This window comes from Meriones unguiculatus, chromosome 17 (assembly GCF_030254825.1).
Source record: "Meriones unguiculatus strain TT.TT164.6M chromosome 17, Bangor_MerUng_6.1, whole genome shotgun sequence".
NCBI classification, from domain to species: domain Eukaryota; kingdom Metazoa; phylum Chordata; class Mammalia; order Rodentia; family Muridae; genus Meriones; species Meriones unguiculatus.
The window spans coordinates 34864426-35008604 of record NC_083364.1 but is presented as its reverse complement, the minus strand read 5'-3'; the positions used below and the strand labels follow the sequence as shown (position 1 = coordinate 35008604).

At 43.0% G+C, this 144179-nt stretch overlaps 1 protein-coding gene across 5 annotated transcripts; it reads left to right on the top strand.

Annotated features, from left to right (window-relative positions):
- The first annotated feature begins 30473 nt into the window (after positions 1-30473).
- Acap2 (ArfGAP with coiled-coil, ankyrin repeat and PH domains 2) lies at positions 30474-143849 on the top strand. Of its 5 annotated transcripts, none has more exons than XR_009586952.1 (25): positions 30474-30763; positions 71562-71619; positions 81881-82000; positions 82932-82985; positions 93085-93143; positions 95964-96147; positions 98064-98108; positions 100994-101089; positions 102208-102282; positions 107907-108019; positions 113031-113051; positions 116177-116228; positions 118243-118343; positions 119637-119736; positions 123745-123953; positions 124289-124358; positions 125598-125689; positions 127415-127575; positions 128010-128114; positions 128503-128595; positions 130860-131044; positions 131758-131867; positions 132862-132972; positions 134917-139558; positions 139746-143849. XR_009586952.1 is itself a non-coding variant. In XM_021651224.2 (25 exons), exons 1-25 carry the CDS (start codon positions 30711-30713, stop codon positions 139844-139846), a joined length of 2430 nt encoding a protein of 809 aa, XP_021506899.1. In that variant the 5' UTR covers positions 30475-30710; the 3' UTR covers positions 139847-143849. The 5 variants fall into 5 exon arrangements, 3 of the variants coding, with proteins under 3 accessions (XP_021506899.1, XP_021506901.1, XP_021506903.1); XM_021651224.2 differs by having other exon boundaries at positions 30475-30763; positions 134917-134978; XR_009586954.1 differs by lacking the exon at positions 113031-113051 and having other exon boundaries at positions 30475-30763.
- The last annotated feature ends 330 nt before the right edge of the window (positions 143850-144179 follow it).

The window sequence follows — 144179 nt, the reverse complement described above, 5'->3', positions numbered from 1 at the left end:
AAAGCTCCCTTGCCTGAAATACTCCCTATTTCCCCCAACACTTTTCTTCCCAGGGTTTAAATGTACGTTCCTGAGCAGGCAGGGAACATGCTCTGTTACCCACCTCCCACCTAAAAATACCTTTCCTACTGATTTGCTTGGTTGGTGCTTGACCTCACCAGGTGGAAAGTCCCCAAAGGCAAGGATGTGATTCATTTACCTTCTCTATACTGTCCAACCTTTTGATGGGTTAGCTCTGCAGAAGACTGAACAAGCAAGGGTTGAATGATGAAGAGATACTTGCTCATGATGTAGTTCACCTTTGCCTTCCAATTGCCCTTTTTGTTGGTTTGAATATTAGAACTTGGAAGGATTTTGGAACTGACAGATCTGATTCTCTTACTCTTTACAGAAGACAGCTCAGTTGAAAATCAAGAATAGCTTGCTGGTTGTTGGCAGAAGAAACACTAGACTCCAGGTCTTTGACTCTCGCAGTTATTCAGCCACCATGGCCCTGTCTTTGCTTATTGGTTCTATTTATTCAAGAGTAGAGAATTATTAACTGGGTGTAGTTGCATATATCTGAAATTCTAATACCCCAAAAGCAGACAGGGGGATCAGAAATTCAAGGCCAGGCTGGACTACATCAAACAGCCCCGTTTCAATAAGAATTGACTCATTCAAGAAAAGTTTCTCAGAACGGCTGAGACCCAGTACCAAAATGAGTGTTAAGTGTTCATAAGACTTGGTAGAGAATGGTGGTTTCAGTATTTACAAGCCAAGGACCAAAGACCTTTTTTTTTTTTCTTGACCCTACTTTGTTCTAAGGAGCATTATTTCCTATATGAGATGCAGCCTTGCTCTCAAGAGCCCATTTAAGATAGTTTTCACATAAAAATGCTGAGGGGAATCTCTGGTTTCTGTCTGTGGGCTTTGGGAATATTTTTCTTGGTGCCAAGAGGCTTTTTTCGATTTCTGACTTTGTTTCTGGCTGTTAGAAATTGCCAAATCTCACATGTGGGTGGAGGAGGATTATGTATATCTGATATTCCTTGAATTTGTTCAGTCTACCTGTCTTTTGAAGGCCTTTAGCATTTAACATTTTTAAATTTTGTGTATGTGGTATGTGTATGACTTTGTGTGCGTCACGTGTGCCTGCAGCTTTGAATGTACACATACACACATACGTGTGGAGACCAGAAATTTGTGTCTGATGGTCACATGTCTTGAGTTGTTCTCTCTCTTTTTTTTTTTTTTCTTTCTGAGACCGGTTCTCTCACTGAGCCTGGCACCTATCAATTTAGCTCAGCTGACTGGCCAGTGAGCTCCAGGGTTGTTCTCCTTATCTCCCCACCCCCATCATGGTACTTGAGTGATAGCTGCACAGATTTTACATGGGTACTCAGAGAAAATTCTAAATACTGTATGATCCCAAGTAGAGCATTCTAGAAAAAGTAAAATTATGGGAGCAGTTAAAGGTAAGTGGCCACAGGATTCAGGGGAGGGTGAGTTAATGATGTTCCGAGGATTTCTAGGGCTGTGAGACCACGCTTTGTGATTCACAGTAATACATGTTTTGTGTCCAAACAACCAGAGTGAGCCCAAATGTGAACTATGGACTTTGGTGCAGGGTGTTGGTAGTGGACAGAGGTAGTTGTTATTTGTTGGGGGAGTGGTATTAGAGAATGTGAGAAAATTCTATTTTTTCTGTTCAAGCTTGCTATGGGGGCTAAAGTCTATACTTAAATCATATTTTTTTTCACTGATACTCTATTTGGGCCACAAAGCTAGAAACAGCTGTTTTCCAAACAATGCCAGGAGCTGGTCAAATGCTCAGTACTAAGAATGCTTGTTTCTTAGCAGTGTGCACTGAGGTGCCTCTGTCTTTCATGACATGTAGCTCATTTCTTCTTGGTGCTGACATGTTTCATTGGATGGATGGACCGTAGCTTATTAATTTATCTGCTAATAGCATCTTAGCTGCTTCCAGGTATGGGTACTTAGGAGTGAAGCCACTTGTAAAGCTATCTGCAGGGTTGTATGAAGGGTGAGTTTTGAACTCCATTGGGTCAGTGAAGGGCACAGTTACTGGACCTTCCCGCCAGCCTTGAATGGGAGTCACAGAGGAGCCATGTCCTTGTCAGCCTCGGTGTTGACAGTGTTCTGGGTTTGGACTATTTTGTAGTTATGTAGTGATATTTTCTAGCTTGCATTTTCCTGATGACATACTATAGTCCGTCACGTTGACTTTTGTTTTGAACATCTTTATACTTGCTATCATCCACATAGGAATTATTAGCCAAATATATGTCTTTATGCCTTTGACAAATTTTTTAAAAATTTATTTATTTCATATATATGAGTTTTCTATCTGCATTTACATCTGCCAAAAGAAAGAATCAGTTCACATTATAGATGGTTGTGAGCCACCATGTGGTCGCCGGGAATTGAACTCATGACCTTTGGAAGAGCAGTCAGTGCTCTTAACCACTGAGCCATCTCTCCAAACCAACAAATTTTTTAAAATCAGATTTTCTGATTGTTTAGTTTCAAGAATTATTTATATATTTTGAGTAACAGTTTTTCTTCAGGTAAGTTTTTTTTTCCAGATATATTCTCCTAGACTACAGTTTGTCTTGTCTTTTTTTCCCCTTGAACTTTGAGAGCCATTCCCTCTAACACCAGCTTTCTCTGTTGCCCAAATGCCTGAACATAACATTACATGTATTAATGATCCTGCAGAAGCACTAAAGATGTCACAAGTGTTGGTGATGTGAAGAAAGGGGGCAGGTAAACTGTTGATGGGAATGCCAGTTAGCATGGCCGTTACGGAAAGTAGTAGCTTCCTCCAAAGTTAAAAAGTAGAGCTACCATGTAATTCAGTGGTTCGCCTCTGACCATGTATCTAAAGAGAATGGAATCAGTGTGGTGGTAAAAATGTTCCTCTGGCCAGTGAGATGGCTCATCAGGTAAAGGTGCTTTCTGCCAGGCCTGACAATCTGAGTTTGAGGCCCAAGACCCACATGGTGGAATGAGAGGAGTAATTCCCCCACCTTGTCCTCTGACCTCCACATGTTCAAGTGGAGGTGCGTGCCTATACATACACAAAATGAATACATGTAAATTTAAAGCTTAAAAGGAGGTTGGAGAGATGGCTCACAGGTTAAGAGCACTAGCTGCTCTTCCAAAAATCATGAGTTCAATTCCCAGCAAACACATGGTGGCTCACAACCATCTATAATGAGATCTGGTGCCTCATACATGCAGGCAGAACATTGTATAAATAATAAATCTTAAAGAACCAAAAAAATCTTAAAAGAAAACTTGCTCTCTGGTGTTCATTTTAACATTTTCCCATGATAGTCAGATATGAAATCAACCTACATGACCATGAACAGAAGAATGGATAAAGGAAAAGTGAGCCGGGAGTGTAAATCAGTGGTGAAGAGCAGTCATGAGTTCTGTTACTGCTGGGGTTGGGGGAGGGGCAACACCATGAATCAGGCTGACGCATGCTAAGTGAAATAAGGCAAACACAGGCAAACAGCACATGATCTCACAGCCATAAAGACGGCAAGAGAAACAGCATGGGTAGAATGGTAGTTACAAGGAACTGGCATGTGAGAACTTGGGAAATGTTCATCAAAGAATGAAATGTAATCCTTTACCTCCTTCATTCCTTTCTCTAAAGTTTTATTGTTCTTACATGTGTTCTGCATGTGTGCGTATGTTGTCACCATAGCATGTGTGGAGGACAACTTACGGTCGTTGATTCTTTCTGTCCATTGTATAGGTCCTTGGGGATTGAACTTAGGCCATCAGGCTTGGTCACCTTTACCTGATAAAACACCTTGCTACACCCCTTCCCCATCCCCTTTTAAAAACGGGTTCTGGTTTTGTTTCCCAGGAATTTCTGGAGCAGCTGCAGTCTCCTGAGTATCTGGGACTGTAGGTGCATCCCCTACACCTGGCTTGCCTACAGATTTTAATTAAATGGGGGAATACATTCAGGGGAATCTATTATACAGCATGACTAACCTTAATAACAATATTTTGTGTGCTTAAAATTGCCAAGAGATTTTAGCAGTGTTCTCAATACACACACACACAGGGTACATGAAGCAATGGCTATATGTCAGTCAGCTTGATTTCACATCCACAATGTATACATATATCAAAATCATGTACGTTATAATTATACATGATTTTGTTAGCGTAAAAATAAGGGACATTTTACCTCATTCTTCTAGATTGCCTTCCAGATTTGTTATGTAAAAGCAAAGGAGTAAAAACATGTTGATTTTGCAATTACTTCAAATGATAAAAAGATCCATTGTTGGATTTCTAGCCAGAAGATGCGCTTAGGCCAATGAAAGATGTAAACTGTGAACAAAGCTCACATATTCGGAGGCTCTCATCAGTATTAGATGAAGCAACATAAGCACTCTAACGAGAGGGCTCCCACAAGTCCTCAGCATACTTAGGGTGACCCAAGTCATCCGTGACCTTGCTAAGAAGGACTCCATTGGCATTAAAAGAATAAAAAGTAAAAAAATAGCTGAGCTGCAGGACAAGGGGAAGCTTATACAGTGTGAATGTGAAGATTGCAAGTGTAGACAGCTTTTCAAGAAATTCAGTTATGAAAGCAAAATGGGACGAGAAGTTGGGTGGGGGCTTTGTACATTTATAATTATGTCTTGGAGTAGCCTTGGGAAGAGGTTCATCTGTTTTGTGTAGCTATAAGATAGTATTTAAATATTAATCACCAGCAATAATCACTTGAAAGGAGATCTATGAAAGTGCCTAATCAATAATCCAGCCCTCCCATCCTTTGAAGTAGCTCCTTGCTGAATATCTCATTGAGGCATCATCTTATCCTTTCATCTTAATACAGTGCCTAAAACACATCATTGTTTTCTATAGTGTGGGTTTATGAGATGTATATTAATATTTTCCATTATTTTCATTTTATTTGCCTTCAAAAGATCATCTATTTTTAAACCTCTAATTAGTCTCCAGGCAGATGGCGTGATGGCTAAGAAACCTTTCTCAGTCACAGGCTTTGGTGTGTATTATGTTAGAGCCTCAAACTTTGTGGTTCTTTGTTCACGCATTAACAAGTCCCTGTCTTCTAATTTTAGTTACAATACAAATTAAAATGTCTGTTGTTGGTTTTTTGTTTTGTTTTGTTTTTTGTTTTTTTAAAAAGGGTATTTAGAAAAACATTCAAAATTACCACCCTTTTTTGTTAAGGTTTGGACAGTAAGATGGCAAGGCTCCTAAGAAGGGGTATTCCAGTGCTGCCTCCCAGAACAGAAGCATAGAGTTAGACAGCCCAGGCCTAATTTTGGAACTCAGCAGTCAAAGCAAGCTTGTTCAAAAGATGTCTGAGGAGCAGGTCTTGACTAGACACCCTTCTGCTCTGCAGCGTGTATCAAATTCCAGCTTTCCCACCAAACAAGGCTATGTGACCCCTGCCAGCATGCTCTATATACATCCTTGGTGCTCTCCTTTGACCCCACTCCCTACAGCCCCCACATAAACTGTCAGTACCCTTCAAAATCTCAAGAGCCCATTGAGATGGCCGGTCAAGTAAAGATGCCTGCTGCTAAGCTTGTTGGTGGCCTTCTAGCCTCCATGTACACACACAGACACGCAGGGGTTTTATTTTAGACTCTTCCTAATTCTTTCTGGCTTCTCTGTAGCTACTTTCCTTCTGAGATTTTCACTCTTCTGCTACTCTATTTCCTCCATCTCTCTTCTGCTATTCTTTACCTATTTATTCCCTGATGGTAATAACCCAACAAGAGCAGGCGTAACCACAATACTTTAAAATATTCCCAGGCTAAAAGCTCCTGGCTCCCTTAGCCAGCAAGGTAAATTTAAAGAAAGTCCTTTCTGCCTGGCTCTGGTTTGACTTTCTAGTCCGTCCTTTCTACTTTCTGAGTCCCCTGAGTTGGGTAAAGCTCAGCTGTTGTTCTTCCCTAGCCTAGCCTAAGCCTTCTGTGTCTGAACAGCATCCTTCTAACATTCTGGTCTCAGAAGCCGGATTCCACCTCCTGCTTTCAGCCTTTCCATATGTGGTTATGGTTCCTTTGTGTTCCTGCTACATTTGCTCATTCCTCCTATTTCATGTTGTTCTGTGCTGTTTGTGTTCCTGCCATCTCTTTCCTGAACTAAAGATGTCTTTCTCATGCTCGCTAACGCATGGGAAGGAACACAGGGAATGGTGGTTTTCTCAAGTTGAGGTATAGTCACAATTAAGCATTAATACATGGTTCTCATCTGTAATGATGGAACCTTGTTACCAGTTTATAACTGGATTTAGATGGAGGGACCAAGAAAACATTTTGCAGAAATGCTTGTGTTTCAGACCCATTTCTGGACTACATATAGAAATTCTAGGGACTAGAAAGATGGCTCAATGGTTAAGGGCACAGTCTGCTCATAGAGAGGACTGAGCACCGAGTCCCAAATGCCAGCTCACAACCATCTGTAATTCCAACTCCAGGAGGTCTAATGCCCCTCTTCTTGCCTCTGTGGGTACCAGACATGCACATCAAGTTTTCAAGTAAACTTTCATGCACATACATGCTTTCAAGTAAAATACCAGTGCACATAGAAATATCTGGGGAAAAGTCATTGTTTTTCTTTCTCTTGTCTCTAGATCTGGGCACCAGGCACAATTACTGGATTGCCAAGTGATGCAAAGCCACCTCAGAGCCCACAGAAACCTCAACAGTTTCATTCCAGCTGAGCTTTTCCTTCCTGGGCAGGACCTTATAGCACTCAGAGGAGGACAGGAATAGAGGCCCATGGCTCTTTTCTCAAGGAGGACTGGAGTAGGCTTGGCTTAAAGAGTCGGTGCTTCCAGATGCTGGTCAGCCAAAACACAGTGGTATCTTCTGTCACTCAGTGGCACGTGAGACCGTGGAGATAAAAGCGTTCATTTTGGTAGATGTGTGGAGTTTTCAGAGAGGTGTCAGAACACTGTATTTTCATCCAAAATAGCTTTCTGGAGGCATTGGGTGCCTGGATTTAGAAAAGTTAAAAATAAAAACAAACCATTTTTACATCTTTTTCAAACAGTTGTTAAAATAGGCTACGCTCAGGGGCTGGGCACAGTAGCTCATGCTTGTGATCTCAGGATTGGGGAGGCAGAAGCAAGAGGATCACCCACCAGTCCCAGGCCAGCCAGGGATACAGAGTGAGACCGTCAAAATGAGAGACTCAACCCAGCTCAGTGTTTGCATGCCTTTATTCCCAGCACTCAGGGAGATGGAGGCAGGAGGATCTCTGTGAGTTCCAGGCTAGCCTGGTCTACAAAGCAAGCCCAGGACAGCCAAGCCTACACAGAAAAATCCTGTCTTGAAAAACAGCATGTTCGTGCAAGAGAGAGAGACAGATAGAAACACAGAAACAGAAAAGATCAATCTTTTTAGAGGTTCCAATGCCCTCTTCTGGCTTCCAAGAGCATCAAATTCAACCCTAACACCAGAAATAGATAAATAAAAACATTGATCTTTTCTTTATACTCATAAGTAAACTACATTTTAAAATGAATTGCATGTTCTGCAATAAACCCACATTAATGAACTCGGTTCACTGAATACCCTAATCACTAATAGTAAATGGCTAACACTGGGCACTTTGTTCCAGAATTAGTCCTAAAGGAGGTCACACACACTCTCTCTCTCTCTCTCTCTCTCTCTCTCTCTCTCTCTCTCTCTCTCTAGAACAACCGGAAGAGGGTTGGTTCTATAATTACCATTGTTTTACAAACAGGGAAGCTGAGAACATGTAAACAGCCTGTCAAGGCCATGCACAGTAAGTAACATACCCAGTACTCCATCCCCAACAGTGTCCAGGGCCCGTGATCTTGGCACAGGTGTACCAAGTCATCGTTCCAGCCGTCCAGTCTGCATGACCATGTGTGTGTTCCCACTATGTTCTTACTGCGAGCATACTCCAAGCTCTCTTCTAGATGTGCCTGCCAGAAGCATCTGCCATCCGGCACTGTCACCCACCATGCTTCTATTTGCTCACTTCCTCCTCCCCCTCCTCAGATAGCCCAAGCTCATTTTCCTCCTCAGCAATGAAAACACTGTCCGGGCTGCAGTTTTCTGTCCTTTTCTCCAGTTACTGTCTCATTCGCTCAGTGTTACCTCCTTTGTCACTTACAACCATTTGCCTGTTGCTTTGTTTTTGTTGTTGTTTTTTGGGGCAGGGTTTTAGGTAGCCTAGGTTGGCTTTGAACTCATCATGTTGCCAAGGATGAGCTTGAACCTATGAATCTCCTTTCTCCATCTCCATGTGCTAGAAGCTCAGGCCGTGCAACACTAACCATGCCCAGCTTCTTCAGTGCTGGCAATCAAAAGCAAGCCCTCTACCACACAAGCTGTGGCCCATTCTTGAAATTATTTTCTGTTTGTTTTTGTCACCCCCTGCTAGAAGGCAAACCAGGCAGGTGTATGTGTGTGTGTGGGGGGGTATCTTCCTCATGTGACTAGACTAGAGCTAGGCATCTCACAGGTGTCAATCAAGTGAATAAATTTAGGGATTTTTTTTTAAAGGAATCTACAGTTAAACAAAAACAGTATTGTGGACTTTTTATTGTTGAGATAGTCTCTGAAAGATGAATCAATATCTCAAATGTATTGGCTAATTGATGGTTGGGACTAAAGGGAAACCCAAATCCCTTCCCACATAGCCCAGGCCTGGCCTGGTTTGCCTGGTGTCATCTGTTTATTTCTTCTTTGTCTTTGGGGCAGTTACAGACTCTTTCTGAAAATTGCTGTGTGCTTCAGCAAGCAAACCACAGCGATGATGGACCTTATAGTTTGGATTTTTTTTTTTTTTTAATTAGTGGTGGCTTTGACTTTTGTTGTTTCAGAGCCCAACATGTTTCTATTCATGGCTAAAACCTTATAAACCCATCCTTTTCTCATTCCCCGTGTGGCTAGAATATTTGGCTAAACTCAAATGTTTTACTTCATCGGAATGAATTCATTTTTCAGTATGGGTTGGAGTTCTGGCCTTCTGTTATGAACTGTCTCATTTGTCTGGGCCTTAGCTTCCTCCTTTTGTGAGGATAAGGGTAGTCACTACTTCAGAAGACCAAGAGATTGTGGGAAGCACCTGATGGACAAGACTCAATACAGCAGCTCTGAACTGTGTCTCTTCATTTCCGTTGGCACCTGGGCTAGGACTTGACCAACTCTCACCTGGTTGCCCATATCTCTAAGCTGGTCTCCCCAAGACCACCCCATTTCTTATTCCCTAAAAAGGAGCAAGAGTGGACTTCTTAAGTCCGAGAGCTGTGGGGTCAGGTACTATTAAGCCCAGATGCTGAGGTGGGAGGATCTCAAATTTGAGGCTAGCCTGGGCTACATAGACAGCTCTTAGCTCAGAAATGAGGGTGAGTCCTCCTAGTTACACACAAAGTAATGGAGCCCTGCTCCCAAAGGCTCCCGCACCCTAATTCCTGGAAGCCACAACCGTATTATTAGTGCACGATAGCCATTACTTGACTGCTAAGTGTCATCCCTGTCCCTGAGCATACCCTTCTGTCCCTTAAGCGCCTTTCAGATGTGAACGAAGAGTCTTGGCACAGGAAGACTAGTCTGGGTCTTTCAAAATGGATGAGCCTTCCTGACTGTGGTTAAGGCAGAACTGTGACCAAGCTGCGCTGTGGCTGCCTTTGAGGATGGAGGGAGGGGACCTTTAGAAGCTGAAGAGGCAAGGAGGCAGATCTTCCCCTTGCGAGCCCCGAAGAAGCACAGCCCTGTCAACATACTGATTTTATCTCGGTCCGTTAACTTCTGACCTCTGAATTGGAGAATATGTTCGTGCTGTTTTAATTAACTAAAGCTGCGGTAACAGCCGGAGCAGAACCCTCCAGTGGCTTGCCAGATCATGTCAGGCTGTAAAACCATGACCTGCAGTGCCCCAAGTCCCTGACTTCATTTTCACCCACGCGTCCTTGTTCCCTCTGCTGCAGCCACACTGGCCCCTGGCTGTTCATGACGCTCCCTCCAGTTTCCATGCAGGCTCTCAGGCTCGGTGCACCGGCTTCCTCTTCCTGGACAGATTCACCCCCAGTAAGTCACCGGGGCTGTCCCAACACTCCCCTTGATCCCTACTGGGATGTCACATCTATGAGTCTGTCCCCTGCCTAACAGTACAAAAATAGTCACTCATTCCTTGTGCTGGGACATGCCCTGCTAACTCACCCTTGGTGACCGCTTGTGATGTCACTTGTCACTTAGTCATCTCCGCCTCCCCCTTTATAGTCTCCAAGCTTTTGGAGGCAGAGATTTTTGTGTCCTGCAATACTCTAGCTCCTTGCATCGTAAGTGCTCAGTGAATAATTTATTAAGTGGATCAAATGGGTGGTTGAGGGAGAGAGACAGGAAGAAAAGAAAGAGTACTGCGGGAACACAGGACAGCTTGAGGGATGGCTAAGAGACTCAGGAGGAAGACCAAAAAAAGCCCAAGCGGGTCTTAGCTGAGTAAAATGAAGGCAGTAAGACTGCAGACAAAGAGAACCAACTGCATGTGTGAGGTCATTTACATGCAGGGGCAGTATGGTAAAGCCTCAGCGCTGTTTTTTAAAGCCGAGTATGTATGGAAGAGTGACTTCCTGGCCACTGGGGCAGGCTCTGGATCAGGACAGCTGCTTGGGCTCAACCTCCTCCCTGCCCCTTTCCAATAATTAGAGACCCTGAATGAGTGATGTATGTAGGCCTTAGACGCGTCCCGGGGGAGTGCTGTAGTGTGAGTTTACCATCAGGTTTATTGGCAATAGAGATATTGATGAGGTTAATGGTGAAGATGACATGATATGACCTGGAGAATTGATTTTGTTTCTTTTTGGTATGCGTGTTGTTTTGAGATACTGTCCTGCTTTGAAGCCCAGGCTGGCTTCAAACTCACAATCTTGCCTCAGGATCCAAAGAGCTGAGATTTCAGTTTTAAAGGCTTAATATAGCCTCGGAATGGAGAATGAGAAGGAGAGAAAATAATTGGCGCCTGAAAGGAACTTTGCAAAGACTACGAGTTCGTCTTTGAATAAAGAATGATTAGTCCTATTTTCAGAAAGTTTCACTACATAGCTAGAGGTTTGATGGTTCCGTGTGAAAGAGTACAATGAGCTTTTGCTGATGTGAATGGTGATTTAAAAACCACAGTTTGTGACTCATTAATGGGCCACAGACCAACTTGATAGGTCAAAACAGCTTTGCAAAAAGCACTAATAGAAAAGAAGACAGAGAATTCGGTTTGGAAAGGAAAAGTCATGCCTCTGACATTTCTGGCCCTTTACTGGTCCTTGCATATGTGTTTATTTCGCCCTCCGTCACTGGTCACCAGGATGTGCATTTCAGGCCAGAAGTCGTGGTTTCACAAGTGTGAGAAACGCTGCTGGAGGGAACCCGTTCTGCTTCTTGCCCTGCAAGCTGGCTGTGTCACGGGACGAGCCCTTTCCAGGCTCTCCCACATTCTTGCCATTCTGTGAAGCGCTGATGCGGTTAGAGGAAGTCTTCTCCATTTGGACGTGTGGCCAGATGTCTTTCCAGGGCCACAGAGAGATGAAGAGAGACAAAGACCTGCCGTTCCTCCAGGGTTAGCCACGGGAAATCATCTGCAGAGCGCAGCCGCACAGCGCAGCAGCTGCCGGAGGAGGCGACTCCAGAGCTCCAAGTACTCTGTGTTTCCAAGGCTGGGAGTGGGAGGAAGGATAGGGAGGTGTGAACTGCTTCGCTCCAGCGTACCACCCACCGCACTGCCTCTGCGAGTCACGCAGCTGACAGGCTGCCCACCGCTCACTGGCAACCTCCCTGCCAACCACACCGATAGGTGTATCTTGTGCCCGCTCTCGTGGGTCACCGGGATATGCATTTCTGGCCAGAAGTCTTGGTTTCGCAAGCGTGAAAAACACAAAGGCTTGAGGCGACCCGTTCTGCCGCTTGTCCTGCGAGCTGCTTGTGGCTTCAGCTGCCAGTCACAGGATCATCTGGGAAGTTCCAAGGTCCATCAGGAAAGGGAGGTTCCCACAGACTGTAGTCACCTCTGCTGAACTTCTCTTCCTGGACCCAGCACGGAGGAGGAATGACTCTGGCTGGCCACTTGCAGTTTAGTGTCAAATAAACACCTGTTTATTGGGGGCAGCACACTGCTGGCCTGGCTTCGCCTATTTATTTCACTCCAGTACATCTTCTAGTTCCCCGAGAAAGGTGAGAGAGCCAGGAGTGGGGATCATGAGGGACCAGAGCAGTGGTAGCTGGGACCAGAGGAGCCGTGGTGAATTTCCATTATTTGAATCTAGTACGTTCCTCGTTGTCCTGGTCAAATACCTGCCGGAAACAAGTTAAGAGAGAAGGGGTTTATTTTTGGCTCATCGCTTAAATTTCACACCATCGTGGTGAGAACTTCATGGCGGAGTTCACAGAGGTGGGAACCAGTTGCGTGGGTGGGGTGGGCGGCAGTCCAAGAGCGCACAGGAATCACAGCTACGTTCCAAAAGCCTTCAAGCCCTCACCCCACCCCCAACCAGCCAGGCCTCACCTCTTACAGGTTCCACAGACTCCCAAAACACAGCCATCAGATGGGGACCGCATCTGTGTTCAAAGCATGAGCCTGTAATGATTGGAGCCACCACAGCTACGAGGAGACCAGCAGGTGCGATGAACAGCAGGACCTCGAGGCATGGAGGTGGCCGAGGTGACCCCTGCGCGATGACCATGTCCTCCCCAACAGTTGATTCTGAGTGCTCTCTGTTTTCACTGACTGCAAGCATCCCCCATCCCACTGTATCCCAGAGTGCACACACCTGCTCTTCCAGATGTGTAGTTTTGAAATGTCAACATTAGAATGCTTTTAAATGAGTATTTTTCCCTGGTGACATGAAAGCTGTTGTTGTTTTTAAGGGCCTTTCTTAGGGGATTCTGAACACATTTAAAGTGAAAACAGTAAGATTAAGGGACGAGGCATTTCTGAGCCATTGTTGGCAGGTGGTTTAGGTAGGCCGAGTCTAATTCTCTCTAGTAAAGGAGCACATTTGGCCTGACTCTCATTGTTGATTAAGAAAATAAAATAACGTATTTTTAATTTTAGTCCTGAAAGCTGGCAGCTTGGTTTTATCTAATAGAAGCAAGTTCTTCACATGGAGAAAGATGGGTTCACTCTGTCTGCTCATACACCCCAAGCAGCCTGAGAATTCGGAGGCGGTAGAAGGACAGTGATATGTGGAAAAAGGACAATAAGGGGTCACACTGACTATGGCCCTTGGGAGCTGAGGAAAGCAGCTCAAAGTCTAAGGCATGGGATCTGTAGCAGTGGGGCTGGTGTGTGGGTGGGGGTGAGAGGGGTGGGGGCAGGGAGAGGTGTGGTGGCGGGCTGTTCATGGGCGGAGTGGGTGGGGGAGAGGGGAAGGAGGGTGACACCCTCCATCGCCTCCAGGTCTGTCCTGTGTACAATAAAGTGCTAGCATCATAAGCAACGGCAGCAAGGCTATCCCTCTCATGCTGTTATTTGGACAAAATCTGTCTCCACATTTGGAAATACCAAGTTTCAGCTTTAAAACTGTAAATGCAAGGGACCAAAGGTTTGGCTAGCTCAGCAGCAGAGTGTGTGCCCAGCTTGTGGGGTCTGCCTCAGGATCATCCCACCACCACGGACGCGTGCTAGAAACAAAACAGTAAGCATAAAGAGAATAACGTGTGGGACTGGAGATGGAGGTCTGTGCATTCGCTGAGCAGACGTAGTCAGTCCATTGTCACTGCGGCAGGAAGTATGGCAGCACACAGGCAGACATGGAACTGGAGAGGGAGCTGAGAGGTCTACACATAGATTGGCAGGAAAAGAGAGAGAGAGTGACAATGGGCTTGGCTTGAGCATCTGAAACTCCAAAGCCCATCTCCAGTGACACACTTCCTCCAACAAGGCCACACCTCCCAACCGTGCCATTTCCGATGAGCCTATGGGGGCCGTCACAGCCCTGGTTGGATGGAGGAAGTATGTTACTGGGGTGGGCTTTGACACTAGAAGTGGGCTTTGAGGGTTCAAAAGCCCATGCCAAGCCCAGGGTCTCTCTCTCCCTTCCTCTCTCTTTCTCCCTTCCTCCTTCCTCCCCTCTCTCTCCCTCTCTCTCTCTCTGCCTATAGATCAGGACGTAGCTTCTCAGCTACTGCTCCAGTGCCTTTCTGCATGCTGCAATGCTCCCTGCCATGATAATGGGCTAAATCTCTGAAACTGTAAACAAGCTTCCAACTAAATGTTTTCTTTTATAAGACTTGCCTTGGTCACGATGTCTCTTCACATCAATAGAACACTAAGACAAGTGCCCTGGGACTAGAGTTACAGGTGGCTTTGAGCTACCTTGTGGGTGCTAGCAACTGAACCTGGGACCTCCAGAGGAGCAGCAAGTACTATTAGACCTCCCTTATTTGATATTTTAAAATTCAGGACATATGCAGAATATAAATGATGAAAATAGACCAATATAAAACTCTGTGATCCACATTTATTAGAATAATAGTTCTAACACTTTTTGTTCTTATTATATATTTATAGAGTATATTCAATACTCTATAAAAAGTAATGTATGTGCTAAACAAAACAAAAAACAAAAACAAACAAACAAAACCCAAAGAGAGATGCTAGGCATAGTAGCTCATGCCTGTAATCTTGGCATTCTGTAGGAAAAGGCAGGCTAGTCATGAATTTGAGGCCATCCTGGGTTACACAAGACCCCTAACAAGTCTCACTGCCCACTAGATGGGCAGAGAACATAAAGTAATACAGTTTTAAAAATCACTCCTAATACTGAATTTATTTTCTTCTCATTTCTTTTTTATTTAAAAAAACGTAACATTCTTATTGATTTTCTGGGAAGTTCACATCATGCACCTTGGTCATACTGATTTGCCAGTCCTTCCATGTCCTCCGCCCACTCCTGTGTGTTATATACTCACTGCAACATGGTCAAATTCTCAGTGGCCTGCCCCTTAAATGGAGCTGAGTCCTTCCCTCCTGCACCCCCACTGGAGGCCATCGACTGTGGAGAGCAACACCAGCATCCCTATAATACTTCCGGTGAGTTCTCTTTGGTAGCTTCCTGTCTAGGCTGTTACTTTGGGGGGAGATTTAGGGGACGGGTATGGGTTGGACTTGAAGGGCATCCCAGATATGTAGCAAGTTTGAGGCCAGCCTGAGATTTATAAAGACCCTGGTCTGGAGAAAAAGAAAGAGCAAAAGGAAGGAAAGGGACAGGGCAAATAGCTCTGTCAAGAAAGTGTTGAGCCTAAGGCCCTGAGTCTGGGTCCCCAGCACGTACATGAAAAACAGGGAGTGGTGGCATGCACTTGTCATCCCAGAGCTGGGAGGGCAGGGACAGAAGAACCCATGGAGCTCCAGAGCCAGCAACCTGGTCCGATATGGGAGCCCCGGGTCTCATGAATATCCCTGTATTTAAAACAAATCAATGTAGACAGCTCCTGAGAAAGAATACTTGAGGATGACCTCTGGCCTCTGTGTGCATATGTGTCACACACACATACACACACACACGCACAAATAGAAATAGCTATTTCACAGAAGAAGCAGCCCAAATGACCAGGAAGCATGTGGGAATGTTTTCAATATTATTGATATTTAAGAAACATATTTTATAAAATCAGTATCTGTGATACATGTTATAAAATGTAAACTCAACGCTATGCTTTTCTTACATAAGGTTGGCAAGGATTAAAACACCTGACGGCACGAGTGAGCGTATGGAGTAACGTGACCTCCCAGAGGGCGGACTGAGTCCACACTGGCTGAACACTCAGCAGGCTAGCTGCCGTCAGCTTAGCATGTCTGCTCCTGAGACTACGACCTGGAGATACTCCTCTAAGTATGCACAGGAGATACGGACCGGAATGCTGACAGTAGAGTGGTTTCTAAAAGGAAAACTAAAAATAAAATATATTCAAGTAGCAGTGAAAAGAAATGGGAAGAACGCATTTGTGAGTGAATCTCACGAACACAATTTTGACTACAAAGCAAAAAGTTATAAGAAAATACATGAAGGCCCGCACAACATGGAGAAATGAGCAGAAACAACAGATGCATAGATATTTTTTATACACAAATAAAAGTAAAAACAAGGGCCGGAGATCTAGCTCAGTGGCACTTGAGGGTTAAGTGAGAGGATGGAAGAAAAGGAAGAAGAAAAAAAAATTCCTAATGATTTGATCCTTTAATATAATTCCTCATGGTGTGGTGACCCCCAACCATAAAATTATTTCATTGCTACTTCATAACTGTAATTTTGCTACTGTTATGAATTGTAACGTAGCCAGGCAATGGCGGTGTACGTCTTTAATCCAAGCACTCTGGAGGCAGAGGGAAGCCCATCTCTGTGAGTTAGAGGCCAGCATGATCTACAGAGCTAGTGTTGGAATAGCCAGGGCTACACAGAGAGACCCTGCCTCAAAAAACCAGACCAAGCCAAAACAAACAAAAAAAACAAATCCTAGTGTAAATATCTGATATGCAGGCTATCTGATATGAAAGCCCTGAGAAAGGGTCATTTGTCCACCAAAGGTGTTGCAACCTGCAGGTGGAGAACGCTCCTCTAGAGAATTACTGTTTCCTGACCAAAAGGAATGGCAAGAAACCCCAACATATGCTCCACCTGTCTACACACAGGGCACACAGACAAGTGTCAGATATGCCCTTGACTTCACAGATAGTGTGGGCAGCGTTATGGTGGACACCTCCACATTGGAAGGGCAGGCCAGAGGCTCAGACCCTGAAGGACAGTCACCTGGGAAAGACAGTGAAGTGGACTGAAGGTTGAGCAGCAAGGCATGACCTGTTAGTAATGCTAAAGCAAACCTCGGGCCTCAGACACACTAGGCAGTCACTCCTTTACAAAGCTACACCCTGCAGCCCAGAGGATGTCTTCTAGAGGGAATTTAGGTTGAATGAGGTCATAGGGTGGCGACTGCATCCAAAATGACTGGTGTCCTCACCAGAGGAGGAAGGGCTGTGCCACAGAGGCATGCATACGGGAAAGACCACGTGAGCCTCCAACGCCAAGGAGGCCACTGCAAGCCAAAGGGAGAGGCCCAGGAGAAACCAGGGTTGCCAAAACCTACATTTCGAACTTCTGTCCTTTTCAGAACTTGAGGTAACTATTTCTGTCGTTGAGGCCTCCCGTCTGTGTTACCGCTAGCCAACAAACACCCTTTGAATGGCCCAAATATCCAAGGAAATTCTTCAGGTCACGCACAGCATGCTTGCTTTGACACTCCCAAAGCCAGAAAATGGCTGCCGCTCTCCCTCCCACCCTCCTCAGACACAGGGAGAAGCACTTTCCTAGACATGTGCTTGAGCCACAGCCAGAGCAGCTGCAGCTGTGCGGGATCCCACTGGGACAGGAGTGCCAGCCATGAGAGCAGCACTGTGGCAGTTCTGGGCAGTTTGTGGCATCTGGAGTGAGTGGCAGGGTGTCACCCTCAGTGGAATAGTTCTGGTCTGTAGTTATAGGCCTGTCACTGCTTCTGTGGGCCTGAACCTGGACCTCTACCTTCTTTTTTTTTTTAAGATTTATTTATTACTTATGCAATGTGTGTTAGCATGTACACCTGCACGCCAGAAGAGGGAACCAGATTTTATGTTTAGATGGTTGTGAGCCACCATGTGGTTGCTGGGAATTGAACTCAGGACCTTTGGGAAGAGCAATCAGTGCTCTTATCCTCTGAGCCATTTCTCCAGCACCCGACCTCTACCTTCTTAATGATGGTTCGTATAAGTTTTAAACACTTACATGAATTACACGGTTTACATACATTAAGATGTGCGTATTTGAAGAGCACTGTCTGATGAGTTTTGACAGATGTCCACACTTAGCTATTTAGCACCACAACCAAGCTATAGAACACCCCTGTCATCCCAAAGCTGCCTTGTGACCTCTCAGAGTCGGTCTTTCTCCACCCTCTGATGCATTTGCAGTTGCTCTAGATTATGGCTTCTTTCGTTCAGCATAACATTTTGTTTTATTAGTTTGTTTGTTTTTTGAGACATGGTTTCTCTGTGTAGCCCTGGCTGTCCTGGAGCTTGCTCTGTAGACCAGGCTGGCCTCAGGCTCACAGATCCACCTGCCCCTCCCAAGTGCTGGGAATAAAGTCGTGCACCACCCCAGCCCAGCTGAGCATAACTTTTTTTGTAACTCATCCATCCTATATATCCCATTTACTGGCTGGATAGTATTCCATTGGATGGGTGTACCACAATTTGTGCATCTCCTTGCCTGCAGATGGGAATTTGAGTTGTTGCTACTTTTGTCTACTGAGAATAAAGCCTCTATGGATTCCTATCATCGTTCTAGGTAGTTCCTTTCCTGTATAAATCATCCAGTCTTTGTTCTGGTTGTTTGTTAAGTCTGTAGGCCATCGCCACAAAACTGTGAGGTCTGTTGGTCGGAAGTGGTGCTATAAGAATGAAAGTCGGGTAGTGAGACAGGTAAGAGATGATTGCTGTGTGCCCTGCCAGGAAACCAGTGGGATGACGGCATGGGGAGCTCTGGGATGCTATGACCACACTGACTTTTAAGATAGGTTTTAGTAGCAGAGCGGAGGCTAAGTTGGAGACTGGCAATCAGACCAATTAAGATGCTATGTGGCACATGCCTTTAATCCCAGCACCCAGGAGACAGAGAAAGGCAGGTCTCTGTGAGTTTGAGGCCAGCCTTGTCTACACAGTGAGTTCCAAGACATCCAGGGCTATGCAGAGAAACCCTGTCTCCATGAACAAAACAAAACAAAACAAAACAAAACAAAACAAAACAAATGCTATTTGGAACAATCTAGATAAGAAATAAAGAAGCTGCAACCCAAGGCGATGACCCTGAAATTGGAAGGCTGGCAAAAACTCAGAATTGGTACATGAAGAAATGTTGGCAGCATCTGAAGACCAGTTAAATGGGGAACAGTCATGGGTGAGAAAGACCTATGGAGAGGACCCAGAAAACAGACTGCAGTTAGAGCGAGAGCTGAGGAAATGGACTGACAGTTCCATTTCCGGTTGTCATAAAGCAAATAAAGCAGAAAATTAGGGAGCAAATCCTTGGAAGCTGGGCTCCTTCGAGGCGTAGAGTAGCAGTGGAAAGGACAGGAAATTTCCTTCTGATGTACAAGCAGAAAAGTGTTTTGAGCGGAAGTAGGAACAGTCATATTTGCTCAGTAAGGACCCCACAGTAAGAGACCTGAGTCAGTCTGTGTTCAGTCTGGGACTCATTACCCTAAGCCCGCTTTCCTACCTCAGCCTCCTGGCTTCCATGTCTTAGACACTGGGTGTTGCCTTGAGTTATAACGACCTCTAGGTAGTGGGCACCTACTAGGTTTCGGGCTTCTACCAGGTCCTAGAAAGACACTTAGCCAGTCCTTGGGGTTCAGCTTGAAGGCTGCTCATGAGTCTATTCAGAGACTCATGCCTAAACTCTGGCCCTGGAAACCCTGGCTCAGTAGGTGAGGCGCTCACATCTCAATTAAGACAAAAGATCAGCAGGTCCAGTCAACAGTACAGATGCTTCTGCTACACAGTTATGTATGGAGAGGAATAACACATTGTTTCCTGCATCTTCTTTCATTTTCTCTCTCTTCCTGGCAGCCTGGCATCATCAGCTGAGCTAGTAATCTGGTGGGTTAACACAAACATGCACATGAGTGACTTGGGATTTGGATGAGGAGGACATCACTGGGGAGGACTGTCTCTAATTATTCATCTCCTTCAATGTTTACCCTGTCCCTAGTAAGTGAAACCCAAGGGCTGGCAAGATTCAAGAGCTCAAAGTGAACACAATGTAATGACAGCACCTACAAGTCCGGAGCATGTGGGGTACACAAATTCAAATATTATTACTTTGCAGGGGAGCAGAGGGTTAATTTGGCTTATGTATCCTGAGCCACAATCCATTGGTTGAAGACAAGGCAGGAACTTGGTGGCAGAAGCTAAAGCAGAGGCCATGGAGGAATGCTGCTTACTGGCTTGCTCCTCCTGGCTTGCTTGGTTTGCTTTCTTAGGTACTCCGGGACTACCTGCTCAACCAAGCATGGCACCTTCAACAGTGGGCTGGATCTTCATGTCAGTCAAGAAAATGCCCCACAGACTCATCACAAGCAATCTGACAGAGATGCTTTTTCTTAAATTCTTTCTCTTTCTTTCTTTCTTTCTTTCTTTCTTTCTTTCTTTCTTTCTTTCTTTCTTTCTTTCTTTCTTTCTTTCTGTTTTTTTGAGACAGGTTTCTCTGCCTATCCTGGACTCGATTTGTAGACCAGGCTGCCCTTGAACTCACACAGATCTGCCTGCCTCTGCCTCCATGAGTACTGGGATTATGGGCATGTGCCACTGCGCCTGGTTTTCTTTTCTTTTTTCCTTCTCTTTCTTTCTCTTTTCCTTTCTTTCTTTGTTTTTTTCCTTCCTTCCTTCCTTTGTTTGTTTGTTTTAGTTTTTCCAGACAGGGTTTCCTTGTGTAGCTGTCTCTGGATTGCTGGGAGTAAAGGTGTGTAACACCACCACCTGGATAGAGGTATTTTCTTATTTGAGCTTCCTCTTTCCAGATGACTCTTGCTTGTCAAAACAAACAAACAAGCAGGCAAGCAAGCAAGCAAACAAACAAACAAACAACATCACCACCAACCAGGACATTAGGTAAGCCCTCTATCATTAAGGGGAATCTCCAGCCCCTAGTTTTTTAAGGTAGGGTCTCATTATGGAGCTCAGATGGTTCTGCTGGTTTGAATTCCTGATATAGCCCAATTAGCCTTGAATTCTCAACCCTCTTGCCTCAGATCTCTCAGTACTGGAATTACTGGCATATGCCACCACACCCAACCTTGACTAAATTGATGGCTAATACTTCCCCCAGAGAAATCCAGAAATTTAGGCCAAGAGATAAAACCTGTTTCCTCTGGTTGGTTGGGTAATCTTGGGAGCTGTCTCCTGCAAAGTCAGATGCACTGAGCATCTGTGTGCCGATGAAGCAAGCATTGATGTGGAAAAGGCAGGCAGGAGGGAGCATCCAAGCTGGCTTTGCAAGCCTTGTTTCCCAATCCTGCTCAGGGTCCATGGAAAGCCTGCCTTCCCTGTTCTGAATTATACCCCACCTACCATAGACCCTTTGCTTTGGGATAACTCATAATAAAACCTTTCTGATACAGATGAAACCCCCTTATTTGGGATATCTCACAGTGAAACAAAACCTTTCTGATACAGATGTATGATTTAATTTCTCATGTCTTCAAATAAAAAATGTCCAGTTGAAGTGCCAATTGGAAGAAGAAGGGCAAGAGGGGATAGCTGGCAGTCCTTCTCAGAGGAGAATAGAGGGTGTGGCGTTCCAAGGAGTGGCAGGAAGATACTCGCTTTCCTCCTAGACAGCTGGGCAGCAAGTACGGAAGACAGGAATGTAAATAGGCACAGGAGCCAGTGGGCCAAGGAATGCTTCCAGTGACGAGTCACAGCTGTCTACAGGCCATGAGAGGAGTGAGCCGTAGTTCACAGAAGGCTTGAGGAGAACAACCCAAGTTTTGAGATCAGCCACTTCCCCATTGCACCACCGATCTGGCCACAGATCAGAGATAGCTGGAGCATCCATCGTCCTGTTCCTAGTGGTAAAAGCAGTTGCAGCCGCAGTTCCCACAGCCTGGCTACCCTGCCCATCTACTCTCTTCAAATACAGTCGAAGCAACTGAATAAATAGCTGGGGTGTACAGCTCAGCGGCAGGGAGCTTGCCACACACACACACACACACACACACACACACACACACAGCTTCCAGTTTTGTTTTCACTGACATGAAATGGGGAAGGCAGAAAGGAAAATGGATTGATGCAGAGCTGGGTGTGGGAAATGACCCAGGAAATGAGGCAGAGTGGAGGAAAAACAAATCCAGAGGGGGACACCAACCGCCTGGGGGATGGAAAAGAGCACTGGTGGGTAGGGGTGGGGGCGGGAGAGGCGCTGACGGGAATGAAGAACTTGAGACACAGAAGGCTGAGTTTCTGCCTGGGATGTTTTAGATGCTGCAAAGCTTGAGGTGGGAACATTTAAGGCGTGTCTGAAGTACATATCTGGGGACAGACAGACCTTCTTCTCTTCTTATAAACTATCTCCCACCTACTCATCCAAACCAGAAACCTGGAGTTGTCTTTTTTTTTTTGCCTCCTCCCTTGGACTCAGCTGTTCACCAGATCCTTTGAGTGTCTCTCCCAAATGGCTCTCGATTGTAACTATATTGTTTGGAAACCTCAAAATTGCTTACAACCTTTCATCTCTGCCCTGGGAACCCTGTCCCCTCAGCCCACTCCCCTTGAAGCTGGGGGTCAGACTATGTCACTTTTTGCCTCTTCAGTGGCTTTCTGCTTTCAGACGCACAGACCCAGAAGACAGGCCTTTCCTAATGTGGCTTCTGTTTCCCTTCCCAGCTTCCTTTCTTCTTCCCCAAAGGCAAGGGCTCTATTTATAGCTCCTGAAGACCAGGAGCACCCCCTGCTTCTGTGCTTTAGTCACATAATACCCGTGACTAGAAGTCCTTGAGGGACCTTCCTTGTCCTTTCCTTCTTCTCACTTTTGCAGGATTCCTTCTATCTGCAGAGACATGAGAACCCCTGTTCCCTTCCCTGGGAGATTTCAGTGTCAATTTATAAGTAGCCCCCCCCCCCTGCATATGCTCTTGGCACAGAACTCACTGAGGCCTGAAAGCTCAGGGGGTAGGGTGGCTGCGGGAGGGGGTGTGTGTGTTTATTTCACTCAGAAAACCTAGAACTTGGGGCTGGAGAGATGGCCCAGCAGTTAATGAAGCATTTGCTGCTCTTACAGAGGATCAGAGTTCAGTTCTCAGCACCCACGTTAGGTGGCTCACAAGCATGTCACTCCAGCTCCGGGGGATCTGATGCTTCTGGCTCCCACAGGCACCTGTACTCATGTGCACGTAGCCACGTGCAGGCGCACACAGACACAGAATTTAAAACATTAAAAAGAATTCTTAAAAAAACATTCCTCGGAGCTTAAGATGAGGTTGAACCGGAGTACATGCCCAGGGATGTTACTGAATGAAAGAAAATTGGAGGACATGCTGAAGTCACCTGATGGGAGGAGCGGAGGTAGAGTACTGTGACTCAGGGGCCGAAGTCTTGAACATGAGTGTTTACTAGCTGTTTTATAAGACACCACGGTCATCACTCTCTTAGAGAAATTGCCCTGTTAACTACCCAGCTGTCCTATAGCCCTAAGCCCTACCCCTGTACAAAGGAATATGTTTAAACAGTCCCACCCACTCTTGGCTTGTTGGGGACCAGCAGCCCTTGTGGCCTGCTGCTGAAAGGTGGGCTGCACTGCTGTGCTTTTTCTTTGAAGATCTGGAGCCCCAGCACCAGACTGAAGTGCTTAACAGCTCAGGAACAAGGGTTGAGAGGCCCATAACAGCAACCAACACACACAGAGATTGCTAAGTGGCCCCGAGGCTTATTTTTATGGCCTGGGCAATGCCTTCTAATAGTTTAAAGGGGCTGCCAACATTTGAAAGCGGGAGTTTTTACATTAACATTTAGCAGTTTGGTGTGTCATAGAATCTGGAGGTCTGGTATATTAAACACCGGCCAGAGCTGACCACACACAGGGCACATACTTTCAGCAAACTTCAGCTTCTGCCACTGTGAACTGCTCATACGAAGCCAGCCTCATCCATTCACATTACCTGCTGGCTGCCTGTCTGATACCCAGTCTGCAGAGACAACCAGTATCGATGATACACTACATCAAACAGAAGTTCAAGGCAGGTACTAGGCCCGTGAAGAACAGAGAGGAAGGTCCTAGAGAGATGGTTAAGTAGTAAAGTACACTTGTTGCTCTTGAAGAGGACCAGGAGTCTGTTCCCGGTACCCACGTGGGAGCCCATCTGTCATCACTCTAGTTTCCAGGAGATCTAATGCCCTTTTCTTGCCTCCAGTGGCACTAGGTACACATATGGTGCACATACATACATGCAGGCAAACACACACACACACACGGGGGGAGAGAGAGAGAGAGAGAGAGAGAGAGAGAGAGAGAGAGAGAGAGAGAGAAGAGAGAAGATACAGATTGTAGGAGAGGAAAAGCAGTTCCCAGAGATACCTGGAGTCTTCTGCTTCCCAGTTCCAGTATCTGACCGCAACCCCCTTCCATCATAATCCATTTTCTTCAGATAAATCACAATGCAATCAGCTAAGCAAAGGCGAACGAGCTTCTAGGGAATTGGAGTTGACAGCAATGATGAAAGTTAAGAGGGTGATACGTTTAGATGACACAGCCTCAGATGAGAAATTCGTGCATGAAGACAGGATGTAGACTGTAAGTTATGAAGTGTCAGACTCTTGTTGGTCTCCCGTCCTGAACCAGGGACACACCAGGGAAGGGACACTAAACCACCTCTGCTCAAGCAGTGGCATAGTCAAAAGGACCCTCAGAGGAAACCCAGAATACCCTGGGAAAGGAAGGCTATGGTGTGGACAGTTCTAAGGGTTGGGAGAGAGAAAGACTGGGAAGTCTAGAGAAAGCAGTTTAGAGAAAGGTTAAATGTTTGATCATTTACATACTTTACTGTTGTTGTCATGCTGATTATTTTTGAGACAGAATCTTATAATGTAACCCAGGCTCTCCAGGAACTCTCTATGCAGCCCAGGCTGTCCTGGAACTCTTTATGAAGTCCGGGCTGTCCTGGAACTATCTATGTAGCCCAGGCTGTCCTGGAACTCTCTGTGCAGCTCAGGTTAGCCTCAAACTCGCCATTCTCATGTCTCAGGCTCCCATGTGCTTGGGTTACAATCGTATACCACCGTAGCCGCCGATTTATATTTTGGTATAGTATGGATTGGGCCTGGTGACTAACTTTAACTGTGTTAGAATGAGAAGGAGGTGACATTGAGCCGTGCGATTTTGTTGTCATTGGTGGCAACGAGCATCTTTCCTGGGGCCTGGTGCATGCTAGGCAAACTATATCCTTACCTCCGATATTGCACAAGGAGACAGTGCAAAGCACATTCTCAAGGGAAGGGCCGATAGTTTGTAGTTAAGAGTTTGGCATCACGGATCTTGAGCTTGTCCTGTATCACCTGGAATATTATCTTTATGTCTGGAGGGGTGGGGCTCAGTTTCCATTATTATAAGAATGATACTATTGAGTTTCTTTTAGTCTAAGATCTACTGCAGGTATCTGGGAGGAGGGGAACCCAAATCAGCACTGCACAGGAGACTCTGACATATTACGAAGTTTGGCTGCCAGCCTTGCCTCCTCCTTGCCTCCTCTGCACAGCTTCTGTAAGCTGATCCTGAGGAAACACTCCCCAGAAGATTTTTGCCTCAGTGATGCTGGTTCCTTATTAACCACAGCTAATTTTTTTTTTTTTTTTGCTTCCACCTAGCCAGCATCCCAATTATACCAATAAAGTAGTGTTTTTCAATCTTCTTGACGCTTTGACCCTTTAATAAAATTCCTTATGCTGGGGGGACCACTCACCATAAAATTATTTCTGTTGCTACTTCATTACTGTAATTTTTCTATGGCTATGAATTGTAATGGAAACATCGTGTTTTCCCATGGTCTTAGGCAAATGGTACGAAAGGGTTTTGCTCGTCTTCCAGAAGGGTCATGGCCCACAGGTTGGGAACCACTGCAATAATAAGGCACCATTTAGCCACAGTGGTGCTGGTCTTTTGTTAATCATAGCTGATTCTTCAGCCTCAGCTCAAAAGAAACCACAGATTCTTAATGAAAATATTTCACATAAACAGTCCTACTAGAGTCTCTGTTTTCCTCTGCAACTTCACAAGCTAAGCCCCCATCATCTCCATCGCTCTCAACACTGTTTATCTTCTAAGGTCCCAAAGAACGACCCATTAAGCTTTTCACACTAATGACTTTTCCAGCCCAAAGTTCCATACGCTTCCACAATCGTCAGCGAAACAACACGGCCATGGCTGCCACAGTAAGAGCCCACTCCCTGGAATCAATTTCTGTCTAGTTTGCTTTCTGTTCTGTGATAAAACACCATGACCAAAGAGCGACTTAGGGAGAAACGGTTTTATGTGGTTTACAGGTTACAGCCCACATTATGAAGGGAAGCCACACCTGGAGGCAGGAACAGAAGCTGAAGGAAGAGAGAGACTTGGCTTCCTCGCTTGCTTCCTACGGCTTGCCCAGCCTGCTTTCTTATACAACTCAGGACCACCTGCCTGAGGGTGGCACGACCCACGGTGGGCTGGGCACTCCGTGTCAGTCACCATAGACTCACCCACAGGCCCACCTGAAGGAGACGACTCCCCAGCCGACAACTGCTCTTCCCAGATGGCTTCAGCTTGTGTCAAGTTGAAACCAACCCCAAACCAAACCAAACAACTCATCAGCACACATACATCCCATTATCTCCTCTTGTTCCCCCCTCTCCCTCTCTTCCTCGCCCTTTTGACTTTCAGGTTCTACATACATCGGTTAGGTTTCAGGAAGTGCTTATATCTTGAGATGCCAGTCTTGACTCACTTCCAGCTGGATTGTAGAAGGCTTTCAGGCGGTTAGATAAAAGTCAGCCTTCCCCGGGTGCTTGTGAAAAGGGCTCTCATCTCTCAGCGAAAAGGAGTCATCTCCCTCACTTCTGGCAAAAAACAGGACCCACAGCTCTCCTTTGACACACGTGTGGTGGCTGTCAGCCCATCAAAGCCCATGCTAGCCTCCAGGCTCCTGTAGTTTTTATTCACAAACACCCATTAAGCACGTCACAGTCCCCATTAGCATCCAGGTCTCTCTCATCTGTCTCTACCCCAAACTACCCAAACCTGTTTCAGCTCACAGGCTCCCCTCCTCCCAGAAACGGGCAAGATTTTTCCCCCCTGCCTCCCCAACCCCCTCTCTGCCATTCTACTTTCTCTGACAGTTATCCTTGTCCAGTCTGCTTCCCTTTCTTTCTGCTCTGGACTCTTCCAGATGCCTCTGGATATTTTTTCCAATCTTATCCACAAAAAACCAAAACCAACCAACCAACCAACCAAACAAACAAACAAACAAAAGCCAAACCTTTCCCCCTAAGCATAGAGTGGCCATTTAAGTGATACCTTTACTGGGCCCTTTGTATACAATATGCAGGAAAAGCCACGTGATCATATAACTTTAAATGTACGTTCTGCCTATGAGAGAAAACATTGTATTTGTCTTTATGAATCTGGATTATTTCAGTTCTAGATCCCTGAGTAAGTATCTGTGGATAGGATGTTGAGTCCTTTAGGCATAAGCCAAGGATGTTATAGCTGTGCATATGGTATATTTATTTTTAGCTTTTTTGAGAATTCTCCACACTGATTTCCAGGGTGACTTGCACAGGTTTTTCAGCCTCACCAACAGTGAACCAGAGTTCTCCTTTCTTCACATCCTGCCCCTACTTTTGTTATTGTTTTGTTGATCTTAGCCACTCTAAAATCTCAAAGTTGTTTTGATTTGCATTTTCTTAACTTGCTAAGGATGAGGAACATTTTTTGAGATATTTTTTAGCCATTTTTATTTCTTCCTTTGAGGAGCTCCACGGTCTACTTTTTAATTGGGTTGCTTGTTTTCTTAACTCTTTGTTTTCTGAGTTCTTCATATGGTCTGGTTATTAAGCCTCTGACAGATGTATGGCTGACAGATGGCAAAGATTCGCTCCTATTCAGTGGATTTCCTCTTGACTTGATTGTTTCCTTAGCCGTGCAGAAGCCTTTTAGTTTCTTGGAGTCCCACTTGTCAATTGTTGGCACCACCAATTCCTGGGCAAATGGAGTGCTAGTCAGAACATCCTTGCCTACCCCTGTATCATGTAGGGTACTGCCTGTGTTTTCTTCTAACAGTCTCAGGTCTCACATTGAGGTCTTTGGTCCATTTGGAATCAGTTATTGCGTAAGGTGATGGGGACAGGTCTGATTTTATTTTTAATACAATGGTCTCAAGTTCTATCCATTTACCTGCAAATATCCTAATATCTATTCATCTATTCATCTAGACATTGAGGCTAGTTCCATTATCTTGGTTATGTTCAACGGTGCCTCAAAAGCACGGGCATGCAAGCACCTCTGCGGTTTGCTGATTTAGAATCCTTCATGTATATGAGTGACTGTATGATAGTTCTGATTTAGTATTTGAAGTACCACCATGCTGATTTCTGTGGTGACTTCATCAACTTTACATTCCTACCCATGGTGTATGAAAGTTCCTGTCTCTCCATATCCTCAGTAGTATTTCTTGTGGTTGGTTTTCTTGATTGTCATTCTGACTCTGGTGAAATATAATCTCAGTGTTGTTTTAATTTGCATTTCTTTGATAACTAAGGGTACTGAGCAGTTTTTTTTTTTCATTTTATTTCTTCCTTTGAGAACTGTCTATTCAATCCATTATCCCATTCATTACTAGACTTTTTTTTTTCCTTCTTGATGTTTAACTTTTGGAGGATTTTTTTCCTCCTTTAATTAAAATTTGTGTTTCTTTTTTAAAAAGTGTGTGTGTGTGTGTGTGTGTGTGTGTGTGTGTGTGTGTTGGGGCTGGAGAGATGGCTCAAAGCTTAAGAGCACTTGTTCTTTCAGAGGACCCGAGTTCAGCTCCTAGTACCCATATCAAGCAGCTCACAACTTAGGGGATCTGACATTATCATCTGGCTATTGTGGACACTAGAACTCAGGTGGCATATATTTACACAGACAAACACGCATAGCTTAAAAAGTAAACATTTCTGTGTGAGTATGGACATGAACTTGCCACAGCATGTGTGGAGGTCAGAGCCTAACTTTGAGAGTTGGTGCTTTCCTTCCAGCATGGAATCCCGGGTTGAGCTCAGAGTCAATCCTGGTGACAAGGGCCTTTTTCCTTTGAGCTAGTATGCTGACCCCAGATGTTTATTTTATTTTCTTGTCGTTACAGATTCTAGATACTAATCTCCCATTCTACAGGCTGTCTCTTTACTTAGATTTTGTTTTCAATTTTTAAAAATAAAAAAATGCTGTGTAGAAGCTTTTTGAGTATGTCTGTGGTGTATGCATGTGTGTGTGCCCGTGCCTGTGTGCTAGAAGTAGATGTTGGGCGGCTTCCCCAGTTTTTGACACCTCTGTCAAAGACTTGGTAGTGTAGGTGTGTGCGTTTCACTCTGGCTTCTCAGTGCTATGCCACAGCTCTACCTGTCTGGGTTTGTGCCGGTAGCACAAGGTTTTTGTTACTACGTCTATGTTACTTAAGAGAGAATGTCACTATGCAGCCTAGGATGGCCTTATATTTAAGACTTCCTCCTCCCCCAAATACCACTTTTAAGGATCTTGCAACACAATGATGAAACACTGACACAATACATTATTGCATATGCTGATAAGTTGTCACAAACCATTAATGAAATGTAGTATAACTGGCTAATTCTCTTGGTAAAGTTACGATCTTTGAAACGATTAGCCTGACCAGTTGATACATTTGAGAACAGAGTATTTAACAGTGTGTAGTTTGTAGCTATCAAGAGGACCCCATGTAGATCACTGAGATGTAGAATTCAAAGATAATAAAAAGAACTCAAGTTTCTAAGGAAAGGAGAATCATATACAATATGTGTTCTTCGAGAAGGTTCAGCATTACGCTTTCTAAACGTGCAGAAGCAATCGAGGTATAGCTGGAGGTTATGAAAAAGAGCATGCATTTACTCTGTAATATAGGCAAATGGTCAAAGGTGAAACAGAACTTTAGATAGCAACAGTGAGCAGGCTGAGGCCTGACCTTTGATTCACCTGTAAAGGAGACAGCGGTACAATTACAACAAGCAACACTTAACTGGGTTATTACTATGTGGCACTGTGTCAACTGGACAAATCAGTGCTGTTATTTTTGAAGCCGGGAAAGCTAGAACATAACTCTAGAAGTTTGCCTCCAGCGTTCCACAGCCATTGGGTTAAAACACCCCACCTATGCATTTTTACGGATACTTTAAAGAGTGATTTTAATGTAAGCTAGCCATTGAAACCTTCTTTCAAGAAACAGTCTCTGATTATATAAGTTGTATGTAGGAGCAATTTCCAAATTATTAACCGGCTGAAACAATACGCGAAAAGGTTAATAAAAGTGCCCCCACGCCTTTCCTGGCCTCAGGTTCTCTAAACTGAAAAGCTTAGTCCAGTCCCTTCCTTGTTACAATCTCTTTTCCCAGACCCTCCTACAGATTGCTGCCAGAGCTGCTTTAAAGAGTACATCTTCCCTTTGGACCTGAGGGCGGGGCGAAAGAGGCTGGCCACGTGACTTCCTTCCTCCCCAGCGCGCCTGCGTGGCCGGCCTCCTAGCAACCCGTGCATCCCGCCTAACGACGCCCGGGCACCGCGGTTGGCTGTGGCAGCGGCTGTGCGCCTCCCGCGGGCGGTGCCGCCGGAAGCCCCTCCCGGGGCCGCGGCTCGGTGGCTGGCTGGCCGCGGCTGTCACTCCGGGGCGTTTTCCCCCAGCCGGCGCTCAGCTGGGGCGGAGGAAGAGGCGGCCGGGGCCTGCCGAGCCGTTGCAGTCTTCGCGGCTGCTATGCCCAGGGAGCGCAGCGCCCTCCGCAGCCCCGCGCAGCGCTAGAGGCGGCCGAGCGCCCGCCGACGCCGCCCGGATTCCCGGTGCCTCCGCTCCCCGAGTCCCGCAGCTCCCGCGGCTCCTCCGGCGCTGCCTGCGAGGCCAGGCGGAGGCGAGATGAAGATGACGGTGGATTTCGAGGAGTGTCTGAAGGATTCGCCCCGCTTCAGGTAACCGGCCGTGGCGCCCGGTGCCTCCCGGAGCCGCTGCCCCTGGGGTCACTCGCTGGCCCCCGGTAGCACCGTCCCTGACCCGGGGACACCCTCCAGCCCCCCGGCAGCAGCCACCGACCCCGGGTGCATCGTGGGGCTCCCGGGCACACGCACGGATCTTGTGTGCACCGCCGATCCCGGGAGCACCAGGCAGCCCCGGGAGGACCGCGGGTCCGCAGTCCGCGCTTGCCTTCCGACGGGGCGGGCCGCAGCCTTTCGCCCGCAGTCCGAGGCGTGGCCGAGAGGGGACGTCGCCTCCTCGGCCCTGGCTCGCAGCCGCGTCTCCCGGAGCCCGGGCACGGCCGCATCCCTCAAGTCGCGTCCCCTTCTGGCGCTCTTCCTCTCCCCTTCCTTCCGCTGCGCGTCGGCGCCCACCTCCCCACCCCCTCTGCGCGCGAGCTCTCCGGGCATCCTTGCGGGTCACTTAGTTCCTTTTCCCGCTCCTCCGCGGCCCCTGGCCCGGGAGGAGGGGGCAGAGGCCTCCGGGAAGCTCTGGAGGCAGATTCGGACGGACTCGGGGCGGAGGGGCTTCGAACCATCTCTTCTAGCCACCCTTGACCGCCACGATCCGCACCTCTCTCCGTCGAAGCTTTTTGGAAGAGGTGCGGGGCTGAGGGCTTAGGCGAGACAGCATTTCTGTTTTGAGAACGGAAGTAGGAGGGCCCCGAAGATTGCATTTGTGTTCCTCTTCCCGCGGCCTGGAGGGCCCTGGATCGCAGTCGGATGCTCCCAGTGGCTCTGTCACAAAACTGATGTGGTGGCATTTGGATTCACATGCTCTGGCCTGCCTTCCACGTGAGAGGCGGCCGTGCTGAGGGGGTCCAGAATCTCCGTGCTCTTTCCGGTTCAAGCATTATAGGAAAACTCTTGGAGAGTGGAGCCCTTGCCAGGCTGTGTTTCACAGTGTACCGACTGGATAGGGCTGGCCTGAGGCCTAAGTAAGAGGCTAAAACTTCTGTTACATAGTGACATTTCTTGAAAGCGTCCTCTGAGCATTAGTGTGTGTGTGTGTGTGTGAGTGTGAGTGTGAGTGTGTCCACCGAGCTCACTGCCAGCCGAGCATTGTAAATTCTTGCACCCTCCGGGAACTGTTTTCAGCCTTCTGACTGTTAATTTGGCATCCCATTCTCCTCTCCAAGAAGAGGAAAGGGAAGAAGTGTCAAGGGAGGGAACTTAGAGGAAATTTAAGGACACGTTGGCTTCGCCCTTTTCGAGGTGTAAGTTTTATTTGAAGTTTGTACTTGTAAACGAAACACAGCCCTGCACTTGGTTTCTTTACTGTTGTTGCCATCAGATTTTGACAGTTTTACGTTCTGGGTGGATTGAAGGGGCCCCCAGTGACACAAATAGATGGTTTCTGGCGGCCTTGGAGGTTAGCTTTCCTGACCGGGCAGCAAATGAAGGTAATTTTAAAATAATATCTTGGAGAGTTTTGCTTATCGTGAAATTTTTGCTTATGTGATTCAGCTGTGTGTGCGTGTGTGTGTCTGTGTGCGTGCGCAGGCCAGAGGCAGTCATTTAGTGTCTTCCTCAGTTGCTTCCCGCCTTGCCTTACTGAAGCCCAGGCTTGCTGATTTGGCTAGACTGGCTGGCCAGCAGTTTCTAGGGCGCTTCCCCTCCCTGTCTCCCCGGCTCTGGGATTATAGGTATGGTGATGTACCCGTTATTATTTTTTTCCTAAACATGTATTTTGGGGAATCAAACTCAGTTCCTTAGGCTTGTGTGGCAAGCACTAACTACTGAGCCATCTCCCCAACTGTCAGCTGTTTGTCTTTACACCAAGTAACCACAGTATTTTTCTTTTCAAAGAATGTAGCTTCGTGTTCTCTTGGTTTTGCATAAATTTGATTTGGCAAAGAAAAAAAAAAAAGCCAAGTCAAAGGAAGAGCTTTGGATTGGCTTCTAGCCTTGGATGTTCCTTACATGTCATGTGACACTTTTATTTTTAAAGTAGCCATTGAATGTGAAATAAGAATCAGGGATACCAGGTTGTGTGGAGTGGTATGGTAAACTTTTTTGTTCAACTTGATTGTAATATTTGCCCTATTTTAAGTAGATAGAGATTTTTAGGATTTCTAGCTTCTGGCTAGAAAATTATTGTCAGCTCCAAACTTCCCAAAGTTCCAGGAGCTCCAGCTTCTTGTCTTCATTTTGGGACATAGACAAGCTTTACTATAGAGAACAGGGCCAAGAAGTCGGCATCCGTTGTTCCCATTCTTAATAATTGTAGTTTTTCTGTGACTCTACCACTGTATAGATTTGTGTTGTACCTGAATAGGAAAGCTCATTAGTATTTCTTCACATCATGTATATATTGAATGGAATTGATTTAAGAGTATATGTGAATTTTGAATGCTACATTGAAGCTCCTATCAAAATAGAAAAATCTCTGAGCTGTGGGAATGGGTGACCGATGCCTATGTGCACATCTACTTCAGAGGGCGAGGCAGGAGGATTGTGATTTGGAGGGCTGAGCTGGCTCAGTGGGTGAGAGACTGACTGTGCAGTCAGGGAGGATTAGAGTGCGGATTCCCAGTACACTTGTAAATGCTGGGCTGGCAATCACAGCACTCGGGAGGCGGAGGCGGATCCGGATCCTCTGGAGCAAGTTGGCTAGCTAGGTTAACAAGCTGCCCAGCTAGACGCTGAATCAGAGTGCTCTGGGATCAATGAGGGACCCTGCCTCATGTTTCCGGTGGAGAATGATGGAGGAACACCAGCCTCTGGCCTTTATATACGCATACACGTATGTGCTTGGACACCCCTCCCCTCGCATAAATACAAATACACACCACTCACATGTACACACGCCAACAAAACAAAACTCTGTTGTTTGCTATTACCAGGAAAAAGAAGGAAAGCGGAAGAAATTGTGAGGGCTGGTCTCAGACTTTGATTTCTGAACTCCCTCCCCCATTCACTTGGGGACTAGAGAGACAGCTCAGCTCTTAAGTGCACTGGCTGCTCTTCCCACGGACCTGGGTTCGATTCCTACATGTCAGCTCAGAACTGTCTGTAACTTCAGTTTCAGGGAATCCAGTGTTTTCTTCTGGGCACGAGGCATTCATGTGGTGAACAGACATACACACAAGCAAAACATCCATATACATAAAATGATTTAAAAACAATGATAAAAAAATTAGAACAGAAGCTGTGGAGCCTCACATTACATTTTATTCAGTATTGAATATCTTTTATGAATATCTTTTATTACCACCAAAGATGTGAATTTTAGCTGTGTTCATTGAGTTGTGTAGACTTTGGTCCTATTAATGGTGTATGATGTTTTCATTTATTTGCAGGCTTCTAAATAATAAAGCTTACAAAATAAAAAACATTCCTTCACAAGGTGAATCTTATGACATTTAAATATGGCATTTATGTGTAACTGCCTTGGACAATGTAGACTAATACAAAAGTCAGATCTTGCTGAAGAAAAGATTCTCCACTGTTCAGGGTTAAAGCATTCATTTTCCTGTTACACTGATGAGGAAATGGGAGGGCATGGTGAAGTATGGAGAAAGGATGCCACAGCTGAAACAGTGACTTCTGATCATCTGAATAAACGTGGTGCTTTTCCTTGTATTTCAGTCCTGGGCATTTTGATTTTTGCCAGTAGATTGGAGGGCACGTTTCACTGTGTAACTTTGGGTTCTATTTTTAGTTCTTAAAAATACCAGTTTAAAAGCTTAAAGGTCAAAATCTTGTTATAAAAATCTGCAAGAATGTAGCTGTATCTTAAGTTTACGTTTTTTCAGAGGGAATGTTTGGGAGTCAGAGACACTTTAGTTAATATTTACTGAACTTTGAATTTGGGCCTGAAATTTTAAGTAGTTTCTTGTTTGAATTTTCAGAACTTGTAATCCAAATTGTTTCTAGGCTGGGCGGGTTGGTTCATCACGGCAGTCCCAGTACTCAGGGTACCAGAGGCAGGAAAGTTGTGAATTTGAGGCTAGCTAAGGTGATGTAGTGATTCTTTTTTTGGTTTTTGGAGACAGAGTTTCTCTGTGTAGTTCTGGCTGTGCTGAAACTCACTCTGTAGACCACGCTGGCCTTGAACTCAGAGATCTACCTGTTTCTGCCTCCTCAGTGCTAGAATTAAATGCATATGCACCTCCACCTGGCATAGAGTGAAAAATTTTAACAGGATGTTTTAGATGAGAAGTGTTAACTGGTGAAACAGATTGCAAGAGAACACAGCTGCATGCACCTTCGCTGTATTTTGCCACTAACCTGGTCTCAATACTGGCTGAGTTGCCATTTTATATCCCTTCTTTAAAACAGACAAACTTCTTGACAGTTGATAGTGTATACAGTAAAAACAGAGTGGGCAGAGGATAACGGGAAATGTGCTTTACCTCAGAAGTGGTAGAGTGAAATTAGCATTTTATATACCAAAGTCATCAACTCTGATGTTCCTTATTGCAGTTTGTAATTTTTCATTCAATTTAATCAACTTAAGTTGACATAGAGGCATCCAAGCTTTTTTGATATGCCAGACTCCATTCTAGATCCTTTCAAAGCGAAAATATTTTATGAAGTACAGTTATTACTATTTTTTTTCCTCAGGCAGAGCTTCACTATGTAGTCAAGACTGAAGTGCTCCTTAATCTGCCTCCCATGTGTTGGGATTATAGGAATGCACTATCATACCTGGCTAAAATTAGGAATCATTCCTTATGACAAAAAAATTTAAAAAATATTAACATTAGATATTAATGTTAAAATGCATTAAATATTAAAAACTAGCTGAACATATTGACTTTGTTAATGGTGTAGACTTTTAAAATGATGGCTAATAAAAATAATATAAAAATTGACTCAGGGTTCAGTTATCTGGGTGAATCTTGGTCTGAGAAGTACTAACTGGAGCCAGCTTGATGGCCCAGCAGTTAAAAGTGTGCAAATGGCCTGAGTTGGATTCTTGGGACCCACGTAAAGGTGGAGGGAGAAAAGGGAACTCAAAGTTGGCTTCTGACCTCCACAAACATGCCACGGCACACAACAACCTCTCACTGTGTAAATATAATAATAAAAATAACAAAACGGAAAATACTAGATGGAAAATTCTAGAGACGGTGAACTAGAAATTTAAATTAAAATTTTTTTGCATGTATGTGCGTTGTATATATGTATTCGCAGAGATGTCTGTATGTATGCATCCAAGGCCATAAGGTTGGATTGCGCTTTACCTTATTATTTTTTATTAGTGTATATTAATCATACATAATAATGGGTTAATGCGTTTCATTACTGTCATACATGTACATAGTTACCTTGGTCCTGCTCGTCTGTGGTTACCCGTCTGCATTCCCCTTCCACTCCCACGGGTCCCCGTTCTTTTCACACGTGGCTCTTCTCTATTCCGTGACGCTGTGGTTTGCAGGAGCACAGATACCTTGCCGGTGGCTCCACCACTGAAGAAAACGTTTCTCCTTCCCCATCAGCAGTTAGCCGAGTCTAAATCCTCAGGGAGTGGCATTCCTCTTGGGCCCCTCTGTTCTCTATGACAGGGTGTTGACAGGCCCACTCTTGTGCCGGTAGTGACAGCTGCTCAGCATCCAAGAGTGCCGCAGCCACCAAGAGCCACAGCGTGCCTGGAAGTCGGCATCCCATACTGTTCCCTCCTTCCCCTGACTCTTACACGCTTTCTGCTGCTTCTTCCCTGAGCCTTAATGGGGAAGAAGACATAGACGCCTCATTTCTGTAGCAGTTATTTCTTTTCATCCCTTTGACCAATTATGAATCTCAACAGTTACCACTGACCTGCAAAAACAAAACAAAACAAAACTTTTTTTTTCCACCAAAGTTGATAGCAGCACTAACTAGGTATCAATGTGATTATCTAGACGATAGTTTGATGGATGCATCATGCCCACTTAGCAGAACAGCCGCAGTAGCTCCCCGCCTAGGACTTCTCTGCAGCCATGGGCTTTCTACCCTGCCGGATGTGAGTTCCCTCCCGTTTCCCGGGCTGCAAGTCCGATGAGAAAACGGTGGGTTGCTCTACGGCAAGCCTGCTGTCACTGCGCCGTGGACGCAGCTTGCGTGGCGGGTGTTCACAGCTGAGCAGGACTGCTGACGGCCGTTCTTCCTCAGCTGCCCGCACAGCATGTCCCGGTGCGGAGAGCGCTGGCCAGCAAGAGGGAAGCTTCCGGTCCAGCCGGAGCGTGGTTTCTGCTTTGTGACTGGGCTGTGTTCCGTCTTATTTTTTGAGGTGACTCTCACGTGGAGCTCACGGATTTGGCCGAGCCGGCTGGCCGGCCGGCTGACGAGCCCCAGGCGTTTGCCTGTCTCTCTACTCTCTGGTTGTAGGAGCTTCTTGGCACGCCCGCCTTTCACCTTAGCACTGGGCTCTTAGAACTCCGGTCCTGTGCTTATGCTGCCCGCGGTTTACCGACCAAGCCCTGTCCCCAAGCCCGAAAAAAATTCAGGCTTTAAAGTTTGCCCTTGCAAGTAGTATGTGAAAAACCTCATATTGTCTTGTCCAGCTGGGACGTAAATTCTTTTCTGGTTAACTTTATATGCTACCAAACCGTTAATCACCGAACTGCCTTCATTATCAGATGGACTGGGTACATTATAGTGCTGTGTTCAAGCTGCCTGCATGTTACTTACTAATAGGCCTAAAGTGTCTGAAAGTGTACGAGTAGTGGTGCTGGTGATTTAGAAATGCCAAACAAACAAACAAACAAACAAAGCGTGAAGTGCTTCACTTAAGTGAAAAGGCAAAAGTTCTCCATGAGGGAAAAAAAAAGTTCTTATTCTGAGATTGCTAAGAGCTGTATGTTAGTGCGTGTGTGTGTGTGAGCTGTCCCATTCATGTGTTGAATGTTTGGTTCCTAGCCAGGAGTGCTGTTTTGTGAGGTTATGACATTTTGGGACTTAGGGACTGGTGGCAAGAAGTAGGTTCCTCAGGTTGTCCTTACGGAAGACCTGGTTCTTCCTCTTAGCTCAGCTTCCTGCCTGCCTACTGCAAGGTGAATACCTTCCACTGTGGCTTTCTGTCACCGGGAAATGTTCTGCTCATGAACATGGGGCTGAGGAACTGTGGATGAACTCTCCGAAACCATGAGCAGAAAGAAATCCCTCATCTCTTACGTTGTTTATCTCAGAGATTTCAGTCACAGGGATGTGAAACTGACTGACACAGAATATTGGAACTAGAAAAGTGGGGCTGTTGCCGGGACTACCTTATGACGTGGTTCAGAAGCCTTTGGGAACTGGTAGGTGGGAGGGATGCGGAAAAGGTTGATAAAGTGGACTAGAGGGGCTCTGGAGTGCTTTTATAAACAGGTCAGTGGGTGATTGTGGTGGGAGCTCAGAAGACCAGAAAGCTGAGGATAACACAGACTCTGAAGCCAGGCTCACGAGGCTCCACTGAGGCTCCACTCTACATTTTGTTCATGGCCTGAGACTTGGCAGGAGGCTGAATTAAAGTGATGGACTAGTTGATGTGGCGGAGGGAATTTTTTCAGCACTAATAGCATTCAGCTGTGGCATAGTCTTACTGGCTGATTTTAGCCCTAAGGGCTTCCCAGCAATTGACTAGGGCTCCAACCATAGCAGGCTCAAGAGCATAAGTAAGTAAACTCATTAAAAAACTTTCATTTGGGCTGGAGAGGTGGCTCAGAGGTTAAGAGCATTGGCTGTATATCCAAAGGTCCTGAGTTCAACTCCCAGCCACTACCTATAACCATCTGTAATGATCTGGTGCCCTCTTCTGCCTTGTAGGCATACATGCAGGCAGAATACTGTATAAATAAAATACTTAATTTAAAATATTTAATAAAATATTTAAAAAAAAAAAAACTTTCATTTGAGAAGAGACCATTGCCCAGGCACATGACTTGCAAAGCGCAGCCTAGGAACGTGTTTTCCCAGGATTCATTTCACTGTACTCTGCCGGCTAGGAACTCAGAAGCCAGTGCAGCCATGGTGGTCCAAGGGTGTACCGCTCTAGCTGTTACAGACCGACAGGTCATTATCCATGTGATCCTGGTTGCAGTGTCATGGAGACTTCTAACTGCATTTCCGAGGGAAGGATGGGAGCCCAGGTAGACAGTGTGTGGCAGAGCAGGAGTCCACACAGGCAGATTGTGTGTATTGGAGATAGCAGTGTTTTGCATTTGTTGTTCTGAGCACCTCTGGGGCCATTATAACTCTCAAAGATAGCTAAGTTCATTTAGCACTGTGGAAGCTTTGAGCATGAAATGCTTTGAGCATGAAATGCCCTCCGTAAGCCTTTGTGCCGAATGCTTGGTCCCTCGCTGGTGGCAGTGTTTTGGGAGGCTGTGGAAACTTCGCCAGGTAGAGCCTAGGTGAAGGAAGTAGGTATGATTGGTATGATTTCCAAGGTTACACCCAGTCCAGTTCTTTCCTCTCTGCTTTGCTTCCTGCCACCAGAGCTGCTTTGTCTGCTGTGGTGGGCAGACCTTAAATAAGTCCTTCCTCCTTTTAGTGGTTTCACTTAGGTCTTTGGTTACAGCAAGAAGAATGGTGTGAATGAGTCTTTTAATCTAACTTACTTTACTTGCTGTAAAAGTGCCTCATTTAAGTGAAAAGGCAGTGAGAGTTGCCTGAAACTGTCTGCACTATAGGCACAGAACTGTGCCCAGCTTGGGTGGTCAGAACCCACTTGTGAGACTCAGTTCTCTCCTATCCTGTGGGTTCCGGTTTACACTTAGGTTGTCCGGCGTGGTAGCAAGCATTGAATTTACCTGATGAGAAATCTTGCTGGCACTTGTCTTGATTTTTGGCAGAGGGATTATAGATGTGAGCTACCACACCTGGCTAGAAAAATAAATTTTTGTGACTTACTTTTGCTGTCACTTCTGAACCAGCAAAAGTTACCCATTGGGCTGGTGTGATGGCTCAGCAGGTAAAAGCATTTGCCACCAGGCCCGGCAACCTGAGTTTGGTTCCTGAGAACTGGCTCTACTGGGTTCTCCTTGCCCTCCGTGTGAGTCCATACAAATACATATACAAACGTAATATGATTAAAGCTACAGCCCTAACACGTAATGTGCACTTAGTTGCGATGGGAGAAGTCTCGTGGGTGGGGCTTGGACAGAGAATGTCTTCTGACGGATTGCAGTGTGCCTGGGCACCGTTTAGCACACAGGAGGACTTCAGCAGTAAGCCCTCGACGTGAGTGACACCAAGCCATTCGACTGCAAACCAGGGACCGTGACACACTGAAAACTGTGCAACTACCCGAGAGGCTGCGTCTGTTGATGAGGAAGCTGCAGGCACATTCTCAGTCAGTCCCATCCAAAGCAAGTCCAGGCTGTTCTGGAAGAACTCAGCAGATGCAAGTGTTGAGTTCTAAATTCTTGGTATTTGTTCCTCGTATTCACTACTGACACCACTGCTCGTGCAATCCAGGATGGCCCCACGCAGACCCCCACCCTGATGCCATGTCATAGTGCCATCAAAAAGTCTTACTCACTTTGGCATGCAGATATTGTGTGATCTCACACATCCCGAGAAGCAGCGTGACTACAGTAGGGCGCTCTGAGAGATCACATTCACATAACTTGATTTTAAAAAGTCGTTTATCTTGTGTGTGCTAGTGTTTTCCTGCATGTATGTATATGTGCCATGTGCTCGCCTGGGGCCCGAGGAGGCAGGAAAGGGCAGGAGAGGGCATCTGGTCACCTGGGGCAGGTGGTTGTGAGCTGCCGTGTGGGTCCTCTGCAAGCTCAGCAAAAGTGCCTTAACTGCTGAGCCTCTTCTCTAGCCCTCACAGGACTTTTTATTATAGGGAGTTGTTATGGTCTTTCCATTTCATTCTTGTTATGCTTCTTGTGTCCAATTTATAAATTAGACATGTAAGTAGGTATGCATCACAGGAAAAGGTAGTGTTTTATAGGGTTTGCTACTAGCTGCAGTTTTAGAGATCTCCCAGTGATTTTGTTTTTTTTTTTCTTTCTTTCAGTGCTGGAGGCTGTCTCTAGGACCTCACACAGGCTAGCAAGTGCTCTGCCATTGAGTCATACCCTCAGCTCCAGCACCCAGCTGTAAATATCCATTTGGATAATAGAACAAAGTAGATTAATAAAATCCCACTTCAAGTTCTAGGAGAGCAGTAAAGGTCTTTAACAGGGGGTTATGTAAGCTGGGCACAGTTCCCTGTGCCTATGGGCCCAGCTATTGGGGGGGGCAGTCTGAAATAGCATCACAGGGAAAGAGAAGCAACTGACAGGCATACACGTTTTTTCAACGTATTTGACTGAAGAACAGTTTGACTGGAGGCAGGCGATGGTGAGAACACTGGGAAGAATAATAATGGAATTTGTGTATTTTACAAATTATGGTCAGAGTATGTACTGGTTTATTTACTCACAGGGAACTAAACTTGACAGCACTAACCATCTTGATTTTTATAGTGTTAGCCAGAAATAGGTGTAAGTAAATAAAATGTTTCCCATTGACATTTCCTTGTTCCCTTTTGTTAATGGCTTTTAACTTATAGGTAGATGCTTTGGGTTTACTGTAGCTTAGCTTTCTGTCCCCTAAGAAACTTTAATAGGTGGAAATCCACCAAGTTTTGCTTTGAAGTGGTTAGTAATGCAGGGAGACTGCATGGAAGTTATTTTCACGCAGGTGTGCGTGAGAGGAAACCATCCCTTCCTGAAATTTTTTGCATCAGGGTCTTGCTATGGCTGTGATGGGGTCACAGGCATGCGCCATCATACCTGGCCAACAAACAAACAAACAACCCCCCCCCGACCCCCAAACCCTTCTTTTGGCAGTGTCGGCAATGAACCTAAACCGTGCGCACTCTAAGCAGCACTCCATAGACGCCACATTCTTAGCACTTCTCCCTCGTTGTTTTTAGAGTAGGGTCTCACCATGAGGCCCACGATAACCTTGACCTCAAGGCCCTCCCCATTCCCAGTGACGTGTGTGTGTGTGTGTGTGTGTGTGTGTTTCTTTTAAGAAGAATTCAAGTGCTCTGGGCACAGTGGTGGTGCAGTCCCTGGATCCCAGCACTCAGGAAGCAGAGGCAGACCAGGTTTGAGGCTGGTCGGCTCTCCATAGCTCCCAGCCAGCCAGGGCTACATAGGGAGACCCTGCCTCAAACAAGAAACAAAACAAAACAACAAAAGGAAAGAGATACGATAAAGGGGTAGTCAGTATCTCTTAGCTCTGCCTCCCATTTTCCCACTGTTAGTCTCCTGAAATTCCTAGACTGTGACTGTGTTCATTGTGTCTGAACTTAGGTAATATGGTGGTTGTCACCATCCTTTCGCTTTGTAAAGTTAAGATGGTTTATTTGGCCAATTGTAGATACGTTCCTAGATACTAAACGATCATCCTGTGTGTGATTGTAGCAACTGCTGTTCAGCGTCAGCAGAAATTAATAGAACCGACTTATTACAGAATTCATTTCTAACATACTCTGCTGTATAAACATTTGGCTTCTGTATAAGCCTACCGATGAGGACTATTTGTCTTTCTTTTTGTGTATATATTTAATGTCGTCAATTATTTAAAAATGTTTTCATAAGGTACACATGAGAAGTTCTCACGCCAGCGTGCACTGGAGAACCTAGCCATGTGTACCACAAGGAATTGTGTGCTGCCTTTTCTCCCGTGAACGTATGTGCAGGGCCTCCTCTCTGGATTTACCAGAGCTGGCACAAAGTGTTTGAGCCCCACGGAACGATTAAGACTGTGTCTCTTTATTGTGCAGCTGGGTGTTCCTGTCAGAAACAGTTCTTGTGTATGGCTTTGGGTTTAGGCTTAGAACACGTGACATGCTCCCACAGGTGAAGGGGTCACTGAGCACTCTTACTGCTCAGGTTGCCAGGAAAAAATATGACTAAACACATAATGATGTCTGAACATTAATTTCTTTGTCTGTAAAAAAATATACTGTATTATAACCATTTTTCATTGTATGTATAGTGTTAACCATTATTCATTGTATGTATAGTGCTATCTATAATTTGACTAGTAATAATTGCATGTATTTCTAGGGCACAGTGTCACATACACTCCTATACACACACTAAGATTTACGCTTATCATTTCTTTGTGTGGGGAACAGTTAACATCTTCCCTACTAATGATTTTGAAACACTGTTTAATGCTGTCAGCTCTAGTTATCCTAAAGTGCTATCTGATGTTCCAGGTTACACTGCCTACTCAATTGCTTTCATGTCTCTGTTACCCATCCCTTCTCCATCTTCATACATTGTTGAGTTTTATTTAACGGTTTATGAAAAATGAAAGCTTTTCATCTGTTATCCCTAACACACCTGAATCAGAGTGAAGTATTTGGAGAAAACATATCCATACTTGAGTGTGAACTCATGCTTGTAATCTCTGAACCTGAAAAGCTGAGGCATGTGGAGTGTCTTAAGTTTGAGGCTAGCTTGGGCTATATAGTGAGTACTGGGATAGCCTGGGCTATCTAGTAAGACCCTCTCTCAAAAAGGCTAATTCATCCCTGCCCCAAACACCCCCAACAAAGCTCACAAATAAGCACCCAGTGAAACTTGGGCTCATAGGTAATTTTTAAAAACTTGGTGGTCTCAGTAACACACATTTGTAATCATAGCACTAGAGAGGTAAAGCCAGGAAGATCAGGACTAAAGTCTGTCTTGAGCCACATAGGAAGTTCCTGGCTAGTTTTGTGCCATAGTTTGCTGTTCCTGAGGAGCTGCTTTTAACAGTCCCTACATCGCTGGCATGGTGCTGTCGCAAGGTGCCCTGTGAGACACGTGTTGACTTGGAGATACTTAGTCTTAAAGATTACTATACGCTTGAAATCGTCATCTGTCCTTTTGATGCTGGGTAAAACAAATCAACTTAAAGTGAGTTCAAACAATCTTTTTATTTTGCTTATGATTCAGGAGTCAGAAGTTTGGAAAAAAGCCTGGCTGGATGGTTCATCTCTGAGTCACTCCTAACCCCCGCTGAGAGGGCTGAGGCTGGAAGGGGGTCCTCCAGCCTGGCCTTCATTTTGTGTGTCCAATGCCCTGGCATTCTTGGATCGCTCTGTTTTTTCCACACAGCATCTCATTTGTCTCTTTCCATGCACCTTGGACTTCTTATGACATGTTAGTGTTGTATGTTCAAAGCAGTTTTCTCCCAAGAGCCAAGAGAGTTAAGCAGTTGATAGTCATGCCTGGACCAGCAATGTTAACTTTACCAGAGTCTCTTAGGGTGCTGCCCAGCTCAAGGGGGAGAGAAGTGTGGTCCTTGTGTGTGTGTGAGATGTTGGGGAGTGAACCTCTTGTCTCATGCATGCCAGGCAAGTGCTTTCCCCCTGGGTTGTATTTCCAGGGTTCTGTTTTTACTTTTTATTTTGAAATAGGGTCTAATTTGCCCAGACAAGTCCATAATGTTGCTAACTCATACCTCACAATTTAAAAATACATATACTTTGGGGCCTGGAAAGATGACTCAGTGGGTAAAGGTGACTGCCACCAAGCCTGACAAACCTAAGTTTGATGCCTGGGCCTCAGACGGTGGAATGAGAGGGCTTCCTCCTGTGCAGGCTGTCCTGACCTCCACATATGCCCCTCCGACCTCATGAGCATACAGATTTTAAAAATGAGGAAAATACAGATTTTTGATAATCACTCTGTAAAAATCAAATAGGCATTGATCAAATAGGGACTGCCTTCTGAGCAATAATAGGGTTATCATAATAATAAACGTGTGGCATGCACAGTTAATGTAAACAGGGAAATTTATGAGAACATCATTTATCAGGGCAGAGGAAGAATTATGCAAAATAATGCTGTTAAATGCTACGTAGCTGTGAAGATAGAATTATAAGGGCTGGGGATATGGTCCAGTAGCAGGGTGCTCGCCTGGTATGTGCAAGGCCCTTGCGTTGATGCCAGTACTGCAAAAAGCAAAAGCAAAAAAAAAGATGGCTAACAGGCATAAAGTTTTTCATGTACACCAGGCCCATCCTAAGTCCATGTTTACTCCTCACAAGCGAGTGAGTGAGGTGTGTGGTTGTAAGCCCAGTTTAGAGATGTGGAACAAAGGAGCAGCTGTGACACAGGGGTATTAGTTAAATGGTAGGGAGTGATTGATTTCAGTTTGGCCCCGATTCTGAGCAGGCTTCAGCCAGGGTTTGGCCGGCTGTGGCCTCTCTGCCTGATGGATGGGCAGACGTCACATGGGACTCCTTGCAGAAGAGCCTGTGCTCAAATTACCACTCTTCTGTCCCTATTCTGAAATTCTGAATAATTTTTAAACAGTGAGCTCACACCTGTTTCGGTTCCCCTTTAGTATTATTTCTTGAAAATTATGTCACCTGTAATTTCTACCCATGAGCTCAGTATTTACATTTTAAAAAGTTAAAAAAAAACCCTCATGATCTGTGAACATTATATAGATTTATATAGCTACTCCCCATCTTTCCTCCCTGTCTCTCTGGGCCCTCCACCCTGTAACTGTGTGGTTGAGTACATTTAGCTCTCTGTATCTACGTGAAGATGTTGAGAAGAGAAAAACTGCCTGAAGTGAGTATGTGTGAGTGCTTTTCTTGTTTGTTCCCAAGTAATATGTGACAACTATTTACATACTAACTATTATAAAGCACAGAAGAGTGTGTGTATGAACTGAGCATGGTGGCGCACGTCTTTAATCCCAGCACTCAGGGAGGCAGAGCCAGGCGGATCCCTGTGAGTTTGAAGTCAGCCTGGTCTACAGAGCGAGTCCAGGTAGCCAAGACTACATAGAGAAACCCTGTCTTGAAAAGCCAAAACAAACAAACAACAAATAAATGAATAAATTAAAAGTGTGTTACACAAATATGACATTGTTTTATCATTGTTTTATATCAGGGCCTTGAACATCTGCCGATTTTGGAAGCTGCATACCGAGATGACCTTGTTTGTTACTTGGTTTTTTTGCGTTAGCTGTACCAGCCTCTGCTCTGAACCAGACATTCCTGTGCCTTTCATGAAAGCATGAGGATATGGATCTCAGTTTATGTGGAGGATGCTCGTAGTACACATGAGAAAAGTAGATTAAATAATAGAATGCATGATATGCACAGGTTCAAAGGTACATATGCAAAAATCTGAGGGAGGGAGGAAGGGAGAAATGTCCTCAGGGGCCCCTGTGTCACAGTGAGGAGTAAGATAGCCCGCTGTTGCACAGTAGAGTGACTGCGCACAGTTACATACTTCTGTACTTTACGTTTCAAAAGTTAGAAGATATTTGAGTGTTTCCAAGATAGAGAAATGGCAGGTGTTTGAGTTGGATATGTTTAACCTGATTTGAACACTAGACTGTATCCATGTATCAAGAGAGAACTTGGTACCACGTTTTGTACAGCGATGCTCATAGTCTTTATAGTTTATAAGCCCCCTCTTGAAACTTGCATCATCATGGCAGGTCAAGTCACTGCAGAATCGTCATTCTTGTTGCTTTTTCCAGCTCCAGCGTTGGTCTTTGCACCCACCTCTTCCGTTCTGTTCTTTTAATTTTTCCACCACTGTTTTCTTGAGGCCTTTTTCTCTTCTAAAGGCCACATGTTTCAAGAGTGTTGGGGCTCATTTTCCTTTGCATGATCCTAGGAATCATAAGTCACGCAGATTGTCTTGCTATTACTAATGGGATATGATCCCAGTATGCAGACAACACTTGGGGGGCGGGGTCTTGCGCAGTTTGGCTAGTTTCCCCAAAAAGTTTGTCTTAGCACTGTTGCGGGTTGAGGGCATTGGTCAAGGACTTCCTGGTCTGATGATCACTGTTGTTGGTGATGGCAGCCAAGAAACAGCTTGGCTGTTTTGATGTGTCAATAAAAGCACCCCTGGAAGGCTGGGGTGTAGCTATGTGGTAGATTACATAGCTTCCTACGTCTAGGAAGCTTGGGCACCCTAGGTTGATCCTTGCGCACTCCTATCCCAAAGTGGAAAGACCGTTAGCATATTTTATTTCTGAGAAATGGGAGCACGCGTCTGGCTGTGTTATGCTTCCTGTCTTGTCCTTATTCTTTCATTTCTTGGTGGGATTGAACCCAGGGCTTGCCCATGGTAGACAGGCACTCTGCCCTATCCCAACTTACAGTATTCTCCACAGAAATCAGTGCAATTAGTGAAAGCCAAAACCCTTATTGGGGAAAAGGTGTCCTTTCCTTTTTGTGGTCCTGAAGTCAGGATCTCATTAACTCACTAAGCATTTCCCCAGCCACATGCTTTGAGTGTATTATAGAATGGAACAGAAAGATACAACCTTGAACACAATGAGTTGTACAAATACATTCTGAAACAATATGGGAAAGTTAATCATGAAGTGGATATGAAACATTAAATTATTTTTAATATTGTATATGGTTTGCCGGTTGGTTTTCATCAACTTGACACAAACTCTAGCTCCATCTGGAAGAAAGAACTTCAGTTGACAAATTGCTACCATCAGCTTGGCCTGTGGGCATGCCTGGGCATTTTCTTGACTGACAATTGATGTGGGAAGGCTCCGTCCACAGTAGGTGGTGCCACCTGTGTAGAGGTAGGTGGTCCTGGGTTGTGTAAGAAAGCAGGCCGAGCAAGCCATGGGAGGCCGGCCCTTAGGCATCATACCTTCGCTTCAGCTCAGTGGCTTCCTTGCAGGGTGGACTGTAACCTGTGAGCCAGATAAACCCTTTTCTCTCAAATTAGCTTTAGGGCATAGTGTTTAGCGTCCAGCAAAGAGGGCAGCTAGGGGATTTGGTAATAGTGAAGAGACTGTTACAATTTATTTGTTAAGCTAAAAAGTAATATAGTATGTGGGATTTGCTTTAAAGTCTATCAGCTGTATGGAACAATGTGAAACAAGTACAACAAAGATCTGATAATTGTGAAAATTAGTTGGGTATAGAGGAATGCATTGTTAGTTCTCTCTTTATTTTTGTGTCCTTGACTCATTTTGTAAGGTTGCAAAAGGCATAAATCTGACATTTCATATTTGACACACACACAGAAAAATCATCCAGCATGTTGAATTATATGTGAAGATTTTCCCAAATGTTTCTTACTTTCCAAGGAGTTCTTTATATAAGGTTGTCAAGATGTATATACTGAAAGAACTTATTTCTAAGTATTTGTTATGCAAAGAATTTTGTAACAAAAACTATGTTTCTGAATCTTTTGAAAAGAGGCCCAACATTTGAAGTTTTGAAATAGTTATGCTCTTATAGTACCCATTTAAAAAGAAAAAACCCCAAACCCACACTCTTTTAAGTATGGCAGAAATCTAGTTATTACAATAGAAAAGTTCACTGTGAGTTACAAACCTGTTTAAATCAAAACTCCACTCAAAATTGTAGAACACCATTGTAGGGCTCCTCTGGCTTGTCAATCAGCTATTGTGTGAGCGGTATGTAATCTCTTCTATGATTACAGCACAGATGCATCGCTGCCGCCGCCTTGCTATGATTCTAGCAGATGTAAACAATGGCCTCTCTTTTGATGGGCACCCAGCAGCTGTCCTCTGATCATAGGGCTAGAAATGGTTATTGAAGTAAAATGTGATAGTGTGTGAGGAAGATTTGATCCTAAGAAGTGTGTGTGTATGTATGTGTCAGTCAGTCATTTTGAGAAATGTTCTTACTCTGTAGTTCCTGATGGCCCAAGATCCTCCTGTATCTGTTTCTCACGGGCTGGGATTACAGGCCTGTGCCACTGTACTTGTCTCTTATTTTAATGTCTAATGGTCACTTGAGAGGCCGTCCCTGTAGTCAGATAGGCAGTTCTGAATCAGAAGTGTTTGTCAGAATCGTATGGGAAGCTTTTTCCGGAACATGTCTGAGTTGATTCAGACCTCCTGAGTACGAAGTTTTGGGGTAAACTCAAGTAGGGCATAGATACCTTGAAAAGGCTTTGTGGGTCAGTGTGGTGTCAACCCCAAGGCACGTTTTTCTCTGTTTGGTCTAGTATTTACAGTCATGGCTTAATTCTCTACCTGTGCCTTATAACTCTGTGCCTTATTTTGTCACTGTGGAACAACTTTCAAGTCAAAATGTTTCTAGCAGACAAGTGATGTGGAGACATTGTGTTTGGCAAATGTCTCTCACTGCCTCATACACACATACACACGTGCAGGGTCACACTTTGTGGCCTAGGCTGGCCTTATACTAACAATCTAGAATCATCCCCAAGGCCCCCATCCTAGTAAGTGTTGGCATAATTGGTAGCTCAGTTGTAGCAGCTACTGTGATTTTTTTTTTTTTCTTCTCCTTGTTGGCTCCTAGGTAGAGGAGTATTCCATGTCTTTGAAGTTTGTTCTTTGATTCGGTTCATCTACATGGGAACACTTTGATCTTTTAGGGTCATGAATTATTAATATTGGGGTATCACTACAGATGCTACAGGCATTAACAATATGATAAAATGATTTTATTTTATATCTATTTATTTTGATATAAATATATATGATCTTATATTTATATTCATAATATAAACATTTTTTTGCCTTCAAATTTGGCACCTTGGATGAAATCCAAATGTTCATGCAAGTTGCAATTTGAGAAAGCTCAGAATTCATTGATAGTTCTGTAGTCTCTTAAAAATGGCATTTGTAGTTTAAAAATCAGGAAGCAAGAAAGTAATACCCAGTCCAGATGTGACTTTATGGGCCAATTCTAACTGAACATTATTGGCACAGTGATGCCAGTTTTACCCAAATCTTTTCAGAAAGCAGATAAGCAGGGAGCCATTCCTTGCTTTTTGTGTAAGGGCTGCAGCATTCCCCATGCCCACATCAGACAGTTATAAGGCAGAAAACATGCCTTGGATATTATGCCCAATAATATAAAAAATAATATGTCAAGTGGACTTTATTACAGGAATGCAAGTTGGGTATAAAGTTCAAAACCAATTGATGTAATTGGCTAAATTAGCAGAAAACAGAAAGAGATGATCATCTCATATGTTCAGGAAAATGCCTTTGACAAACCCACTGTTCCAGAGCTCAGGCAGAAGTTCCTAGCAAATGAGGAATAGAATGGAATTTCTGACCTGATAAAGGGCATGTGTGGTAGCCCTGCAGGTAACATCTGGGCAGAAACTAGATGCTTCAGTCCTAAAACAAGGAGCAAGATAAGCTGAATTCAACATGTGAGAGATTCTGGCTGGTGCCAGTGGGGGCTGGGAGGGAGGGGAGGGAGGAAGTAAGAGTTTTTGTTAGCAGGTGACATGATCTTAGAGGTAATACATTTGATAGACTTTTCCAAACTGACAACAAATTCCCAAGAGTTTGTAATAACGAAGTTTATGTATACTGGTGTCAAATAACTAGAAACCGAAATGTAAAGATCTACTGTATGTTACTTACCTTTTCATCACTGTAACAAACTACCTGAGAAAAACAAGGGGAAACATTCAGTTTGGTCTACGGTTTCGTGGTCCCAGTCTGTGGGCCATTGGCTGTATCGTTCCTGAGTGAGGAGGAGGCAGAACATCAGGGGTCGTGTGGGAGAGCAGAGCTACTCGCCTCAGGCTGACCTTCAGGGACACACACTCACTGACCTGCTTCTTCAGGTTATGAATCTGCCAGTGGGTCAATCAATTTGTGATGAAATCACATCCCCAAAGCACTGTCAACTGGGGATCAGCTTTTGTTATGGACCTTTTGGATGGAAATTTCCTGTCTAAGTCGGCACTTTCATAATAACACTGTGAGCGTGAGATGCAGATGCTAAGACTTGCAAATCCCAATTGTAAGCATTGCTGAGAAAACTTAGGAGAGGTGCACCAGGATTGTGAGTGAAAGATGAAATTTTGTTAACTTAATGTATCTACTTAAAAAATTTATTAACTGGAAAGATGGCTCAGTGGTTAAGAGCACTGGCTTCTCTTCCAGAGGACCTGGGTTCAATTCCCAGCACCCAAGTGGCAGCTCACAACTGTCTGTAACTCCAGCTCCAGGGCACCTGACACCCTCACACAGATGTACATGCAGACAAAACACTAATGCAAACAAAATTAAAAACACAACTCCCCTCCCCCCAACAAACCTAAAAAAAACTCAAGACATTCATTAACACCACTCATAACACCAGAAACCAAAATACATAAACAGAAGACCAATAAGAAAAATAAAATGTCTCAAGAAAGCAACATGAGACAGAAAGTCTACAAAAATACCTTTGAGTTAATGTAGCCAGTCGTAGTGCGAGCCTTTTCATAGTGCACGCCTTTCGTCCCAGCATTTGGGAAGAAGGCAGATCTCTGAGTTCAAGGCCAACCTTGTCTACAGAGTGAGTTCCAGGTCATCCAGGACTACACAGAGAAACTCAGCCCCAAATATATATATGTGTGTGTATATGTATGTGTGTGTATGCCTACATGAATACATACATGTATACATGCAGCCATCATCCATATCTGTGTATATGCCATGGATATGCGGGTGCCTGTGGAGGCCAGAAGAGGGCATCGAATGCTCTGGACCTGGAGTCACAGGTAGCTGTGAGCAGCCCGTGTGGTGCCGGGAACCAAGCTTGGGTCCCCCGACAGAGCAGATCTCCAACCTGTGAGCTCCAGGCCCCGGTGTAGTTATTTTCTGAGTCTGGGGTGTAGTGTGGTGCATAAGGTTTGTTTCACAGAACTGGAAAAAACAAAAGTATTAAACTTTCTCAAATTGGTGTATGTATCCCATGTACTCCCAAGTTTAAAAAAAAATGGTAAGTAATGAGTAGATTCTGAAACTCACCTAGAATAGCCAAAACAACTTTGGGAAAAGGGACATAGAATACTTACTGGTTGTAAGACAGCATAATTCTGTGGCAGATTTCAGGGCTGGGGTAAGTGGAGCCGACTAGAGAACTGACTTTTGGCAAAGGTATCAAGACAGCTCAAACACAGTGTATAAAAACATGACAGCTAGTTTTGAACAAAAATCTTTTTTTTTTGTTTTGTCAATAATTTTTTTAAATTTGATTTTTTTTTCTTCACACTTTATTCATTCTATACCCCTAGTGAAACTCCCTCCCTCAACTCCCTCAGTCCTACCCTCCCTCCCTCTTCCTCCTATCCCTTCCCCTAGTCCACTGAAAGGAGTTCTCCACTATTGCCATCTGCCCATAGCTTGTTAAGTCTCATCAGGACGGCTAGGATCCTCTTCCTCCGTGGTCCGGCAAGGCTTTCTTCATCAGGGGAGAGTGAGCAGGGAACAGTCAACTGAGTTCATGACAGAGGCAGCCCCTGATCCCCTCACTCAGAGATCCACATGGAGACAGAGCTGCCGATTTGCCACATCTGAGCAGAGGATCTAGGTCCTCTCCATGCATGGTCCTCAGTTGGTGCATCAGCTTCTGCAGACCCCCCCCCCCCCCCGGGGCTCAGACCTTTTGGTTTTGTTAGTCTCCTTGTGGGGCCCCTGTCCCATCCATGTCTTTCTATTCCCAAACCTCTCTTCCTCCATAAGACTCCATCGGTTGAGCAAAAAGCTTGACTTTAGAAAGTACAGTTAAGATAATGAGAACCCTGGGATGTTAGATGTTTGCAGATGTAACGCAGAACTTGTAGCGTAAGAAAATAAGACAAGTAAAAGCTGAACAAGTGTTTTGAACAGGACATTTTATTGATGCTGTAAGAATATTAAATATCCGTGTGAAAACTGCCCGTCACCGTACAGACTAAAACCACCCTAAGAAGAATGACAAGAAGTGAGCTCAACGTGCTGTGCTAGGGTGTTGGCAGGCACAGGGACACCTCGAACTCACAGACAGTCTTAGCGGGGCATGTAGAGCAGCAAAAACATGGTGGAAAGACGGCTGACAGTATCTGGAAAAGTTAGAGCAGTGGCCGAGGACTTAGGTCTGGTGGAAAGGTTGTGTGTTAGAGCCCAGTGATGTCCACACACCTAGAGAATCCGCTTAAATGATGCAGACGTCCATTCCTAAATATTCAGGAAAGAAGTCATATAGGCGAAATGGCTTAGCTGGACAAATGCCTGCCGTTGCCGTGGAAGCTTGAGGACCCACGTTTGGATTCCCCGCACTCACATCGCATAGGGATGCGTGCCTGTAACCCCTTTGCGGGGGAGGCAGAGGCTGGCAGATCTCCGGAGCTCCAGCTTCACTGAGAGATCCTGTCTCAAGCAAGAAGATGGGAGTGACAGAGAAAGACAACTGAGACTGACCTTTGGCCTTCGCAAGCACGCTAAAGCGTGAGCACGCGCACACACACACACAGAGACACACCCCTGCATGTGTATGTGCATACCCATGAACAAGTATACCTCCCCCCAGAAATCATATATCCATGTAAAGATTTTTGTGGGAATGTGGAATGTTTGCTAGCAGATTTATTTATAATAGCTAAAAACTGGAAAGAGTCCACATCTCTGTTGTGTAGTGGATGTATAAAGAAATGCATATCTCCAAAATGGAACATATCACTCAACAGTAAAAGGGGATTGCACCATCTACAAAGTGGATGAATCACAAAATTAGGGAGCAGAATGAAAGAACCCCACCACAAAGAGTACATATTAGTTTTCTTGAGCAGTGTTGGAAACTTAAATATATGTATCCCAGCCAGAGATGAGAGGCAAGATTGCAAAGGGGCATGAAAAAACTTTGAGTGTTCTAGTAGGTTTATTATATTGAATTTTGTGGTTTTGTGTATATATATGTACACATAAAAGCTTACCAAATTGTATACTTTAAATGTGTTCAGTTTATATTAGCTAATGTTCAGTCAAGCTATTTATTAAAAGAAAAAATAAAAAACCTTTAAGAGCATTAGACCCTGGCTGCTCTGGCCCTTCAGTGGCGAGTCTCCAATCTTGCTTTTCTCTTGCTGCGGGGTAACTACCTCTTTGTTTGGTTGTTTACAGTATTTCTGCGAATTCTTAGCTTCCTGGGTTGGGGCATTTCCAGTTTAACTGTAGAAGTATCTGCTTCTGGAGTACAAACTAGCCTGAGACAGCTCTCTGCTAGCTGCTGGTTCACATCTTCCATTAGAAGCACTCACCTGGACCCGTAGTTGTGACAGTGCAGCCACTTGCATTTAGAACCATCTTTGCTGCTGCTGTGGAGCACTCCAGTCAGATTGTAGTCTAGATTCTCCCGTAGAAACATCAATCCACGGAGTAATCTCTGGGAGATAGCCGTTGAGATTGGCGTCTAAAAGCCCTTTTACTAACATGGAGGTGAAGGTAAGGAACCTGTCTGCTGTCCTTCGGTTTGGGAACAGTCCTGAAAGTTCTATGACCCGGGCACAGTGGCACTCACCTTTGATCCCAGAACTCAGGGAGGCAGAGGCAGGCAGAGCTCTGTGAGTTTGAGGCCAGCCTGGTCTACAAAGTGAGATGGCTTCACTCCAGCTTCTAACTCATCTTTGAACTCTCCAAATTTCTGTTCTCATCCTTGTTAAAGATATTTTGAGGTGGGAGGTTTGCTAAGTCCTACTGTGCTGCTAGTTTTATGCCAACTTGACACAAGCTGAGTCCCTTCAGACGAGGGAACCGCAGCTGAGAAAATGCCCCTGCCAGATTGGCCTGTGGGCAAGCCTGTGGTGCAGTTTCTTGACTGATGATTGATGAGGGAGGGCCCAGCTCATTGTGGGTGGTGTCACACCGGGGCAGGTAGTCCTGGTTGCAAAGCAGGCTGAGCAAGCCCTGAGGAGCAAGCCAGTAAGCAGCACTCCTCTATGGCCTCCGCATCAGCTCCGCCTCCAGGTTCCTCCTTGGTATGATGGTCTGTAGGCTGTAAGCTGAAAGGAGTCCTTTCCTGCTGTGTTGCTGTTTGTCATGATGTTTTATCACAGCAATGGAAACCTTAACTAAGACAGCGTGAAGCTTTGCTTTTTCCCTCTAATCATCATATCCGTGGGGGGGCCTTACCTATGTACTGTGGCATCTTATTTGGGATTATGGTCGTAGTTGGTAGAGATTTCCTTGAAGTCTCAGCTAAGACCGAAACAGACATTCAGTAGAGTGTAATGTTAATGATGTTGACAGAACCTTCCTGACGCTGATTTATTTAAAAGGTTTGTGCTGTATTTGGGATCATCACAGTTTGGGATCATCACAGCCCCAATTTGGTCTTTTACTCTCTATAGCACTGGACGTGGATTCCTTCCCACAGCGCAGGGTTGTAGCTCGTTCCTGGTTTCATAGGAGGTGGCTTCCTGCTGTACTGTCACTTTGGTTTTTATTATTGATTGTGCCTGTCTTTTTACGTCTGTGCCGTGTAGTTCATTTTATGGTTCTGTAGTCCATAGAACCTATTTCTTAGTCACAGCTGTTTTTTATCTACAGAGCTTTTTTTTTTTCTTTTCGAAACAACTTTTACTTGAGAGGGCTGCTTTCTCCATTTTTTTTTTTTTTTAATGTGGAAGAGTTGAAATACTTATTTTTGGGATGCCTCATAGTTCAGAGATTGTGGGAGTCTCAAAACGCCCCTGAGAGAAGTAGGATGGGTGACATTTGTAGTTACAGATGATAAGTAAGTCAGATGAAGTGGGTGGACCAATGTGACAGATTCATGGCAGAATCAGAACCCAGGCTGTGTTAATCCTATTCTGTTGTCTGGGCATAAGCTTTGCTTTCCTACTAAGGAATACCATTGACTTATTATTACTGGGGCAGGTAATTGCAGGAATGAAGGTTACATTTATTGAGTCATATATTTAGATATTTGTATATATTTGCTTTATATCATGCAGTTGAGAACTCTTAGTGGTACGTTGATCAGAAATGACCATGTACCATATTGTCAGTAAACTTATAGGAAGCCAGGCTAATAGGTTAATTATTTAATGTTTTTTTTTTTTTTTTTTGAGACAGTATCTCTCTCTGTAGTCCTGACTGACCTGGAACTCATAAGTATTATACCCAGGCTAACTTCAGACTCACAGAGATCTAACAGCCTTTGCCTCCAGAGTGGTGGAATTAAAACTATGCACCACCACACCTGGTGTGTGTGTGTGTGTGTGTGTACTTAAAAAATATACGTAGGATGCAGAAATATGTCTTGAACAATGATATTTAAAAGGGAAGTTGCAGTAGGTTTATGCCTCTGCACTCGGGACAGTACAAAGCCTTCACATCTTAGTCGCAGGGAAGTCTGTATTGGAGGGTCACGTGCATTACAGGTTCCAGGTATTGTTTTGATTCTGAGTCCCTGAAAGAGTATCAAAGTGCCTTAAGAAGAGAAGTAACACTGCTCTCTTTTGTCCTCAGATTAACATTGTAACAAAAATCTTTCCAGATGGTTCACCACTGAATATACTTTCATATTGAATAATATTCGTTATATTCCATATTTTGTGAGATATATTTCATTTTATATTCCTGATTTTGTGAGATATATTTTGTATTATATTCCAGCTTTCTGTGAGATTCCTCTTAAACAAGGCTGATACACGATAACTTTTGTTTTGAAATATAGTTGTTGGGGAAAACATGCATGTTGACTTGTGAGACAAACTCAGTGTGTGTGAGAGAAGAGAGTCATTTTCCTTTAACTGATGGACAGCTCTCTTCTGGGTTGGTGGCTGTGTAAATCCGTCTCCTGTCGTGTGGAAACAGCTGCTGTGCTCTTGGGACGTTGAGCTTGTGGGGTACAGTCAGACAGAGGCACGTATGTATTCTGACTATCCCTGTGTACCTCTTTAAGCGTGTGATAGTTAGGTCTGATTAGGTAGAAGGCAGATGAAATGAAAAGTAATGAAGTAATAAAAAAGATCTTTGAACATGAGTGTGTATAGAATAAAGGTAGTAACTTGGTTATATATCAATAAGCAAAAAAAAAAAAAAAATGTAGGGAGGAACCACACTTAATAATGAAAGGTAACAAATAAATAGAAGTGAAATTAGAATATAAGAAATGACTTTCCAAAATGGCCCTAAAAGTTAATTTGTTGGTGGCCTAACTAGGCCACAGAGGAAGAAGATCCAGCCAGTCCTGAGGAGACCTGATAGGCTAGGGTCAGATAGAAGGGGAGGAGGACCTCCCCTATCAGTGGACTAGGGGAGGGACATAGGGGAAAAGAGGGAGGGAGGGTGGGGTTGGGAGGAGACAAGGGAGGGGGCCACAGCTGGGATACAAATCAAATTGAATAAATTGTAATAAATAATAATAAAGAAAAAATTACAAAAAAGTTAATTTGTTGTTACAGGGGAGAGTATGATGAAGGAATCATAATCTATAAATAGTATAAATTCTTTATAAATTAATTTATAATAAGCATAATACCAGTACTCCAGCGTTTAGATGAAAACCCAAATATGTGAGTGTAAAGTCTTAAAAATTAATAGCAATAGATACAATGTCCCTAAACAGAATTAAATGTATTGTTAAAATAATAGCAGTTAGCAGTGTCCTTAACCAGATTTTTTTTCCTTAACCAGATTTTAAAACATGTTAAAATACAGAACTTGATCATAGAACAGATGAAAGAATTTTTTTAAAAATCCAGAATAGACCAAAAATGTATATACATCTAGAGAATGGTGAAAATAAAAGGAAAAGGATTGTTACTTGGTAAATTGCGAGAGACGACTGACTGAGTGGGAGACAGGCATTTTTCCAGAATGGGTTTTAGATGTAACTGTGAACGCACTGCTGGAAAACACACATAAGAATGCTTGTGTCCTTAGGATCGGGGCAGTTTTGTCAAGCATCATACCAAAGACAGTCTGGAAATGACCTGGCTATGTTAAAATATTACCCTTTCCTTAGCAAATGAACTAGGGGAATTTGGGAAATATAAAAGGTTTTAAATTCTATATTTTAAAAGTATCTTTTAAAAAGTCTTGTAAACCAGGAGTAGTGGCACACACCTTAATCCCAGCACTTGGGGTTGAGGGGAGCAGAGGCAGACAGATGTCTGAGTTCTAGGTCAGTCTGGTCTTACAGGGTGAGTTCCAGGACAGCCAAGAGCTACATCATGAGACCCTGTCTCCAAACAAACAAATAAACAAACAAACCACCAAAAAAACCTCCAAACAAACAAACACCCCCCCTCCAAAGTCTTGTAATTCCAGTTAAATGTCTAGAAAAGGCCAGTCTACCAAGACAGAAAACCTAAGGATGCTCCAGTCTTGGGGCAGAGGGAGGGGAAGAAATCGCTGATGGAGTTGGAGAAGGCGTCTTTTTAGGATTTTGAGAATGTCCTAAAATTAGGTGGTGGTGGGTGACCAATTGTGTGAATTGGTCAATTCACACAATTCATCAGAGTTATTGAATTGTACACTTTAAATGAATGTAGTACTTGAATTATGTCTCAACAAAACATTTCAGTTTTTTTAATTGGAAAAAATCTCAGTAGAAGATGGACTAATATCATAAATAGACAGTTGAAAAGAAACAAATGTGAATGACCAGTAAACTTAAAAATGCTTCATTTTTTGGTGTGAAGTAAACAAATGCAAGTTAGGTCAATACTGAGGTGCCATTATTAAAAACCTTGCATTTGACAGTCATCGAGAAACTGCTGGGTGTGTGATGGTTTATAGTCCCAGCTAGCTGGGAGGTGGAGGCAGAAAGTTTTAGGCCAGCATGAACAGTGTAGGGAGACTTTCTAAAGAGGACTGAGGTGTAGCTCCTTGGTAGGTGCACCTCGTGCCCAGCATGTGTGGCTCTGGGTTCTTTCCCCAGCACAAAGTTAATGAAACAGCCAATCCTGAATATCAAAAGTAAGACCTTAGGCAGTCCGAGGAGGTGTGTCTCCTACGCAGATGACGCAAGTGTGAAGGGAGGGACAATCTGTCACTGTGTAACAAAAACTTTACAGTATCTGTGCTCAAAGCCACCTGTTTCAGCAGCTCCTAAGAAGGTCCACCAGGCTGTTATCTGCTGGTGGTTTCTCCAGGCTACAGGGAAAGACATCATGGCTACTTCGCTGTTTGGCACTTTGAACAAAGCTGCTAGAGCATCCATCTGTCGGCCTTTGATTGTGTAGACATGAGTTTTTAACTCCATGGAACATGACTTCAGGGTTGTGTGAATATTCTTGATTTCATTAGAAACTGCTGACTACATTTCTGCGTGTCTCCTCTTCCCATCGCTGTGAATGAGCTTTGTGCTGCTCTGCAAACCTGCCTGAATCGGATGCTGTAGATTTATGTAGACGTGTTCTGGTTTTGGTCATTCTAATCATGTGCAGGGACCTTTCCTGTGGTTTATTGACATGATGCTGTTGTTACTTTGTATACCTGCCGTCTTAGTAGCATCTTCAGTGAGATCCTCAGGTCTTTTGCTTACTTTAAAAGTGGACTTACTTTCCGGAGTTTTACCTTTCTAAATTTTGGTTAGTATTGCTTTATTACTTTTTCCTCTTTTTGCTGTGCACATGGCCTTGAGCACAGTGGGCGGTTGCTTTACCCCTGAGCTATATTCCTAGATCAAACAGTTCTTTACAAAATAAGTGCTTTGTAAATATTTATTCTGACTGTGGTTTGTCTTCCTGTTCTCTTGAAAAATATTTACTTTTAAATGAATGACAGGTATATTTATTTTGACCATAGTTCCTAATGAATCGATGAATGTTTTTACATGAGAAATGAAGACTGTGGCTGGACATGGTAGCTCACACCTGCCTGTAAATCTAGTGTTTGGCATGAAGAAGCACTGGTCACTGCTTAGAAGCTAGCCTGTGCTGTAAGGGCTTGACTGCAGGAATGCCATTCACCCACCACCCAGCCACCCTTTCATCTCTCTCCATCTTCTTCAGGACTGGTTTGGCCAGTAAGATTTAGGCAGGATAAGAGTCTGTAAAAGCGTTGATGGCAGTGTACATTTTCCTTGGTGAATTCTGCTAAATACAAAAATATCTTGTGGGTCACAACTGTTCTTGACCCTTCAGCAATATGGATAATGTGATTGCATGATATTGAGAAAATTTAAAAACAATATATTTTTATGTGTTCAGTCTGGCCTCAAATTCATAATTCTCCAGCCTCAGAGCCCTGAGTGCTGGGATTATGCTCATGTGCCACCACACCTGGTTTATTCTCCTTTTACTTTCATGGCTGCCTGTGATGTAATCAGTATATTTTTGGAAACTTTATTGAAAAATACTTAATCTCAGCTTAGAAGTACATTTTTTAGAATATCAGGCCCAAAGTGTTTTCAGTATTGAAAGATTTTTTTTTTTCCTTATTATTTGAGACAGGGTTTCTCTATGTAGCCCTGGCTGTCCTGGACTTCCTCTGTAGATCAGGCTGGCCTTGAGCTCAGAGATTCGCCTGCCTCTGCCTTCCAAGTGGTAGGACTAAAGGACATTCGTCACCATGCTCAGCAAAAGCTGTTTTTTTTCCTTCCCTTTCCATCTATCATCTGTCTGTCTGTCTGTCTATCTATCTGTCTATCTAATCAATCACATTATAGCCTGATTGCATCCCATTCCTTCTCTCCTCCCAGTCGCTCTCTTATGCCTCCCCCTCTCCCTGCTCCCTGCTCCTTTTTTTAGGGAAGGGGAGGCCCCCCATGGGTACCAACCCACCCTGGCACATCAAGTGGAAGCCCTTTCCCACTGAGGCCAGACAAGGCCTCCCAGCTAGGGGAAAGGGATCCAAAGGCAGGCAGCGGAGTCAGAGACAAGTCGCATTCCCATTGTTAGGGGACCCACATGGTGACCAAGCTGCACATATTTGTGGGGCCCTCCTCAATATAGTCAACTTAAAATCACATAAGATATTTGCACATTCAGGAAAAAAATGAAAGTGGGGGAAGGTTTTTTTTTTTTTTTAATACAGCTGAGGGACAGGAAGTATCTCAGTCAGTAAAGTGTTTACATGGTAAACACAGAGATCAAACATTGAGTTTGATCTCTAGTGTCATAAAAAAAAAAACAAAACTGAACACACCCAGGAGGCAGAGGCAAGTGAATCTCTGTGAGTTATAGGGCAGGGTTACATACAGAGACACCCCTCCTCAAAAAAAAAAAAAAAAAAAAAAAAAAAAAACAAAAAACAAACCCACACATACATACTTACATATATACATACATACAAACATACATGCCAGCTGGATGCACTTGCAGTTAGGTGGAGATGGGAAGAATGCTGGACTTATTAGCCAGCCAGCCTAGCCTTGGTGAGCTCCAGGCCAGTGAGAGATTCTGTTTCAAAGAACAAGGTAGATGGCTTCTACATGCGTACACATACATGCAGCTGCACATAAAGGAACACATGAACACACACACACACATACTACAGGTGGGATGGGGATATAATTAGTGGTAGAGTCTTGCTAGTACGTGTAAGACCCTGTCTTCAATTCCTACTACCTTAACTAACTATAAAGTTAAAAAAAAAAAAAAGATTAAGCATGATGGTACACACTTTTAAGCCCAGCATTGAGGCCCAAGGCCAACATGAATTGTGTGATGAGATTTTGTCTCTGAGAGATGAATGGTTGGTAGGCAGCCAGGCAGGCAGGCAGGCAAGCAAGCAAGCAAGCAGGCAGGCAGGCAGGCAGGCAGGTAGGTAAATAGGCAGGCAGGCAGCCAGGCAGGCAGGTAGGCAGGCAGGTAGGTAGGCAGGCAGGCAGGTAGGTAGGTAGGCAGGCAGGCAGGCAGGTAGGCAGGCAGGCAGGCAGCCAGGCAGGCAGCCAGGCAGGCAGGCAGGCAGGCAGGCAAATAGAGTGTGGGGAATTGCGCCTGAGTCCTCTGCAAGAACAGTATATGATTTTAACCCCCGAGCCATCTCTTCACCCCTGTCACAGATTTTACTGTCTTCAGTTGTTCATAGTATGAAATTGCCTTTATACCTTGCCTGTTTATTACATTCCTAAAAATGTAATTCCTAATTCTGTGTCCTTCTTATAAATTGTGTAAGATTGCAGGCTTCTAATGGGATGCAATACTGAGTAATATGCTTGTCTAAGCATGGCTACTTTATTTTCATTAAAAGATTTTGTCATTCAGCAATTTGCTAAGATTGATTCCAGCCCTTGATTTAGGTATTAATTGATTTAGGTATTAATTGATCTTAGCTATGAATATGGGTATTCATTTGTTAGTGGAGGAACCTGCAAAAGTTGTAGCTGCGATTTTGCTTGTAGAGAGGCCTCTGCTGTGTTTGGAGAGAAATTTTGAAAGGCTGAGTTTGTGGTTACCTTACCCGTCGTGATTTCCAGGATGTTCCATGTATCATCAACCATTAACCTGGAAAGGATGTTTGGGAGCAGCTGTGAAAGAAGGACCTGACGTCAGGCTTGTCTTAGCCCCATTCTCCAGTCCCCCTGCCTTTCTCCCCTCATCCTTGGGAGGCTGTTGTCCAGCTGCTTTTCTCAGTCATCCTGGTCATCTCATGAGCCAGAGCATCTTTCCCACGTGAAAATTCCTTCCTTGCCTTTCATAAACTATGATATCCTCAGTGCTCTTCTCTCCAGAGCCAGTGAGGAACACCCGCCCCAAGTAATAATGTAAGCACTGGATATTAGTTCTTGGGTAAATTTGATTTTTATCTCTTTATACGGTGCTCCAAACCTGGTAATTTTCCTATCAATCCCCACAGCAGTTCATGGGAGTAGAGTGACTTCCGAGAATGTTATCCTAAAAAATTTCTTTTGAAAAATGTGCCTGTGTGTGTGTGTGTGTGTGTGTGTGTGTGTGTGTGCGCGTGCGCGCGCACCCGTGGTTTATTTAAGACTCTGGCTTTTTAAGAGTCTTGGCTTTTGTTTTCTGGGCTCAGGTGAAGGCAGCGTTATGTATCTATAAGGTTCTGTGTTCCCCTTAACTCTCGTTTTCCTCCTATTAGAACAGCTTCCCTTCACCCTGTTTTCAAAACTTGCAGGGTGTAAAGGGCAGTTTATCAGCTGTCGTTGCTGATTATCGATCCCAGTGTAGCACGTGGACTCACTCCTCTGCCACCGACTCCTGTGGTATGATGTTGACTCTCACGGTAATTATCCTGGCATCTCACCTGCTTGAATTCACTAACTCCCTGAACAAGAAATACAGGCTACGAGGGGAGGAGGAGGAGCACATGCAATAGCTCTCTGAACTAGTATTGAGTGTTAGGAGGGGGAAAAGTAATCTTCCACCTGATTAAGGTGTTCTCTAGCATTTCTTTAGGCTGCAGCGGTGTCAATAGAGAACATTTTCCACTGCGCATGATAAACATTAATGGGCATAGCTGCTGTTAGCCATGCAGAGGAAAGGCCAGGTGTGGCTGGAGAAGTCATGTCTGTCTGGGAGATGAGTGGAGTGCAGATGATAGGGGCAGAAGCTTTGCTGTGCAGACTATAACAGGCTGGGCAATAAATACAAGCTTAGCCTTTGCTGTCTGTTTATTTATTTAGAGATGGTTTCTCTGTGTCCTGGCTGTCCCGGAACAGTGTAGACTAGGCTGGCCTCGACCTCAGAGATCCGCTTGCCTCTCTCCCTCCCAAGTGCTGGGATCAAAGGTGTGCACCACCACCGCCCAGCTACTTTATTTATTTATTTATTTATTTATTTATTTATTTATTTTTATTGTGAGTTGGGATTTACAGAGTGACTGGTATTTGTGCACTGACTTGAGGATGTGGTCTTGCTTGTGTTCCAGCCCCAAGCTTTGCTTGGTTGCGTTTTTGGTGGCGCTCCCCTCATCGCTATGGTTTTACTGTGGATAGTATTGACAGGGAGGGCTTGAGAGCTAGAACTGTGCCTCTTAAGTTACAACCGCTTTCCTTTGAAAACTTATTTTCAGAGTGTTTTGGCAGAGTATTTTTTAATCTGTATGAAATATATAACTTTTCCTTCTAAAATGTTGATGAAACAACTTTGAAAAAATGGGCCATTTTCATCTTTTCTGTGTTACCTGATGTACAGAGGATACCCTGAGGGAGAATGAAATTGTTAATACAGAAAAGACTTAATAATTTATGCATTCATTTGTTCATTCAGTCATTCATTTTAAACTAATTCTTTTGAAAGCACAAACAAGAGCCTGAAGGAAATCTTGCTTGGGAAAAAGAATCAAATTTAGGTTTTGGGCTTGTTAACTTGCTGTTGAAACAGAATATTAGATTTTAAAGTAATTCCACATGTGGACCCAGTCTGGTCATTTCTTTTTATGGGTGACGGGATGGAGGCCCGAAGAGCTTCACATATTCTGTGGGGACTCCTATTAATTGACAGAAAGAGTAAAATTTTGCTTCTCGTTTTTAGCTCATTTTTTCATGTTCCCTCCTCATTTTAGAGTTTCTCATGGAGCCTGTAGGTTTGAGGAAATAGGAGTAACTATAACATTTCTAAGATAATTGGGGAAGGCAGACCCCAAATTCCATTCATTGGAACTCAAAAAGTAACAAAGCAACTTCTGCTATATCATAGTGCCTGCAGAAGAACTCCTATGTTTAAAGCTCCGGCTTGCTTTTGCTCTGATCTCTGTGAGGGTTTTCCTGTGTTTACATAGGCTCCGAGGGGCTAACTGGGATCCAAGAGGGCTTCTTAGTGACATCATTTCATAGTCCTCTGGCCTATGGAATTGGGAAGAGCGTGGGGGACCCTGCTTATGTGCTCAGCATGCAGTGTAGGCAGCACTGTCAGTTGCTAAGTGTGTGATGCTGCAATAAAGTTTTCAGTCTTCCGTCACGCTCTCCACGGGAGACCTTGTTATCTACATTTTGTAGATGAAATGGAAGTATAATAATTTTCTTCTATAGCTAGTAAGATAGAAAGCCAGGATCATAAAAGCTCCATTTCCCTGCCTCTCAATATAAAGGCCTCACAGAGATCCAATAGAACAGATCTGGACTTTACCAAGTAAGTAAGTGGCCTTTTGTCATATGAGAGATTTCTTTTAGGAAATGGCTTTCCAGGGTTTTTGCTCACCATCACAGGGAGCTACGACTTGCTGTCAGGACTTTGTGTGACTCATTTTTTGCCCTTAGTCACAGGGCTGCCCTTGGATCAGAGAGCTGTCCTCCATCTGACCATTGTTCTTTCTTTGCAGAGAATAGTCCAGTATTGCTCAAGTTGGAAAAGGCTGTTGAGCTGAAAGAGGAAGTTGGCTAGGGGTGATATTTAACCAGCACACACACGAAGCAGTTCAAGTATAAAATGCTCATTCTGTACTATGTAATTTCTTGGTATAAAGCTATTTATAAAACAGGAACTACAAATGTTAGTACATGCATGCATGTATATGCGCACATGCGTGGCTCACAGTCATACAGTGCTTTACGAGCGAGCGTAGGTCCCAGCGCTGTGTGAGGCCTGAGAAGTCCTTAGCAGTAGTCACGACCGGGAGTCTTAGTAGGCTTGAGATTGCTGGAGGACATCTGTGTGCTTGTTAGTGATCCTGAATGTCTTGTTCCCGCACTTCCATTGCATAATTCTGTGACCTAGTTTGGCTAATCCATTGTAAGATATTGCCAAAGTTGGAGTGAAGGGTGGTGGTGTTGCCTAAAAAAAAAAAAAAAAGACAGGTAGCCAGCCTGACCTTGAAATCCCTTTGTTTCAGCCTCCTGACTGCTGAGATTACAGGAATGATCAGCTGTATGTGCACACATAAGCGCATGTATATATACACATATAAACATATAGCATACAACACATGCAGATGCCACACACACACCAACCCCCCCACAAACACATACATACATGCATATACACCCATACATACAACATACACACACCCCTGCACACACACACACACATACACACACACACACACACACACACACTAAATTAACATGATAAAAGGTAAAAACTGCTTTAGCTCCTTCACTTTGTGCAGTGGGCTGTGACCTGACTTGGCTGACTGTTGGCTGACTGATTTTCCCATTGTCTTTCTCCTCCTCTCTTTTAACAGTATAGAGGCTGAGCATGTAGCTCAGTGGTGAAACGCTTACCTGGCATGCACTAGGCCTTTAGTTCAGTACCTGTGACACAGAGACCCGCAAGCACAGCAACACTAAAGTGAGAGGAGGGGGAGAGCACCACCGATAGTCCTCATGGCTTTCTTCTGCTCATTTTCATGCTTAGTCTTATATTTTCTTTCATTGTTAGGGTGAGTAGCCTTAAAAAAAAGTGCCTACTTTATTTTTGTTTTTATTTTTTTTTAAGCCTTCTGTGTTTGGGATGAAACCAGGGTTCTTACTTGGACTTCCTAGCAGACAACACTCTACTCCCGAGCTACAGACCAAGTTTGATTTTTTTTTTTTTTTAAAGTATGTGTGTATGTCTGGGCAGTGGTGGTGCACACCTTTAATCCCAGCACTCAGGAGGCAGCGGGATCAGTCTCTGAGGTCAGGGCAAGCCAGTGAGTTCCAGGACAGCCAGGGCTACCCAGAGAAACTCTGTCTGGAAAAAACAAACCAAAAGTGTGTGAGAGAGAGAGCATATGTGTATGTGCACACTTGTACATGTCTGTGGGAGCATGTGTGTTTGATCAGGTATGTAGGAACATGTGCATACCTGTGTGTTTGGTTATGTGTCCTTGTGTGTATGTATGCAAATGTTTATTCATGTGTGTGTGGACATGTGCATGCAGGTATGTTTGTGCATGTATGTATGTGCATACATGTAGTTTGTTCATGTGTGTGCATGCATGTGCATACAAGTTTGTGTGCGTGTGTATGTGAGTGTGTGTGTGCGCGCACGTGCGCGTGGGTGTGTGTGTGTGGAGGCCAGTGGTGTTTGTCATCCTCAGGAAGGCTGTCTACCTCCTTGGAGACAGGCTTTCTCTGGCTGGCCAGTAAGTTCTTCACCTCCTGCTGGGCTTCCTAGTGCACACCACCACTCCTGGTGTTGGTACTGCTGGCTTTTTTAATGGGCTCTGGGGATCAGATTCAGTGTTTATGATTGCAAAGCAAGTGCTTTAGCAACTGAGCCCATGCCTACAAACCCCTGATTTTTGACCTTTTAAAGGACTTGCACTTAAAAGTTTTATGCTTAGTGATCTCTGGGAAAGTTGGAAAGGAATGATCACTGCATGCAATATCTGAAGGAATATTAGATTATTTCATCAAGTACATGACTCAGGATGGTTCTGTCACATTAGTGAAGACAAATGAGAGGAGCAGAATTCGCTCGAGAGCACAGGGTACTAGTGTTTGCCACACTGTGGCTGATGACAGGGACAATCTCTATTGATCGGTCCTCCCCCTTCCCGTCTTCACATTTCATTTATTTGTATTTTATTTTAATGATCTTACTCTGTTACCAGCTGCTGCGAACTCCTGGGCTCTGGCTGTTTCCTGCCTCACTCCTAGTAGCTGGGCCTACAGAGCAGCCCTCTACCAGCACCAGCCCTAGCACATGCCTGAATTTATAGATAAGGGTGTAGGATTACAGAGTGAAACAAGATCGAACGCTGTATAAAGCACTATCAGTCTGCACGTGTATGTCCAGTAGAGACCAGAGTTTAAACCAAATCTAACGCTGCTCATTTTAACAAATAATAATTGGAAAATTGATAAGGTAAAGGTTAACAGTGAATGAAGGTCCTTGAGAGAGTTAGCGCGCCTGTCCCTTGAGTCCGCAGATCTTCAAGCCTGGCCTCGCTGTGAGCAGCTCAGACTGCCGGAGAAGGGGGCAGTGGTGGAGACACGTACTGCAAGCCTCGGGGCTCAGGGGGCGTTTGTCAGGCAGCCTGAGTGAGTGAAGGGACGAGCCCCTCTTATCGAAGAGTTGTTTTCTGAATACAATGTACTGTTGCTGAAAATACACAAATAGCTAGAATGCAAATTCATCTTTATGCAGCCTGCCCTCCAATCCTGGTTCTTCCGTGTTACAGTTCAGATTGGTAAATCTTCTTAGAGATAATTTTTTATGTGTCTACACAGTTTTTTCCCACATAAATCTGGGGCTATGTTATCCTAATTGTGTAATTTTCTTCTCCCTCGGTGTAATAATTTAATCTCATGTACATATTTCCCTGTCAGTAAGATGACCTTCATTTGTGTATTCACTTTGAGATGAGGGTGTTGCCTGGGTTGTCTTAGAACTCTCAGCCTCACAGATCCTCGCCCCTCTGTGCCCTGAGCGCTGGGGTTACAGGCTTGCACTGCAACCTTGCTTCGGCACTCGCTTCCTTACCCAGGGAGAAGACACCACCATTTATCTAGATTGTTCTGACTGCTGCACATCTTAGTTCTCAGTCGACTAGAGTATCCTTGTGGAGACACATTTATTTGTTCTCAGGTGTGAAGTGAGTTTAAGTGGTGTGTAAGTGAAGGGTGAGGATTATGTTTTCCAGCCGTGGGTCAGGAAGAAGTACCCTGCCTCTATGCTGTGTGTTTGCTGCCTTCTGTGTTCCTGGAGTGTATGCAAAATCTCATTTGTAATGGAACATGCTTACTGAAATAACTTACAAAGGTTTTTAAATTGTTTTTCTTTCTTTCTTTTTTTTTTTTTAGAGAAATGTTCTTTTTGTTTTATTTATTACATATACAGTGTTCTGCCTGCATACCAGCAGGGGGCACCAGATCTCATTATAGATGGTTGTGAGCCCCCATGTGGTTGCTGGGAATTGAACTTAGGACCTTTGGAAGAGCAGCCAGTGCTCTTAACCTCTGAGCCATCTCTCCAGCCCTAAATTGTTTTTCTTTTCTTTTTAAATTTTGGATACTTAAAAGCTTCTAAGATGTATGTTCTCAGATGGAGCTGATAGAGTATTTATTCAGAGGTCACCCAGTTAGTGGAAATAGGAAATAAGGCTTATATCCTGGCTGTCTTTTGTTTATAGTCCATTGCTTGAGAATAGGAAGGTAGTCTTCCATTACTATCCAATTAAAACAAATTTTGGTTTGTTCTTAAAATAACTATTGGAAAATCACTAGGACATCAAGTAGATATGTGAAGATGGCATGAGGCTGTGGTTGGAGCTCAGTGGGAGGATACCTGCTTGGCAAGACTGAGGGTTTGGATCCTGTTGCCAGTGTGCACAGAGCGCATATGTAACTTAAGATGTAACATTTTGTCATACACTGCCTTTAGTGTAAAATCTTACCCTTAAAGAGTTTCAATTGTTGTATACTTGAGCATCTTTTGGATATATGCCCAGGAGTGGTATAGCTGGATCTTGAGGAAGCACTATTCCTAATTGTCTGAGAAAGCACCAGACTGATTTCCAGAGTGGTTGTACAAGTTTACATTCCCACCAGCAGTGGAGGAGGGTTCCCCTTTCTCCACAACCTCTCCAGCATGTGTTGTCACTTGAGTTCTTGATCTTAGCCATTCTGATGGGTGTAAAGTAAAATCTCAGGATTGTTTTGATTTGCATTTCCCTGATGACTGAGGACATTGAGCATTTCTTTACCTGTTTCTCTGTCATTTGATATTCCTCTATCGAGAATATCTCAATATTCTGTATATTGAATATACAATATACAATATACAATATTGAATATCTCAGTATTGAGATATTGAGATATTGATATTGAGATATTCAATATTGAATATCTCAATATTCTGAATATTCTGTTTAGCTCTGTACTCCATTTTTTAACTGGATTACTTGATTTGTTGCTGTTTAACTTCTTGAGTTCTTTATATATTCTGGATATTAGCCCTCTGTCAGATATAGGGTTGGTGAAGATCTTTCCCAATTTGTAGGCTGTCATTTTGTTCTCATGAAGTGTCCTTTGCTTTACAGAACCTTTTCAGTTTCATGAGGTCCCATTTATTGATTGTTGATCTTAGAGCCTGTGCTGTTGGTGTTCTGTTCAGGCATTTGCTCAACCATGTTCGTAGCAGCTTTACTTGTAATAGCCAGAAGCTGGAAACAACCCAGATGTCCCTCAATTGAGGAATGGATACAGAAGTTGTGGTACATTTACACAATGGAATACTACTCGGCAATTAAAAACAAGGAAATTATGAAATTTGCAGGCAAATGGTGGGAACTAGAAAAGAACATCCTGAGTGAGGTATCCCAGAAGCAGAAAGACACACAGGGTGTATACTCACTTATAAGTGGATATTAGACATATAATATAGGATGATCATACTAAAATCTGTACATCTAAAGAAGCTAAGCAAGAAGGAGGACCCTGCGTAAGAGTATCAATCTTCATTCAGAAAGGCAAACGGGATGGACATCGGAAGAGGGAGAAAACAGGGAACAGGACAGGAGCCTATCACAGAGGGCCTCTGGAAGACTCTACTCAGCAGGGTGTCAAAGCAGATGCAGAGACTCATAGCCAAACTTTGGGCAGAGTGCAGGGAATCTTATGAAAGAAGGGGAAGTTAGAAAGACCTGGAGGGGACAGGAGCTCCACAAGGAGAGCAACAGAATTAAACAATCTGGGCCCAGGGGTCTTTTCTGAGACTAATACTCCAACCAAGGACCATGCATTGAGATAACCTAGAACCCCTGCTCAGATGTAGCCCATGACAGCTCAGTCTCCAAGTGGGTTCCCTAGTAATGGGAACAGGGACTGTCTCTGACATGAACTCAGGGGCTGGCTCTTTGATTACCTCTCCTGAGGGGGGAGCAGCCTTACTAGGCCACAGAGGAAAACAGTGCAGCCAGTCCTGATGAGACCTGCTAGACCAGGGTCAGATGGAAAGGGAGGAGGACCTCCCCTATTACTGAGCTGGGGGAGGGGCATAGGGGAAGAAGAGGAATAGAGGGTGGGCTTGGGAGGGGATGAGGGAGGGGTCTACAGCTGGGATTCGAAGCAAATAAACTATAACAAACAAATAAATAAATAAATAAATTTTAAAAAAGAAAAAAAAAGTTTAATTGGTGTGGTGGCACACAACTGTGATCCCAGCACTTGGGGGCAGAGGCTGGTGGATCTCTGTGAGTTTGAGGCCAGCCTGGTTTAGGACAGCCAAGGCTACACGGAGAAACCCTGTATTGAAAAACAACAAAAGAGAGAGAGAGAAAAAAAAAAAAGGAAAAGAAAAAAAAGTTTTAATGGCACATGTTTTATTTTAGACATTTCTAGTTTTGGAATGTGGCCTGTGGTGGCATCGGTTGTCTGGCTTACTGTTTACTGTCTTCTTTTATATGATCTAACCTTTGCTGATTTTTCTGTATTAAAATTATATTGACGGAGAACAAATTATCCTTATGAGTTATTTCTCATAGTAAAAGTGCCTTTGATTACTAGTGCCTTGCTCTTTGGTGTCATATACTTCATCATCTACAAATCAGAATAAGTTAAGGCTCAACTATTAAAAAAGTTTCTACTCAATTTTTTATTTTGAAAACAGGCTTTTAGATGATTTTATTTGATTAGTGTCTTTTTCTGTATTTTATGGCTCTTGCTTACATACTCTTAATCCATTTTTAAAAACAAAACAGTTATTAATTTGAATTGTTATTAGTAATTAATTTGAATTGTAATTATTAGGTTTTACTTTGATAGCCAAATAACTAATAATTTGTAATATTAGTCATTAATTGCAATTATTAGTTATCAATACTTATTAACAACTATTAGTTATTAATTTGAATTGTATTAGTAATTAAGAGCAAGTTGCCCTGGGTATGGCAAGATGGCTCGGTGTTGCGACCACTTGCTTGTGTTCTGGAGGACCTGGATTCTGTGCCCCACGCTGTGTCAGAGGTCCAGCTGTCTCAGCTCCAGCTCCAGGGGATCGATGCCTCTGGCTTCTGTGGACACTCATGTAATCGTGCACATACCACATACATACATGTAGTTAAAAATACATGTTAGGAAAGTAAGTTGGTCCAATGTAACCTCTGATTGGCTTCAGCAGCAATTCTCTTATCTGTCAATTGCATTTTATGTAAATGGTCATCATATTTGCGTAGAAGCTAATTTTTAAGTACGTCTATGTTTTCACTTAGGATGAAAAGTTACTTCTCAAGAGTAAAGCGTCCCTTTTCCCTTTAAGGCAATGAGCTAACTCTCTCTATTCAATGTTCCTAGGGCCGCATTGGAGGAAGTGGAGGGCGATGTGGCTGAGCTGGAACTGAAGCTGGACAAGGTAAACTTCACACTTCACTCTGGAAAACAGCAACTCCTGCTTCCCACAGTGAGCAGTCAGTGCCCAGTCTGGGACCTCTGTGAGAACAGCTGCTGTCGCCCTGACTGCACGCAGGAGGAAACGAAGGCTAGAGGTCTCAAGGAGCTTGCCTGTTCAGAGATTAGCTGTGAGAACAAGGGCCTGTGCCCACCCCTGACTTCAGAAGCTCGCAGGGCTTCCTTTATGTTGTTAGAAGTTTGTTCTGTCTGCTCTGATTTTTCACTTTTGATACTTAATGGGTTTCATATATAACCTGATGATCCTTGTTGCACATTTAGGTGTTGCTAGGTGCAAATACAAATAAAATGTAAAGTGTTTATTCCATTTTTTAAGCTAATTCCAGAAATGTTTAAAGTACTTAATAGTTACGCAGTTATATTTTCTGTAAGGGTAACTGCACCCTGAGTCCCATCTTCTGTGTTGTTATTGACAGTGATTTTTGGATGTGTGTCCATGAAGCATTGCCATCTGTGTGCCAAGCAGAGCGTTGGAATGAGAAATACATGGCTTTGAGCCATCTTTTCAGACTTTCTTCCATAACTGCTGTTCAATGACATCTCTCCAGATCCCTAGGGACAGGCATAAGTTTACAGTACGTCTCCTGACAGTGATTTCCTGTTGTACACGTAAAGGGCTTTGCTGTGGAAAAGTCTTTTCAGACGTTACGGTACATAAGCGTCACCTGGGGATCTTTTGGCGGGGTGATGCAGGTCGAAAGAACCTTCCAATCTTAAATGATCAAAATACTGGAATTCTAGAGTCTTTCTTAACTAAAAGGGACTCAACATGGAAAGACTTAACAGTGTTTAAAGTAATTGCTCTCCGACCCTTGCTTTTGTTTATTCTTAAAGATCTGTAGTTGTTTTCTATGTTTCTCTGGGTTAAGATCTAAATTGCTATAAAATAAATGCACCTGCTCAAATTCTTAAGCTCTTGTCTTTTTACCTTGGAGCTATGGGGTGTTAGGGAGGAGAGCATGAGGAACATGAGGGACAGGGATTACGGATGTAAGCATGAAGGACATATGGGGGTGCTGCCTTCAGCTGACAGCGCTGCACACGGCATCATTGGAAATCACAGCAGGGACAAGCTAGGCTTGCTTGGTGACTAGTTCTTGTTTGGTTCGCATAGATCCTGTGCCCCCAGTGGTTGTGTCTGTCTTGTGAAGAATGCTTTCGGAGTGGTATTGTTCACCGATCCGGTTATCCATTCTGCAAGGTGTTCTGGTGTTTTCACAACACAGTGTCTCACAGTTGCTGTCCAGGTCTGATCTCTGTACCTATTGTGTCTTCTCTCTGGTGTAGTTGGTTTGTGTTACCTGTTTGTGTGGTTGATCTCTTTAAATATCAGCTCAATTTCCACCAAACCTCTAGCTTTTTTGTTGTTGTTGTTGTTCTTCCTGTATTGCATCATTTCTTGAATGCACTTTCACTTAAACTACTACAGTGTGACAGTATTATTTGTAGCAGAGCCTTGAGCTTGAGAGCAAAGGGCCTGGAGTCACCTAGTTTTGCAGGAGACTCTATCATATAACTGTAATTACATAGCTTTGGGTAAAGCTCCCTACATTTCTGGGCCTTGGTTTCTTACTTTTCAAACCAGGGAAAAATCAGGGCATCTGCCTCTCCCACTGAGGTGTTATAAGAACAACTCAAACTAATCTATCATGGAAAGTGCCTACCGTGATTCTTGGTGCATGGTGAATGCTATTTATTTTTATTTTCTTTTTTTATGTGCATGGGTGATTGACCAACATGTATGTCTATGCACCACTTATGTGCCTGGTGCCCACGGCATGAAGAGATGTTGAGTTACAGAAGGCTGTGAGGCACCACATGGGTACTAGGAATTGAACCCTGGTTCTCTGGAAGAGAATGCTCTTAACTGCCAAGCTGTCTCTCTAGCCCCAACATGGTAAATGCTAAGTAAACAGTAATAGATGATAATGTTTTCAACAGACAGCTCCTTGGAGATTTGGACTGTCTTTAGATGACAAACTCACTCCACAAACAAACAAAGGAAACTTTCTGCTCTTGCGCTTACTGGGCACAAAGCCCATGTTTACTTATTTCTGATCTTCACTACAGTGCTGCAAAGTTGGTATCATCCTCAGTTAGACATGGAAAAATGAGGGGGGGGAGAGATAAGGAGGGAGGGAGGGAGAGAGAGAAGAAGGAGGGGAGAGAGAATGAGTGTATTACTGTCTAGGCACTGAGTTGTTTGTGTTCCTATAAACTGGCAAGTGCCTATGACAGGAACCTGGCAGCGAGAAATTGTTGGATGAATGAGTTAGGCTACCAGCCTGACATTTTAGACCAAGTCGATATTTATACTGAGGTAAAAACTCTTTTAGCCCTTCATTATTCAGTTATATTTTTATCCATTGCTGCCACGTAGTAGGCAAGTCCTCTGCCCTGCCTGCATTACCAAGCCAGCCTTTCCTCTGCCCTGCCTGCATTACCCAGCCAGCCTTTCCTCTGCCCTGCCTGCATTACCCAGCCAGCCTTTCCTCTGCCCTTCCTGCATTACCCAGCCAGCCTTTCCTCTGCCCTTCCTGCATTTCCCAGCCAGCCTTTCCTCTGCCCTGCCTGCATTACCCAGCCAGCCTTTCCTCTGCCCTTCCTGCATTACCCAGCCAGCCTTTCCTCTGCCCTTCCTGCATTACCCAGCCAGCCTTTCCTCTGCCCTTCCTGCATTACCAAGCCAGCCTTTCCTCTGCCCTTCCTGCATTACCCAGCCAGCCTTTCCTCTGCCCTTCCTGCATTACCCAGCCAGCCTTTCCTCTGCCCTTCCTGCATTACCCAGCCAGCCTTTCCTCTGCCCTTCCTGCATTACCCAGCCAGCCTTTCCTCTGCCCTTCCTGCATTACCAAGCCAGCCTTTCCTCTGCCCTTCCTGCATTACCCAGCCAGCCTTTCCTCTGCCCTTCCTGCATTACCCAGCCAGCCTTTCCTCTGCCCTTCCTGCATTACCCAGCCAGCCTTTCCTCTGCCCTTCCTGCATTACCCAGCCAGCCTTTCCTCTGCCCTGCCTGCATTACCAAGCCAGCCTTTCCTCTGCCCTTCCTGCATTACCCAGCCAGCCTTTCCTCTGCCCTTCCTGCATTACCCAGCCAGCCTTTCCTCTGCCCTTCCTGCATTACCCAGCCAGCCTTTCCTCTGCCCTTCCTGCATTACCCAGCCAGCCTTTCCTCTGCCCTTCCTGCATTACCCAGCCAGCCTTTCCTCTGCCCTGCCTGCATTACCAAGCCAGCCTTTCCTCTGCCCTGCCTGCATTACCCAGCCAGCCTTTCCTCTGCCCTGCCTGCATTACCCAGCCAGCCTTTCCTCTGCCCTTCCTGCATTACCCAGCCAGCCTTTCCTCTGCCCTGCCTGCATTACCCAGCCAGCCTTTCCTCTGCCCTTCCTGCATTACCCAGCCAGCCTTTCCTCTGCCCTTCCTGCATACCAAGCCAGCCTTTCCTCTGCCCTTCCTGCATTACCCAGCCAGCCTTTCCTCTGCCCTGCCTGCATTACCAAGCCAGCCTTTCCTCTGCCCTTCCTGCATTACCCAGCCAGCCTTTCCGCTGCCCTGCCTGCATTACCAAGCCAGCCTTTCCTCTGCCCTTCCTGCATTACCAAGCCAGCCTTTCCTCTTGGGCAGCGGCAGTGTGTGCTCCTACCTGTCAGCGTGCTTGCTCCGCGAAGGCCACTTTGTGCTCATTCTGTCACACCTATCTGTGACCCTAGTCTCTGCCTCGTCTCTCAGTTGTAGTCTCTGAGCTCTGGAGTGCTGATGTCCCGCTGTCGAACCGGCGTCTCCTACTCTTCAGTTGTCAGCCTCAGTACCTCACTGTTTTAGGCCCCCAGCACCTCCGATCCTATATCCTGTTTCTTTGTGACGGTTTAAGTTCTTTTAATAAAATGAAAATATATGTTTTAAAGAGAAAATTCTTAAGACTCAAACTAGGATGTTAAAGTTGGCATTTGCTACAAGTATATATCCTAAAATAACCCACAGAATATAATCCAGTTGCTGGCATTTCAGTAGATTCCTAAGAAAATGGGTAAAGGAACAATTAGTACAACCAGATCTGAAACAAAGTTTGTAATTGATTTTTGACTACAAAAAAGCAGTCAGCTTCTACAAAACAGTAAACAGCAGTGAAATATAATTATAATGTGAACATTTGGTCTGGCAGCCTTTGCTGTTGGTTAAATGTCTGGTGCTTGTCAAGGAAAGGTATTTAGTCTAGTGCTCTCCCACCCCCCAAAAAAGCACAGCTGTCTTTTCCCTGGAATCATTAAGACCAACACTGCTGTTTACACACTTACAGTCTTCTAAATTATTTAAGTAAGCACATTGCATCTTCAGAGTGAGTAAGTGGTGCAGACCATCCCCAAAGCCTGCAGATCTAAACTATGGACACATCTGCAGACCTGTTTTTTTTTTTTTTTTCTTGTCTTAATTTTGATATCAAAACAAACTAATTTTGGAATTAGTAAGATTTGTGATGTAGAAAATCTTTGGACTTTTGCATGTGTGGGAACCTTCTCTCTGAAGCTGAGAACCCTGTCTCCTCCCCTCATTCTGATCCACCACCCAGATGCCAGCTGGTGGGGAGTGGCAGCATTGCACAGGAGAGGACTCTCAGGGCTCAGCCCCACTCCACCAGCATCTGGGTCCCTCTAACCTTACGGTACAAGTGACCAACAGTGACCACCCATGGGGTGGGTTCAGGGCTGATCGCAACCCTTCATGACGAAGAACCATTTCAGCAAAGCAACCATCATTCGTTCACAGAAACAGTGATATAAAAAAAGAAATCAGCAGACCAGGTATAAAACTAACAGAAAAAAACAAAACAAAACAAAACAAAACAAAAAACAACTAACAGCATCCCGTGTCTCCAACCGTGTGCACTGTTCTTGGTAGTAATTGACCAGCATCTTCTGCTTTAATATAAAATACTTTTATCCCGTTAATAAAAATGCTGTTTTGACTGTAAGTCACATACATTGAGATGATTAGGAAGCCATCTTGTTCAGGTACTCTGTGCCAAATGCTCATAAGGCTGCCAAGCATGGAGGAGTTCAGAATAGAACTGAGGTTGCTTGCTTTAAGCCAGACTTGGGAGTTTTCAAATTAAAACCATAAGAAAGAAGGGCAGGAGGGGTTCCTGGAGCCCCGAAGGTACTGAAACTTGTTTGGTGATAATTTAGGGACAGAATTGCCCTGAGAAGGTGTTTTGTTTTTTTAAATTTTATAATTAGTTTATTTACTTTACAGCCCGGGGGTGCCCCCTCCGTCCTCTCTTCTTCCCCTCCTTCCCCCACTCCTTGCCCTTTTCCCCAGTGAAGGAGAGCCCCCTTCCCCAACGTATCAACACTCGCCAGCACATCAAGTCACACCAGAGCTGCACACATCTTCATCCCCTGAGGCCCGGCAAGGCAGCCCTGCTGGGGGGAAGTGTTCCCAAAACAGGCAATAGAGTCCATGTTAGAAACAACCCCTATCCACTTGCCAGGTGCCCCATATGAAGACCAAGCCTCTCGTCAGATACATGTGTGCAGGGGGCCTAGCTCTAGATCTTGCTACATCAGACAGAGGGCTGATATCTAAAATATACAAAGGACTTAAGAAATTAAACACCAACAAATCAAATGATCTAGTTAAAAATAGGGTGCAGAGCCAAAGGGAGAATTCACAACAGAAGAATATCAAATGGCTGAGAAGCTCTTAAAGAAATGTTCAGTGCCTTAGTCATCAGGGAAATGCAAATCAAAACAACCCTGAGATTTCACCTTATACCCATCAGAATGGCTAAGATCAAAATCTCAAGTGACAACACATGCTGGAGAGGATGTGGAGAAAGAAGAACCCTCCACCATTGTTGGTGGGAGTGCAAACTTGTGCATCCTCTCTGGAAATCAATGTGGCGCTTTTTCAGAAAACTGGAAATAGTTCTACCTCAAGACCCAGCTATACCACTCCTGGGCATATACGCAAAAGATGCCCCACCATTCATTAAGGACATTTGCTCAACTATGCTCATAGCGGCTTTCTTCGTAATAGTCAGAAACTGGAAACAAGCAAGATGCCCCTCAGCCGAAGAATGGATACAGAAATTACGGTACATTTTCACAATGGAATACTACTCAGCCATTAAAGACAGAGCGCTGAGAAGTTTTAAGAACACCTGACCTGAGCACTTACTGCCTCAGGTCCAGGTGACACAGCACCCCGTCAGCTGCCACAGAGCGGTGATCTCTGAACGAGCGTTCCCGATTCACCGCAGCCACAGGTGAGGTGTCCAGCGGCTGCTCTGCTTCTGGGGCCGTTGCTCCTGCCTGCGACCATTGAGTTCGCTCTGGGTGGCACCGGTGGTGGCCCGTTTTCTTTTACTGCGCATGTTCTTCTCGTGCCTCTTGGCAAGTACCGTGGTGTGGCAACCACCCACAAAGGGCTTTCCCCGTGTGCCTTCCCTCATGGACTTGGAGCTGAGGCGTGCAGTTGAAGGCTTTGTCGTCCATGTGACATGCACAATCTTTCATCGCTGTGAACCCTTTTGTGTTCTTTTAAGTCAGGGGCAGAGAAAGATGACTTCCTGTACACCTCACAGCTGTATAGGCCTTATTCCAGGTGGGCCTGGGTGTGAAACCTTTTGTACACGTTTCATAAAGAAATGGCCCGTCTACTGTGTGGAATTTTGCATACCCCTCAATCTGCCTTGTTAGAAAATGTCTTACCGGGTGCCTGGAGGACAGCCTGCTCCTGACGGTGACCATAGAGCACATATTTAGAAGATGCCACAGGCATCTATTGTCCAGCCTGGAGTCTGTTCGTTTTTCATCTTACTAATTTCATCATTAAATGTTAAAGGATTGAAGCTCCTGGGACCCTAGATCTTTGGCTTCTGTGGTCTGCTTGGATTCTCCTCGCTCCTCAGCTCTTTCAAAATTTCTTTTTGGACCCCGAGCATAGTGTTACTTGCTATCTTGACTTGGAGTGTCATCTAAATCTCCGTTTCTTCACCATTAGCATTCTGAGCATCTTCAATGGGGCAGTTTAATTGGATCCCATACTTGGACCATTATTTTCATCTGGCTGTCATCCCTCTGAGAACAGAGTTCATGTGAAAACTGGGTTCTAAGAATCTGGCCCTGTGATATCATCAACATCCTCCTTCAGGGAAATCTGTGCTGTGTACATGTAGTTCTGGATCTCTTCAGATATATCAGAATGAAGGAAGCCAGTAGCTAACTGAAGAACTACCCACCTCAGAAACAGTGTTTGATGGTCATCGTTGTCAGAGTCTATGCTTTCAGACATACTAATAAAAAAACTCCATCAACAATCAGGCTGCTTTCTTACTGCCTTCAATATCAGGTTCTTCAGCTCAGAATCACTGTGATCCAGGGCAGGCCAGCTCTGCAGCCTGGTTCAGCCACAGACACGTGGTGTGGGGCCTGCATTCAGGCTCACTCGGGCCAGGGTAGAATGGGTGTGGGGCCAGGGTGGACGGCAGGGTTCTGGGTTTTTAGTTTTTTGTGTTTTTAGTTTGGGACGGGGCAAGATGTGGGAATTGTGCATGTCACTGATGGTAGCAGCTGTCCTGCGCGAACACAGGATGTCCGGTTAGCTGCAGGTACCTTGACTACTGCCCTCCCAGACTAGACCATTTTTAAAGTTCACTTCATTGTACTTTTTTTTTTTTGTGGTGTAATTTTCTTTTATTGAGATAAAATTCACTTAATGTACAGTATGTATTTTAAAATGATTTTTAGTATAGTCACAGTGTTGGACGTCACTACCTTGGTCTAATGCCAAGGTATTTCCCTGTTCCCCAAAGAAGCCTTCTGTCTGCTGCTTCCAACTTTCCTCTGTCTTGTATATCCTAAGCTGATTTCTTTTTCTGTGGATTGTCTCTTCTGAATATTTCTTTCTTTCTTTTTTTTTCTTTTTTGGTTTTTTGAGACAGGGTTTCTCTGTGCAGCCTTATTTGTCCAGGACTTGCTTTGTAGACCAGTCTGGCCTCGAACTCACAGAGATCCTCCCTGAGTGCTGGGGTTACAGGCATGCGCCACCGCGCTTGGCTATATTTCTTTCTTTTTTTTTTTTAACCTTTTAAATTTTATTAATTTTAAATGTAGGAGTGCTCTGCCTGCATGCACACCTGCACACCAATAGAGGACATCAGATCCCAGTGTAAATGGTCTTGAGCCACCATGTGGTTTCTGGGAATAGAACTCAGGACTTCTGGAAGAACAGCCAGTGTTCCTAACTGCTGAGCCATCACACCAGCCCCTGAATATTTCTTATAAATGGGATCATGAGTCATTTAGCCAATTAAGACTGGCTGCTTTCACTTGAAATAATGCATGTTTATACTTTTGAGACAGTCTCATTTTGTTGTCTAGGCTAGTTTAAAACCCCCATGCTGGTGATTCTCCTGCCTCAGCCTCTTAGAGCTAGTTAATAGGCCCTGCCTTGCCTAGTAGAATTCTCCTTTGCATGGAGCTTAATGATATAATCTGGGCAATAAAGAAGTTACAGTGTGTTCGGTAAAGCTACAGATTCCTGAAATGCTACATCCAGTTTTCTCCCACTGGCTCGCAGGTCTCTTGTTGCCTCTGCAGTGGCCCTGTGTGGCTGGCTGCTTTCTAAGAGCAACACAGTGATCGCCATTCTGCTTGGTGGGAATGTCTTTATTTCTCCTTCCTAATCTAGAAACAACCCGTTCTTTTGCAGCAATAAAAGTATCTTTTTCTGTGCAAATCCTTTGCTGCCTCTCTCCTTTTCCTTCCCAGCCACCTCTTGGCTTCTTACAAATCGAAACAGAAGCCAGTAGCAGTCAGAAAGCTCGCCGACAAGGAGGTAGACTTTCTGCCGAGCAGTTCCCATGCACCTACGGCTGCTTTGCTGAGGTGTTTTGTGTGGTGTGTCTTGATAGAAGCTGCTTGTAGGTTCATACCATTGCTATGCATTACACAGATGAAGAAATGCACTCTTGTTAAGGTTACTGTCACCTAGACCCACTTAGATGGCATTAGGATTTGAATCTGAATAGATTGAGCTGAAAATCCTGCTCTAATCATGCTACACTGTTAGTGTCTCCTTTTAATTTAATTATTTTTGATATTTAATTTGTTGAGTAGTGTTACCTATATGGAACAGAATTCAAAGGCAAAAGAGGTGTACCCAGTGACAGTTGCTTATTGCCCGACTCCTTTGCTAAAGAGTACTCTGACCAAGCTTCTTACAAGTTTTTGCAGAAATTTTCTAAGCATGCAAAAGGATATACATATATTTTATTGCAATGGATTATTTCCATTTCAATAAAAACATTAGCATTTTAAAAAATCTGATTTTTCCTTGTGTATTTTGGGTGCTACCATTTGTTGCCTCTTGTAGAGCTGTCTTTGTCTTTGGTGCTTGGGTTGAGTTCGAGCCTGTTGCATCCTAGGCAGTATCTACAGCTAAGCCACACTGCTGGCTGTGTCCATTCTGTGTATCTTCTTCTATCGCATGCATATGTCACACTCGTGTCATGTGGATGAATCACAATGAAGACACATGAGGGAGGGAGGGAAGCCAGGAAAGGCTGGGACAGGCTCGGTTCTAAGGCTTTAATCAATGCCTGAAACAGGCGTTGGAGAAGAAATCCTTTTTTTCTAGTGGTTTCCAATCTGACAGCGTGACATTGAGCGCATGACTAACCTATAGTTCCAGTTCATGCCCCTTTACTCCAGCACACCGCAGTGTTTACATTCAGTTATGTTTCCATTGCACTGCTGCCTGCTCGCTCCCTCTTTCCTCAGGAGCATAGTTGTTTTTTTTCCTCTCTCTCTTTCTCTCTCTCTCTCTCTCTCTCTCTCTCTCTCTCTCTCTCTCTCTCTTGTGCCAGGAACTGAACACAGGGCTTTTCACATGGGTAAGTGCTCTGCCACTGAGCTCTCTCCTGGCCCCACTTCTAGGAGATGTAATAAATACTTACAAGCTTAACTTATGGATCTAAATTTGACTTGAAAAAAAGGTGGTGTGTTGTTATCACACAGCCTCTAGGTCCTAAAAGGTCAACCTTTTGGCATAACTCTTCTCGTGAGTTTACTGTGTAAGGCAAAGGAAAATTTCTTTCAGTAATTTCTGTCTAGTAGGCTAACCCATGTACCAACCGCTTACGCTTGTCCAACTAAGACACTTACAAACCGTATTCTTCTCATCGCATCCTTTTTCTTTTTCAGCTTGTGAAACTTTGTATCGCGATGATTGATACCGGCAAAGCCTTTTGTCTTGCAAATAAACAGTTCATGAATGGGATTCGAGACCTGGCCCAGTATTCTAGCAATGATGCTGTGGTTGAGGTTGGTATCACTAAAACTACAGGTAAAGTGATGAGCGCAGCAGAGCATCATGCGATTATACATGAATTTAATGTACTGATGGTTATAGCAAACTTAAAACCAGAGTAGAAGAGCTGCCAGCCCTGGGAGCCATCTTCTGTAATTTTGTTTGGTTTTGTTTTTTGTTTTGAGACAGAGTTTCTCTGTGTAACTCTGGCTGTCCTGCAACTTGCTTTGTAGCCGAGGCTGGTCTTGAACTCACAGAGATCTGCCTGCCTCTGCCTCTTGAGTACTGGGATTAAAGGCATGCGCCTCTGCCCACCTAGCCTGCACTTGTGTTTTTTCAGGCATCTGTACATTAAATTTTGACTTGTACTGTGCGTATTTCGCACCACTGCCCTAACCCTGCTTTACGGTATTCCAGTTTGCGTTCAGATTGTGAGCTGGCGTAGCTGCCGGTGGTCAGCAGTAGCTGAGTGTGTGAGAGCAGAGCGTTAGCATGCCAAGAGCAGGGCCCGACTGTGTGTTTGGGAACCGAGTAGCTTCCCGTTAGCCTGTTGTCCTGGATTAGCCAGGATCTCTCTATATTCTGTAGTGTTGCTGATGTTTCTTTCATGCTGAGAACTAGAAAGTGAAGAAACAGTTTGATCCATAGTTGCTCACAGGGCCGCATTATTGACACTAGTAGACTTGTAGCTTTGTACATATTGTGGCTGGGACAGTAATGATTCTTAGATTTTTCTAGGCCTCCGTATGTTGCCACATTAGACTTGTATAGACACGACCTCTCCAGAGCATGTCCAGTGAGCCTTTAGGATTATCCTTGCAAGTAAATGTTACCGCTGATGGGATAATTTGATTTTTCTATCAGAAATGCTAAAGTCATATTTTCCTGACTTATATTATTAGCTGGTAAGTGACCTGACTTTCTTTGTTTTGTTTTTCCTTACAGACAAGCTTGACCAAGTTTTCTGACAGTCTTCAAGAAATGATAAATTTCCATACAGTAAGTATTAGTAAGTAGGTGGTGCTGTGACTCTTGGTGCTCTTGAGCATTGGTCTTTTATGAGATGGCTGATTGGATGACTTGGTTGGTTTTTATAGTGGGCTGATATAAAATGCACCACGTGTGTATGGTGGTGAAGAAGGAAAGTTAATTTGCTTTATTTCCAATTCTATGCTGAGTTTATTATGAGCCATGGGTAAAGGGTTACTTACTGGTTTATTTTATGGAGGGTTTACCAGTGGTTACATCACTAAATAAAATGATACCCTATCTTCCGTAATAAGCTTAATATCATACAATAATACCCATTAAAGATTTTTTTCCACCTGGAGTTTGTGCATTTTGGTTTTGTTTTGTTTTGGCCCAGGGAGGGGGTGGGGGTGGGGTGGGGTTGGATTGCTCCTATTATAGCCAAAGTTATATACTAGTTTTCATTTTAGCTGTAGTTGGCCGTTTCAAAAACTGGCATGCGCCATCCTCTCCTTAAAAAAAAAGACGTATTTATTTTTATTCGTATTTCATGTGTACAAGTGTTTTGCCTACATGTATGTGCATGCCAGGTACCTATAGCAGCCAGAAGAAGGTATCAGATCCCCCTGGAACTGTGGTTGCAGATGGCTGTAAACCCCCGTGTGGGGCTGGGAACCAAACCTGGGTCCAGTGCTCTTAACCACTGAGCCAGCCCTCTCGTCCCAGGAAACATCCTCACATAGTAGTCTGACTTCCTAGTGTAATTTCTACGGACCTAAGAGCTATTTTGGCTTTAGCTTGTAGTTGGTGATCACGTAAGTGGTTGCTTGTCTTGATGTGTCCAGGCTCACGGAAGGAGGTTGTTTCTTACGTTACAGAAGGTTAGAACATATCTATATATGTGTCTCTTTACATATCTGCCCTTTGGTATGAAATAGTCACTTGGAGTTGAAGTACTTTATGAATCGTTGTTACCATTGATTTGCTTAAGTGCTTTTTGAGATAAGAAGGTTTAAGTTGAGGGAGATAATTTTGAACTGCTGTATTTGTCTTTTGGGTGTAGTGTGGTGCAGAATCAGCACTGAAATAGATCTGGTTTAGAGTGTGAAAATAGTGTTTGTGTGAGGCACATACTGTGGTAATGATATTTTAAATTTATATTGATATATGAAATTATTTATTTAGTAAATAAAACAGCATATTAGCTCACTTTAGTCAGTCTAGCATTACTTGCATGTATGATTAGAAAGATATTTTCAAAAAAGCTTTTGAGACTCTGTAGACATATTCTTCATAAAAAGATTTAATATGTGCATTTAGTTTCATTTGCTTTCATAAGTTTTTCAATAACTAAAAATAAGAAAGAATGGAGGTTTAAGAAGTAACAGCTGACATAGAGATCAGTTTACTGTAATAGAATTATCTAGCACAGGGCACTGATGCTGAGGAACCAGCTGTGTACACTTTCATTGTTAGAAAAAGTGTGAGAAGCTGGGCGTGGTGGCGCATGTCTGTCTGGGAGGCAGAGACAGGTGGGTTTCTGTGAGTTCGAGGCCAGCTTGGTCTTCAAAGGGAGTCCAGGATAGCCAAGGTTACACAAAGAAACCCCGTCTCAAACAAACAAACAAACAAACAGAAACAAACAAATAAAAACAAAAGAAAAAAGAAAAAGTGTGAGAAATAAGTGTCACAGTGATATCATTGTGACAAGCAGTGATAATGAATAGTCACTAAAATACTTGATAGTTTTGGATAATTCAAAATGGAGACACAGAGAAATGAGGGGTATGGCTTTGCTAGAGGAATAATTCCTCTCTTAACTCTGAAAGTTAGCAGAGGATGTTGTCTGTATAGTATCACAATAGAGCCCAGTCGCCAGAAACCCCAGTTATTTCAAGTGGTTTACAGCTTTAAAGGTTCTTATATAACAGAGCCATCTATCACTTGTGTGTAGCTGACAGTACCTCATGGTATTTGACAATCATTCCAGTACTTAGCAACTTAGAAACACTTTGGCTTATTGGGCAGGATGTGAAGCGGCCAGCTTGCCTCTGCTCTTGGTTCTGGCGGGTGGCTTGTCTGTGACTAGCCGGGTCAACGTGTCTGGTGCTAAGACTGGCTGGAGTCGGCTGGTGTCCAGCACCTATTATTTCTTGAGACCAAGGTCTAGAAGTCACGTTGTTTCCCCTTGTCCTGAAATCTTCTGATCAAAGCAAGAATCACAGCGAGGTCAAATTCAAGAGAAGCAAAGTGAGTCTAACTCTTATGACAGTCTTCTGCAGGCCTGGGAGAGTTGACCATGGGGATACAGTCTATCGCAGTTTCACACACCTAAGATGTGGTGTTTGTCTGTCTGTATGTTGGGAAACTTTCTGTAGTAAACTGGGCTCGTTTCTCTTTTTTCTTTGCAAGTGGCTGCCAGTTGAAGCGGGCTTCTTTGTTAGCAGTGGTAGCTCGTGTCCACTTCCCCCTCTAAGCGCTAGAACCCCATCTGCCTCGACCTGTGCAGGCCCTGCGCGCGTTGCCATGCACGCCTCTCTGAGTTCGTGTATAGCCAGAGATCCTGATTCCTAAATGGCGCTCCCTGGCGCAGCAGCAGCAGCTCCTGTGTGCCTCAGCCCCGGTTCCAGATCTGCATCTTCAGACAAGCCAGCAGCCAGTTTAAACACCACTCTCAGACGCCGCTATGGCTCGCAGGCCAGATTTAGTCCCTTACTTTTATTTTTTTATTTATTTTCATGTCAGATTTTTATTGGAACACAGCTTTAGTCATTTCTTTGAGTATTGTATTCGTGACAAGGTTGAGTAATCGTAAGAGTGCATATCTCCTAGGAGCGAAACACGTACTAATGTATAGCCCTTTACAGGGGAAGTGTGCTGACTTCTGCTCTCATGGGCCTCTTAATTTTTGCCCATTTCTAGGGCCGTGAAAGCCTCCAAAGAGGCTACTTTCTGTATTAGTGGACATCAGTCCACTAATTTAGCTGCCGTTGGTAAGTTCTCCGTGAAGTCAGTTACGAGCCAGGTTGCAAACCAACCTAGTTAAGGTCAGACAGACTCTTTGGTAGTAAGGACTAGGAATCCAGAAATGTGTGGCCCGTCAGTCAGTTGGTTGGTTGGTTGATCGGTCTGTCGGTCAGTCAGTCAGTCAGTCTGTCTGTCTTTTTTGTAAAGCCCCTCAGACCATCCTAATCTGCAGTTCAGTGTGAGTACTGAAGCCTTTAGAAAAATGTAGATTTTGATCCTTTTTCCACTTCACCTTTTCCTTCTCTCTTCTCCCATCTCCTTCTCCTCCTCCCTTCCCCTCTTCCCTTCCCTTGCCTTTCCTTTTCCCATTGTCCTCTTTCCTTTCCCCTCTAATTTCCCTTTCCTTCCCTTCTTTCCCGTCAGGGTCTCAGATAGCGCAGGCTGGCTCAGAGCTCACTGTGCACCCAGGCTGTCTTTCATTTGTGGTCTTTCTCTTCTGCTTTCTGTTCACTGTTGGCTTATGGATCCGCTCTTACATGCTGGGCAGTGATTCTGTGTTTCTAATAAGGCCTTAATGGTGGTGTGCTCTTAGGCAGATCAGGCTAGCCTAGAACTCGTGGCCCTTCGGTCTCAGCCTCTCAGATGCTGGGATTTCAGGTGTGTACCATCATGCCTAGCCCTCTGCAAACGATTCAATTTTAATACCTAACCCAGTAGAGAACCATTGCCTGAAGAGAGAGGGTCTATAGACACAGATTAGCATGGGCAGAGGATGTAGAAAAAGTGGAACAAAGAAAAACATTTGCTTACCTATTGGAACGTGTAATAGTCAGTCTTCATTGTCCGTTGACGTTGAGCCCCGAGGAGGAGCTACTCTGCTGGAGCGTCTGAAAAGGCATTTCTGGATTTAACCAAAAAAGGAGGACACACCCTGAATGGAGGTTCTGGGCTGAGAAGAGAGGCACAAGCCAACTGAGCACCAGCGTTTGACCTTCCCTGCTTTCTGATCACAATGTACCTCACCCCGCTGCCACCAGTGAGAGCTACTCTCATTGCCATGGCTGTGAGCAGACTATCAACCTGTCCTTCCTCAGTCACCTTAGTCAGTCACAGTGATGAGAAACATTCCCAAGACAGGAACTGGTACTAAGAAGCGGGGCTGTTGCTGTGATGAATCTGGCTGGTAGGTTTTAGAACTGTTTGCAGGAAGGGGTATGGGAGCATTTGGAACTTCAGGTTAGAGAAACCCTTACAAGCAGAACCTAATGCGCTGTTCACAGCACTGCTAGGAATGTGGACGTTGAAGACAGCTCATAAGATTTCAGAGGGTATCAAGGACTCAACTGATATCAGAGGGTATCAACTGAGCTAGAAGCCATTACATTCTGGAAAGCAATCCTGTTGTACTCTGCCCATGACCTGAGAACTAGGTCCTTGGAGGAGGACATTTCAAGACAACACAGCATTCAGATTACTGCGTCTTGGTTACGACTCATTGTTTTCATCTAAGTTTACAGTGAGAGAGGTCACAGATAGAATGGAAAAGTAAGAAGAACATGTAATTTGGTGAGGAATGTAGTAAATTTAAAGTCCTGGACAACCAGGGTGTGGAGAAAGCCCTGTGATTGTCACAGAGATTTAGCTCCGTTCAGGGTGTCCTGACACCTCCTACTGGGACAATAGTTGAAGAGCCTTAAGGACCAGACACCCCCCCCCCCAGACTCCATACAGCAGAAAAAAGAGAAAGACAACTGAGACCACCCATGAAGGGCTTCTTTGCTTGAAAACAACCTTTTCAGGAAGTGTTTGTTTCCCAAGGTTCAACCATTAAGGTATATATGCAGAGAGAGGGCCAACTGTGGCAGGAGGGGGCCTGACTGCACGTTGAGCTGGAAGCAGAGCTTGCTGACATTGTCCACCTGGTGCTGGCTCTGCTAGTGTGTAAAAATATAAGGTCAAGGGGTCTTGCAAGGGTCTAGAAAACTGCTGAAGTAAGGTGGGATCCCATGCAAGGAAGTCCTTTATGAGTGAACCCTAAGCTACAGAGGAGGCCCCAGGATGTTGGAGGTGCCAGGACCCTGATGGATCAGTAGGAAAAAGTTTCAGGGACCAGGTAGAGTTGATCAGAGAGAGGACAGGGGGAGAAGGGCTGCCCAAGGCCATTAGAGCCTAAAAGATGTCAAGAGCCCTAGATGTTGTACGTGTAGCTGTAGAATTTTCTGCTTCCTCAACAGAATTCTGGTGTGATCCTTCCTTGCTAGGTCCCCATTTCTTCATTCTAGAGTGAGAATGCTTGTGTCATTACATATTGGAAGTAGTTAGCTTCTTTATTAATTTTATGATGCCTCAGAGTTAAGACACACTTTGAGTCTTATGAGAGACACTGGGCTTCCGAACAGTGTTAGAACTGCCAAGTGTGAGGGGACTCTGGAAATTAGATGACTGCATTTCGCACGATGAGATGGCCAGGAGCCTGTGGTGGAATATGTTGGTTAAGAGTGACATGCTTGGGTGTAGTTGCTCCTCATAATCGGTGTGACAGGATCTAGAGTCCTGTAGTGGTCACTCCTGTGGGCACGCCTGTAAGGGTGGCTTAATTCAGGAGTGCAGGTCCTCTTGGAATGTGGATAGCACCATACCATGGACTGGGGCCCAGGAGCGATACAAAGGGAAAAGGAGAAACCGAGCTGAGCACCATGGTTTATCTTTCTCTGTTCCCAGACCAAAGATACAGTGTGACCAACTGTCTAGTGCTCCTGCTCTCACAGCTATGTCCTCTCTTCCCACCATGCCTTTCCTGTCACGGTGGAGCTGAAATAAACCCTCTTGAAGTTGGTTCTGTCAGTTATTTTATCACAATAACTGGAACGGAACTACTGAAGACTACAAGGAAGAGTCTTGTTGCTGTATTTCATAGCTCTTCCTATTATAGGCCTAATGAGACTGCTCAAAAGAGTCAGTGACCCTACAGGGTCAAAAGCCGTTCGTCACCCTGCACTCACTATGGAGTCTCGAAAGGGCAATAATGGTTTTGTGTCCAGTACAATCCTCAGGTAGGAGTGGTGTGGTCCCTGGGTAATAGAAATCGTAAAGGTTTTAGAACGCCTTGGCTCAGAGGCACGACTCCTAAGTTAGTGGCAGGAACGGGAAGCAGGGCTGATGCTGCCTGTGGATCTGGAGCCTGTCCCCCTGCCCCCGCCTTTCTGAAGTGATTTGTCTGCCATCTGTGACGTGCATCTCAGCTTTCATCTTTTCTTGAGCACAGCAGAGAGAAGCTGCTTCAATGGGAAAATAGCTTGAGTGAGAGCACCGATTTCCAAGTCCTATCTACTGTAGTTTAGCAGGATTGTTCCATAATTAGTAGAAAACATGACATTTTGTTGGTTATTTGTCTTACATGATCGCTTGCAGCAACAGTGTTAAAGTCTAGAAATGGAAGTGAGCCTTAGTTTCTCTTGGTGGCCACGGTAGCTGTTTACTTCTAGCACAGGAAAAGAAACGTGGGCCTTAGCAAGCACCGGCAAATAGGAGACAGCTTTTATTCAGTTGCGTATGCGTGAGCAGCCTGGTCATCACTGTGAAGGACGAGATACAATACCTCGGCTAGGTATGCGCAGCGGTGCGCGCCTGTAACACCAGCGTGCGATGGTGTGTCTATAACACGGCACTTGGGAGGTTGAGGGAGGAAACCCGCATGCCTGAAGGCAGCCTGGGCAGCGTAATGGGTTTCCAACGAGCCTGGTCCACACAGTGAGGTCATGTTACAGAAAGACACAAAAAAAGTGAGATGAAGGAGTTCCTTATTATAGTTCTCTTGCTAATCAAATGCATATACAGTTTAATTTTGGGGATGAAGTATTTTAGAAAGTATGGATGGTTTGTTATAATTTTGAAGTATGTTTTTTCCTTTGGAGTACATTCAGTTTTTACAGTGAATAGTATACATATTCCATAATTATAATTTTTTCCCTCAGACATACTTTCTTTTGCTTCTTTGTAATTCCTTCTCTCTTCCTCAGTTCTTCTCATTCCTAGTCAGCTACTGATCTGCAGTCTTATAATTGATTAATTTGTTTTGTGGTGTTCTAGCTCTCACTCTTAGTTATTTTGACAGTCATATTGTGTATATAATACTTGTTTTTTTTTTATTGCCCAGTGACATTGCATTCTATGAATATATGCCATTTGTATAATCACTCATTTGTTGATGACTATATTATTTATTGCTGTATTATAATTAACCCTGAGCTTAGAGGCATAAGATAACTAATATCTGTTAACTCACAGTTTTCTGAGTTCAGAGTTTGGGAGAGGCTCAGTTGGATGGCTCTGGCTTGATGTCTTTCATGAGATGCGCCAGAGTATTAGAGCTGGGACCTCATCATTTAAAGTCCTCATACGAGCTGAGAGGATCCAATTCTAAGGTGCTTTAGTCAGATAACTTTTAGTCAGAGGCCCAAGTTCTTTACCAATGGCCCCTTCCCCCCCTTTAGTTTTTTGAGACAGGGTTTCTCTTTGTAGCTTGGCTGTGGTAGACTCACATTGTAGACCAGGCTGGCCTCAAACTCACAGTGCTCTGCCTGCCTCTGCCTCCTGAGTTCTGAGATTAAAGGTGTGACCCCAGAGCAAGGGCAAAGGAAATGTTAGTGCCTTTTATGATCTAGTCCAAGAAGTCCCATTGTTGCTTCTGTTATTCCTGTTCGGAAGAAGCCAGTGAGAGCGCCCACACCACTGCGTAGGGCCTGCTCTTTAAGCAAAAAAGTTACACCTGTCTCCGTCAGCAGTGTGTGAGTTGCAGTTGTGTCACACACTCCTCAGTGTGTTTATTAAAGTTGCTGGGTTGGGGGCTTCACTCCTTGGCCTTTTGGCTAAGACCTGGTATAAATGCAATGGTTTTAACTTGCTTTTTCTTCATTTCTTTTTTGGTGAAATGTTATCTTTGGTACTTTAAAGAACCCTCATCAAATGGCACGAAGGCGTACCGCGTCCATGTGTTTTGTTATTTTTAAATTTTCATGAATGGAAATTGATTTCTTGGGGCATATAGCTTTAGAGGTTTTGATAGTGTGTGTGCTTGTGTCTTGACACTACAATCAAGGTAACATGGCAACTCCGTGAGCCTCCAGCCTCCGCAGGGCACCCTTCTGTTGTCCTTCCTCACTCATGTCAGCTCAGCCTTTCTCTTCTCCACTGGAAACTGCTGACTTGTTTTCTATTCCTATAGCCTTGCCTTTTCCTAAATGCCATATAAACCATAGCCTGTGAGGTGCTGTGAATATGATTTATTTATCTAGCCAAGTGCACTGAAATTCATCTGTTTGTATGCACTATGAGATGTTTCCTTTTATTACTGTCTTACTGTCTTTCTATTTCACGGTGAAGGGCATTTAAGCTGTTTCCATTTTTGGCGATTGTGAATACAGCTGCTGTGGAAGCTCACCTCTCGGTGATTCTCTGGGCCTAAGTCTTTCTGTAGGATAACTAGGAAGGAGCTTGACCTAATAGGAAATAGGGGTTTTAAATCACAAGTTTTATTTCTTAAACCTGCTAGGTATTGATTCCTCTTTAATGAGCTTTGGTAGATTTTGTGTTTAAAAAAAAAATGCTTCCTTTTCTGTTGAGATTATTGGCTTGTAATTGGTTCCTGACCACACACATTATCCTTTTAACATCTGCTTGTGGTAAGATTGTAGCCTGTCTCCTAAATATCCAAAACGCACACCTTTTTAACTCCCTTCTTATTGCTTTGGCAGTAACGTGTTCTTATGTAAGTATCCACCCTTCAGACAGTAGAAAAGGAGACATGTATTGAGCCTACCACAAGAGCATCATGGGAGTGGCATTTAAATGTAAGCTGTCTCAAGAGACAGTGGGCTGTTTAGAGCCATTCTTCAGAGCGGCCACCTTGCAGTTTCTGTACACAGTCCATTCCCTGTAAAGGAGGGCAGCCCCGACTGGCTGTGTTTGGTTCACAGCAGAGCCTGGGTTCACAGGGCAGCAGCTACTAGGCAGATAATTTTAACTGGCTGCATTCAGTTGCTCGGCCGACATCATGACTGCAGTTACTTGTGTTTTCTTGTGAGGGGTCCTTCCTTCCCTTCCTTCCCTTCCTTCCTTCCTTCCTTCCTTCCTTCCTTCCTTTCTTCCTTCCTTCCTTCCTTCCTTCCTCTCTCCCTCCCTCTCCCCTCCCTCCCCCCTCCTCATTCTGTTGTTTTGATTTTCGAGACAGGGTTTCTCTGTGTAGACCAGGCTAGCCTGGAACTCAGAGGGCCACTTACCTCTACCTGGCAAGTGCTGGGATTAAAGGCGTGTGCCACTGCCCACCCAGCTCAGGGATACTTTCTTGAGCCGTCTTATGAAAATTCCCCAGCAGGGGCCTGTTCTTGTTCTATTTTCTCGTCGCCACTTCCGCCATGCATTCACCAATTGATAATCTCAAAGAACCATGCTTTGGTCTTACTGATTTTTTTTTTCCTTTATCAATTTTCTATTTAGCTCCACTTTGATTTCTATAGTTTCTTTTCTTTTACTTACATTTGGCGTAATAGGATACAGGGGAAAAAAAAAACCACATCATTTTCTGGAAGTAAATTGGGCTGACATGGAGTATTTTACATTAGAATGATTCACAATGATTTCTTGTGTCTGTTTTGAGTATTGCCATCGGAGCCCCTCCCCCCGCCCCCGCTCACTCTAAGTCATTCTGAAAATTACAAAGGTATTAGGAGGGCACTGGAACACCAGAACAGAGTGCTGCTCTGAGGACTGAGGTTTTGTTCTTTCTGCTCACAGCTGCCCTTTGACCTGCAGGGCTGTGTAGTGCTCACAGGAAGGCAGTCCATCCATTGCTCATGTTTCCCACTGGAAACAGCAGCACTGCTTCTGTTTTTGGCTGGTGTGGAGAAAGAGAAGCTTGTGTTACTGTTGGGTTGTCTTCCGAAACCTGAACTGGAATGGAGGAAATTGGTTTCTTTTCTATAGAGAAGAGAAGCAAGTTATTTTTGAGACTGGTAGAACTGGCTTAACACTGCCTTCAATTTCTTTCATAACTTTGTTTCACAGTGTTCAATAAGAAATAGGATGTTACGAGAGTTGGGTGTTGGCGAGGTGAGGTAGTATTTGTTTTTATTTTCCTCCTAACGTCTTTATTTTTATCTTCTAGATCTTGTTTGACCAAACTCAGAGATCAATTAAGGCACAGCTTCAGAACTTTGTCAAAGAGTAAGTCAACTGTGGGGACAAGGGGGAAAATAACCAGCCAGTGTCTGCGGAGGCATGGCCTGGGGGTGGCTAAATATGCTCGAAGAAGGAAATTAGGGGCCTCAGGTTCTGAAAATACTGGCCTGTTTGCTTTGTGAGATGTGTTTCATTTATTCTGAGTTTGTAAGGGGATCAGATTCACCCTGACCATGTGTTTAAATCCAAAGCTCTTCTGGTTAGAATCCAGAAAGCATTTTAAATGCAGATAAAAAAGTAATTTAAAAGTCCAAAGGGTGTTTGAAGTACTTACTGTATTTGAAGGTAGGTTGTCTAGTCTTATTGTAATGTTTTCTTTGAAGAGAAGATAATGTAATAGATGAAAATGGGCCACAGAGGTGAATATGTTGTTACCTGTTCACATACAAAATAAAATAGAACTAGAAGTAAAACAAAACAAAACAAAACAAAAAAGACTAGAGAGATGGCTCAGAGGTTAAGAGCACTGGCTGCTCTTCCAGAGGTCCTGAGTTCAATTCCCAGCAACCACATGGTAACCCACAACCATCTATAATGAGAGCTGTATACATCGTAAATAAATAAATCTTAAAAAAAAAATTAAAAAAAGTTCATATTTTCCTTCCTTCTGATCCTAGTCAATTAGGTCTCATCAGGAGTGGCTTCTTCTGTGGTCTGGTAATGCTGCTTCCCCCTCAGGGGGAGGTAATTAAAGAGCAGGCCAATCAGTTCATGTCAGAGACAGTCCCTGTTCCTATTACAATGGAACCCACTTGGATACTGAACTGCCATGGGCTACATCTGTGCAGGGGTCTTAGGTTATCTTCATGCATGGTCCTTGGTTGGAGCATCAGTCTCAGGAAAGACCCCTTTGCTCAGATGTTTTGGTTCTGTTGCTCTCCTTGTGGAGTTCCTGTCCTCTCCAGATCTTACTGTTTCCCACCTCTTTCCTAAGATTCCCTGCACTCTGCCGAAAAGTTGTCCATAAGTCTCAGCACCTGCATTGATAGTCTGCAGGGCAGAGATTTTCAGAGGTCCTCTGTGTCAGCTCCTGACTTGTTCCCTCTTTTCTCCTTCTTCTAATGTCCATCCTCTTTGCCTTTCTGGATAGGGATTGAGCCCTATCAGTGGACTTGGGGAGGGGCATGCATGCAGTGGGTGGAGGAAGGGAAGGATTGGGATGGGAGGAGGGAGGGAACTACAGGGGGGATACAAAGTGAATAAAGTGTAATTAATAAAGAATTAAAAAAATAAAAAGAAATAAAAAAGTTAAGTTTAGAAAAACATTTTTTTTTCTACATTAGTAATCTGGTTTTCCTCCTATAATTTCCAACTGAGAGTTTATGAAATATCAGGTTAACTCTGGTGCAGTATTAAAAGGACATAGTACAGGAGCAGTGTGAAATGTCATTGCTGTGAGTAGTCAGGTTGGGGTTTGGGGTTTTTCCAGATAGTGCTGTGGATGGCACCCCCTGCCTTACCCGCTAGGCAAGGGCTCTGCCACTGATCTACAGTCCTAGTTCGTAGGTTAGAATTTATCTACAAAGATGTCACAGCTCTGTTTTTACAGATTACTTCATAATGCTTTCACTCTTAGAAAGTCTTCTTAGATCCGCACACACACATTTGTGGAATGTTTCAAATCAATTATGTTTCAAATCATTATATTTCTTAGATGTATTTGTCATAATTAAAATCCATTTGTCTTTAGCTTATTTCGTCAGCTTCTTAGTAGAAGTAGTGGCAAAGAGGCAGGATATGACTGCAGACTCCAAGAACCAGGGGCTTCATCTTTCTAGACTGTTTCAAGGTGTATCGTCAGCCTTTACGGGGTCCAGCTGTTTACAAATTTGTGTACATGTGTGTTTAAAGACTTTTTATTTTTATCAATTATGTGTTTTGACCTAGTAGTTCCCTCTAACAAGAAATAGATTTTTCTGCTTCCTGTTCCCCCCCTCCCCCCTTTTTATGTTTTGGTGTTTTCTGACAAAAATCCAGGCTGGCCTGGAGTCAACAACCTTCTTTCTGAGCCTCACTAGAGTTGTGATGCAGGAGTGTTGCCCCTGAGGTGGGCTTCTGAGAGTGTTTCTTAAAATCAAAAGTGTGTCTTAAAATACCTTGCAGATCCCTACAGTTTATCTGGAAGGTAAGTGACTGTTAATCTTTGGAAAGGCCATTCAAATCTGCATTTCTAGACACATTCTCTGTAGTAAGTCATTGCTGTTTAAAAAACAGTATCAAGGTGCATGTTTTGAATTTATCTTTAGAAAAATTCTGTGTTTCATTAATTTTATCATTACGTCCATTTTGCATTATACAGATTTAAGTAATGAAGCACTAGCTCACTTTATGAGGATCTGTTTTCACAGAGTGATAGGTACCCATAAGCCAAAATTAGAAAGCTAAAATGTGTTGGCTGCATATCTTTAATTCTAGCACTTGGGAGGCAGAGGCAGGTGGATTTCTGTGAGTTCTAGAACAGCCTGGTCTACAGAGTGAGTTCCAGTACAGCAAAGGCTACATGGAGAAACTCTGTCTCAAAAAACCACCTCCCTCCCCAAAATCTGAAATGGTCCAAAGCTGAAACTGTTTGAGCTCTTATCTTTGAGTTTCGGATTAAGTCAGTATTATAAGTACTCCCAAATTGCAAAAGTCCAGGCTTCCTGGGTAGCCAGGACTGGGGAAGGATATGTGCTTCAGCTGGGTTAACCGGTGACTGGCACTGTCTGGTGGGGCACATAAGGGAAGCAGCACTAGCTAAAGTCTCAGGGTTTTTACTTTTTCTAGAGTTTTGAAGAAAGTTTCACTAAATTTTTATTTTTTTAGAGATCTTAGAAAATTCAAAGATGCCAAGAAACAATTTGAAAAAGTCAGTGAAGAAAAGGAAAATGCGCTAGTGAAAAATGCCCAAGTTCAAAGAAACAAACAACATGAGGTTGAAGAGGCCACGAACATCCTCACAGCCACACGGAAGTGCTTCCGGCACATAGCCCTTGACTACGTCCTTCAGGTACCTCGTCTCCTCAGTCTTCCAGCAGCCGTTTTTACGTAGCAGGCTCCTTTGAGTGACTATACTAGAAAGAATAAAGGATGCTTTCTCTTTGAACTTACAATGAAAACACCATTTTAAATTTTTGTAATTTAATTTTTTTTTCTTTTTTTGAGGCAGCTCAGGCTGGCCTCAAACTCACTGTGTAGCCTAGGCTGGCCTCAACTTGATATCTGTCTTCCTGCCTCAGTCTTTACAGTGCTGGGCTATAGGTATACATTGTTGCCTCCAGTGGGAAACATGGCATTTTACGGAAAACTTTTACCTGTCTGTATTTTTTTGTGCACGCACGTGCATGCACACACACACGCACTTGCGTAGGTGGATATAGACGTTTCTGGTTCTGACTTCTTTCTCCTTTTTATTTGGTAATAATATCCTACAAATATTTCATTCTGTAACATTCCTACCTCAGTTTAATTGCTCTTTGATTACCAGGCTTAAATAGTGTCAGTGTTTACTAGCAACAGTGAAAATGTCTATCTTTTTTTTTTTTTTTCCAATTTTTCAATGCTTTTATTACTGTTTCTAAACATACACCCCAAACACCAGCTTCTCAGGAAACTCACCGTGAGAAACACTTTTCCTGGTGAGATACCTGCTCTCCTCTGCCTCCAGGCAGCACACGTGTGCTCCATATGTTCTCAGTGCAGCTTCACCAACTGCCGAAGGTTTCCGGAATTCATTGGCTGCTTTGGAAGATGAGGCCCAAAGTCCTTTTGAGGGATGACTCCCTCTGGAGGGCAGCACAGTGGCGGGCTGTACTGGGAGAGAGGCGTGTGAGATTGCCGTCCCAGGGCACGGGCCGCATTCGTGGGCAGATTCAGGGCTGTGAGCCTGAAGGCAGGCATTCTGCCAACCGAGCCTCAACCCTACCCCCGAAAAACCTAGACATTGTTGGTATTTCACTAAGTCATCCATAAAACACATAAATCCGTTACTCCAACATATATTCATGAGTGCTTGCTGTGTTCTGCCTGGGAACTCAGAATAAGATCCCAATCTCATGGAGCTTATACTTTAACTAGGGAAAAGACAGAGAAAGAAAACACAAAGTCAGCACTGGGGAGGGCAGAGGCAGGCAGATCTCTATGAGTTTGAGGCCAGTCTGATTTATGTAGTGAATTCCAGGACAGCCAGGGCTACATCGTAAAGCCGTGTCTAAACAAACAAACAAACACAAATAAAAATAGCCTTGAATGTTTTAGGTAAGTAGGATTAATATACTAGAAAGCAAGACAGTCACCTGTGAACGAAGGTAGTAGTTAGTTGAAAGCTCAGTACTGAGGAATAGTCCTAAGTCATGAGGGCAGAACATCCTGATGTGGAGGCATCTGTGGGACAGTGATGGGCGCTGGTGGAAGCTCAGGATAACAGGAGATGAGGCTCCAGAGGGTGGCACAGCCTCAGCACAGGGGGCCTTTGTGGGCATAGTAGGAGGTTGCCAGATTTGAGACTACCTGTGTGGAGAGGAGATTATAGGGATCCAAGAAGGGAAACAGAACCAGTCTAGAAAAGATAGGCGATGGTAAATGGTGATAATTAGTGCTGAGGCTGTGGTTGAACCTTGATGGTCAGGTAGATGAGGAGGGTAGAGGAAGATGGACGTGGCACAAGCTCAGGGTATCAAAATAGTTCCCTAACACAGTACTGAAATCTTGAGAACCAGTGTTTTCACTGAGCCTGAATGTGGTTAAGTATTCATTCGTATGCTTGTCATAACTCTTCTAGCCAAAAGAGGGTAGAGAGATGAAAAATACAAGCTTTGTTTTCCTTTTGTTTTGGGATCGTTAGGGACAAGCATGTTTAGAATCTTGTATTCTGAATTAGTTTTCAAAGTAATTCATGAATGACTAACCAAGTGTATCTTCCCTCAGATTAATGTGCTTCAATCAAAAAGGAGATCAGAAATCCTGAAATCAGTAAGATATTAATGAGATGCTATTCTCTGAGACTGTCTGTGCTTGTAGCCCTGTCGTATGGTACTCTGTCCAGCGCTCTTGGCTCTCTTAGCTCCCATTTCTATTTCCTGTGTCTTCTGCTTCAAGGTACAGCTGTTTGTGTGTCTTTTGCTGCCACGTGGCCTGGTTCACAAAGACAGACCCACTGTGTGCGCTCCAATCTCTGTTGTTCTAATGTAGTGTTTTATGTGGTCTAGTTATGGAATACTTTCTGAAAGTACCCACAGTGGGGGCTGGAACCGGGGAGGATATTTCAGAATGATTTTGAAACTTATCAAATGTGATTGTCACCTTGAATTTTCTCTCTATTTCTATTTGCTTTTAGAGTTTCTGTTGTAAAGGTTTATTTATCTGTGCTAGTTTGTGTATATGGGTGCTTTGTCTACACATACATCTGCACACCAGCAGACTGCCTCAGTAAGCTGCCATGTGGGTGCTGGGAACTGGGCTCAGGGCCTTCCAAAGAGGAGTGATGCTCTTAGCCGCCGAGCCGTTTCTCTAGCTCCAATTTTTTTCTTAAAAATATTTTTTAGATTTATTTGTTTTATATGTATGAGTGTTTTGTACCCACAGAGATCAGAAGAGGGCATCAGATCCGCCCAGAACTGGAGTTACAGATAGTTGTGGGCTCCCATGTGCATGCTGGGAACTGAACCCAGGTCCTCTGAAAGTTGCTCTTAACTGCTGAGCCATCTCTCCAGCCCTTGCTTTTAGAAATTGTCTACATAGTATCGTTCATGCTCCTCTATGGTTGTATGTGGTGTCTAGGCATTTAAAATGTTTGAGCTTGAGGTTTTGTCTCAGTCCTGTGGCTTGGAGAGTTCCCAGACTGATGATGGGGCCTCTTTATTATTTATTATTATTATTATTATTATTATTATTATTATTATTATTATTATTATTATTTTGGCCTGATCCTTATTTGCAGCCACAAAACTGGGTTCTTTTCTTTCTTCTTTGTTTTTTTTTTTTTTTTTTTTTTTTAAGATTTATTTATTACGTATATGGTGTTCTGCCTGTACGCCTGAAGAGGGCAGCAGGTCTCACTATAGATACTATAGATGGTTATGGTCCACCATGGGGTTGCTGGGAATTGAACTCAGGACCTCTGGAAGAACAACCAGTGCTCTTAACCTCTGAGCCATCTCTCCAGACCCTTCTTTGCTCTTTTTTTTTTTTTTTAATTTTTTTAATGTGTATTTAGTGTGACGGTGTCAGATCCCTTGAAATTGGCATTACAGACAGTTGTGAATTGCCATGTGGGTCCTGAGACTTGAACCCAGGTCCTTTGGAAGAGCAGATAGCGCTCTTAACCACGGAGCCATCTCTCCAGCCCCTCACCCCTTCTTTGGTCTTTTTGATCTGTGGTGACAGTGAGATTTTATTTGCTCTTTGACAAAGGAAGTGAGGAGGGTACACTGTGACATTGAGCGCTTTCTCATTGGAGAACCTTCAGGATAATTTCTCTGAGTTTATTTGCAGAAGTTTTGTTCCCAGTTGCTGCTCTTGAGTGGCTTAACCCTTTGTCTCCCCCTTGCCCTTTCCCAAAGCTTTGTGGTGTCTTACCAGGTAGCCGTATTGTACTTATTTGATACGAGGCGGCCTCCCTCCCTCCCTCCCTCCCCCACCCCATGTTTTACAGATTGCCAGCAATGTGGAGACAGTAATATCTTATCATGGCCTCTGTGGGCAGCTGGAACTCTGCCACCGAATATACTAGAAATAAAGGGCTGGTCGATGTATGTGTGGTTTGCAGCCCTGTGGTCTGCAAATTGCTCACTGTGTCCTTGTAATGAGGACCCATGGATGAGTGCATAATTGGTCATGTCTGTGTTCAGTAAAACTTTATATATGAACACAGATGTTTGAATTTCATATAATTTTCACATAAATTTTATGTGTTTCAAAAATTTTATTTCAGTCATTTAAAAAGTTAAAAACAATTGTCGGCTCATAAACCATTTAAAAACAGATGTATAATTTGCAGGTCCAAACTAGTCAGCCTTGAATATACTACTGATGATCATCTTTAATGGATATCTAAACATTTTTTTTCATGGTTTTGACATTAAAAACATTTCATTGTAGTGATCCGCCTAATAAAAGATCTGATTATTGCTTTATTTGCATTTATAGACAAGGGGTTACTTGTCTGTAAATAAGAGATACTGTATTTATTTACTTCTTTATGTGTTTGTGTCCCCCATGGTGGACATGTGGGGGTCAGAGGACAGCTTGTGGGAGTAGATTCTCTTTTTCCACCATGGGAGTAGGGCCAGGGTCTTGAGCTCAGGGTGTTGGGATCGGGGGCCATCTTTACTGGGCTGTCTTGCTATTCCCAGTCGAAGTTTTCAAATGTGGAAAAGGCTTTTTAAAATGCCACCAAAGTTTGAAGCTTATAAACTATTTTCACCAGTGGTGTGTAAGAAAAGCCATTTTTCTACTGATACTGCCAGCAGCAAACATTGTAGCTCTATCTTTTCACCTTGCCCAGTGGTGTGACAGGCAAAAAAAAAAAAAAAAAAAAAAGAGAGAGAGAGAGATACTTCATTATTGAGTTTGCATTTTGTTAGTACTGGGTTTGATCATTTTTCCTGTATATTTTTTTTGGCTACTTATGAGGCGTATATATGTATGTCCTTTTCCCCTTATTCTGCACTGTGTATTTCTTTTAGAGACATTTTATTCTCTTTGTATTTGCAATATTTTTGAAGCACTCAGGAAAAAAGCAATTCAGTTTAAAGTAGGTTTGATGCCTTAGGTTCTTGTGGAGTGATCTTGAATATGGTGAGGACTCAAGCTTTCTGATTCTAGCAATAGATCTGAAGCCCTTGTCTTCCTACCAGATGCTGTCCTTCATGTACGCACATCTGGCCTTCTTCCATCAAGGGTACGACCTGTTCAGTGAGCTCGGACCCTACATGAAGGATCTTGGAGCACAGGTAATCTTTTGAACTGGATTTCTTGACTCTGTACTGCTTGTTGACATTTATGTTCTCATAGACACTTATCACATGGGGAAACCTGGCTTCTTATCTCCTTAATAAGGAGCTGACACTGCAGCCCGTTCACATGTCGGTTGAATGTTGAACCAAAAAAATGAACTTAAAGGCAACAATGCCTGTCTTAAATACTGAACACGAGGGTCCTGAAAACCAAGACTTAAAGTAACCCTCCTGTGAGGTGTGGTCCACAGGGTCATCCTAGCCCTCAGGGGCTGAGGCATGAGATTTGCATGTGTCTGCCCTGTAGTATAAGTGGCAGGGTTTAGTGCTTTACTTCTTAAACTTGAATAATCCAGTCACTGTCCTAATTTGCTTTTACTTAAGATATTGCTCTTTTTTTTATTTTTGAAACATTATATTGGCTACTTGGGTAATGGAAGTCTAATGTCTTAGGATCCTAAAGCTCCCATGACCATTTGTTATTTATTATTTCACAAAGGCCATGCATTTTACTGCTGTCTTGGCCCGAGTCCCTTTCAGGCAGTACCTTTTATTGAGCAGGTTAGGTGTGTGGCCTGTTCTCCTGACAGTTGTAACCAGTGAGGGACGTGGCCAGTTCTCCCACTCCCAAGGCCCTGTGACAGCTCTCCTGCCTGCCATAGATGGTGAGAGACCAGGGAGGAGACGAGGGCATCTCTCACTCATCTGTGCCACCACCCAGCAGACAGGAGGCAGGGCCGGCTCTCCCACACTCATGCCCTGGGGGCAACCTGCAACTGCCAAATACGGGGCCAACCTACTGTGCTGTCTGCGTGAGGCACAGGCACTGCTCTCCTGAGTGCTGTAGCAGGTGAGGGCAGGGGTAGCCCTCCTCTCATGACCTCAAGTCAAGGCCTCCTGCTTGGAAGCCTTCTCCCCTGAGACGTGGGCATTCTCAAAAAGAATTTAATACTAGAAAAATGTGAACTTCTACTTAAATGTTTAGCCAAAACTGTTTTTAGGTTAACTTTAAATAAGTGATTTTTTATTTATCTGTAAAATGGCTTGGAATATGGTTTAACTTTTTTTCTTTGTTTCTTTGAATTTTAAGTCTATAATTTTCTTCTTTGCTTTAGTTGGATCGACTGGTTGTGGATGCTGCAAAGGAGAAAAGGGAGATGGAGCAAAAACATTCTACTATCCAACAGAAGGTACACAGGGCACTTAGACTGATTTCTGCTGATGAGAATGTTAGTGAATGCAAGCCACCCTTGTTACACATAGCTCTTCAGCTGCTTCTGACTGGAAATCCTTATTTTTGTGCAAAGTAAAACATTTTTATTATTTCTTCAGATGAAAATATTTGTAAGCTATGTTTTTGAACCAGTTTATAAATGCTGCCAGGAGCTTAACTAAAGGTTGCACCTTGTTACAATTTTCAATGTTATTTGTGGTTTTATTTAGGATACTGACAACCTCCTGCCCAAGCATTTGTGCATGTAAGCGCGCATGTGTGCAAGAGAGGGGAGAGAAAGAGAGAGAGAGAATGAATGTGTGCACATTCCCCTTTCTCTCTTTTCTGTCTCTGTCAGAGTTAGTGACTTAAAGTGCAGCCACTCCAGGCAGCTCAACACCGCCTTTCTGAACCCTCATTGCATGTTGAATTGCTGAAGTCTAGCTAGGCTACTTTTTGAGAAATGTTTTTGAGAATGAGAATTCAATAGTGAATTTTTATGTATTTCTTCATGCAGATATTGAGCGTGCCATTTTGAAGCATGGCCTATTAGTACTTTATCATAACTAGTCTGTGATGTATTTGTGCAGTTATGTGTTTATGCTGTGATCAAGCATAAAAGGAAATTAGGGATTGAATACAGTTACATGAAGTTCCTTCTGCATGCTGTAGGAAACCTGTCCTCTTGATAATAAGGAATCCAGTCATCTTTGATTACAGATTCTTAGATAAGAGCTGATATAGAAGATGTGAATGGGAGAAAATGAAAGCAAAATCAGTAGCAAGTATAAGAAAAATAATTAATGGATTATTTCATGCTCAAAGAGAAATAACATTTAGAAAAGAAAAGAGTTTTCTCTTAGGCCATCTTTAAATCAGTTACTTTTAGTTATTATAGGATGAAGGTAACTCCATTTTTTTGTTTGTTTGTTTGTTTTGTTTAAAGATGTGATCTTTTAAGCCATTCGTGGTGGCACATGCTTCTAATCTCAGCACTTGGGAAGCAGAGGCAGGTGGATCTCTGTGAGTTTGAGGCCAGGCTGGTCTACAGAGTGAGTTCCAGGAGAGCCAGTTCTACACAGAGAAACCCAGTTTCCAGACAAACTAAGATGATCTTTTTTTTTTTCCCCAGCCTAGTGTCAAGTTCATAGCCCTTCCACTCCTGCCTCCTGAGTGCTGGGATTGCAGGCATGCACTGCTTTACCCGTCTCTTCTTTGTGTTTAGAGTATACAACATGACATTTTGATGATTAGCTTTTCTTTTTAATAGCATTACTGTCAAGTGATTGCTAAAAGTGGAATCAGTTTTTTTTTTGTTTTGTTTTGTTTTTTTTTTAGTAAAATGACTAATTATTTTTATAGAAATATGTGATTTTGGCTAAGTTTATATATATATATATATATATATTGAATCTTTCATTATTATATACATAGTTCAGTATTATACTGAAGGCCTCAAACTGGTAAATATTAAATCTGAGATTATTTAACTTTAAGCAATATACACTGTTTTCTTTTAAGAAAATAATGCTGTTTTTACTCATTGTGAATACTTTCTCTGCCCCTAAATGCTGACACAGGCTGCATTACAGGTAAAGAAAAAAAAAAAGTCCAGTTAACTAAAATGTAAGGGAAAACATTTCTGATACACCTTTTAAAAGGAGTTTTAACAAGTACATTGATCAGTCTGAAAAACAGTGCTGTTGTGAGTGACCCATATGTCCTGTCCGGGCCTCTGCACACCTTTGGATAGATGTACACACTGATGGCGTAGAGCTGTTGTAGCAGACACAGTGTGTGTGTGTGTGTGTGTGTGTGTGCACGTGTGTGTGTGTGTGTGTGTGCGTGTGCGTGCCCAGTGTGGTGAGGCCGTCCTCATCACTGTGCCGTGGACATGGACACCTCACTGTGCTTTTAATTTATTCACTATTCGTGACTAGTGAATTGTGTCTGTCGGTTGTATTCCCAGCTTGTGAACTACCTACTCCCCCTTTTTCCTTTTCCTGCCAGGCTTCCTAACTACCTGATGGTCAGGTTCTTCATATACTGTAGACACACGTGTTCTAGATTTTCACGGTTCTCAGCCCTGTGTCAGGTGCTTTTGTTAGCTTGTTCTGCAGTTCCCATCACAAGACCATGCGCACCTCTCCCCCGTAGGTTTGCTTTTCATGTTTACGCCTCTGCTTTATTGTTGACATTTTTGTAGTGGTGCTGGGGATTGAGCTCGGGCCTCACGTGTGACAGGCAGGCGCTTTGCCCCAGAGCTGTAGTCCCAGTCTTTGCACGTAGCTCTTTAATTCATGTGCAGCTGGATTCTTGTGTGTAGCGGGTAGAGATCTGCTTTCCCTTTGCCGATAGCCTGTTGATCCCGGGCAAGTTACAACAGCGCCCTCAGAACAGTGCCATTCTGCGACACAACACCTGTCACAGCCCACGCCTCTTCCATCCCGTGCTTCTGGGCTGTGTTTTCCACCCCCTTGTCGTTTGGTCTTAGTTGTCCCAACACATTGTTGTCTTAGCTGCCATCAGCTTTACAGTAAAGTTTGATAGCGCTGCATGTCTGAGAAAGCAAAGCTTCTACCTTCCCTGAGAGGCAGATGCCCTTGTTCTGTTGACTTCTTTGTCTTCTGGTTTTCATCTTCTCCAGTTTCCTTTGAGTGTTCCTCCTAACTGTCAGGTTGCGAACATGCTTGCGGAGATTCCAGCAGCCATGCCGCAGCCAGTCTGTCCAGCTGCTTCCTTAGGGAACTTACTGCAGCGTGCTACATCTGCGTACTTAAGGGACATTAGTAATGCTTAGACGGAAGACTCATCTATCTCAAGAAGTAGTTGAAAGTAGACACCTGGAGTCATTGCCCATTCAAGGAAAGCTTATTTCTTATTATTGTTTTCATGTTGGCAAGCACACTACCATTGTACCCCTTGCCCTATTATTTATGCTCTGAGTATCATAATGATTACTAAGAGCCTACAGATGCTACAAAACAAAAACAAAAACAAAAAATCCATTTAGTCCTGCCAAGAAACTAAAACTATCCTATGGTGGCAGCTGCCCCACCACACTTGGGCCGGCACCTGAGGCACGTAAAGGAAGCACATTGCACAGACGCCTGCACACTCGTGTTAATTGCCGCTATTCACGGTGTGGAGTCGTCCAGGTGTCTGTCCGCAGACAGGGCTAAGGAACATACATGCATGTGTGCACAGTTTCCATTAGCCTTAAAGAAGAATAAAATTATGTCATCTGTAGGAAGATGGGTAGAAGCAGAAAACAGAATAGGCAAGAATCAGAAGTAAGTAAGTTCTAAGGAAAAAAAAAAAGTAAGTTTTTTCCTTATGTGGAATCTAGATTAATATATTAATACCAAGTACATGAAATGTACACATATGAATATGTCAGAACGAAACCCATTATATTCTATGCTAATTTAAAATATAAAAATAAAAACTGAAACTGAAAGCACATGAAACCTTTAAAGACGTTACTGAAGTGAGGGCTGCGGGCGGATTCCCAGTATCTGTGAAAAGCTGTGAGCAGTGGCCTGCACCTGTGATACTAGTGCTAGGGAAATAGAGCCAGGCGGACCTCTGGAGCTTGCCTGACAGCTAGTCTAGTCCTGCCAAATTGGTGAGCTCCAGGTGTAGTGGAAGAACTTGTCTCAGAAAGTAAGGTAAGGCAGACTGCAACAGAGGAAGACACTTGATGTCAACCCCTGGCTTCATGTGTGCGTGCGCACGCACACACACACACGCACACGCACACGCACACGCACACGCACACGCACAGGCACAGGCACAGGCACCATACATACATGCATCCATATATGTTGCAAAAGTCAGTCAGGTCTGTCACTGATGTAATGCCCTCTGCTGTGGAGGATGGCTCAGGTATGTGCATGTGTTTGGCGCAGAGCACTTGCCTGCTGTATTTGGAGTACTGCGTTCAGTCTCAGCCCCACACATTTGTGTACGCATGCATGCACACAGGTACACGAGCGCACACACAGGGTAATGGGAATTTTAGAAAATAGATGTCCATACAGACTTAAAGTTTTAATGAAGGAACTAATGTTTTCTTTCTTTCTTTTTATCCCGAAGAAAAAGGAGGCAGAAATATGATTCATGCATAGCTTGGCTTTTTATGCTTAAAACCGAAAGATACCAGGAATTTAAAAAAGTCTTAATTCAACCTGTTTCCTCTTCACATTTGTAGCACATTCATGTCAGGAAGCCCTGGGGTGACTCTCGCGCTGCCTCTCCTCCAATGCTGGTTTCTCACAGCTGTGCGTCACCCAGCCTCTGCCAAAAGAATGTCAAGCTAGGCGGAGGTCTTTGTCTGGGCTGAGCTGTGCCTGATTGCTCAGAGCTGTTCTTGCGGAGAACCAGAACTTGTCCCCAGCACCCCTGTGAGCAGGTCACAGCCACCTGCAGTTCTGGCCCAGACAACTCAGCACCCTCTTCTGGCCTCCAAGGGTACTCTCCAAACCACACACATGCACGCACGCACGCACGCACGCACGCACGCACACACACACACACACACACACACAATAAAATAAGTGTTAAGTTTAAAAAATTCTGACTTAAGTCACTGGTGTAGAAGTGAGAGAATTCTGACTTAATCATTGGTGCTAGAGAAACTTTGAAAGCTCCGAAGCTCATTTTTATCATTTTGAATTTGCTATGATACCAGCTACTTTGTTGTTTTGTTCAAAATACTTTGGAATATTTTAAGTATTGGACTCCTGCTTCTTCTTCTTCTTCTTTTTTTTTAGAATGTTTATTTATTATTTATACATTATTCTGCCCAGCAGAGGGCACCTGATCTCATTATAGAGAGGTTATGAGCCACCATGTGGGTGCTGGGAATTGAACTCAGGACCTCTGGAAGAACAGCCAGTGCTCTTAACCTCTGAGCCATCTCTCCAGCCCATTGACCCTTGATTTAAACTTTGGAAACTGGAGAAAAGCTGGAAATTTGAATTGCATTGAGCGTATGCTTACAGGGCTGGATAGAAAACCAACTGTGATCCTGTTGTCTGTCCAGAAAAGTGACTCCAGCATGCCTGCTTCAGACTTGCCTCTTCAAGCCCTTTTCCTTTGCCAATCAAATTATACTTTGTGGAAATATTCTCTAGAGTTTTATCCCATCTCTGAACTTACATTTAAGAGATGCCACGGTAGTGATATGTTTAGGAAATAAAGATAGATTCAGACAATTCCAGTGAACTGTATTGACATGCATTTAAAATGAACATGTATGGCCGTAGAATATTGGCCACACTGAATGCCTTTAGACATAATGCTTGTATAATGCTTAGTTCTTTCCTTTGCATCTTTGTTTGTGTTTTATTTTTACTTTTCTCAGAGTTTCTCTTCTTTCTGCAGCATGTCTTATATAGTTGTGTATTCCATCATCATCTTAACTGTTCCACCATATTGCCCTGAATTGTTAATCTGTTGAAGCACCTCTCAGTTATCATGTTTCTTTCCCCCTTTCTACCATAAGTCTTACTCCAAACTTTTTGAAGTCTTTTTCCTAAATAAATGTATTTCTCTGGGAACACAGTCGTCTGAACGTGTGTGTGTTACTTTGTCCAGGATTTCTCCAGTGATGATTCCAAGCTAGAGTATAACGTAGATGCTGCGAATGGCATTGTCATGGAAGGGTATCTGTTCAAGCGAGCCAGCAACGCCTTCAAAACATGGAACAGGTAACGGACTTCACACGTTAGTCTTGATGCTAATGTGTTTGCCATTTCTGCCTTTCCCTGTAATTGGCAACTCATTTTCCCCAGAACGATCTGAATTCTACAGATTCCTTAGTAACTTTCTTTAATTGAGCCCACCAGAGGAAGGATGCATTTTAGGGGTCAGGCAAAAAGTGAAAATTCAAGGTGTTTAGATTTGAAAGTCAAGGCTTAAAGGAGAAACCTAGAATTTTATAATGCTTGGTTTATGATGACTAAATTCTCATTTACATATAAATTATATATATATATATATATTTAAAAGAATTTACTTGTGGTCAGGTGGCAGCGGTGGCAGCCATGCATGCCTTTAATTTCAGCAATCTTAATCCCAGTACTCAGGAGGCAGAGGTAGACAGATCTTTGTGATCCAGGCCAGCCTGGTCTATAGATCGAGTTCCAGTACAGCAAGGGCTACACAGAGAAACCCTATATTGGAAAAAACAAAAACCCAAAAACCAAAACAAAAAAAAAAAAAACCAATGAAACAAAATTTACTTAAGGGTCTAAAACTCAGGTGACCCTTATCTTTTCACCTTTGTAATAACACTTCAGTGGGATACGGGAAGTCATGGTGGCCATTCTTTCTTTATTATAAATGTGACGGCCATCACTAAATTTTAATTTTTGCTGAATTAATTTTTATAAAATATAAAACTATTGAATGTCTTACTAGAATTATAGCCAGATGTCATGGGAATACCTGTAATCTCCTATCGGGAGTTAAGGCAGGAGAAATTTGAGTTCCTGGCCAGCCTGGGTTGCATAATAAAATATTGTATCAAAATTTACAAAACACAGCAAAAAATATATAAAGTATTTTACCATATTAATATGATAAGTGAAATAAATTTATGCTAAGTAGTATTGAAAGGCTGTATGGCTCAGGGTCTTCCTTCTGAATGTTAGTAACTTGTCTAGTTAAGGTTGCCTTTTTTTTTTTTCTTTTTGTTTAAATAAAAAGGGACAATTTTACAATAATGGAGAGTAGCGTATGTGTTCTGGGTACCTGACTTGCTGTTGCAGGGTTGGTCGACATGTCTTCGCCTGTGTTAGGAGAAGTCAGGCACTCAGCCGTGATGGAGATGGCCGTGCCTTAGATGAATAATACTGACATAGGAGGGTCTTCTCAGTACAGTCATTTGTACATTCATCTAGTGTCCATTTTGTTAACGTAAATGGGACTCCCAATGCTGTGTTGAAATGGGTCCTGATTGTTCTTATTTAGATGTTTTGGTACTGAAGGTCAAAGGCATTCAGTGACATTTTTAAATGTCAGCGGTTTATTGAGCACTTCTCTAGTATTTGATTATGTAGAAAATCTAAATGGGACGTGGTTTTATTTGAAGTATTTTTCTTCATCCGAGAGTGAATGTAAACTGGAAAGAATAGCAATATTTACTCTTAAGTCTCTGAGTTATGTAGAACTTTTAAATAAGATGTAGGTACTAGAGAACCAGCAGTAGTGATTTGGTTATCAATAATGCTTCTAGTTGTTATACTGTGGAAATGAAAAATTAAAATTGTTTTATGAGCTAAAACGTAAAACAATAGTCCTTCTAAGTCCTTCTTGACAATTCTATAGTTAGTATAGGAAACTAGAAGCAATTGGTATGTAGTAAATTTTACAATAAGATTATTCAGCTAATATAGGTTTATAGTGTAATGTTAGAATTGAAATTTAACCTTCAGACTTACAAACTACCTTCTTAAAGCTTAAGAAAGTGAAAACAAAAACAAAAACAAAAACAGTAAATCCCCAGAAATATAACCATTATGTTAAAAAGAGAAGTGAATTTCCTCGGACAACTTCAGTGAGAAATTTGATCTCAGACTCCAGCCTGTACACAGTGGGTCTTAGTGGAGAATTCTCTGGCTGCTCAGCTCAGTAGAATAAAATCAGTAGATCAGATGCAGATCTTATCATTTTTCTATCATCTGTTTTAGGAATCATATCAGCTGCATTGATACTAAAACAAGATCAGGTCGGGAGCCTCTGTAAATTCCCTGTTGTAAATGTGCTAGGGTCTGCAGGATGAAAGGGTATTAGCTGTTCAAAGGGCTGGGCTCTCTGTGACCATCAGAATCTCAGATTGTAGGTCAACTTATTTTTCAGTAAGGAGATGGAGATTTAGCGAGAGGATTGAAATGAGGGATTCATTTTTCTCATCGTTTGTAGTCTGGAGATTAAAGATTGGGAGACACGTTGAGGGCTTGCGTTGAGCGGCTCTTTCAGTAGCAGACCTGTGTGGCTGAGATCTTACGTGGACCCAGGAAGCCAGAGAGCAGGACAGGCTCTGCCTTCTCTCTTTTTAAGTGACCATTGTCAGACAGCAGACTTACTTCAGGAGACTGCCACTGATCCCTTGCTCAGGCAGTGCCCTCAATGATGTACTCAGCAGCAGAAGGCCCAGCCTCCGGAGGATTCCACCACCCTTACTGGTGCCAAGCTGTGAGCCAGATCAGTGCAAAACCTTTGGGGACTGATGATATGCAAAATATTGCTGAAAGGAGTGATATAGATGGGAGAAGAAGGACCAGGAATCCTTGGAGTATTACTGAGAGCTTTCCTCTGGTATTATTAATATTAAAAATTGCAAATGCATTTACATTTCTTAAATTAGGCATTTCAAAAATCTAATCGCAGGAAATGGAAGTCATTTTCTTCTATCCACGTTTGGTTTAGTGTCTTCCCTAGTTTTTCATCTAATTTACTGTAATACATTCTACAGCCTCTGAATCAGACTATCCATTCCTTAACGTTAAAAGTCTCAGAATCTGCCTCGCCAGAGATCACGCTTTTCTGCCCACTGCTTAAGGACTTTTTAGAAAATATTGTTTGATTGGTTTCAAGGAAAGTTTTTCTTTTTTGTAACTACCATAAGGCACCAATCAATCATATAATGATGCATTTGATCTTATCTATAATTTGATGAAGTTATGTCATGTTTCCAGCACCAGCTATTAAAGCTCTCCATTCGGAGGGATATGTTAAGTGATTATTAATTTCCAAATAGTTAAAACAATCTCCCTCGTGCTTCGTAAATTACAATTTTACGTTAAAAGTACTGTCGTATTAAATAGTGTAGCATAAAAATCGTGTTTTGTGCATGAGAGCCAACGGAATAAGAATGAAAGTTCATGACCTGTGTGCATTGCCAATCTTATATCTTCTCAGTGTCTGTGGCAGCTCAGCATATAAACGGGCTACAGTGTTAGCCCACTGCGTGACCTCACACTGTGGACTCACCCAACTGGAAACCATCAGTTTTGGAAGAAAAAAATCTCTGTACTTACAGAAACTTTTTAAAAAATTATTATTTAAACAATACAATTGTGCTATTTAATTAGCACTTACATTGTAATAGCAATCATAAGTAAATCTAGGAGTGATTAGCTGGAAACAGGCGTATTGTCTCAGTTAATGCAGGAGGCTCAGGTGGGAAAATCAGCTGAGCCCAGAAGAGAGCAGCATGGCAAGAGTTTTACAAACACACATATTCACACACACACACACACACACGTCCACATACACACTTATACACATACATACACACAGGCAAACACTCACATACATATACACTCACATGCACACTTATATACACCCCCAACACATACACAGTTTCTCCTCTTTTCCCTCTTCCTCTCATTTGTCTTTCCCTCACAAACTCATGCTCTCACATGTTATGATTCTGTGCAAATGCTACATTTTATCCTCAAGAACTTGAGCATCCGCAGATTCAGATATGTGTGATTGGGTCCTAGAACCAAGCACTATACTTCGGTCTGCTACAATGAGCTTTCTTTTTCATTTTTTTTTTCTTTCTTCTTTTTGTTGGGGATGGAGTGGGGTGGGGTGGGGGCTGTTGGAGACAGGATATCTGTGTAGCCCTGGCTGTCCTGGAAGTTGCTCTATAGACCAGGCTGGCCTTGAACTCAGAGATCTGCCTGCTTCTACTTTCAGAGTGCTGGAATTAAAGGCCTGCGCCACCACACCCGGCACAGTGAGCTTTCTTATTAAGTCATCTTGGTATGGCAGTTTTAGTTCGGACTTTAAACACTGGAGCCTATGTTTCTCTTTTGCTTTTTATAATGAGTTTGCAAAAGAGGAACAACAAAATAATTGTTAACATAATTTAACACTAAGTTGGAAAGGCTAATAAAAAAGCAGACTCCTTTGTTGGATCAGAAAATATAACCCAGTGCGTAAAATGTATTATACAAAGTTTTTCTGTTTGTTGCTGGTACAGATAGAAATGTTTTTATTGGCTTTTTGTTTTAAAGTAAGAAGAATGTATACAGACTAAAGATGAGTATGCTGGGTAGAGTGTGCATACCTATAGATCCTGGGAGCAGGGAGGCAAGAGGATTATGGGTGCAAGGTTAGCCTGGACTGCATAGCTCAGCCTGTCTCCACCTTTCTCCTCCTCCTCTCCCCTAAAACTAGTCAAAGAATTGTGTGTATATGTGGCCTTGGAGTCTCTGATTAGCTAGTGAGGATGGGTGTGGGCAGGTGGAGGGCTGATTCAGTCAGCATTTTATGGGCGAACCATCTTTCCTTCCAAGAAGTTTTTGTATCTTAAGGCTTCTGTAGAGAAACGTGAAGTGACTTTCTACCCATTTTCCAGGCACATCTTATTAGTGGGTGGCCCAATACCATCTGTATTTTCTAGTTATGACCATAGAGGCAGAAATTCATAATAGGTATTTAAGGTAATAGTAATATCATAATTCAGATATTTTCAAGGTATTTCATTTTCCTAAGAATTGAAGTCCTATGAAATGCATTTATTTATAATACATAAATAAAACACACATACTTTCTGACTACAGTATTAGGGTATTAGCTTAAGCTTGTTTCTTTAATTTTTTGTTTTGTTTTTGTGTCATCCTTTGCTTATTTGCGCATTTGCATTTTCTTTCTTTTACACCTTTCCCTTTTGTTTTAACCCTGCCCCATTTTTTCACATGACAGGAAAAAGCCCGATCATATCAGGTACCAAATAGCTTCCCGCCCTTCCTCTTCTTACCCAGTGTCCTCTGTAGCACGAGAAAGCACCTAATTAACCTGCTTTCAGTTGGATTACTTGCAATGGATTAAAAAAATAATCTCTTCATGCTCTAAATTGGAAATAAAATAGAAACATTTATTTGAGGAAGAGTATTATATCTTCTAATTGCCCATGTCCTCAGTTGAATTGAAATGGGAAGGGACAGTTGTCGTGTTTAAAATTAGCCACAACAGATGCAGACTGAGTGCTAGGAATATCCTATGGCTTGTGTGTGTGTGTGTGTGTGTGTGTATGTTTTTGTGTTTTAATGAGGGACATTAAGTAGCAAACTGTTTCAAGATGGAGCAGAGCTGGGCTGAGTCCCTGGGATGAGCTGATTATGTTGAAAGAATTTGTTGTCAGCTCATAGGTTTTCTTGTTTTACCACTTTATACCCATGAAAACAACAAATTGAATTGAAAAAACAAAACCAGTGCATTAGGTTTTTAAGTTGTATTAAATATTTATCTAGCTCCTGAATATATATATATGAATATATATGAACCTATAACTTATATAGTTTTAGTTATAAAGCTTCATGAGATTTAGAACTGTGACTTCTACCGATATTTTTTATATTAAGAGCAAACATGGTAAAATATATTTGATTTTTATAAATATCTTTTTTTTTTCTTTTGACCCGAATTTTGTCACCTGGAAGTTCTCCTTGGTATGTAATAGTATGAGTATTTTTTAAAAATAATGTAATGTGCTGTTCTAAATTACTTCTATTTGAGGTAGATACAAAATATCTTAACTTTTCTTACCCATAGGAAATTAGAAACTGTTTTTTACTTTGTGCTCCATATTTTAGTCTTGTAGACTGTGTACTGGGTTAGCACGATCTTTCCAGATCTTGTTTGTTGAATCTAGGTGTAGTTTTTGAAGTACTTTAAAATTTCCTGTACCAAGTGCTTCAAATACTGAGTATTTGTGTGTGTGTATGTGTGTGTGTTTAATTCATGGGCTGCCCTTTCTTGGAAATATTAATAGTCACTAAGAATACTTCCCAGAACAATTGAAAACTCTCTTCAGTCTACAGTAAAGCGCTTGTCTTGTGAATATGTGGCCTGGCGTTTGAGCTAACGGCATACAAATGCCAGGTGTCCTGGCAAGTGCTTATGCTCCCAGGACTGAAGAGACAGAGACAAGCAGATCTCCAGGGCTCCATGGCAATCTGGCCAGCCCACTTCGTGAGTATGAGACCTGTCCAAAGGGGTTAGATAGTTCCTTAAATATATATATATATATATAAAACATCAACTGTATTCCCTTACCTGGTTCAAGTTCTGGTTGATGTTAAATGTGTGGTTTCAGTGGTAGTAGAAAGAAGATTGTGTCAGGCAAACACATCTTTGTAATTCATTTTCCTCTACCTATGATATATTATTATGTTTTATTTAAGGAGACTGAAAATGAGGAGAAATTTGTACTGCCTTTTCTAAGTATTTTATAAAACCCAGTGATATCAGAATGTCACCTGGAAACACATAAATGTCAGGGAAACTGAGCCTCAGAAATACATACGCTCCATAAGGTTAATAAGCAAAGGGAATGGTCCTCGATGGAACAGAGACATTTCTATCTAGAAGATGATGATGATTATTTGTAGGGAATACTGCTCTAAGATGGGCTAGGTCAAAAGAAAAAGATAATTTTGAAAACCTCAGAAGCATGAAAAGTTTGCGTTGTCAGAGTTCAGTAAAACTGTAGTTTTCTCCAAACTATGTAAGACAACTACTATGACGTTCAGTCTACACAGTTCTATTAATACAGTTCACCCTCCTCAAATGAGTTTTAAAACAACATTTTATCAGATCCAGAGACTGTTTCCATTGCATGTCATCCACGAGGCAGGGTGCACCGTTTGTCTGTGTGTAGGAGTCCCCTCTAACGTCTCTAACAGCTGTCTGCCCTGCACAAGACCCTGGAAGTTCTTCCTTTTCTGGTCTGTTGATTTGCACTCAGCGGCGCCCACCTTGTTTTATTTAGATGCTTATTTAACAAAACTCTGGTTCATTAAAAAAGGTGACACGTCTTTAAGTGGCGAGAAAGCCTACACACCCAGCAAAAGGCCTAAGAAACGCTGAGGCTTCTGGATGCTTTCTCAGCTTTTGAGTAATAACTAAAAATTTAAAAATAGACGTTCAAGACACCTAAGTACAATCTCTAGTACTTTGTATTAGTATCAATGAAAAGGTAGAATCTCTGTCTGCTAATAGATTAATAAACTAATTGAAAAAAATCATCTCATTTGAAACTAATTTAAAAATAACAGCTCAAATACTGTTCACTTTTCGTGCTTGGTGAGAAGTTTGGCTTCCTTTATGAATGGCTTTTGACTGTGATTTTTATTATTTTTTGTATGTCTTTAGTTCTTTTTATTACTTTAATAAATTAGAATCGGTGCACATGGCTTGCACTGCCCAGCCTCTTTTCTGAAGGACATTGGGAGCAAATTGTTCTCCTCATCAGTTAACAGTGATGAGGAGAGCCGTTTTCGCAGTTGGTGGGATTCTATGTGGTAACGTTATTTTCCCAAGAAGTGTTTTATATAAAATAAAGTTTGTGATCATCTCCTCTTTGGTACAGTTCAAAGTTATCAGTCTCTATTTGTTGATCAGATCAAACATTTGCTGAATTAAGCTTCTGAAGGGTCAAAAATAAGTTACCATTTATCTTAATATTTTACTTTCATAAGTGGACATTTTATTCACAGTATTAAGTTTTCTATATCATAAATGTAGGTATTTGAGAGATTTTAATTATTTTGAGCACCTCAAAAAAAAAACCCTGTAAGTTTGTATTTTAAAAATAATTATTTTGTGGTCTTAGCAGGAAAAATAAAAGCTTTTGTTAAGATATAATATGACATAAAGTTAAATAAAACAAAACAGTAGATCTGTCTCCCTGAATTGTGATTCTCTTAAAGATGCTTATTCTTAGTTGTCAGTAGAGATCCTCAGTTTTGAAAGCAAAGCAAGGCGCTTCTCTAAACAGGTTTCTAGTTCACTCCCACCTTGAGAGAACCACGTGTGTGCGACCTTTAATTTGTCTCCTTTCTGTCTAGACGCTGGTTCTCCATACAGAACAATCAGTTGGTTTACCAGAAAAAGTTTAAGGTAGGTGCTCTGTTATGTTATAAAGTGAAAAGTGATGAGTTTTAGTTTTAGTTCTTATCCCTTCGTCTCAGTGAATACTGAATTCCATAAATGCCACCTGAAATTTTTAGAAACGACTTCTTTTTGGTACTATAACAAGTGGAGTGGGGCCTGGTAACACTTGATCCTTAAAAGGGGAGGGATTTGAAATCTGATTTTTTTTTTTTAAACAAAGGTTTCTTTTCATTTGTGTGTATATGTGTGTCTGAGTACAAGTTTGTGCATGTGACTGCGGTGCCCCCAGAGGCATAGTCTCCCCATGCAGCCGTAGCCGACCTGGAATGCACTGTGCAAGCCTGGCTGGTCTCAAACTCACAGAGATCTGGTAGCCTGTCACCTGAGTGATAGGATTAAAGGCTTGTGTCACTGTGCCCTGCATTATTTTCTTAATTGTGTGTGTGAATGCATCTGTGTGCATGTGAGTGCAGGGGCTCACAGAGACCAGTACTGTTGGAGGCCCTGGAGTGGGAGTCACGGGTGGTTGTGGGTGCTGGGAGTCCAGCGGTGCTCCTTTGAGCAATAAGCACTGTTAGAGGCTGAGCCGTTTCTTCAGTGCTCCCATTATGAAATCTTTTGAATACTTTTTTTTTCTTCTTTGAATGTGTATGGGTATTTTGCTTGCAGGTATATTTCTGTACCATGTATACAATGCCCACAAAGGCCAGAGCAGGGCCTCAGATCCCCTGGAACTGGAGTGACAGATGGGACTCGAACCTGGGTCCTCTGGAAGAACAGCCAGTGTTCCTAACTGCGGAGACATATCTCCACCTTTTTTTTTTTATTAGGATTTTATTTTTATTCACAGTTGTGTCAATATGTATGTCTTGAGTGTGGATTTGTACACTCGGGTGTGGTGCCTGTGATGGTCAGAAGATGGCATCAGATCCCTGGAACTGTAGTTAGCAGGCAGGTGTCAGCTGCCTGAGCCAAACCCCACCTGTTGCAAGAGCAGTGTGCCCTCGTAACCACCGAGCCTCTCCAGCTCCGGTTCTGAAGTCTTAGTTCCTAGCTTTGACGTGTTTCGTGTAGCAAGATCATTATCTTTATTTTATTAAATGCTTTGGGTAGTTGTGCGGCAGGAGTAAGCCTGCAGTCCCATAGTGCCATTTTGAGGTTGCTGGCAGTCTTTAGTAAGCATTATCTTAGGACCAGCGGTGATAGTGTAGAAGGCTTTAAAATGACATAAATCAAAGTACACACTGCTAGCAATGTCAGTAGGAAGGCCCCCCTTTGTTATTCCTGTGTTGTGTATTTGTTCTCTTGGGCCTTATTTCAAAGTAAGGGGTAAAGCTACACTGGGGCGGGCTTGTGAGAATGCTAGACACTGGAAATAAAGACCATTCATTAACTAATTGACAGCTTGCTTTCCGCATAGTCACCTTTGAGTGATAGGCTGTGGACTAGAAACATTAGGCACCCGCTCCTCTGAGATGGCTGCAGGCTTTGTGAACTTTGTGCTTAATCCATTGCTGCTTTCTTCTGATTTGTGTACTAACATTTTGATTAAGAAAATGATAAAACCTTTTATCTCTCTTGTAAAAATTTTAAGAAGAATTTGCCAATTTCTTGTTTCTTCTTGGGCTGTTTAAAACATGATTCACTAAAGGTTTCTCTTTGGGGAGAAATCGTTTTCTGTATGTTAGTGGGACCCTAAAGAGTAATGAACAGGAGTGGTAAGGAAGGGGCCAACAAGGAGGCAGTTGTTTTGAATACTTATTAAATGCCAGGTGTGGGCCAGTTTTTTTCTACAAATGAGTGCACTTAATGTGCAGATAGTAGTTTGATGGGACAGATTAAATGCACAGTACAGGCCACCTTCATTAGCCGTATGAAGACATAACTCCTGTTTCTAGCAACAGCATGATAAAGTAGAGAGCTTTTAAACGAAGCCATTTTCTGAAGCCTGTCTGATGTTTTCGGTTGCTGGGGGGCCGAGAGCTGAGGTAGTAACCCCGGGTCTGCCTCCTCGCTGCAGGACAGCCCCACCGTGGTGGTGGAAGACCTCAGGCTCTGCACGGTGAAGCACTGTGAAGACATCGAACGGCGCTTCTGCTTTGAGGTGGTCTCTCCAACAAAGTAAGATGTCTGCAGGGCTTGGGAATTGTTGATATGTTTCTGTGGTTCACCTCAAGGACTGTTCCACGTTTGAGAACTCTGATTTATGAGTTTTAGTGTACTAGAATAATTAATGTTTTGAAAATAAATTGCAGTAGCGAATATAGATGTTATATCCAGGTCTCTATGTAGCTTCTCTCCGTGTAGCATGGAGATTGTGTGAAATCTGTAGAGATTATTTATTTACTCAGTGGGTCGTGAGCATATGAGGCAAGCACCTATGAGTGAGCTCTACCACTCCAGAAAACAGCATTAATGTGCCCTTGTAAAGCCCTGGTATATTTTTGTTTGTTTGTTTTAATCTTGCTGATCATAGGACTTGAACTCAGGGCCTCCAACTTGTCATTCTCTTGTCTCAATCTCTTGAATAGCTGGGATTACAAGCCTGTGGCACCATGCCTAGTCCATGTGAAAAATTAAAAAAAAATTATTTATTACATTGAATTGAAAGTGTATGACAGATGAAATATATACCCAAATTTTAAAAGAAAGGAATATTCTGCTTACACGGTAGGGAGAGATGAGGAAGAGGGAGGGAGAAAGGATATGAGAAGAACACACACACATACACACACACAACACACACACACACAACACACACACACTCTCACTCATACACACAGACACACACACAGACACACACACACACACACACACACACACACACACACACACATTTTGAGAAAATTTCCTTCTGTAGTCCAGTCTGACCCCATACTTGCCTGTACTAACTCGGGCAGACCAGGAGCTCAACATTCCTAGGTCCTGAGGGAGGGCATATGCCACTGTATTTGGATCATTTGTATTTTTTAGGTTTTGGGATAGGTATTTTGTTTTTAAAAGATAGTTTTTTTCATTTGTACTTTTTTTGTCATAGCCATACTTTGCCCAAAAGATAGATAAATGATGAAATTCTCAACTAAAATTCTTTTTAGCTAAAAATCATTACCTTTTTGCTATAACATTTTTACTGGGTAGTTAGAGAGATGGCTCATTGGATAAGAACTAGCTGTTCTTCCAAAGGACCAGGGTTCACTTCCCAGAGCACACATTGGTGGCACTCAGCTGGCCGTGAGTTCTCCTGGGCTCTTCTGGCCTCCCAGGACATCGCGCACAGTGCTGCACAGGTGAAACACTAATGCACATACATTATTATTTAAAATGTGCTGAGCAGAATAGTTAGAAAAAATAAAGTGTGTGGGCTTTTCCCCCTTCTGATTTATTGTCTGACAAAATGATATTGTTTCCTGTTAGAAGTTGCATGCTCCAGGCAGATTCCGAAAAGCTTCGCCAGGCCTGGATTAAGGCTGTTCAGACCAGTATTGCAACTGCTTATAGAGAGAAGGATGATGAGGTTAGTAGAGGTGTCACTGGTATCGTGGGAAATGTGGCTGTTTTAAGCTTCACTTGTCATATGGCTCTGTCATCCATTTATGGACCATGATTTTATATAATGAAAATGTTTTAAAGTTTTAGGTTCGGATTTTTTTGTTGACCTTTCTGTATGTTCCTCCTTTCCCCCCTTCCCTTTCCCTCCTTTCTCTACCCACTTTTTTTTTTTTAATTTCTTATATCCTCTCTTTTATTGGCTCGGGACCCACTATGTAGCTGAAGGTGACCTTGAACTCGTGACCCTCCTGCTTCTCCCTGAGGGCTAGGATCACAGGCATTTGCTACCACCCCTGATTTTAGGCTGGATTTGGGATCAGGCTTGGGGCTTTGTGCTTGTTAGACAAGCACTCTTCTAGCTGAGCTACACCTTCAGCTCTTGCCCACTATTTTCTTTTGGTATCTAAAAATATCTTTATTTTAATATTTGAATGTATATCCCGGACTGAAATAAAGTATTCCCATGCTAACAATTTTTTTTTCCTAATTATTTTTGATATTTTTGTCAATAGTGTACACTTTGTGAGTTTTGAAATTTTATTTAGTTTTAAAATAAGACTAAGTAAAAAGCAAAAAAGGAAAGCGCATGTTGTCCCTTAGTCAAAGGCCTCCCAGAGAATCACAGATTCTTTGGGCAGGCCAGAATGAAGCCTTGAGAAATGGAACCATTCTCGGGTTGTTAGGTTTGGGCCGAGGCATGGGCTTGGTGACAGATAGCTAAAAGGAATGTTTTCTAAGTTGTATTTCAGAGGTTATCATGAGCAATTCTAGGGCTCTCAGGAGTATATCAAACTTAGAAGCTTCCTAAGCAGGCATTGAGGGAACACTTTGTTCTAAGCCAGGGTCCTCCTTTAATACAGCTCCTCATATTGTGGTGACTCCAGCCATAAAGTTATTTTCATTGCTATTTCATAGCTGTAATTTTGCTACTGTTATGAATCATATGGTAAAAATCTGTGTTTTCTGATCGTCTTAGTTGACCCCTCTGAAGGGCTTGTTCTACCCACGAAGGGGTTGCAACCCACAGGTTGAGAACCACTGTTCTGGGCTGGAGAGATGGCTCAGAGGTTAAGAGCACTGGCTGCTCTTCCAAAGGTCCTGAGTTCATTTCCCAGCAACCACATGGTGGCTCACAACCATCTATAGTGAGATCTGGTTCCCTCTTATGGCGTACAGGTGTACACACAGACAGAACATTGTATACATAATAAATAATTAAAAAAAAAAAAAAAAAGAGAGAACCACTGTTCTAATCAGTTAGTCTCAGAGAAGGGATTTGTCAGTCTACAGTTTACCTGGATATTGTTGAATACAGATGATGAGAACACCGGCAAAAGGGCATGTTGGCTCTCGATATTTTGTATTCCCTGCGTCATCTTTCCATGATTTAGGCTCTGGGTCAGATTCCATTAAACTTTGATGTGGTATAGCTGTTAACCTGGAATTGTCCTTTTCTTTTCATTTTTGTTCTTAGTGTTTTTTTGAGATAGGGTTTCTCTGTGTAGCCCTGGATGTCCTGAGATTGCTATGTTGACCAGGTTGGCCTTGAACTCACAGTGATCCACCTGCCTCTGCCTCCCGAGTGCTTCGATCAAAGGCATGTGCCACCACTCTCAACTTAACCTGGGATTTTCTTACAGAGTCATTTTTTTTAATGTTCCTTTCTTTCTGTTGACCCATGTATTTCTCCTTCAGTATTTTCTATGAAGTTAGGCATTTGTGATTTCATGTTCTTTTTTATTTTATTTTAAGATTCTTTTATTACCTATACAACATTCTGTCTGTATGTACAACTTCACACCAGAAGAGGGCACCAAATTTCATTATAGGTGGTTGTGAGCCACCATGTGGGTGCTGGGAATTGGACTCAGGACCTCTGGAAGAGCAGACCGTGCTCTTACCCTCTTAGCCATCTTTCTAGCCTGATGTCATGTTTTTTTAAGTGGCGCTTTATTTTGTCTTTACATTTGTTTGGTAGTGTGCTCTTTGTAAGTATGGAAGTTTTAGGATGGAAACAGTTATTCTTAAGAAAACAGCATTATGGCCAGTGGTGTTGGTGCACGCCTTTAATCCCAGACAGAGGGAAGGGATCTCTGTGAGTTCAAGGCCAGCCTGGTCTACATGGAAAAACCTCATCTTTTTTTGAAGGGGTGGGAACAGCATTATATTCTTTCTTCTGCTCTTTTGCTCTTTAGTTTTTAGGGTTGCTTTTCTTATTATTGATCTTTCCTAGTTCTTTTGTCTAATTCTCTCTCTCTCTGGAATTTCTGAACTAACACTATTTTCTTGAATATTTCTAATCTGCTAGAATCTGTTTAATTTCCAGTAATTCCTTTTTGTTCATTCTTCATTGCATCTGTTATTTTGTTATGATACAAAATATACTAGGACTATAATTATTAACCATCACTTCTTGGAAAAAAAAATTCTCATTTGCTGAGTCCCATCCCTAAACAGTTAAATGGTGTTGAGAACCAGGTCTCAGTATTTTTATTTATTGTGTTGTTTAAAATAATCTTCCTTTGGTCTTTAGAAATTCTGTATCTTGGCCACATTCACCGCTGCTACCTCCCTCCATGGTGCCCCACTCCGTCTTCCTCTCCTGCTTTTAGATGTTGTGCCGTTAGTGACTCTCTGAGTTCATTCGGTGCTGCCGCGTGTACCGGGGTGTGCAGTTAACTCCTGAGGTACCACCTACATGCCACAAGCCCCATCTCCACAGGAGAGTAAACCTTGTGCCTTCGGCAGCCATCAGCTGCCAGCTGGGCCTCTGGCAGGGGCGGGCCCTCGTGGTCTCACCCACCAGCCATGTGAGGCTCTGGATTGGCCTGACCTTGTCCACGTCTTCTGCAAGTAACCACAGCTGTCATGAGTTCAGCGGGCCGCCGTGTCCGCGTCCTTCACGTCTGCCAGCTCTTGTATTATTTCTGCCCTTTCTTCTTCCCCGAGCCTTGGACGGTGGGAGGTTGAAACACATGAGCCATCCACAGTTGAGCACTCGATGTCTGTATTCAGCCCTTTGCTCAGTTACGAGTCTCCGCATTAACCGCCACTCGCTTACCTGACCAAGTCGAGAGTAGCACAAAACATCAGTAGAAACGTCAACGTTTAGAGTAACAGTTTCACAGTATGACTGTTGAGCAGAACAGTGAGGCTAGGTTCCCCTGCCGCCCGTGATCCCCCGTTAGAGGCTTTGACAAGGTGTGCAGTAAGAGGCATGGAATGCCTTCTGTGAAGCAGGCTTGTGCAGGGTGGGAGGCTCTTGAGCGTGGAGACTTTAGACTGCATCTTTAGTTTAAAATCAAGAGCCACATCTTAGAATTTGCCTGATTATTTTTGCGTGTAGCCCAGTGCTTTGTAAATCATTTTTATTATTGGGTTGACTGTGCATTTATAAAAATTAGCTTTTCGTATATTATGTTTTGGTTTTGGTTCACTATGAAGATGATATATTTTCTAGCATTTCATTGTGTCATATAGTGTAGTTTTTCTGTTTATTAACTGTAGTAATTAAAATAACTTTCTTACAGTTAACACTTTGGGGGAATGGGACATGAAATACTCTATTCTTTAAGAGGGCGTTTCTGTGTAACACAGGCTGTCACTGAGCTTGTGCGACTCCTGCTGCAGCCTCCCAAGTGCCAGGATTTTATCTTATTATATATGAGTCTTAATAATATCATGTTTCCCACTCCATTCTTCCCTTTCTCTCTGCCCTCATCTCTTGTTCACATGTTCAGTGTCAGTGATCACATAATTGTGAATGTGTACATTTCCCCTTCACTGATGAAGCCTATTCATAAAAATGCAGTCTTTTCTTTCTTCAGTCTCCAGTGCCTACAGTGATGCCTGTCCAAGTAGATGTTTAATTTATGGGTTGGACCCTTTTGTTTGTAGTATGTAACATGCAGCAAGTTCTTACAGTTCTTTACAAAAAAGCATTATAGTACTAAGCAATTCTTAATTCTTTTAGAAACTGGATAAGAAATCATCTCCATCAACAGGAAGCCTAGACTCGGGAAATGAATCCAAAGAGAAATTGCTGAAAGGAGAAAGCGCGCTGCAGCGTGTCCAGTGCATTCCCGGCAACACCAGCTGCTGTGACTGTGGCCTGGCAGACCCACGGTGGGCCAGCATCAACTTGGGCATTACCTTGTGCATTGAGTGCTCTGGGATTCATCGGTGGGTATGCTCACCCGGAGTGAGCGAGGGGCTTCCTTTGGGTTAAATGGCATGTTGCAAATTATCCTGGTTTCTTTCTCCCAACCCCCCCCCCCTTTTTTTTTTGGCCAATGAGTCTTTTTCTCAGTTCCTTGATTTAATTACCGGTTTATATTATAAAGTGGATAATTTTTTTTTTGTAAAGCATTTTTTGAAGACTTTGGTTCATCAGTGATACCCAGAGAATCCACCCATATTTATTTATGGGAGCCATTTCTGTGTGTGTTTATAAATATGCAAATAGTAACTTGATAATTTTGTATTAAGAATAATGTGATCTTTTTCCCTCCGTGTAGGAGTCTTGGGGTTCATTTTTCGAAAGTACGATCCTTAACTTTAGACACATGGGAGCCTGAGCTTCTAAAGGTGAGATAAATATTTGTATGAAAATTTTAACAGGTGATTGTAGGTCTCGTCTAGCTGAGATGAGTTGCTGCTGTGGGGAGGTGAAGACTGAGGTGGAGAAGTAGGTGGACCAAGAGGAAGAAAGCCGACAGTTTGGCAGCATTTGACAAGGAGCTAGTTGTCTGGTGACAGAGCTAGTTCAGAAGTGATTTCAGTAAACTCTGTGTTGGATGAGTTTTAATGCTTTTATAAAGTGGGAGTGAGGATGTCGACCTTTAAAAATATGCCCAGTTTAAATTCACTGTCCTTGAATTGTCCAGTACTTGCTGTACCTAACTGCATGTGCTGCTTTATTGTCAAAATTCTTGCCCAGCCACGGACACAGGCACAGTCAGTAGTCGTGATGCGTAGACAGATAGATAGTCACGTGGTAAACGTGGCCTTCATTTAGAGGTTTGTTGCTATTATTTTAATTACATGTCCGTGGTTGAGCCTGTGTGTGAATATGTACACTAAGCACGGGAGCCTGCAGAGGCCAGAGGGGTCAGGTCCTTTGCAGCTGATGTGAATGCTGAGAACGGAGCTTTTTAAACACTGAGTCCTGACTTTTGTTGTTTAGTTTTTGGTTTTCGAGATAGGTTTTCTCTGTGTAACAGATCCCTGGCTGTCCTGGACTCACTTTGTAAGCAGGCTGGCCTTTAGCTCCTTGAGTGCCACCTACCTCTGTCCTGAGTGCTAGGATTAAAAGATCGCCTGACTCAGTCCTGATTTTTTTTTTCTTTTTTAATTTATTTGTTCTGCATGCATGTACACCTGCACGCCAGAAGAGGGCGCCAGATCTCATTACAGATGGTTGTGAGCCACCATGTGGTTGCTGGGAACTGAACTCAGGACTGCTGGAAGAGCAGCCAGTGCTCTTAACCTCTGAGCCATCTCTCCAGCCCAATCCTGATTCTTAATACAGATCTATATCTAGAAAATCTGAATGGATGGATGGATGGATGGATGGATGGATGGATGGATGGATGATGGTATCTCTTAGGTACCTGTTTATAGGAGTGATAATCTCATAAAGAATGGTAAATGGAAAATATTCTCAGCCTTTGGCTCATTTTAACTTTAAAATTTCTTTGTGGAATGTATAATTGTAGTCTGTAAAGGTGAATTACTTAATCGTACCCACTTAAGGACTTTTTAAAGTTTATCTTATTTTTAGGACTTTTAATTTTTAGCTTACATTTTTATTTTCCTGCCACATAGCTTATGTGTGAATTGGGGAATGATGTTATAAATCGTGTTTATGAAGCTAAACTGGATAAAATGGGAATAAAGAAACCACAGCCAGGACAAAGGTATGATTATCTTAATGTGCTACTTTCTTCCCTAATCAGAAATACAGCTGTGACTTTATTTTACTGCCATTATCATAAAACATTGTGATGGAGTGTTTAGAAGTCGTTGCTGTTACTTCTGCTTAAATGTACCTGTGTCCATCTCCAGTGTACCTCTTAAATCTATACATTGAACTGTAGGTGTACTCATTAGAGCTATATACTGTACTGGAAAGTCAATCATTTGTAGTCTTTAGCTGAGAGGAATCATTAAAAAAATTACTTGTTTTCTACATAGGAATGTAAAAGCTTTTTGCCACTAAAGTGGTCCAAAGTTCTGGTGGGCATTAGTTTGGTTCCTTAGCACCTGTGTTAATAGCAAGGCATGGCAGTGCTTGTCTGTAGCCCGTTGTTGGGGAGGCAGACATGTAGGATCCCTGGGGCTGGCTGGCCAGCTAATCTCAGCAGATTAGTAAATTCCAGTTCAGTGAAAGAAATACGGCTCAAAAAATCCGGGAGAGCAAGTGAAGAAGACACCTGCTGTTGACCTCTGGAATATACCGTTGTTGTGACCTCTGAGAGTTCCATGTGCCTGTACACATACCAGCACACACAAGCGCATACACGAACATGTACACATAGCCCCCCCCATGTGATCTGTTCATTGATGTCTCGAAGACCTACTGCTTACTGCCAATCCTTGTGTATGAGCTGACTTACTCAGCAAGTGTTCATCACACACTTGACCGGCGGCTCTGTGAGGCTTCCGGATCAAAGACAGAAAAGACAGCATGAGTGTAAAACCAGACAGAAGTCTGCTGAGGGAAGCCGCTCTGCTTGAATCAGGGCCTTCGGAACACTTAGTCTTTGTGGTTGACACTATGTTTAATGTGTAGGATTCTTTACTTGTAGCATTAGGATTGCATTGGCCATAATCCTACGTTGAAATTTGAGCTAAGCCACTGTAATTTAAACCACTTTTAATATTTGCTATAGGACAGATTTATTAGATCCTAGGCTTTCCTATTTTAGCCAGATACCTAAACATTTTAAAATAAAATAAGAAAAAATGTGAAACAGGCGTGTGTGTGTGTGTGTGTGTGTGTGTGTGTGTGTGTGTATGTTGGGTTTTGTTTGTCTGTTTTCAAGACAGGGTTTCTCTGTGTGTGCTGTCCTGAACTCTCTCTGTAGACCAAGCTGGCCTTAAACTCTCAGAGATTCTCCTGCCTCTGCCTCCCAAGTGGTGAGTGTATTTCATTACCGCCTGGCTAGAACAGGCATATTTTATGGTTATGTAATAAGAGAAAAATGACATTTTCCACACTCTAAATCTGGAACACTGTTTTGTTTTATTGTAGTTATTATATGAAAAATTTTGGTCATCAGTAGTGATTACTCAGGTTACCAATAATTCATCTGACTGAAATTAGCCTGTGTTTGGAAGGAAAGCATGTTGTATAATGTTGTATGTTAGCTGTTACGGATTCACTTAGCAAAGTTTTTAGAAGAGGCTGTCAGAGTCCCTGGAGTTACAGATGGTTGTGATGTGAGCGGGAACCAAGCTCAGGTTCTCTGGGAGAGCATCTAAACTACTGAGGCATCTCGCTAGCATTCTCTGTCTCTCCCTCCCCCCCCCCCCCCCCGTCACTTTTAACTACCATTGGATTCAGTATCTAGTGGCATCCATTCAGTGTTCACCATGCTAAGGGGCTAAATAGAACATCATGGCATTTTCCTGTTTCCCAGACAGGAGAAAGAGGCATATATCAGAGCGAAGTATGTGGAGAGGAAATTTGTGGATAAGGACTCTACGTTGTCCTCCCCTTTTGAGCAGGAGAAAAGAATCATCTCCAAAAGCTGTGAGGAGCAGAGGCTGAGCCACAGCAGAGTGTCTGTCCACACCTCAGGTATTTTACCTCAGATATTTTCATGAGCTGAAGCCACCTTTTTAATCTCACAATTATGGCCATTGTAGGGTTTTTTTTTTTGTTTTGTTTTGTTTTTGTTTTTTTTTGTTTGTTTGTTTTTGTTTTTTTTTTAATGTTAGAAGCCTGTTTCCTTCTACACATTCTAAGAGAAAACTGGATTTCTGTGTCGTTAAGACTGTTAACCTGAGCTTGTCCAGTGGTTCGCATTCCTAGGCACAGTCTGTACTCTTCGGAGTACAACTGCTTACTAGCAAGGGGAGACGGGATTATAAATCGATTATGCTGAAACCCCTGGGTATCTGGGTAGCCACCAGTCTCCTTCCTACGTTCTCCCCACACTTCCCCAGTAACGGTTTTCCCTGCCCCCACTTCTTACGGCCTGCTTTGTGCTTTGCTAACTTGCATGTCCCCAGTGGCTGCTGTCAGTAGCGACGAGGCCAGGCGGGAGTCTCTGTTCTGTCCTGATGAGCTAGATTCACTCTTCTCCTACTTTGATACTTCTTCAAAACTGCGTAGTAGTAAGTACTGCTGTGGAGCATCCCCAGTCCGTGCCAGTGGTCATTGTGCGGTGTGACCGTTCCTCCGGGTGTTGCCCATCGTCTCCGGGTCACTCATCACCACAGTCATGCACTAAACTAAGCTCTTCACACCCCCCAGCACTTGTGGGGTAATGAGATAGGTCAGAACTCTGAAAATAAGTGTGTTTTCTGCCTTTGTGATTGATGTATGTTCCCGGAAGCTGAATTACAAAAGGCTTAAGATGGCATAAGTGTGCTGTGCTGGCGGTGGCCAAGTTCATGTTTCCATGTACCAGCTCATTTTATAACTTGTTGATTGTGGGGGACTGCTTTCTCAGTGATGTGAATGTTAATCACTAGCCCCCCCCCCTTTTTTCCTTTAACACAGTCAAAAGTAATGACAGTGGGATCCAGCAAGGCTCTGATGATGGCAGAGAATCGTTACCTTCCACCGTGTCAGCCAACAGCTTATACGAGCCTGGTAAGTTCTGATGGAGACCCTGTTGACTGGTATGGTTTATTGAGAAGTGTGGGTGGCAAATGTCAGCTCTTTCGTGGGCATGTTTGCATGTGTGCTCACATGAGGCCTAGAGGTTAACATCTGGTGTCTTTCCCAGTTTCTCCCCACCTTCCTGGAGTATAATTGAAGCATTAGAACATAATGCATGAGCACACACTAGCCGTGTGTGTGTCCATGGAATTGCTGGTGTTTCCATTACCATAGTTGCTTGCCTCTGTAACTGGCCTATTCTATCCCATTACAACCTCAGTCCCTAAACGCCATTCTACTTTTTGTCATGATAGCAGAAGATGGCATCTTTCTAGTTTAGAGCAATGGGATCATTCAGAACATAATTTTTTTCTTTTGTTCAGTATACTTATTCCAAAAATAACTGTGCCATTATATTTACCATTTGTTCATTTCTCTTGTATTTTTAATTGTCTTTTCCCAAACTTTTACCAGCAGATTTAAATTTGCGTAATGGGAATTACTGAACCGTTAGTGGCATCAGGGGCAGCATGAGAATGAAACTCAGTGGAAGCAGTTAAATGTGTAGAAGCGTCAAAACCCAGAAAACCACATTTTCTGCAGCATTACTAAGTATAAGAGGACATGCATCTGAAATTATATTTCCCGGCAGTTCCTAATAGAACAAAGCGGGGATTAAGAGTTTCTCAAATACCTAAAAGTGTGCTGGTGAGACGCCTCAGCAGGCAGAGGCACACTCTGCCAACCCTTGCCACCTGTACTCAAGCCAGAGACCTTGGTGGTGGAAGGCGAGAACCGACTCCCAAAAGCCGTCCGATGCCCTCCACCCTCGCACCCACCCATACCCAAAATAAAAAAATTTAAATGTAGTGAAATTTCTCATATATGTTCAGTTTCAAGTCTAACCAATTGTGGCTTTAGATTTTAAATTGAGTGTAACATTTACTTTTATTTAATTATAGAGCAATTTTACTGCTGAGAGTGTTTGTTTGTTTTCCCCTGTCCCAGACCACTCTTGGATTTTCTGGCATCTTCTCCATCTCATGTAGATGCTCTTACACAAACAGTTAGGGGCTGAGATCTGCCTACAGCAGAGAAGGTGGGGCATGTACCTTTCCAGGTCTGGGTTTTCTCACCTCAATATATTTTCTAGTTCCATGTGTTGTCTGCCTCTGTCTGTGGGACAGCTCTCTGACTGAATGTGGAGCTCAGGGATGGCAGCGAGTTCCATGCATCGTCTGTCTTTGCCTCCCCAGCGTGAAGCTGCAGGTGCTAGCCTCTGTGCTGGCTTCTTACCTGGGTTCTGGGGACCTGGGCTTCCTTAGGCTTGTCTGACAGGGGCTGCCTCTCCACTGCTCTCAATGTTGATTGGACTGTTTCTCAAGTAGCTGGCTAATCTTGCTAAAAGGTTCTCAGAGGAGAGCAATACTGTTTAAGGAGAAAGTGGTTGTTTCTCTTGGTTTTTGGAGTCCTTCCTCTAGTTAGTCATTCACGCAAACCTTGCTGCGTGTGCTGAGAACTTTAATCATGTCCGCTTAGTCCCTGTCTCCTCCTGTGACTGCTCTTGTACCAGCAGCTCCCTCTTTGGGTTTGTCTCTCATCGGTAGGTCCTTTATGCTTCCTTTCGGGACTTCGGTGTGTTTAGTCTTGGAGAAGTCTCTGGGGAGTAAGCATTCTTCAGAGCATTTGAATCAGTTAAAAATGAGTAAATTGTGTTGGTGTTCCTCACCCCAGGAACCAAGTTAAGATTTGAACTTACGTGGTTGTAAATTGTTTAGGAGCCCAGGCTTTTTGTTTAACCGTAACTAACATTCCCTGGATCCTGGCAGACCGCAGAAGCCTAGAGTACTTGTTGATGCCTTTCCATGAGCAGGCTAAGAGTTTGGGGGAATGATGAGTCTCTAAGAAATAATGACATCTGTGTGCGAATCTCTCATACGCTCACAGGGTAGATGAATGGTTTCTTATGTCACAGTGCTTACACTGTGAGTTTAAGAGTTCATTTTGAAAACTGAGGTAAAATATGGACTATGAAGATATCCCAGCCATTTACCTGCCCAGAGTTCTCTCTCCTAATCATTTCTGAGTTTACAGCTTACTAGCTCAAGTTCCTCTTCACATTGCTGTTCTACTGTTACTGTCATTTACCCAACAGAACTCTTTCTTCTTGCAGACTCTTTCTGTACTTATTAAACAATTTGCCTTCTGTGCTCAGGGCACATTCTTATTAAATATGTTTGTGCTTTGCTTTCCAGAAGGAGAAAGGCAAGAATCTGTGTTTCTTGACTCTAAACATCTTAATCCAGGACTTCAGCTTTATAGGGCTTCATATGAAAAAAACCTTCCCAAAATGGCTGAGGCTTTGGCTCATGGTGCAGATGTGAACTGGGCTAATTCAGACGAACACCAAGCAACACCACTCATTCAGGCTGTATTAGGGGTATGAATTAATGTATTCAAGCTGTGCTGGGGGTGTGACTTAATGCATTTGGGCTATCTTAGGGGTATAACTTAATGTATTCAGACTGTATTAGGGGTGTAACTTAATGCATTCAGGCTGTATTAGGGGGATGATTTAATGCATTCAAGATGTATTAGGGGTGTGACTTAATGCATTCAGGATATCTTAGGGGTACAACTTAATGCATTCAGGCTGGATTAGGAGTGTAAGTTAATGCATTCAGACTGTATTAGGGGTGTGACTTAATGCACTCAGGCTGGATTAGGGGGGTGATTTAATGCGTTTAGACTGTATTAGGGGTGTGACTTAATGAATCCAGACTGTATTAGAGATGTGACTTAGTGCATTCAGGCTATATTAGGGGTTCAAATAAATGCATTGAGGTTTTCATGGATCTGGTAAACTACAAAATATCATAAAATTAAACAAAGCATCATTACTGTCACTATTCTAAGTGGGGTTAGAAAGTAAAGAATTCTCTCACTAGTAATTTCTGATTTGGGGGAGGGGCAGCTGGAAGAGAATTCTGATAATGCAAGGGGAGTAGTATGTTTTGCTGGACTTCAAACTGTAAACAATTTTATATTAGTTAGTTCTTGGAAGAAACAAATATAACTTATTTGTCTGCTATATACATACAGATGTGCTCTTTCTCCTTTGCATTTATACATTGCCATCTTCTTCTCTTTAAGGGCTCTTTGGTGACATGTGAGTTCCTCTTACAGAATGGTGCTAATGTGAACCAAAGAGATGTCCAAGGGCGGGGACCACTGCACCACGCCACCGTCTTAGGACACACAGGGTAGGTAACAGTGCTTAAGCATGTAGGTAGCTTTTATCTTGAAAAGCTGGAAATCCTGCTTTTATTATTTTCTCAGGTTAAGGTGGTTATATAGAATTTGTAAGAAGAATGCATTTTTGCATCATGGTGGAACCTGAAAGTCAAAGGTTCTCATCCAGAAGAAAGACTATGGTCAGTGTTGTAGCTTGCTTTCTGTAGCAGCATGATCACAAGGAACATTGGCTTATGGAGGGAAATCAGGGAAGGAACTGAAGCAGAGACCACAGAGGAATGTGGCTTACTGGCCCAATCAGTTTGCTTTTTGAAATTTCTGTTGTAAAGATTTTTGTTGTTTAAGTTGTGTGTGTGTCTGTGTGGGGTATGTGCATGAGTGCAATATCCGAGCAGGCCAGAGGTGTCAGGTCCCCTGAAGCTGGAGTTACCGACGGGTGTGAGCTGCCCGACGAGGCAGGTGCCGGGAATTGAACTCAGGACAAGCTACACGCCTTCAGCTCTCCTGCAGCCCAGGCCTGCCTGCCTATGGATAGTGTCACTTTGGGCTAGGCTCCTCCACATCAGCCAACAATCAAGACAGTTCCTCATAGCCTTGCCCATAGGCCAATCTGCCCGAGGCAGCTTTTCAACGGGGGTTCCCTCTTTTCAGGGGACTCTAGTTTGTGTCAAGCTGACAATAATAACTAGCTAGAATAGTTAGTGTACAGATACAACTAACCAGTATACTATTATACAGATAACCAGTATAGTATACAAATCTAACTAACCAGCATAGCTAATGTACAGATATAACTAACCAGTATATTTGGGGCTTGTAAAGATCCCAGTCAACTTTCATTATTGAATTCTGTTCATTGACTGTTGTAGGATACATTAAGAATTTTCTAATACAGTGTTACTTAGGTTAGGTAGAACTTTGTATTTTTGAAGGTGAAGTGTATATCTGCTTGTCTGTTTTTTTGTCTTCATACTGCCTGAGAAATGCTGTTCTTTTAAACAGGCAGGTATGTTTATTCCTAAAGCGAGGTGCCAATCAACATGCCACTGATGAAGAGGGGAAGGACCCTTTGAGTATTGCCGTGGAAGCAGCCAATGCAGACATAGTCACCCTGTAAGTGTCTCCTTTGTACTTAATTTCCGTGGTACATGTTGCTTGTAAAAATAGCCATGGCTGTCTTGGAGCTCGCTATGTAGACCAGGCTGGTCTTGAGATCCTCCTGCCTCTGCCTCGCAAGTGTTGGGATTAAAGGCATTCACCATCACACCAAGCTCGGTGGGAGCTTTAAACTCAGCCTCTTGTCTGTGCCATTCCTGTGGCACACTGGATGTGGCAAGCACTTTGAAATGCATGGGTTCATCTGTTCTCACAATAGCTCCATGAGGGGGTTGTTCTTACTATCCTCACTTAGGGAAGCTAAGACTCAGATAATTTGAGAAATTCATAAATGTTAGAGCTAGGACTTGACACTGAGAATTTCTGCCCTGATGTCTGGACTCAAGGCCACCTGTGGTGTGCTGCCAGAGCAATAGAAACCAGAGCTGTGATCACCCCAGACACTCTCTTTTCCCTTTGGAACACTCCGAGACCGGGCTGGGCTGGGGGCATGGGGGAACCAAGCAGTTGATTCTACTGCTTTGAGGATTAGGGGCTTATCAGGCTGGAGGGACAGCAGACTTTAAAGGAATTGTTCCCATGAACACTTGATTATTTTTAATACAAAATACATGTTTTTGAATGTTTGAGTTATATTTACTGTGTTGTAATAAAGAGTCTGCAGGTTTTCAGTTGGTTTGCATGTCAGATCAAAGTAGTATGTTACACTTAGAACCTAGAAATGTGATATTGTCAACTGTACTTGATCTCATGACGATAATGGAAGCAGGTTTTAAGTCATGTCATCATTCTGGGCTAAAGGAAGCTGAGACCTGATGATCCTTCTCCTCTTGAGTAGAAACATGACTTTTGGTGGTGCTCTCAGTTCAGAGATGCTCTGTGGCTGCTTTAAGCCCCTGAACTTCCACTGAGGAATTTCGACTCGCACTGTTCCACCCCTTCCCCTCTCTCCAGGAAGACTCAGACGGTGGAGGAGTCACTGTTACCGTGAAGGGTCATTGCTTCCTACATCAATTAGCAACCAAGACAGTGTCCTACAAACAGGCCCACAGGCCAGTCTGTTCCGGATACCCCGAATTTGAGATTCCCCCAGATAACTCTGGCCCATATCAAGTTGACAGCTAAACTCAACTAGAAGAGAATCCTTTGAGACTCCACATAGCAAAGGAATGCTTAGGAGCCATCCTTAATTTACATGTTAATAGGGAGGTTTAAAGAACTGTCCCTCTCAGATGCTGTCATTTCCAGATGGGGCTCTCAGAAGACAGAGCTAGAGCCCGGGGAAGGCTGCAGACAGTGTCGTGGCCTAGAAGTATAAGCAGGCATGACAGAGAATACTTTCTATATTGCTTATTTTTTGTTTTCAGCAAAAGAAGAAGCACTTGTTTTCTTTTTTTTTTAATCTGACGTTACCTGTCTTCAATTGCCAGGATGACTAACCCCAAAGAGTGTATGACCGGTATGGTAAACCTGGGGAAATTTTGGCAACCCCTAGTCATTTACCACAGCACTTGTGTATCAAAATATGTTTTCCGTTATTTAGAAGGAACATGTTGGTTGTGTGTTGAGAACTGTCTCCCTTGGGGTAAGCCAATGGACAGTGACCGGCTACTGCTTCCCTACTGTAGAAGCAATAATTTTATCAGGTTGCTGTAGGAGCTGGGAATTCTCTGGGCCTGGAGGAAGCAGCCTGAAAGTGTTGTAGGTATCCTGCTTCAGTAAGAAATCATTCACTCTTTGCTTGTGAGGGTCATGTGAATGGAGGTAAGGCGCAGTTATTTGGTACTGCATGTTGCTGGTTTGATAAAATGAGTCTTTTACTTAGCAGACACTGTAAAGAACCGATTCTCCCCGCAGATGCCCTAACTCTTTATGTGGCTCATTTGTGTGTGAGTGTTTGTGTTACTTCCTCTAAGACCTCTTCTTCTTCTTTAATTTTAGGTTACGCTTAGCAAGAATGAACGAAGAAATGCGGGAATCAGAAGGACTTTATGGACAGCCAGGTCAATATTCTACTAATAATCATACTGAAATGCAGTATAAAAAATGCATTCAGGAATTTATCAGTTTACAATTGGAAGATTCATAGTTTCTTAGCTGACTGATGAGATATTACAGAGACTTTATAATGTCCTTGTAAATTGTGAGCTGTTAGCTTCTGTACTGTACTTCCTGAATTCTTGGGTGGCCAATCCTGGGCCTCTGCACACTCGGACCTGTTCCTATTTCAGTACACTTGTACTTAGCGTATTCAGTGAGCTCTGGCTGCCGACACCCTCGTCTGCTGTACAGATGTCTTCCACGTGCATTCCAGCGAGAGTGCCCTGACGAACGCTAGCGTGCTGCAGCAGCAGGGAGCAGCTTCCAAAGGAGTCTCGTTAGCTGTCCAGTGAATAGAACAAAATGCTTTTCTTTTGGTTATTCAGGGAATTTCTATACATTGTGTTCAGGGAACAAAAACAAATCACCATGTGTTTTGTATATAAAAAAGTTAGTATGGAAAAATATCGAGAAAAAGTTTATTGATAAGTTTTGTATTCTGAGTCGAAGATTTAAAGTAAAAAATTGCCAATAAGTTAAAAGTCCACAGTGGGTGTAGTTTTAGAGGCTGAAATTTATCGCTAGCTTTGCCCCAGGCAAATGTACACTATTTGCTGGGGTGAGTAGATGTAGTCAGAACAGTGTTTTGTGAACCTGATGGCGAAGTATACTTCTTAGAAAAATCTCAATTCGTGGTCACCTCAGTCTTTACCTTGACTGATCTTCACCTGTGAGTCCTGGTGTGAAGAAAGGAAGAGAGGCTGGTCAAGCTCTTCTGTTTGATGGAGGCACGCTGGTGAGCCATCTTCACAAGGAAGGACATCACATTCTAGTTCACGAGTCTTGAATGTATGAATTACTAATCTGCTTTGAATTCATACACATATTACTAGCCATTTCAGGAACTCACACCCAAATTACTTACAGACAGACTTTCGCTTTGCAATGAGAAGATGTGTTTTATAAAATGAATAGTTATATTATTATTTTTAAAGTGGCCTGGTGATATCATCTCGTTGAAGTATATTTTGAAAATTTTGTGCTTTATGTTACCTTCAGCCACGTTTTAAATTTTGACTACAGTGTGAGGTTATTTTTTTCTCAGAGGACTGTATTAATTACTTATTTTTGGCCTGATGTAAGAAGGATGAAGAAAGAACCTAGCTCAGATAGGTACTCCTAATCTAGGGTGTGTCGCTTTAATCCTGTGGCGTATGCGCACTGCCAGGTCAGGGTGTTCTGAGGTGAGACTCAGCGTTCGCTCTGACTTTCACCTGTTTGTCTCAGAGTTGGATGTTAGCTCTTTAAAAAGTTCTAATTTTGTAACAGATCTCTTTAAATCATAGTATTACAGGGCCACTGCGGAGGCCTTTGTGTTTAAGCACTTTAAATAGAAATTGATCAAAGAATATGAGCTGATGCTTGTGAGGTAGCAGTGAACTTCAAGGCTGTAAGTTGTTACATTTGTAGTTTCCTGAAATGGTGAAGGCAAATGTTGAGTCAGCTGCACCTTCCTTAAGGTGCCTGCCATGATGCCTGCCTAGCTGTTGAGTTAGAGGTCTGAGGTAAGAGGTCAGCGGTCCTCTTGCTCTGTGGTTGGGAATTTGCAAGGGCAGGGCCTCTCTGTTTGCTCCACTTCTGGTCCTGCTTGAAGTTCTTCTGTCCTCCAGGAGTGTCGAGATGTCCCTCTCACTGTTGTATGTGCAGGTTTGTATGTGGGTATAGGAACTTACAGATATCAGTAAGAAAAGAATTTTTTCCTCGATTTTTAATGAAAACAGGCCTCACTTTAAAACATTTTTTGAACCATCTTTAAATTTTAGTTTAGAAGTTAAAATTTAAAATTCTGCCAGCGATGCCAGGTTTAAAATAAGATTTAAAAAAAAACAAACAAACAAAAAAAAAACACAACACCTATTTGAAATACCTTGAAAATAACTACATTTTAATCTTAGTTTGGGGGACAAGTGTGTAGAGGAGATCTTCTGCATGTCAGGCAGTGTGGTGAGGTGGTGCAGGGGCTGCGCTCTGTGGCTCCTCTTTGCCCTCCTGAGTCTTGGCTCCCAAAGCAGCTCTTCCTGGTTTCTCTGCATCTCACTGCATTTCCCCGGCAGTCTGTGCCTAACTGCTTCATTGGTGTCCTAGCCATAGAAGAGAAGCATCAGAACTCTGGGCAGTTCGTAGGTACAGAAATTGTCAGTCTTTTGATAGTGACAGGCCTACTATTTAAAGGACCCCGTTATAATGCTTGGCAATCACATACTTATTTCTAGGAAACCCCATTTCTAAACCCCGTGGGCTCCCATTTGTCTTGCAAAGCAGAATTAAGAGCATACAGCTTCTAAAAGGAAGGTGGGTTCTCTTTCCGCAACCTTAGACTTCTTAGGTGGCCTGGCTGGTGAGGGTACCACACCTTGCTCTCAATGGTGGGGAGCCGGTTAGGAGATTCCCATTGCTGGTCCTGGGTCTCTGGAGGGTCGGCAGGTTCTCAGGCAGTGGGAATCACTGCGTTAAGGAGCCACTTCTGGTCATGTAAGTATGTAGCTTCTGGGAACTATCCAATCATTTGTGGAAGGAAAATCGTCCCAGCCGGAAGGGGCAGATGGCGCCTGCTGTCACAGCGGGTGGTTATCGCATCCTTTTGAGAACATTCATTTCCATGCTGAGGTCACTGACCTCTCTCAGCCACGGTAACTGTGTTGTGATGTAATATTCTGACTACCAAAAACTGAGAGTGAATTTAAGCTGTCGACGGAAACCTAGAAGTATATATTTTAAACACTCAGATTTGTTCAGGTGCAAAAAAAACTTGAACTTTCTGAATGGGGGGAAAAACTTGGTTAAGGAATTTAAAGACTATACTTAGCTGTTTTTTGTAGTAAGGTGTTCAGTGTATGAATAGGAAAATTCCAGGACAGTGTATCCCGGAATCTTGTTCATGTGTTGTAGTTCGGACAAATTAGATTTGCCTTGGGGAAATCTTCAAGTGATTAAAATTCTCCTTAAAGTTTAGGCAATGAAGTTCACTTTGTGTTGGCTATTTAAGTAAACCACTGTCGTTGCTTTTGACAGAACATTTTGAGGTCTGAGGAAGGTAGCATACTAATAGTGCATTATTAGTTAACAAAAACCGGAATTTAATGAGTTCTGTGTGTGAAGCTAGAAACTTCCTTTTGTATTGTATGAACTCTTAAATGTTTGCAGTCTGTGAAACCAATGATAATTACAGCACCAACACTCTCTTCAAGGACGCGTTTAATTCAGCGAATGAAAGGTCTTCTAATTAGTTTTGCATGGTACAATGGTTCTTACTAAAAATGTACTTGTATAATATGTACTGGGTGATTTAAAATCAAACACTAGAAAATCATAAAGAAAAACAGCTTTTTACACAGAATATGCATTGCTGAATGTAGAAGCCATATATCGCCACTGTACTGTTGTAATACTTGAGAACGCTCATCTGGTGCTATTTGTGAATGACTTGGCGTTAGCATCTGCTAGATCCTTTTCCCTTTCCTTCCTGAATATATAATGTGTGCCTTTTACGTTACTTCTGGTGTTGAATGGTAAAATCAATGTGGTATTTTTGTATTATAATCTGCACTTTACACTTTCTTGGAAAGTAAAATTCTAGACTATCTGAATAGTATTTTAAAAATATTTATAATGTTTACAATAAATATTTTACATATTTTAATTCAACATCTAAAAAAAGTAAAAAAAATTAAAATATTTTGTATGGTTTGCTAATTGTTATTTAATGTTGCACTCTTCTCAGTTTGCTTTACGTTCCGTAGGATGGCCAAGCACAGGAATAGGTTATAGTTTGCCGTGCATATCATCGGACAGTTTGACTAGTTTTCTGGGTTAGCCTTTAGTCTGCTTCAGTCCTAATGGGCCGAGTCAGTGCTGGTCTCCAGCCAGCCTGTTAGAGGCTTTTCTCACTGTACTTTACCTTCTAAAGTAGATTGGTTAGGGTCAGCTGACTATTTCATGTCATCATCAAATGTCCAGCATTTTAACAAATTGCATTTCACATAAGCTAAATATTAAGAGTACTAAAATCTTTTTATGAAAAATCTTGCGTTATGTTTTTAGGTCTTTTCACTAGATTTTTATCTGGCCCCCTCAATGTTTTTCTGATGCTCTAGCCAATGAGTTTAGTGAACAGTGGATCAGATACATTAGTTCCAAAGCACAAAGTGTGTGTGAACTACTTTTTACAAACAGCTATTTCAGTGTAAAATGCTCCTTGTTAATGAGAGCATAGGAGGAGGTTTTTCTCTGCCTGACAGCTAGCCTGGCGCCTTCGTAACATGTGTCCATCAGAACCTTCACTAGTATCTGGCTTCAGTCATTTCTTTTAACTTTTATCAAAGAAAGTATTTTCTTAAAAAATGTGCTGTTTAATTCATTTAAAAAACCCTTTTCTTTCGTGTGCTAATGAACGTGTTTCTTCACATTGCTTTCAAACGCTTGCATCTTGCTCCTCTCTAACTCTGAGCTTCCTTCTGCGGTGCAGCTGAGGTCCTCCTCTCAGGTAGAGCTTCCCTTTCTTATGTACTCTTCTGGCATTATTTTTATCTGGTCTTTTTCCTTCCAAAATGCTATTAGAACAAAATTTTGTAATGTTATGAATCCTAATGTAGTATGAATAAAAATGAATGTTGTTTTATTTATACCTGAAGCGTATAAATTTTAAGTGTCTTTATTTTACTTTCATGCAGGTGATGAAACTTACCAGGACATTTTTCGTGATTTTTCTCAAATGGCATCCAATAATCCAGAGAAACTCAATCGTTTCCAACAAGATTCACAGAAGTTCTGAGCCTTTTAAAAAGGGGGAAACTATGAAATTTGGTGAATTCCCAGTGTGTACAACCAAAAACTCATACATTTTTACTACTTTAATTCTACTTACTTAATTTTGGTTGGCATTGAATTATTTGGAAAAAATAGTACCCATTCATTGGTATTTTTGTAAATGAAAACAGTTCCCTCATATTTGGGAAATCCACTATAGTTCCTCTTTTATTTAAGGAAAAAAAAAGTCTTTTTAGTGGATTGTGCTTTTATATAAAGTCGTTTCCAGATCTAAGCCATCTCTAAGTTCTGGAATGCTCCACTGTTAGACCCCTGTATCCTTTGCCATGGGTGGTATACTGGTCCCCCAAGAACATTAAATGCCTGTGTCTGTATCACGTGGGAGCTAGTGTCTTACCTGGTTGGAGGGTGTGTCTCTTCTGTGACTGCCCCGATTATTGTCGGTGGGTGGTTCAGAAATCCATGTGTGCTTTCCGGTAGCGTAGCTGCGGTGCCCACGACACTGGATGCAATCGCTAGGACTAGTGAGGATGTCCTTCATTCTCTCAGAGGTGCCAGTGCCCTTCAGCACTCCAGCAGACACTGCTGCCGTCTGGGTGGACCACACGTCAGTCTTCAGATTTATTTCATCTTATGGTGCAAAGACGCTCTTTTTCTTTCTTCAATCACCAGAAGAATCGTAGCTCAGTTTTTATTGTTGGGCTGATTTCCTAAAACCTTGACAGATCATCAGTGTGACACAACTGGGTTTTAGAAGTTGAATATTGTAAAATTGGGCTTTCATCAAAACAGTGATTTCAAAGATAATATAAGGCATTTTTATATTTGGGACTTGTCCATTTTAAGATAATATATTTTTTACTGTTTCTCCTGGTGAAAGAAAAATCTCCATGTAAAGGAAGATAAAACATTTTTTTTCTGTTTATACTAAAATTTACCAGCAATAAAGTCCTTTTATTTTTTCTACATTTATCTTGTGTACTATACAACAGTATACATTCTTTTAAATTGTATCTTGTATATAGCTTTAGAATTAAGTAAAATGTCATTGACCTTTGAGTTCCAAAATTATGAACGTGTGATACAGTTTGGTCCAATTTCACCTCTGACTGATGTGTCTTGTCAAAGTATATCGTAAATGAGTAATTGCCTTTTAGTTCATGTCCAGCACCGTTGATTACATTAATTCTTTTAGAAATTATTTGTAAGTAGCATGATACTCAGCTTCACAGAAACATTTTAAAATGTATATAAAGTTATAGTTAAATAAAAATTTTAACATTTTCCCTACAGAATGTAGAGCCTTAGTTTGCTTAAATATAAAACCAGAGTCTAAGGAGAAATTATATTGGAATCAATTGGCAACACTGATGAGGCTCTGTGGTTTGGCCGAGTTGCAAGCATGTGATGCATATTTAGTTGGTCACCACACATTAAGGATCTACCGTGATCTGTCCCTGAGGAAGTTCACCCCTCCACAGGTCAAAAGCATGTTGTCTTTCCTTCTCACTTCAGACTTGCAGATCACCTGGACTTACAGGTATCTTGTTAAAGGCAGAAGTCTAATTCATAATATTTTAGTTGGTGTGTTTTGAAACTCACTGTCCTAAAATATGTTCAAGGAAGAGAAATAGGCTAAAGAAGGGGAGATAGGGAAGGGAGCCCGCCTTTCCTCCCCGTGCTCGTTCTTGGTCGCCCCTGGAACCCCTGCCTGGTCTGTGAAGGTGCAGATGCGGCTCCCTTTGGTTCAGCTGCCGGGGGCCGCCGTTCTTCCAGACCTGCTTGCCGCCCTGGCTCCTGTCCTAGTGTGCCCCTAAGTTCCTAGTGTGGCAGTCAGTAGTGTCTGCTGCCCTTTAACGGCTAGAGCATTTTTATTTTTTTTAAAGCCTTAAAGATTCAAGTGCATTTGAAATGCCTTAAAGATGATTGTGGTTCTGAAGATCTTTAAAAAAAAAAAAAAAGCTACATCTTTTAGCATTGCACGGAGGCTAGCAATACAAGACTATATTTCTGTGACTTAATTTTCTTAATGGGCTGGCAAATTGAATTGCAGAAAGGAGTGGAGGGTAGCAAGGGTTTAAGTTAGTAGTTGTAAAGCAGGTTGGCTCTTCATGAGTTCTGCTGTGTTCACAAATCGCTTTCTGTGGCATGTTATGAAGTATTTCATGCACTAGGAGAGATGAGCATGTGCAATGTTCTGATTGCTCTGTTTTCTCTCCAGGACACACATGCTGATAATAGTTTGATTCTTTGTTATTAGTCTGTTAGCTCTTTTTCATCCTCTCGTTAATGTAAAATTTGGATTACTGCCAAAATAAGAATAGAGGCGCCGGGAGGGACTCATGAAATGCAGCTTTAGTACAGACATAGACAAAGGTAACCGTTCCCCAGGCTTCACGCGACACATGTTTAAGATTCCCAAGATTTCAAATTTATTTTAGTGCAGCCCTTGGAAATTAAAAAGTTTCCAGCATTACAATGTGCCTAATTAATTGACGCTGCTGTTTGCTGTAGTTCAGTGAACTTCGTTATTTACTTCACCCAAAGTAATCCAGCTTGCAACTTGTACTTTAGTATGTCAAAGCATTTTAGGAAAAAAAAAAATTACACACATATTTTACAGAATTTTAAGTATGTGATCATGTTAGCAGTATTTAAAAATAAAATTTTCTGTGTATTAGATATGATCATAAGCCAAGTTGTGTTTAAAACTAGTTATCCACTTTGAATAATTAGACATTTTCCGATCATTCGTTCTCAAATTCACTTCCTGTGTGGTTGCATTTTGACCATTAGCATGGGCTAGAAAATGTGGGGAGTGTTTTGTTTTGTTTTTTAAGCAAGATCCTATGTCCATACTAACCTCAGCTCATATTCTTCTTGGACCTGGGACTGCCCACAAAGTGAACGGGTGAAGCAAAGCAAAACCATGAACCCTCCCTTCTTTATGCTTTATGGTGCAGAGTGTACTTGCACGTGACCTTTGCCCTCCTGATGTTACAGTAGGACTTCTGAGACCGTAGTCTATCCGTGGGTGACAGCCATGACTGTGTCTTCTTCACCTGAGCCTGCTCCTCTTGTTTTACAGAGATGGTCACTTGGTTTGCTAGCTGGATGCAGAGCTGACCTGTGACCCATGTCTGACATATGCTTCAAAAGCACTTGTGACATGAAAGGGTGTGCAATCACTGTAAAACGGCAGCTTTCCCTGTGTTTGAGAAGAGACTCCAAATACTCTGGAGAACCTCATACATCGGCATATGAAAGCATCACATTGTAGAGAAGTCTGCATTTTTTACAATAGCAAACATTAATAAAAGCAAAATATTATAAAGTTAAACTCATCTGTTAGCTTCTCAATGTTTTCTAATGAAATGTAACTATAGGAAGGGCTTGGATTCAGTCTGGCTGAGTCCTACAACCTAGAAGGATGATTTTTGTAGGTATCTCTTTCTGTTTACATAGAGGGGGATCATGTGGACAAAGAAAAATTTAATTAAATACAATCTTTCTTTGCATTGGTCTTCTCACTATCTTATTTTGTAGATCTTTCTCATCTCCCAACCTTATTTTGGGTATTATTTTTTAACAGGGAAAGCTTGCTGTGTTATCAAGGTTGTTAGCACCATTTTACACAAAGGCAAAAGGTTAACTTTTGGAACTGACAAGCTCCTTTTTATGTGTATGTTTACTTGTGCTTTGTGGTATTTCTGGATCATTCCGGTCATCAAGACTGATGACATGTACTATTTCTTGCTACCTTTGAAAAGGATTTTAAGAATGTATAACCAACACTCCATTACTTTTTATTAGTATGTAGAGGATTTGTATCTAATTCATGAATGTAGTTTTACTGTAGTTTGTCATTGTAAATGAAGCAAAGTACATTATCTTTATAGTTATTCTAAAATGTACATTATGTAAGAATTGTAAATATACTTGATTACTTTGTATGCTGAAAATTTACAATAATAGTCAATAAAAAAATCTCACTTCTGGCACAGTTACTGTAAACGCTCCGACTTCTTTTGAACTTTGTTGTAGTCAGTCTCACATCTGTTCTGGTTAAGGTCCAGCTTGGTTTTCCAACCCTTCCAAATAATGAAGGTCCATGCTGATCCTACTTGCTAATTACTTCAGTTCAGAAAATGCTTTTGATCCTTCTCTTTAGTTCCAGAGATGTTACAGCCCCTGCTTTCTTTTGTGAACTCTTCCTCTGGCTCTCCCGTTATAGTTGATATGTGTGTGCGTTGGAGTTCCTAATCTTGGCAACACATCCACATTCAAACCCTGCTTCTGTATGGATGGGGCTGAAGGATTGGAGAGCTGAAAAACAG

Coding starts and splice junctions, on each gene's coding strand:
- Acap2 (XM_021651224.2), top strand. CDS start 30,711: ATGAAGATGACGGTGGATTTCGAGGAGTGTCTGAAGGATTCGCCCCGC. Junction 123,954..124,288: donor GAGTGCTCTGGGATTCATCG/GTGGGTATGCTC, acceptor CCCTCCGTGTAG/GAGTCTTGGGGTTCATTTTT. Junction 128,596..130,859: donor CAACAGCTTATACGAGCCTG/GTAAGTTCTGAT, acceptor TTTGCTTTCCAG/AAGGAGAAAGGCAAGAATCT.